At 43.3% G+C, this 144179-nt stretch overlaps 1 protein-coding gene across 3 annotated transcripts; it reads left to right on the top strand.

The window, feature by feature from the left end:
• The first annotated feature begins 26246 nt into the window (after positions 1 to 26246).
• Positions 26247 to 136221, top strand: LZTS2 (leucine zipper tumor suppressor 2). Of its 3 annotated transcripts, none has more exons than XM_069980191.1 (6): positions 26247 to 26352; positions 75102 to 75169; positions 125493 to 126014; positions 129454 to 130047; positions 132583 to 132852; positions 134149 to 136221. In XM_069980191.1, the coding sequence occupies exons 3-6, from the start codon at positions 125532 to 125534 to the stop codon at positions 134851 to 134853; spliced, it is 2052 nt and encodes a 683-aa protein (XP_069836292.1). In that variant the 5' UTR covers positions 26247 to 26352; positions 75102 to 75169; positions 125493 to 125531; the 3' UTR covers positions 134854 to 136221. The 3 variants fall into 3 exon arrangements, with proteins under 3 accessions (XP_069836292.1, XP_069836291.1, XP_069836293.1); XM_069980190.1 differs by lacking the exon at positions 26247 to 26352 and adding an exon at positions 44322 to 44388; XM_069980192.1 differs by lacking the exons at positions 26247 to 26352; positions 75102 to 75169 and adding an exon at positions 102371 to 102528.
• Positions 136222 to 144179: the final 7958 nt, after the last annotated feature.

Raw genomic sequence — 144179 nt, 5'->3', positions numbered from 1 at the left:
CAAGAATAATACACCACAGTATGTAAATAAAGCTTCTTGCCAATATGTTGATGTATACCCCATATGTGAATAGGGTCTGACTGTCACCGGCCTCTAGATAGGCAGACTAAAACACAGTGGCTGAAAAGAACAGAAGGAGGTAAATAGGAGGAGAATATAATAATGACAAAATATTACACCCCACTCATTTACTAAAACAACGGCCATTGTGTAAATTGAAAACGATGGCCGTTCTTTTCATAAAAAGTACAGTGTGTGAACATAGCCTCAATGTACTTACTGTGGATTTACCAACCATTCCTGCTAAATGTTCCACTTTGTTCCAAGTATCTACTACTCCTTCAGTAAAATAATATATTTAGACATTGCTTTTGATTCCCCTTCCCCATTATTTGTGATTGTCGCCCATTGTACTTTTCCTAGCACTATGATACAACCATTTCATTCTGGCAGTGGAGACAGCTGGACCTCTACCAATGGGACTGAGATATGTGAAGCGTGTGACAGAACACAAGAGCATTGACTTAGTAGATTAGCATTTACTTATTTATGTAGCACTAATGTGCGTTTACTTAGATTGAACTTTGGAACAATTTCTTAATATGCAAGCTCAAAAACATGTTACTACTGGATAGGGAGAGGAAGGAGAGACTCGCACAAACTTAAAGGGGCAGTATCAATGATATCGCAAACAGAGGTAATATAGAGGTGGTTGGAAGTCTGAATGCTGCACAGATTTATCTGCCAGATTATTGAAGCCAAAGTCAGGGGCAGACTATAAACAGAGAATAAGCCATAAGGAACTCATCCTAATAAAAAGGAATTAGTGAGCTCTATGTTACACTCGGAGCTGCAGACATGGACGGATAGCTGACAGGGAGATGAAATCATGTTTTCCTTCCAAACCCAAATTATGTCTCCTCCCTCCTCTACATCTTCCTGACCTGCATGATTGATGTCTAGGGTTTGGTTTTCAGCAATCATGCAAGGCAGGAAGGGAGGGAGGCAGGAGGTGTGCATGCTGCAGCTCAGCCTCTGATACTTGAGCATGGAAGGGAAATTTGAACTTTACAAGCAACCGTCAGCTTAGAAATGGATCATTTGTTTCATCTCCCTACAAGCTATTTGCCCATGTCTGGAGCTCTGAGCATGATATGGAGATGACAGATTCAACTTAAAAGTTTTTTCCCCCCTGATCTTAGACCTGCCAGGATATACTATAAATAGTGGAACTAAGTGGATCTAATGTTTAGGACACATAAATATCTTTAGGATTGGTGGATAGAATTATACAAACAGACAAGCTTGCTGTGTTAGGCTATGTTCACGTTACGTAAGAGACCGGCCGTTCCGTAACCCGGCTGGGTCACGGAATGGCCGGCCTCCGAAAAGATCATCCAGACCGGTATTGCAGTACCGGCCTAATGATCTTTAGGGCTATGTTCACACTGTGTAAAAGTACTGATGGCAACAACGGCCGTACTTTGTGCGGTGTGGAACATAGCCTATTCTGCTATGGGATCCCGGCCGGAGCGTATACACATAGACCCGCAAATAACTGACATGTCAGTTTTCTGTGGCCGCAATTCAGTGAATTGCGGCCGCAGAAAGATCTGTCAGTTCACACAATGAAGTGAGCGGCTCCGGCCACTCGCTTCATTGTGTGCTGTGGAGTGTTCTGATGCGGGCGTGCGCTGATGTGCCCGCATCAGAAAGCTGAGGCCGGAAAGATCATCCGGATGGTACTGCAGTACTGGCCGGGATGATCCAGGCAGAGACCTGCCGCTCCGTGACCCGGACGGGTCACAGAACGGCTGGTCCTATACGCCATGTGAACATGTCCTAGGGCTGCAGAGTTCTGATGTGGGCGCATCCATGCACGCTCGCATCAGGACTCTCCACTGCACACTATGGAGCGAGCAGCCAGAGCCGCTCGCTCCATAGTGTGCACTGACAGGGTTTTCTGCAGCCCCTATTCAATGAATAGCGGCCGAAGAAAACGGACATGTCAGTTGTTTGCGGCGCCGCTAGAGATCCCGGCCGAAGCGGCGGCAATGGCACGTATATTTTCTTATAAATCACAGCCGTTGTTGAAATTAGTTATATAAAAATATACGTAGCGTGAACATAGCCTTACGCTGTTAGCACAAGTTCCAATTTGGGTGAAAGGGAATTACATAAACAGTGACGATTACTGTGGTTTCTATAACTCCTAAATCAATTAAATGGCATACTCCTACAGTTAGCAGGGCTTTATATTTGTCAATATCCATAAGCTGTAACCAATAAAACTATGTACGGAAAAAGTGGTGATAGCAGTCATGACGTTGCCCAGTTAGATCCTCCGTATGATAAAAATTTGTCAGCTTAGCGTACCGGACATCTTCCCAGCACTGGAATGCAGGTTTTCGCAAAATTGTTCAGATGGTGAACCACAGATTGCAGATACAACTTCTAGGAGTTGTCAGATAAATGGAGTACAAAGAAGGATGGAGTACATGGACTAGAATGATGGTAAATGATGCCGTGAGTCTCCAGACCTCTTTCCAAAAGTTAAAAAAGCTTTGGACAACTTCAGAAGGTATGGAGGAGGGTACCTTCTTCACCACAGCCCCTCCAACACGTCAAAGGGAACACAATACTAATACATTATTTTAAAGCTCGCTACTTGGTATCAGCTGGATATTGAGGAGGGGATACAGGAGACCTGTACAGTACATCTGTTAATAAAACCTTAAGGTCTTTCTCCCAGCCAGCCAGCCAGGCGAGGCATTTCTGGAGGGGAACCGAACATGGCATAGAGAATAGAGAGGGAATGTTGGAGAGGGCCGGACCCTGTACATAAAGATTCAAATCGTTGAGAGAACGATTAAAGACAGAAGAAGCGGGAAGGGATGTGAGAAAATGGTGCAGCTGGAGAGCTTGCCAAAAGCCCAAGGGACGGGGTTCAGTAGAATTGCTAAGAGAAGTGAGGGAAAGCCAAGAGCCATTAGTGAGAAACGATTTGGCTCTGCCCTTGTTTGCCAAGTGCCATTTCCGGAGGATCAAGTCCTCTATCTCCAGGGGGGGAAAGATGAGTTTTGTAAAATTGGAAAAAAATGCCGGAGGGGTAAGGGGCAAGGTGACCCTTAAACGCTTAACGCCGTTAAAGGAGAAGCAGAGAGGGCTCATGGAGCCGGCTCGCTCCACAGCATTCGACACCCGGCTGTTATGTACAGCCAGGGACCGCACGTATTAGCTGCCGCGGCTGATCGCCATGCCTTGCTTGTTAGATGAAGCTAGTCAGCTGTTACAGCCCCATTCCTGGTCTCTAGTGGGGGCGATCCCTTCTTATTACCAGGCCGGGCCTCAGCATCTGAATGACGCTGATCTCGGCTCGGTAATATCCCCTCTACAGCAGCCCTAAGTGATCTAGCACTGATCTCATGGATCAGTGTAATATATGTTTACTACATTGACCGCTATGAGAGATCAATGTAGTAGTAATAATAAGTCCCCCAGGAGGACTAAAAATTTAAGTGAGAAAAAAAGTGTTTTTCCATCAATAAAAAAATCCCCTCCCCTAATAAAAGTCTGAATCACCCCCTTTTCCTATTTTTCTAAATGAAAATAAATAAACATACATACAGTACATATTGGCCATCGCCGTGTGCATAATATCCCGAACTATTACATATTACTGATCACGCACGTTAAACCGTGTAAGCGCAAAAACCCACCAAAGTGCAAAATTGCCGATTTTTTGTCACATCAAATCCAGAAAATTTTTTATAGAAAGTCATCAAAAAGTTGCATATTACGCAAGCAAGGCAACAAGTACAGATCATGGCGCAAAAAAATGACACCTCACACAGCCCCATAGACCAAAAATAAAAGCGTTATATGGATGGGAATAGAGCAATTTAAAGAACTTTTATTTAAAAAAAAAAAAAGATTTTAAATTTGTGAAAGCCATCAATTAAAACAAAAGTGGGGGCGTGGCTTAGCCATGGTGCTGTGAGGACGTGCTTCCTTGGAGCTCCATGCCAGAGGCCATGACAGACACAGAAACCGGGGCCCATCTAGTGCAAATGTGATGTCCACCCACCAGAGGATTGCAGAAGACAGCCTACTCCACCCGGTGACCCGATCAGTGGCCTCCTCCGGTGGCATAGACCGCTTCTTCAGACCGGCGGGGAACCCGGTAATCGGGAAAAATATGGCACCCACAGCTTCCTCACAGCAGAGGACAGGAGAACAGCGCGGGTATACGCGCTCAGGGACAGAGGACTTTGGCTCCCCAACCGACCCCTTCGGGGACGACGGCAGTCCTATAACCGGCTCGTCGGTGACGCAGTCCCTAGTGCAACGGGACCCAGCAGCGGTAGTTCAAAGGGAGTTGCAGCTCCTCCAGAACCTGATTCAGGCGCTGCCTTCCAAGCAAGATCTGGACTCCGTTGTCCACCTCATAGAAGCGGCACAACAACAGGCGGGAGGAAGTGGAAGCAATTTTCGGCTAAAACAACAGCAACAGAAGACACCATAGCTGCTCTAATCACGAGGGTCTCGGCGCTTGAAACAGAAACTGAATTGGGGATGCGCCATACGCAGACTCTCAATATTGCTGGACGACCAAGAGAACCGGGGCCAACGAAACAACGTCCGCATTAAAGGTTTGCCAGAGTGGGGCCCCCGAGATAACCTGCTGCAACGGGTCAACTCGCTGTTCAACCAAGTCACAGGGCGACCCGAGGATGCTACGTACACTATAGATCGGGTACACCGTGTGACCAGATTTCAACAGGAGACAGGTACCCCGAGAGACACTCTATGCCGGCTGCATTACTTTATCAACAAAGAGGCCATACTCAAAGTTGCTATGGACGTGGAGGAAGACATTGTGTTTGAGGACACTGTGCTCAGTTTCCTGATGTGTCGGCTCGGACACTATACACGAGACGGCTTCTCCAGCCTCTATTGGCCTGCATTAGAGAGCAGGGCGCCTCCTACCGTGGGGGCCACCCCTTCCACGTGGTAGTGAGAAAGGAGGAGCGCACGTACGTCATCCACACGCCTGAAGATCATCCAGGCCTCTTCACCTTCCTTGGCACCTCACCTGTGTCCATCCCAAATTGGCTGGCCTTGGACAGTGCTCGTCGCGAGAGCTCGTCGTCTCCTCAGAGGGAAGCCCCCCTTGGTCCCTCGGTCTCCCGCTGGAGGCCTGATCGCTGAGAACTAGCCTACATATGGATGACGGACTCATTCACACTTCGTAAAGCTGCGAGGGGACAATGGAAGATGGACATCTGTGCTGAGTTATCGTGGGGCAGGGAGGGTAATGGGGGTTCAGATGATGTCTGATGTTGCTTATCTACTTATCCGTGTCCCCCCAACATTTGTGGGATGGCCCCCTTTCTACCCAGGCCTGCAGGCCTTAAACCACTCTCAGCATTTCCACGGTAGAGAAGGAGACCCCTCCCCCCCCCAATGATGTAGTTCTGGACCTCAGCCACCCCCTGCACTCTCCTGACCTAGGGATCCTCTACCCCCCTCCCCCCATATGAAGGCTTTGGTCTGCTGTTATTAGCTGTTAGTTCATTAACACATTACTGTTGATCCCTGGTTTAAGCATTGTGCCCTGCGGGGTCCGGGTTCTGTCCCCTTCCAAGATTATGGAGGGGGACAGACTTGCTCGCTGCAGTGTTTTATAGGATTCATTATGACGGTCTCTGGCTACGGACCTCCCCCATGGTTTCCCACTACCTCTTTTTCCTCTCCATCTAAGGCCCCCCTTGGGTCCCCCTAGTGGATCTTTCTTCTGGGCATAGCCCTCTACCTTATCCTCTTCCTCTCACCTTGCTCCCTCTGGTCACACCTGTGCGTAGCAGCTGACCTTTCTTTCCCCGATTCCATTCTCTCTCTTTCCTGATCTCCCTCTTCGTATTCTTCTTGTTTCTCACTCCTCCTTCTTCTTTCCCCCACTCCCCCCCCCCTTTTTTTTCTTTTTCCTCTCCTCCCTCACTCCCCCAGTTCCTTTCTTTTCTTTTTCTCCTCTGACTTGGGTCTTTCTCTTTTCCCCCTGTCTTTTTAAGGGCAGAGGAGGTCCCCCCTTTGGGGACTTTAGCTATAAAAAAAATCTAGTGGACAAGTTACCCATAGTTGTAATCGTACCAACTTGAGGAACATAGAAAACATGTTAGTTTTACCATAGGGCAAACTGCATAAACACGAAACCCCCCAAAATAAAAATAAAAATGCCCTTTTTTCAATCTCACTTCACAAATTATTTTTTCCCGATTGTGCAGCATATTTTATAGAAAAATTAGGCCAGTCAATGCAAAGTACAACTAGTGTCACAAAAAAATAAGGGCTCTCATGTAGGTCTATAGGTGAAAAAATGCAAGCGCCGTGGCCTTTGAAACACAAAAAGGAGAAAATGAAAGAGCAAAAATTAAAATTGGCTCAATCCTTAAAGGGTTAAAGAGGAAAGTGTCACATAATTGATTTCTTTTTCCCTATTTTAATCAGATACTGGAACCGCCACATTCATATGACAAAATCCAATGGCACCCAACACTAATTATGGGGCCCTTTAGGGTCGATCATAGTGTCTATTGCATTATAGATAATAGTTCTGCATTTTACACTATTCTGAAGCCCCTATTCCACGGGTTGTTTAAAGGAGCAATATCGCTCGTATTCGGCATGTTGAAAAACAAGCGACTGATATAGCAGCGATCTGCTGCCGTCGCTCCGTTGAATAGGAGCATCGGCAGCAGACGCTGCTATATCCTATGGGCTGCCCGGACGATCAGCGATCCCCCGGGCAGCCCCCCCGCAGCTCCCTGCCACCCCCTCCCGCACTCACCCGCTCGCTGCAGCCGCGTTGAATAGCGGCGGCAGCGAGCGGGGAACGAGGAGCAAACGAGCGCTAATAGCGCTCGTTTGCTCCTCCAAACGACTCGTGGAATAGGGGCATTAGCACTTAACGTGAACTGCTAACAAAACTCGAGAGGTAGTGTGAAAAGACCCCAAGCCAGTTCCTGTTTGAATAAGGAAAATATGTTAATGCAAGGTGGTGAAGCAGCTATCACAGAAAATTATAGGCAAACATATCAATGCTAATTACCGTAATTAAATATTTCTTCATTCTGATTAAAGGGCATTCTCTGTAATTGAGCAATTTATAACATTTTTCACAGCGGCTATCAGTTAGAGAAGTCTGATTACAATGAACAGAAGCGTGCTCCATGATTAGAATACATGGCTAATACAATTACAACCTGACTGTACTATGTTCTCCCGGTGCTCTGTTAATCTGTTAATTGCTGAACAATCCAGAAGCTACAACAATGAGATATAATAGAACGAGGGTCTCCTGAATAGGATTTAATTACATCCCTTGTTATGTACTGAGCTCCTTAGCGGAGAACATATGCTCCTCACTGTACATCTCCTGCTGTCAGGTTATATGCAAAGCAGCCGGCAAATGGAGAGCAAAGCGCAGCAGTGATGTCATCAGAAAATTATAAGAGAGGATTCCACCAGGAGTTGTGAATAAAAGGCTTACATTATGTTCTGTATTTATATGTATACGCTTGATAAGGGTAGCAGGACACAGCCACTTACAAGATGGGCACTATTAGGGAGTAAAGTGTAGGCTACTGGTCCATGCCAGGTGTGCTTCTAGGAAAATGTATACCAACATTTATCTCACAGTCATATGTAGGATGACATGCCACATGTCTGACTTTAGTATCTGGGCCCTTCTTGAGGGTCAGAACTGCGTTCGGATGATTTTTGGCCAGCCACAAGCTGATGCCACAACAGTTGGTACAGTGGTGGACAGTTTAATACAGTGGTGCCTCGGATTACGAGCATAATTCATTTTGGGACTGTGCTTGTAATCCAAATCCACTCTTAAACCAAAGCATATTTTCCCATAAGAAATTATTGAAATGGAGACTATTGGTTCCACATCACTAAGATCATTTTTTTATTCTGAACAACATGTAAAACTAATGAAACAAACATTTAGAAACAACTGAATATGTTGCATTATAGGTTACTGTACAGTAAAGCAATCAGCATGTGGCGTATAATGTATAGTAAGTACATAAACCTGACAAACTGCATCAGTTTGTAGATACAGGATGGAACTGCAGATCCCCATAATGCAGTAGTGTAGTACAACAGGCTAGAACAGAATCAGGGCTGCTGTCAGAGGTCTGTGTGGTCACATGACAGCAGTGAGAAGGGGGGGGCGTGTTCAGCAGGGACCAATCAGGAAGTGAGAATCACAGAGCTGTGCAGGAGGATAGTAACAGAAATCTTTCTATACCGCAGTGTGAATAGCTGAGTGTAAGTGCAGGCACATTATAGCAGCAGTGTGTATAGCTGAGTGTTAGTGCAGGCACATTATAGTAGGAATGGAGAGGATGGGAAATACAAGGGCTGACAGAGACTGCAGGGAGCATGAAGGAATGAGCAGGGTAGATGTGGGCACATAAATACAGAGCTCTCTTTCCGGGGAGAGAGGGGTTACAGCTATGAAGGGATTACCTCCACAGTCCTGTATGATTTGGAAGGTTGAGGAAGACTTCCTGGGTCAGAGTACAGTGCTGTAGACCATGCTATGCAGACTATGCCCCTCCCCCTCCCACCCAGTACAGGGAGGTCTTAACCAAAAGCAATGCTCTTACACAAAGTCACAATTTTTAAAAACTGTGAGCTCTTTTTGCAAAACGCTCTCAATCTAAGTTAGTCTTAAACCAAGGTATCACTGTATTTGGAATTCTCAATATGGGAAAGGATTTTTTTCTTTTTTTTTTAACACTAACTTGTAGTCCCCCCAGGGGACTTCTATGATCAATGCACTGATTGCTCACAGATCAATGCAGTGCATATGCACTGCATTAATCTAGATTATCTGTGCTCGATTGCTAGTGATCGCTGAGCCAGGACAAAAATCAGAATGTCGTTAAGGTCCCCATGCAGTAAGTATAACTGATAAGCTACCCGTGACACAGGAAATGGAAGGCTTTTTAACAGCATTTAAATGCTGTTGTCAGTCTTGACAGCAGCATTTAAATGGTCCATTAGTTGATACGGCCAATTGGGCCATGCTGGCTAAGAGCCGCAGTTACCGGCTGCTGTCAGTGGCACGGTGCACAGAGGGCCCTCTCTGTACCCTCACACCAACAGCATGCCAAAACAAGACGTTGTGGGGACAAAAGAAATGGAACATAATCGATCAGCATTATGCATTCATACTTGATCTGTCATTTTATTTAAAAAAAAAAAAAAGTGTGAGACTCGGTGTTCTGCTTTGGACTGCAGCTGTAGCTCGATAAAAGGTAAAAGTGGTAGTTTCTAAACAACAGCTGAACCCTGACCCCCCCTTTAATATTGTATGTGGATTATATATTAAAGTACACTGCTGAATCCTGTTCAGAAAATGATCCTACATGATTTTTTTCCTCTATCTGTATAGCAATGTTTCCCAAGTTTTATTATAACTTCTAATAGGATGCATGCGGACTGATCCTCTGATGCTTAGTCAGCCAATTGACTGACACACTCTGTTATATTTGTGCCTCCATACAAATGTCTTCTTAACATTTCTAGCATGTTTGTCAGCAGGACGTACAAGAATTTTGCAGTTACTCAATGAAGACGCATTATGTCCGTCTGACAGCCAGGACAATTGTGACCTGTTCCAACTACTGCAAACTGCCTGGCACTGTTCATTAAAGCAGAATCCTCAAGCCGTCTCCCATACAGTAGATGTTGTTCGGGAGGCCCCATGGCCGTGCACAGTGCTGACAGGCACTTACTACACAGGTCTTTTGCTTAGTAATATTTGCTTTACTGCTTAGGAATCATTTTTTGGTAATTTGAAAATTGTGCTGAAATAAATTTGATACATTAGAAAATAAGAACAGGTCTAGGTCAGCAGCATAGCTATGGTGGGCGGAGGGGTCAGCTGACCCAGACCCTGGAACCTGATTTACAATGGGTCCCAGGAGCTTCAAATGGCATCTGTGGTTCAAGCTAATGAAGCACCGCAATACAACACCACTAAAAAGTCAAAGAAAGGTTACAGATAAATATATGTATCGTGTTCAGAAAATTGCTATACCCTGTAAGGAGGTTTGTTTCTAAAACTGCAGTCTGAAGGCACCACATGCATGAAACTCCTAGATTAAAGGGAACCTGTCACCCGCCGTGCCGGGGTGACAGGCTCCCGACCCCCCGTTAGAGCCCCCTATACTCACCTAATCCCGCCGGGTCCCGCTTCTGGAGGTGGTCGGGTGATGAAGATCTCAGCCGCTGCAGCCCGGCGCGCGCGCGCGCTGAGAGATGGGTCCAACGCTCATAGAGAATAACGGAGCGCTGGACTCTCCTGTCATTCTCTATGGGTGTTGGACTCATCTCTCAGCGCGCGCGCCGGGCTGCAGCGGCTGAGATCTTCATCACCCGACCACCTCCAGAAGCGGGACCCGGCGGGATTAGGTGAGTATAAGGGGCTCTAACGGGGGGTCGGAGCCTTTCACCCCGGCACGGGGGGTGACAGGTTCCCTTTAAGGGGAGTTTGTCAGGATTCATACTGCCAGGCACCATGAAATCTCACTGACGTTTCACAGAAAACAGTTTCAAGATGGAGCATGTAGTGTCTGAGAGGGGGTCTCTCTGGCTTCTTCTCCTCTGTGCCCCATCCTGTAATTAAGATAGGTAAAAAAAAAAAAAAAAAATTGGGTACAGAATTTTCCAGCGCTGCCATTGAAGACTTCTTCAGTGGCAGCGCTGGAAACTCTGTACCCAATTTTCTTTATTTTATACTTCTCTTACAATACGGGCCCCCACCGAGGGAGCTTCCCGTCAGGTACATCTAGCTCAGCAGCCGCTGTTGCCCCTACTCCAGCCGGACATCTGCATTCATCACATACCCTCCTTAGGGTGATAAGCTACAAGCTCAAAGGGCTATAAGGTGAGCGTATTACCTTCTTCCACTCAGTCTACCTTACCTTCTGGTATTACACAAGGCACCGGTGCCTTGTTTTTTTGTTTTCTTTCTTAACCATCCTGTAATAAGCCTCCTCATTGAAATTAGGCCACCTCCTGTCTCCACGCTGTAGATAGGTACCATATACTATTGTACTATTACGTCTAGAGATGAGTGAACATATGAGCTTACTATTCATTAGAGTATCATGGTACTCAAAAGTACTCAATACTTGATCTAGTTCCATGTGGTGCTTGTGTAAAATTGATAGTCTCCTCCCTGCATGTTTGGCGGCTTTAGTTAGCCAATACACATGCCGGGAAGAGGCTGGCACATCCTGCTATGCCACAGCCATATTGGCTGCAAGCATAGCAATGACTGGCCGGCTGCATCAGGTAACATAGTAACATAGTAAATAAGGTTGAAAGAAGACAAGAGTCCATCAGGTTCAACCTAGGAAAATCCTACTGTGTTGATCCAGGAAGGCGAAAAACCCCTATGGGGCAGAAGACAAACGCCCCACCACAGGGAGAAACTCCCCCCCCCTCCCCCGACTGCAATGGCAGCCAGAACAATCCCCGGATCAACGTATCACCAGAAATCTAATGCCCATAACTTGTAATATTATATTGTTCAAGAAAATCATCCAGGCCTCCCCTGTACTTATATAATGAATTGGCCATGACAACATCATGTGGCAGAGAGTTCCACAGTCTTACCGCTCGTACAGTAAAGAACCCGCGTCGATGCTGATGATGAAATCTTCTTTCCTCTAGACGTAGAGGATGCCCCCTTGTCATGGTTACAGACCTAGGAGTAAAAAGACCACTACAAAAATCTCTGTACTGTCCATTCATATATTTGTACATTGTGATCAGATCGCCCCTAAGACGTCTTTTTTCTAGCGTAAATAACCCCAAGCGTGATAACCTGTCCTGGTACTGTAACTCACCCATTCCCTTAATGACCTTTGTTGCCCTCCTCTGCACCCGCTCTAGGTCAGCTGTGTCCTTCTTATATACCGGTGCCCAAAACTGTACACAGTATTCCATGTGTGGTCTGACCAGTGATTTATAAAGAGGCAAAACTACGTTCTCATCTTTAGCATCTATACCTCTTTTGATGCACCCCATTATTTTATTAGCCTTGGCAGCTGCTGCCTGGCACTGATCACTAAAGTTGAGTTTACTGTCCACCAATACCCCCAGGTCCTTTTCGGAAGTAGTTTTACCCAGTGTTTTATTATTTAGCACATAACTGTACTTATTATTTCTATGGCCCAAATGCATAACCTTACATTTATCCACATTAAACTTCATTTGCCATTTCTCCGCCCAAGCCTCTAGCTTCTCCAAATCCCTCTGTAATATGATATTATCCTCCTCTGTACTGATTACTTTACCCAGTTTAGTATCATCTGCAAAAATGGAGATTCTACTCTGTAGCCCCTCTACAAGATCATTAATAAAAATATTAAAAAGAAGTGGACCCAACACTGACCCCTGTGGTACCCCACTAGTAACTAAAACCCAATCTGAATATGTTCCATCAATGACCACCCTCTGTTTTCTATCACACAACCAGTTACTTACCCATTTGCATACGTTTTCCCCGAGTCCCAGCATCCTCATTTTGTAGACCAACCTTTCATGCGGCACAGTATCAAATGCCTTTGAAAAGTCCAGATACACAACATCCACAGCCTCCCCCAGGTCCAGTCTATAACTTACCTCTTCATAGAAGCCGATCAGATTAGTCTGACAGGACCGATCCCTCATAAATCCATGCTGGTGCTGCGTCATAAGATTATTTTCATTAAGATACTCCAGTATAGCATCTCTTACAATCCCCTCAAATACTTTACCTACTATAGATGTTAGACTTACGGGCCTGTAGTTTCCAGGATCACTCCTTGACCCCTTCTTGAATATTGGTACTACATTAGCTATGCGCCAGTCCTGTGGAAGAATCCCTGTCGTAATAGAATCTTTAAATAATAGGAATAACGGTCTGTCTAACACAGTATTTAATTCTTGCAAAACTCTAGGATGGATACCTTCTGGGCCCGGTGACTTATGGATTTTAATATTTTTAAGGCGTTTCCCCACTTCTTGTTGTGTTAGGCAGGTGAGATTTATGGGAGGATTAACATTATCCCTAGTCATATCGTCTGTTATGGGATTCTCCTCTGTGAATACAGTAGAGAAGAATGTATTTAGTAGATTGGCCTTTTCCTCTTCCCCCTCCACCATTACACCCAGATTATTTTTGAGGGGACCAACATTTTCGGTTTTAAGTCTTTTTGTTATTTATATAGGTGAAGAACATTTTGGGATTTGTTTTACTTTCTGTGGCTATCCTTCTTTCTGTTGCTATTTTTGCTTCTTTTATTTGTGTTTTACAGACCCAGGTCACCTAATACTCGATTCACTTGTGGTCTGTTAGCTGACAGGGAGAGCTGCTGGAGCAGGGACAGAGCAGGCAGAGGGCTTAGTGTGGTTAGTTAGTTAGGCAATTAGCTTACAAAAACACCCAAGAGTCCTTTTCAGGCTAGTAGTCTGTCAGTGTGACTGAAAAAACAAACATATTCCATACACTTGTGGTCTGTTAGCTGTGAGGGAGAGCTGCTGGAGCAGGGACAGAGCAAGTGGAGGGCTTAGTGCTTAGCTAGGTACTGGCAATTAGCCAGTATTCTTATTCTAGTATTATTCTTTGAGTGGAGAGCAGAGGCCAACGAGAAATCCCATTAAAGCAATAGGACAGGCAGAATTTCAAGTGAAATCTGCCACACAGACTCCTCTTGTAAATTCCGCCTCTTACTTGGTGTGCATGGGTTCTAATAGTTCCATTTCCGTGTTTTTTTCAGCACCAGACACCCTTCCCTCTGCCAAATAGGAGGCCCCAGAAAAAATTCAAGAGTCTCTAATTGACTTTAATGGGGTTTGTTACTTAAAATCGAGCACTGAAAAATACTCAACTCGAACAGCGAGCATTTGGTGCTAACTACTTCCAATTTCCATAAGTTCCCTATACTGTAAAAACCGCTCAGTTTGATGATTTTCACCGGCACTGCTTCTGTGCAGAGATGGACAGATCAGACCCAGGACTCAATAAGGACTAGCAAATGATTTGCACCGGGGTGCACCTCTAGTACATACTAAGGAAGTACAAGATGAGGAAGCGCGCATGCGGACAAAAAAGCCGTCATGTGTATGTTTGTAGCACTATGGCGTCTGCCGCTTCGTGATTTGTACCCACAAGTTTTATCTATGATGAAATAAAGAAGAATGCCACAAAACCGGTGAGTGCCCTCAGCTTTGTTTCTTACGTACTATACTGTAAAAAGTGACTATGGCATCTGGCCCAGTAAAAGCCTATAGAAATGGATGGGGATACATAAAGTGATAAATACATTTGTTAACATATTAATATAAAATATTACCATACAATAGCAAAGCAAGATTTGTGGCTAAAATTTACCAGGGCGTCCAGGAATCGGCCTTTAATTAGAATCTGTCATTGATTCCTGTAGATACATCAATTCCATTTCTTTCTAATGCAAACTAATCAATATAATCATCACCTGCTGCTCAGTAAATCAATGATTCATCTATTGATGGGAAGAGCAGAAGTGGCAAGGATGAGGATGGGTTATCTTATACCCTAAGGACAATCCAAACACCACATTTCATTTAAAGGCATTGAAGACTGGCCTAAGGAAGATTGATCATGATACAGCCCCTGGAAAAGCAAGCCCAACACTAGTACATCCACTTTTATCTCTTTGTACTGTATTTCATGGCAACTGCTATAGTTAGGACTTTTCCCAACTCCCCCAAATATGGCTGGATTTTTCCCCACCAATTCTGTTAATCTCACACAAATATTCTGGCTGTAATTTCTATAAACGTCAAGTAAAATGTCAGGCCCTTTTGGATCACCTACAGCCATATTTTGGAATACACTTGAAGCCAGAAGTTTACATACACTATATAAAAAGATACATATGCATGTTTTCCTTACTATCTGAAATGACATTGATATGCATATTTCATACCAAAGCACGTTCATCTCTGGGACACAGAACCCATCTCCTTCCTGATGATGGCTGGACATTCCCATTGTGTTTGTACTTGTGTACAATTTTTTGTACATATGAAAGAAGAACCTTCAAGTATCTGGAAGTTCCAACAAAGGATGAACCAGACTTGTGCAAATCCACAGTTCTCTTCCCAATATTTTGGCTTATTTATTTAGAATTTCCCATGATGTTACACAAGGAAGCAGTGTGTTTCACCTGTTCCTTAAAATAAAGAAGCTTCCAAAGACATGATATCATCACATGGGCTGTCCCAAATTGTTTAAGGACATAATTAATAGGCATTTGGCCAATAGAAATGATTTTGGTAATCCTAATTGACCTAAAACGGGAAATTCTGATTTCATGCCAGATAGTGAGAAAAACCTAGCATAAATGTCTTTTTATAAACCTAGCATAAATGTCTTTTTATATAGTGTATGTAGACTTTTGGTATATATTGGGCTTCAAATAGCAAAAAAAAATAAAATCCCATACAATAAAAAGTAGTTTTTTGGGGCTAGCTTTTGCTGGCTATAAATAAAGCCAAAGGGCAATCCCACAGATCCCTGATATAGCTATTAGAGATGAGTGAACTGGGTTCGGGTTCGAGTCTATCCAAACCTGAACGACCGGCGTTTGATTAGTGGCGGCTGCTGAACTTGGATAAAACTGTAAGGTTGTCTGGAAAACATGGATACAGCCAATGACTATATCCATGATTTCCACATAGCCGTAGGGCTTTATCCAAGTTCAGCAGCCACCGCTAATCAAATGCCGAAAGTTCGGGTTCACATGGACTCGAGCATGCTCCAGGTTCGCTCATCTCTAATGGCTATTCATATATTTGGAAACGCAGTAGAACTGGTTCAACAATCCACATCTGATCCAATGGCAGTATTTACGGTACTAACTGGGTAATACATGGCACTGTTCATTTAATATGGAGAATTTATTGCGATTTTACATGCCAATTTTAAAAGGGGTAAGTTAAATTAACTCCCTCCCACTTTAAAAATAGGGCATAAATGTAAGACCACTGAGACCACAATCTCAATAATGTAGTGTTTGTTATCAATGGTGGGGCCTCCATTGATTGTCTAGGGAGTTGCCAAATGCTTGGCTTCTTTCAAACTATATCTTTTTTGCCATAATTCACATTTTTATCTAATTATAATAGATTCATTCATCCATCAATTGGCACAAAATCTTGCAAATTTTTGTGCAAAAACTAGACTTGCAACTGTTGTACTGCACTTTCCTGGCATGCATGGTTTGCTAGGTTCTCCCCATACAATGAAGCTTTTACTGTACATTACTTCCCCGTCTTTTCTGTCTGAAACTCGGGAGGTCTGAGTTTATCCAGTGCTTTCAGGTCTATTGAAAGAACAAGTAAAATAACCCTGATTACAGGAAAGTCATTAGACCTGGAAACATTTAGATGATTAAATTAAGGTTTTATTCCAAATTAAGGATGGGGGTGGAGGCAGGTGGACGGCATGCTGCATGCACATTTTTAGGGGATGAACTTTACATGAAGCTGGTTGCAGTAAGTCTTTATATTGTTTTCTGTTCTGTGGAGAGTGAAAATGGTAAGTGTTGCTGAAAGTCAATAGTTAAGCACAATTCTGTGCATAATTTATAAGGAGGGCATTAAGGCTACCTTTAAGTGATCTAAAATACATATTGAGGATTTCCAATTACTATGCTGTGCATCCATATTAAATAAGGTGACCGCTCAACTGGACCAAGTATCACAATTACTAGGAACAGTACGTCATACCGCTACGGTACACAACTAAAGGGAATGTATCCCCTAGATTATTTTTATTGATTAGAAAAACAACATGTTTCGGTGTCTGGATCCAATCTGTTTTTATTTTCTTACTGGAATTTTTTTGTACATTATAGGGACAGTCATCTTGGTTGAACTTGCATTCAGAGATATGCTTTACAGCAAGCCCCATAAACATCAGCAAGGACAGACTGAAGCTGTCACATAGACATGAATTGGAAAAGTTCCTGTCCATGCTTGGGCTTGGACCTTTGCAGGCGTTATTCTCCAGAGAGGTGAATCTATTGTACTGGTGTGAACTATCACTGTAATCCTGTCTGTGATAAGGGGGACACGGCTTGGAAACAGTCTGTACAGAACAGGAAGTCTCAGTTAAGTTTTAGGCTTAGTGATCAGAATGAAAACTGCAAGATTTTCAGGATCTTTTTTAGACAGTAACAGTAAAAATTAGAAAAAACACCAAATATTCTTTAAAACTATTTTTACCATAAAAACTTGATTACAACAAAAGGATATTTTCTGATGAAGCCATTCCATAGGAGCTTCAAAGTGGCACCATGAAGGAAAAGAATTTTTTTTTTAAATGTAAAACCACATTGTTTTTAACAGTTTCTGTATGAAAAGCCTTGTAGTTATTGCCGATGTGAACACATACTTGAAGCTGAATTTTCATTCCGCTGCAAGTATGTAAAGCACTGCCCTCCTTAACCTGCTGCGGCCCGCTGAATACTTAACCTGTCCCTGCTCCGGCCTGCTTCTGTGGCTCCCAGCTCCCTGACCTACCGCTCAGCCAATCAGTGGCCGGGGGCGGGACAGCGTACTGATTGGCTGAGCAGGACATCAGGGAGCCAGGCTGGAGCATGAACGGGTTAAGTATTCAACGGGCCGCCAAGGGTTAGGGGGCGGCGCTTTACACTCAATTCACTACCCCAAGAGGGTGTTTTGTTGCTAAACTGGGGACAAAGGTAAATAATGGCTGAATGCTTTCCAAAATCAAACAACCACACTGACCTCTGGACCACCACAGGCCGAACTTTTATAAAGAATAGCACTTTAGGCTAATTTTCCCTTTAGCGTGTATGGGCCTCTATCATGACTGTTGATTTTGCACCCAAGGCAGAAGGGCCTGGTATTTATTTCCCATTTCTTTCCATGACTCCCATCCCTTTATATGCAGACATCCCTTTTAGGGATGGTCCGAACCTGCTGAGGTTCGGGTTCGGCTGAACCCGAACGCTTGGCATCGGATTACCGCTGTCTGCCCGCTCCGTGCAGCGGGCGGATACAGCGAGAGGACCGCCTGGAAAACTGGGATACAGCCTATGGCTATGGCTGTATCCCAGTTTTCCAGGCATTCCTCCCACTGTATACGCCCGCTGCACGGAGCGGGTAGACAGCGGTAATCATTGCGGATGGTTCGGGTTCGTACGAACTCGGTTCGGACCATCCCTAATCCCTTTATTTGCTCTCTGGAAAGGGGAGACCTGGTCTCTATGATATGTATGTCTTTGCCTGCGACCTCATGATATGTTAGCAGCCGAGATGCTCTGCTGGGGAAAGAGCTGCAGCCTTTTGGGCATAGCTGCAAAATCTTTAAAGGGGCTCAGGCTGCAGGAGAACAGGACAGAATAGAGAGAAGGGATTGTAAGCATATGGGTAGCACACAATGGGGAGAAGACTTAAAGAGGCGGCATAGTGTATGTGACATGTGCATGGTGTTTGTCTGAGTGAGAGGAGTGAATTAATGGTGGGGGGATACAAGGGGGAGCTGGACACAGGGGCCTATGCTACACCAGGAATTGATCCATATTAAATAAAATCTATTATATCTCTAGAAAGTAGAAGATTTATTCTTTCACTGTTAAAACCCTAACACAAGGCACAACTCATCAAGGTGGAGACATATAGGTGGTGACCTATTACTTTTACAATTCAGTCATCTTACCTTTTCATACAGTGAGGCTCTTCCCCTTTTACTATATTGACTCGTGGACAATCACATCCTGTTAATCTTTATAGTAGTTATCAGTCACTGAGTAAGCACTATACTTATAACAAGCAATAATATTATTTTAAGAAGCACTGTAAAAAAACTAAACAGTGTGGTATACATAAAAGAAAATTAAAAGGAGCTCTCCAGGATTTATCAAACAAGGATAAAATAGCTTTGAACATTTCAATAATAATCTCCAATCTGTGACTTTCCAGCTGTTGTAAACTACAACTCTCAGCACGCCTAGCCCACACTAGGAGTTGTGGTTTTACAAAAGCTGAAAAGTCACATATTGGAGATAACCGATATAGATTTTGTAAGAGTTAGGCCTTATTCACACCTGACATGAAGTTCACATCACAGACAATAATATAGCCCATTGCTTTCTATTGAGCTATTCACGCGTTCCGTTTTGTTTTTTTCCACAGATCTGCAATCAGTTTTGTGAAAATATAGGACGTCATAACTCGGACGAGATGACAGCACGGGTTCTGACATCCATGCAATCTGTGAAAAATGTGGATGTGATGTAATCAGTGTTATTTAAAAACCTTTAAACCAGCGGTGGGGAACCTCCGGCCCGCGGGCCGCATCCTGCCCGAGACCTCCCGATGCGGCCCGCGGCTCCCCTGTGGTGTGCGCTGCCCTGGTGGGGTAGGAGCCAGCATACACAGCATCTTCCTGTGTCTGTGACACTGCTAGATACAGGAGGGTGCTGTGAGTGCCGTCCCCTTCCCCACCAGAGCGGCATACGCCTTCCTTCTCCTGCATGATGACATTTCATCATGCGCCGCCTGCAGGAGAAGATGTGCACAGGCTACAGGGGAGAGAAGAGGACCTGGTCAGTGTGGGAGGGGAGAAAAGGTGAGTGGGATGTTTTTCTTTTTATTTGGGACAGGCACTGGGGGTTAACTAGACTACAAGGGGCATGGCTTGGGGGGTTAACTACAATAGCAGGGGCACTAGGGGAACAATACTTTGCCTTGCCCCGGGAGATGCAAACCCCCGCTACTAACTGCCGCGCTCAGTATGCGGCCCTCGAATGATTTTTTTAATGCCCGACTGGCCCTCGACATGGAAAAGGTTCCCCACCCCTGCTTTAAACAGATCAGTGAAAAACACAGAGACTAATGCAAAACGGATGCATCACAGATGGTTTTTCATGGAACACGGAGGTAGATAATGGACTTCATCCACGGACCTTAAAAATCACTGAACGTGTATATAAGGCCTAAAGTCGTTTCTTGCCATTTAAAAAAAAAATAAAAAAAATAGCATTTTCTCTTTTCAATTTTGTTTATTTATTTTTTACTTGGGTTTATGCATTTGTATGTAAAATATGCAATGTGTATATCTGTATACATCACACCACAAGACCAATGTGGTTTATAGTAATATCTAATGTTTAGTGTTTAATAATCACTGCTGGACATTGGGCGCTATATGTAGCCTCACTCTTGGGCTATGTTCACACAACGTCAAAAAAAGAGAAAAGGCGGCCAATTTTCATATTTAAAAAACGTCAGTTTTTGCTGAGAATTTAACTGACTGCAATGGCAATGCATTGAAGTCAATGGGAAGATGGACGTCCAATGCACTGAATATCTTTCTCCGTTTTTACTATTAAATTCAATAGCCGTTATCCCAAGATATAAAAGAAATAAAGAAGACAGCCTTGAGCCCAGAGTGTGCCAGATACATAGAAATACCTGATGACAGGTTATGCAGAGACATCTGGAAGCCCCATGAACCAAGGGCTAGCCACGCATGCTGCCAATCAATTCATTTGGTGCGCAGTTGACCTCTGTTCTCGGGATCACTGGAGGTCACAGTGGTCTGCCTTTCACCGATCTGCTAGTTACTCACTATCTAGGATAATGGGGTAATAGGATAAGGGATAATGTTTGAACTTAGACTACCCCCTTTTATCTATTTCATTCCCATGGCCATCTAAAAAGCACAAAGCTATGGCACTGTGTATACAAATTAATTTATATAATCAGACTTTATAGATCTTGTGCTGATAGAGAGATGGAGCTGCACATTGTAGGAGTTCAGGTATGTATGATGGACTGTGACATTGCTGCTATGCTCCATTCCCCTTCATAATCACATTGTATTCGTCCTGCCATCCAGAGACCATTTAATCTTTAGTAATGTAATAGCAGATAATCCAGCGCCTGTATCTCTCACTCATGCAGCCTGTCTGCCTCTTGCTGGTTACGTAACGCTGCCCGTAAGATGCTTTAGACATCATTTCTGTGTCCTATTTAATGTATTGCTGCAGTTTTCATTAGTTCACTGACTTATGATGAATCTACTCATATAAAAAGGACAATAATTTACAAGAATGACCAAATCCTCATATACAGTACAGATGGCTCTGAGTGGGCGATGATTGTGTTTTAGTGTGGAGTAGATCATCCATAAACGGCAATATTTGTCTATGTATAATATATATGAGATGTTATAGTCAACCTTGTATTCTGGTATTAGGTGAGGGAAGGCCACACCATATCAATGATCAAAGCATAGTATAAAGATAATGAGATCTAATCTCCCAGAGCCCCGTCCAAGTGTCCAGCAAAAGGTTCTATACAATGTATGTACTTATTCATAGAAGAGGAAATATACATGTACAATCTCAAATCCAATGAGACGGCTCTCTTTATTGTTGTCCACAGTATCTCTCCTACAGGTACTTCCAGGATTAGAAAAATCAAAGCTACTTTCTTACAAAAACAGCGCCACAACCTTTCCCAGGTCGTGTGCGGTATTACAACTCTTGCTTCATTCACTGCAATGGAACCGAGTGTCAATACCACGCACAGCAAGAGTGGCGCTATTTCTGGAAAATCCTGGACTATACCTTTCTTCCTCAGCTCCCTACAAGCATTCAGGAAAACAGGTACGGCCCTCAAAGGGAACTTTTCATGTTGAACATGGAGGAAGAGCTGAAAAGATTGATACGTGGTGGGAACATTTCCAGGATAACTTGTCATTTTTTCAGGTAAATCAGTGATTGACAGCTTACTCCATACACGATTATACACAGATCTCCCACAGAGGGTATAGAGCACAAGCCCATACCACTCACACCTGGATATGGCTGTCCTTTGTTTTAGGGTATAAACACCCCCCCCCGTATACGCAGCGTATTTACTGCAGCAATACGCAGCAAATACGCGACAGATTAGATCTAAATAACTGAACACAGCATCAAATCTGCACCATCAAATCTGCTGCAGATCTGCTGCGTATACGGTGTGTGTGTTTGTACCCTTAGGGTACAAACAACCCACACACCGTATACGCAGCAGATTTGATGGTGCAGATTTGATGCTTTGTTCAGTTATTTAGATCTAATCTGCTGCGTATTTGCTGCGTATCGCAGCAGTAAATACGCTGCACATACGGTGTGTGGGTTTATACCCTCAATGTGATGGCCAAAATCAGGGTCTTTTTTGTTTCACCTAAAGGTAAGATACATGTATAGAGTAAAATAGTTTCAAAGTAAAAAAAAAAAAAAATGTGAACATTGCTTCAGGTATTCTCTTTATGAATTCTATGAACAACTGACTCTTGTAGAACTTTAACATGGGGCAGACACAATGAAGAAAATCTACATGTACCGCCAGAATTGCAAAGTGCAAAGATAAAATCAGAGATGCGCATGTAAAGAGAATCTGCCAGCTCCCTGGACCTACCTAAGGAGCTGACTAGGGATGGTCCGAACCGAGTTCGGTTCGGGTTCTTACGAACCCGAACCCTCGGTAATGATTCCCGCTGTCTGCCCGCTCCGTGCAGCGGGCGAATCCAGCGGGAGGACCGTCTGGAAAACTGGGATACAGCCATAGCCATAGGCTGTATTCCAGTTTTCCAGGCTATCCTCCCGCTGTATCCGCCGGCTCCACGGAGCGGGCAGACAGCGGGAATCTGATGCTGAGCGTTCAGGTTCATACGAACCCGAACCTCGGCAGGTTCGGACCATCCCTAGTGCTGACAGTAAGCTGTAGCAGTACCCTAGTGAGCATGGTGCCTTTTGATAATTTTCCGTGCAGTAGATTGTGCATAATCTCACGTCTCCTACTGTACTGAAGAGTCAAAGAGGAGTTGTGGCTCACTCTGGCACACCTCACCACTCCTTCCTCCTCCCTCTTCTTCATGAATAATCAATGCTGCTCGGCCTCCTGCCCGCTCAGCTGTCAGTCAGTGTCTCTGATTGCAGATCAGTCCTCTGTAAGCAGTTTATGTCTAAAAGATACAGATATAGTTGAATCTATGATCCCAAATGTGTTGGAGCTGTGGTCAAGGGGTAACTCACCTGTCTAGAGACCTGCCAGCAATTCATTCTCTGGTTTAAATTCCCAGCTGAGCGAGCAGGAGGCCGGGGAGCATTGATTATTCATGAAGAAAAGGGATGAGCAAGGAGTGCATGGATGACGTGTGGCACAAACAACTCCTCTTTGCCTCTTTAGTACAGTAGGAGACTGAAGTGCATAATCCACTGCACCGAAAATTACCAAAAGGCACCATGCTCACTAGGGGACTGCCAGCTACAGCACCTTCCGTAGGGCCCGGGAGCTGACAGATTCCCTTTAACGTTTAAAGGGCAACTCCAGCGTTTTTTTTTTCTGGTGTCAAGAAGTGCCAGAGATCTGTAATTTACTTATATTTAAAAATCTCAAAGTCTTCCAGTTCCTTATCAGCCGCTATATGTCATAGACGTAGATATCCAAGACATGAGATTTTTCAATAGATGTAAATTACAAATCTCTGGCACTTTTTAACACCAGTTGATTTGAAAGAAAGAATTTTTCACTGGATTTGCCCTTTAAGTCAAACATGAGGAGAAAGATGACACAGACAAGTGTTATACAGGTATATATTGAAAGTGCAGCCTCTAAGCTTGTAGATGGTGGCGAGAACCACACAGAGTAAGGGGGGAATAGTATCACTTTAAAGATTCTGCTCCAAAATCTGCAGCAGGAAATCCATGCTAAAACCTAAATCAGTTCTCTATTGTTAATTTACCTAGGAATATTTTGCTTCAGCAACTCCACAGCATTTCCATCCCATGGTGATCTCACCAAGTTTAGGAGGTGACAAAAGTTACACAGAAATTTACTTGTGTACCATGACACATGAAGAAATCAAGGACAATATGTCCATTTGGCATAGAGACCAAGCTACACACTGAGCCTGTCATTTGGCAGGGATGTTATATGGTTGGATTGCAACATGTGGTTCACCGATAGAGCTCATGCACAACTGTTGCTGTTATTAAAGGAGTTTTTAAAAAATTAAAGGGAAAATCCTACTCCACACTGACGAGGGGCAAATACCCCGAAACTGCAGTCTGTGGATGGATGCCTAGCCTTGGTAACCCTTGTCTTATGTCGTTATACTCGCCACAGAGTTAGACTTTGACTTACAGGGGCCACCCTGGTGTTTCCCTATTTAGGTCCCAAAGCTTGCAACAGAGTGAGGACCTGAGGGACTACGTATCAGGGTGGTTTGGTGCTCTCCCCACTAGGAGGCACCCCTTGTCAACTGGCTTCCTTCTCTGGAGAGAGGGATATCTGGTTATTCCCATGTCGCAAGGGTATGTTCACACTGAGGAACAGGCGAGGAATTGAAGAGGAAAGTTTTCTGTTAGAAATTTCTCACCTATTCATCTCTGGCAGAATTCGAGCGGAATTTTAAGCAGAATTCAAGCCCCATTGACTTCTATAGGATTCCTCTAGTGGAATCCGCCCAAAGAATTGACATGTGTAATCTTTAGACGGGAAGTGGATCCGTGGCGGAATTTTCAGCGCAGAAATTTTGCTGAGTGAACAACAGTGCGGAAATCCTATGAAAATCAATGGGACAATGCAAAGTTCATATTTTACGGGCAGAATTTGAAGCGAAATCTGCAGCGGATTCCGTCGTTGATTCCACGTGTATTCCTCAGTGTGAACATACCCTAAGACCTGATTCCTGGACAAAGTTGCCCTAGCCTAAGGGAGGATAGGCAAGGAGAAATTCACATGCAACAGAAGGGGACTTGTAAAAAATCTGGTTTTCTACAATGAATCTGCTGCGCGAGAACATACTACATAAGAGCCCGATTACATGGAGCGATCAGGCCGATTCGTTAGATTATCGCTCCTTGTAATAAAGACAAAGATCAGCCGATGACAACGATTGGCTAATTGTGTCTTTTGGTCCTGTCTGAAAATCATCATCCACCATTTGTGCGTCACTACGCATAACAGCGATGTACAGTCGACGGCTGACAACCGTGTAAAAAAAAATTATAATAAACTTACACATACCTCTCCACACTCCCCAGTGTTCTTCTGGCTTCTGTCCACTCGCCGCGGTTGAAGCTTCTACGCCAGTCTTTGAAGTTCTGAAGTTCCAGCAGCGGTGGCTGCACGAAGCAAGCAGAAGGAAGAACAACACGGAAAGGTAATGTATATATTATATTATTTACCATATATAGCAAGGGCTGCACGGACATCACAAGCAAGCACTGACATCACTAACTAACGAAGCCGAGCTCGTTAACCTATAGAAGCCGAGCTGTGATCGGTTGCATAAATAATCCTTATGCTGCGTTTACACGGAGCGATAATTCGCCAGATCGTACGATTAAAGATATCGAAAGGAACGATTTTTTCTTTTAGAACGATCAGTGTTTAGACGGAACGATATATCGTACGGAAAAATAGTTTTGCAATCGCTTAAGCCTATCTTGCACATAAGTAAAATCAGTGAACGACTGTTTACACGGAACGATCTGCAATTTTTTTTTTGTGAACGACGATTTAAGAACATGTTGTAAGCTCAAAATGAACGATTTCTCGCTCGTCGTTTGATCGTTTGCTGCCTTTACACGTACGATTATCGTTCGAATTCGATCGTTATCGTGCAAATTCCGTGTAAACGCAGCATTAAACTTTTACATTATTGCTCCAAAAAAGCAATTGTTTTGTGGTAAATCTGATTTATGAGGAAAATGCAAAACAGCGGTATTGCATTATCCTCCTATAACTCAAAGAAAAGAAGTCTAATAAACTATTAAACGTGTAGGTGAAACCATATAGATAGTGATTACACAGGCAGGGCCATCACGTGACAGCTGTATCCTATGTCCTCCCTCTGTATACCCTGCTGTGTCATCTGCCCCCGGGCACAGTTACCTGGTCAGTTGGTGTCATTTTGTATTTATATACAGTCAGCGTCGTCCCTCGCCCAGTCCCTGCCGGGGCCCCAGCACTCTCTCAGTCTCGTTGGCGAGCGGCTGGTAGGGAGAAGGCGTGTCCTATGCTCCAGCCAGTGGGGAGGAGGCAGGGGGTTGTCCGATGTGACTGTCCCAGCAATGCTAACATAGAACAGACCGGTGTAAAGTGTGAGGTGTTAGGGACACAGTGCTGGGGAGCTCTGCTGGAGATTACTGGATTATCCCTGCTCCAGAACCGGGACTGCACGGCTGGGAAGTGCCCTCCTGCCAGGTAAGCATTGCACTCCTTACCAGGTTGTGTCCAGGGCCAGTGCTGCACTTTCTTGTAATGAATTCCTGTAATGAATTGCATATGAGATGCAGCTGGACAGGCAGAGGGGAGGGGGACAGATTTAAAGTGCCCTGCTCCTATTATGGAACATAGATCTGAGCAGCTGGACATCTCCTTTAGATGATTCTTGTTTCCCAAGAGGTTCTGCAGCAGCTCTACAATTATTTACAGACTTCCTGTAATCTATAGCTGACATTTTTGATTTTCAATTATTTTTTTCCTGGTACTAATAACTAGTAAGTAGATTCCACGAAATACAATGGAAGAAATCGCTTGTAATTCCCATGTATTGTGCCGTCAGCGTGTTGTGGCCTGAGACAAGTTCCCGAGCTTGTAATTTACCAAGTCTGGGAGCAGCGAGAGTTTAGTGCTGAGTGTGCAAAATAATAGGAATACGTGATATCTAGGAAGGCGGCGGGGAAGATTATTGGGACGGGTTGGTATATTCAGTGTTGCATTTATTGGGAAGATCTGATTGTTTTCATCATTCCAGAATATTACTTGGAAGCGACGGCCGTGATCACGTCATCTGTAAATATTTCATGTGAACCAATGCAGAGTCTATGGTTATGACTTTTGTCCCAGCATAGGAAAATGAGTCTCGGCCTTGTGAATAGGTGATGGTGACATGGGTAATGATGACCGAAACAAAGTGACATTAATGTCTGGAGATGTGGAGTATGTGCCCTTTGACCTCTGCGTGGTAAGGGGCTGCTGTGACCTCCAGGCTCTGTACACAATGGATAGATGTGTCTGTGACGCTTAGTATTTTCACACTATTTGTGTATTCTGGTGGAAGTAACATAGGAAACATTTCCAGCCTGGGTGCTGGGCATGACGAGTATAGGTAATTATATTATCCTCTATGGAATGATAACAGATTCTGTAGGATTGTATAAGAAAAGGGAAGCAGCAGAATTAGAAATACTGAAACGCAAACATCAGTTGAAGGACGTGGGAAAGAGAATGGTGCCAGAAGAGCTTACAGTCTAAGGGCGGGTTCAGACTATGGAATTCACGCAGATAAAATCTGGCGGATTCCGTTGCCTGTATGCGCTCACGGCCATGTGACTCTCTGCCATAGACACCATTTTAAGCACGGGCGGATTCCGCATTCCACCAAAAGAATTGACATGTCAATTCTTTCGGCGGATAGCGGAATTAGCCGGCCCATAGAATGGTGTATATGGAGCTGGCGGAAAGGCGCGCGGCTGTGAACGCATACAGGCAATGGAATTCGGCGGAATTTATCCGTGAGAATTCAGTAGTCTGAACCCGCCCTAAGGGTATGTGCACCCTGAGGAAAACATGAGGGGGACTTGCGGCGGTTTCTGCCGCTCGTCCCTGTGCGCTCCTGCTTCACTCTTCAGGTGGACAGCGGAATCTGCCTGACCATAGAATGGAGTCAATGGCACAGGGAGAAAGTGAAGTGGGAGCGCACGGGGGGGAGCGTTACATCACCTCCTCCCCGCTCCGGCTTGCTTTGGGGGTTCTCAGCAGGACGTCCCACTCAGCCAATCAGACGCAAGCCTAAGCGGTGAAGAGGTTATGTCCGCTGGGGGGGGTTAACTTACATACACGCAGCGGGATGTCAATCCCATTGCGAATATGTATTCTCATAGGGATGCACTGACACTGGATCTGCAGATCTTTCACTGAGAATCCGCAGCGTATGAAAGCACCCTAAGGGTACAAACCCACTTGGCGGATCTGCAGCGAGTCTCCTTGCTGCGTTTTTGCAGGGAGACTCGCTGCAGATCCCAGCCCTATACTTTCATTTGCAGAGAAACTCGCAGCAGGGATGTACATCCCTGCTGCGATTTTGTCTGCAGCCCTCCCCATTAACCCCCTAGCCGCCGGACATTATACATTACCGGGTCCCCGTTCCTGCTTGCTTCGGGGCTCCCGGTGTCTTCACGGCCCGCCCGGCCAATCAGTGCGCTGCGGCAGGGCAGCGCACTGATTGGCCGGGCAGAACGTGCCGGGAGCCGCCGAAGCAAGCAGGAGCGGGGACCTAGTAATGTATATCCTACCCGCCCCCCCTGCAGCCCCGATCGCCCCCGGCCGCATGATCGCCCCCCGCACCCCCCGGCCGCATGATCGCCCCTCGCGTCCCCCGGCCGCACGATCGCCCCCCGCACCCCCCGGCCGCACGATCGCCCCCCGCACCCCCCGGCCGCATGATCGCCCCCCGCACCCCCCGGCCGCATGATCGCCCCTCGCGTCCCCCGGCCGCACGATCGCCCCCCGCACCCCCCGGCCGCACGATCGCCCCCCGCACCCCCCGGCCGCACGATCGCCCCCCGCACCCCCCGGCCGCACGATCGCCCCCCGCACCCCCTGGCCGCACGATCGCCCCCCGCACCCCCCGGCCGCACGATCGTGGGCGATCGGGGGCGATCGTGCGGCCGGAGGGTGCGGGGGGCGATCGTGCGGCCGGAGGGTGCGGGGGGCGATCATGCGGCCGGGGGGTGCGGGGGGGCGATCATGCGGCCGGGGGCGATCGGGGCTGCAGGGGGCTGCGGGGGGGCGATCATGCGGCCGGGGGGTGCGGGGGGCGATCATGCGGCCGGGGGGGGTGCGGGGGGGCCATCATGCGGCCGGGGGCGATGGGGGCTGCGGGGGGTGATTGTGCAGCCGGGGGGTGCGGGAGCGATCATGCGGCTGGAGGGTGCGGGGGGCGATCATGTGGCCGGGGGGTGTGGGGGGCGATCGTGCGGCCGGGGGGTGCGGGGGGCGATCATGCGGCCGGGGGCGATCGGGGCTGCAGGGGGGGCGGGTAGGATATACATTACCAGGTCCCCGCTCCTGCTTGCTTCGGCGGCTCTGATTGGCCGGGCCGGCTGTGAAGACACCGGGAGCCCCGAAGCAAGCAGGAACGGGGACCCGGTAATGTATAATGTCCGGCGGCTAGGGGGTTAATGGGGAGGGCTGCAGACAAAATCGCAGCAGGGATGTACATCCCTGCTGCGAGTTTCTCTGCTAATGAAAGTATAGGGCTGGGATCTGCAGTGAGTCTCGCTGCAAAAACGCAGCAAGGAGACTCGCTGCAGATCCGGCAAGTGGGTTTGTACCCTAAGGGTATGTTCACACTGAGGAAAATAGGCGGAATTTCTGAGCGGAATTCTCACCGCGGACTACACTCGGAATCCTGCCTGCCGCAGAGAGCGGGGGCGCCCTATACATAACATTGAGACAGAGAAGCAGGCGGGATTCCACTCAGAATTTCCACCTCTTTTACTCAGTGTGAACATACCCAAAGGCTGTGTTTCCACGCAGTATTTTGCAACCAATACCAGGAGTGGATTGAAACCACAGAAAGGCTATGTTCACACACTGTTGAATTTGAGTTGATGGCCGTCACTTATTGGCAAATAATTACCGTTATTTTAAAACAACCACCAAGTGTGATTCCAACCTAAAGGAGGCTGATGTCAAACAAAACTTACAAAATCATGTATGACTTTGGCCAGGCTGACAATGAATGGGTTATCTTCGAGGGAAGCTCCATGGAGTCCTAGCCTAAAAGCTTCTGCTCTGCCAGAGTCAGTGGTACATGTTGTGTTTTCTATGGTAAAAATGGGTATATACCACAAGGCGATTATCAATCGAACATTGCCCTATGTAATATGGTTTCTGACAGACCCATTCAATAGTATGCACATCTGTAGTGCTGTCCGTAGCTGCCGGTGCCTGGCTATGGACAGCCCTACGGACGTGTGAATGAGGCCTAACAGGCTTGTGAGTCCTGTGTAGTAGAACACAAAGATCATGAACGATTTGCTGCTGTCGCTCCATGTAAGAATGACGGCAGCAGACCGCTGCTTTATGCTATGGGCATTTTATGATGATTGCTTCAACTACAACTCTATATAACTTAGTCACAATGGGTCCATGTGACATTGTATAGGCTCTGTGGTTATGGCTGTGCTTTGTACATAAGGCCTAGGGATACGTTCACACTGTGCGGATGAGAGCTCCATAAGTAAATACCTTCAAAAGCTCCCTGTGTCTTACTGCTGCAGTTTAGCAATGCAGACATCAGCCCTGTGTCTGTTAAAGGGATTGTTCACCAAAAAATGTTGTTTTTTTTCCTTTTAAATCAACTGTGTCAGAAAGTGGCAGAGATATGCTATTTACTTCTATAAAAAATCTTGAGTCTTCCAGTACCTAACAGCTGCTGGATGTCCTGCAGGATGTGGTGTATTTTTTCTAGTCTGACACAGTGCTCTATGCTGCCACCTCTGTCTATGTCAGGAACTGTCCAGATCAGTAGCCAACCCCCACAGAAAACCTATTCTTCTCTCCAGATTGGGAAAAAATACCACTTCCTGCAAGACATACAGCAGCTGATAAGTATTGGAAGACTTGAGATTTTTTTTATACAAGTAAATTTCAAATCTCTAGCACTTTCTGGCACCAGTTGATTTGGTGAACAATTTCTTTAAACCCCCACAAGGGCCAGGGACACACACAGCATATTAGCTGTGGATTTTTAACTCAAAAATTCTGTATGAAAAATCCATAGCGTTTACAGTAGCAGAGGAGTTTTTGGTGTAGATTTTCTACTTAAGATTTTGGAGTGGAAATGCTGTGGATTTCCATTGCTCATGGCAGTACCCAAAAGGTTAAAACGTTGAAGTGAAAAATGTTGGGTCTTATTTAAACCTCTTGGTCCTCCCTTACTTTTCAAGTTTTGTGACCAGGAGGAAGGTTGTCCTGAAATAAGCACAGAGGACTACAAATGGTGCATGGGACATTCTACAGGTAGAACTAGTTAAAAAAAAGGTTAGAGTTGTAAGGTCCACGATTATCGTGCAAATTCGCACGATAACGATCGAATTCTAACGATAATCGTACGTGTAAACGCAGCGAACGATCAAACGACAGGCGAGAAATCGTTCATTTTGATCCTTCAACAAGTTCTCAAATCGTCGTTGATCGTTCGCAAAAGATTTGCAGATCGTTCCGTGTGCACAGTCGTTAGCCGATTTAACCAATGTGTGAGATAGGCTTAAGTGATCGCAAAACGAATTTTCCGTACAATATATCGTTCCGTCTAAACGCTGATCGTTATGAAAAAAAAAATCATTACTCCGACATTGTTAATCGTACGATTGGGCCAATTATCGTTCCGTGTAAACGTAGCATAAGGGTCCATTTACACAGAAAGATTATCTGCCAAAGATTTGAAGCCAAAGCTGGGAGTGGATTTGAAAAGAGAAGAAATCTCAGGCTTTCCTTTATGACCTGATCTCTGTTTATAGTCTGTTTCTGGCTTTGGCTTCAAATCTTTGGCAGATAATATGTTAGATAATCTTTCTGTGTAAATGGACCCTAATAGGACCATAACGTTGTAGAGATACACAACCGTCACACTGATTAGGCTAGGTTCACACTGCGTTTTCAGCATCCGTTTAACGCATCCGTTTTTTTGCAAAAAACGCATGAAAAACGGATTGCAAAAAAACGGATTCATTTGTGTGCATCCGTTTTTCCATTGACTTCCATTATAAAAAAAACGGATCCGTTTTTTTTGACGGACCAAAACGGACAAAAAAACGTTGCTGACCCTATTTTTCTGGACGTTAAAAAAAACGGATCCGTTAAACGGATGCTGAAAACGCAGTGTGAACCTAGCCTTACATGGTAATATAGTCACATGTCTCCCTATCCCTGTGGTGTATATAGATCTATAGGGACGGACTATACTTGGCTGCAGGCAGTATGTGGCAGCAGGGCCCAGGAGCTTTATGCTTCTAGATAAGCAGGAGGAATGTTTCATGTTGTTCAAACACATATATAGGAATGAGGAACCGAGAACCTTATCAGATAGTTTTACCTGATTTTATATTGGTATATGATGACGATGATCATGTGTATTGTATTATTAGCATTTTATGGTCAGGAGCATACTACTATATCCCTGTGTAGTGGGAAATTCTGATGTTTCCTAATATTGTAATGTTAGCACCAGGTATAGTAGGATGAGATCAGTCTGGCAGCACTCGCTTACTCTGTGGCCTATGGGGCCGTCACCTCTGCGGCCTTTCCAGAAACGCTGGGTTTTATTCTGTTTCCCAGCAGCTGTCTGTATATTATAACTGGAGGAGAATGAGGATAGTTGTGTAATCTCTGCCGGCGTCATGTGACTGGGGTTTAATTCCTATCATATGAAGCTCATAGAGAACAAGAGCTGATGCTCACAGCCGTGGGACAGACCCGTGTTATAGAGATCTGTAATATCTACTAATGTGGCCATACATATATACGGTTGGGGTGCGGGGGGGGTATCTCTGATTGTATATGGATTATTACTATATTAGGCCCCGTTCACACTGAGCAAAAATTGCGCTCTCCCCTTGACACAAAGCAGGACACTGAGCGCCGCGGGATTCTGAAGTTTTTGCTCCGTGTGAACGGGCCTCAACCTGTGGGATCAGAGCAATGAAAAATAAAATGTTCCCCCTGAATTCCACTTTATCCTTTAGAAGTATTACCTATAAGGTTCCTTCACGTGTACCGTATCGCAATGAAATCCGCTGCGATAATGATTACTTTGTAACTCAATGGCAGTGTATTTCCGCAGCAGCGTATTATGTGCGTTTATTTGTACCATGCAAATTTTGTGTGGGATACGGTACGTGGGAAGGCACCCTTATAGAATAAAATGCATCATGGAGACTCTATATGGCAGCATACAGGGTTTAGAAGGCTTCACAATAATTTCCGTCAAGGTGGCGCTGTCCATAGAAATTACCAGACCGTATTCATGGAAGCTAAAAGGAGTATTCCTATTGTAGGCATTCATTCATTCGCAGCTGTATAACCTGAGGGTGACTATAGTCCACTTTATCCCCAGACATCACTTTGCATGTTATGTCATTGTCATCTGACCAGAGCTTTTTCTTAGAAGTAAATGCAGCTTTGGAGCTATTGGCAACACATCACGCTAAATGCTTTCAGGGTAGTGGGACTCTGCCAGGATGTAGCAGAACCATTAAGAGCGGTCATTGCCTGAGGCCACATTACTAGATGGTTTGCAAAGGATTTGTTGCTGTTTCTTTAGATTTGTGACTCCAACTTGAATAGTAGCATTGACTGCAAAATATGTACAGTGGATTACAAACATAGTTCATTCCGGGACCGTGCTTGTAATCCAAATCACTCTTAAACCAAAGCAAATTTCCACATAGGAAATCATTGAAATGCAGACAATTGGTTCCACACCCCAAAAATAATGATTTTTAAATATTCTGAATAACATGTAGAACAGATGAAACAAACAATGAGAAAAAGCTGGATATGTGATATTATCAGTTACTGTACAGTATAGCAATCAGCATGTGGTGTATAATGTATAGTAACTGCATAAACCTGAAGAAACAGCAGCAGTTTGTAGATACAGGATGGAGCTGCAGATCCCCATAATGCAGTAGCGGAATACAACAGGCTAGAATAGAGAAGCAGGGCTCCTGTCTGAGGTTTGTGTGTTCACATGACAGTCACAGAGCTGTGCAGGAGGACAGTGACAGAAACTTTATAAACAGCAGTTTGAATGGCTGAGTGTAAGTGTAGGCACATTATAGCAGCAGTGTGTATAGCTGAGTGTGAGTGCAGGCACATTATAGCAGGAATGGAGAGGATGGCACACACAAGGGCTGACATAGACTGCAGGGAGGAATGAGCAGGGCATATGTGGGCACATACATGCAGCACTCTCTGTCCGGGGAGAGAGGGGTTACAGCTATGAAGAAATTACCTCCACAGTCCTGTCCCCTGATGTAAGCCCCAGCCTGAAGTGGATCTGCCATCGTTTGGAAGATGAGGGAGACTTCCTGGGTCAGAGTAAAGTGCTGTAGACCCTGCTGTGCATACCACGCCCCTCCCCCCACTCCCCCTCTCACCCAGTACAGTGAGCTCTTAAACCAAAACAATGCTCTCAAACCACGTTACATATTTTAAAAACTTTGAAAAACCTTTCTTGCAAAACACTCTAAATCCAAGTTACTCTTAAACCAAGGTACCACTGTATTTTTACATGAAGATAAGGATATACAGAAAGGAGATTAGGATTTTTCTTGGTGCTAGTTTAGACTATTATACCAAACAATCTGCCACTTATCTGCCCTACTACCACTCTCTAGAGAGAAAGGAGGTGAAGAACTACTATAGATAAAAGTAATCAGCTGACAGGTGCCCGATTTTCCAAACTGCCCCTTTGTTATTCCTATGAAAGGTAGAGATAAGGGGCTAATAGACACATTGGATACTGCTTATCGCCAAGAAAAAAAAATAAGGGCCCTATTCCACGGGACGATTAATGTTCAAAAAATCATTAGATCGGTTGCAATCAAACAATAATCATTTTGTGTAATTGCAGACGATTTGGACCTATTTTTATTGTTGATCATTTGCAAATCGTTCGCACATCGTTCGGTGTAATAAGACGTCGAGCTCTGAAACAAATGCAGTAGCGACCACAGGACGACCACAAGAACGATCATAAGTAACGATTATTGTTCTATGTAATAAGGCAAACGATTTCAGGTCGTTCTCCATAGCGGTCATTTGAGGTCGTTTATCATTAATGGTCGAAAAATTGCTTCGTGGAATAGGACCCTAAAGGCCCTATTACACAAATCGATTGTCGGCCATATTCGACCAATATCGACCTTTACGGACGATAATCGTCCTGAAGGCAACGATCAGTCGACATGAACAATGTTGACGAGGTCATTTTTTTAGCCAGAACCAGGAGTGGGTCTGTATTCAGTATTGAGAACACGCGCCTTGATAATCTTATTTTTGGAGAATACAGTTATCTTATACTATGTCACTGGAATGAATTGCATAACGTCTTTTGGAGCCACTGCTGTATATTATACTGACCAGATATTATGGATTTTCCTTTCTTTGCTAACCCTAGAAAGGTCAATGGCCGTACATAGACAGTAATTGACAAATGGCTTTTCGGTAAAGCACACTTCTAGAATGGTATGCCATTGTTTTCCTTCACTGACACAGGTTAAATGAATTGTACTTGTCCATCATGTTACTCAACACTTGTAGAAATGTCAGTACTCTGTTAATGCAAAATACAGTGAAACCTTGGATTACGAGCATAATTTGTTCTGGGACCGTGCTTGTAATCCAAATCACTTGTATATCAAAGCAAATTTTCCCATAAGAAATAATTGAAATGCAGACAATTCGTTCAACAACCCAAAAATAAGGTAGGTAAGGTGTTCTGTATCAATAAAGAACATTGTATCCGTAAGAAAGGGGTTAATCAGTTAACTATCCGTCTGCACCAACAACCCCCAGGTGGCTGCTAACCTGCTGGTGCCAGTACCTGCTGGTAATATTGCCAGCTGCCTGAAGTATCTATCGGTGAAGGGGTTAATTCAGGGGACAAAGGGAAACAGTGGTGATGTGGTCAGGAACCGGAGGAGAGCTGTAAGGCAGCCAATCAATGGCAAAGTTAATCAGATATCAGTGGGTTAAAATGAGAGTGCTTTCTACCCAGTACAGTATCAGGATGGGGACACCAGGGCTTGTACTTAGAAATCTTGCTTGCTTACTGAGTTTTTTACTAAAATTTTTGTCTTGCAAAACGCTCTCAAACAAAGTTACTTGTAACCCAAGGTTTCACTGCAATGTGTAACCCTAGAGTGCTGAAAAACCTTGTTGAAAATTTGTAGCTTTATTACTGATAATAGGAGAATTCGAGGGATATTCCACCCATGACCTTCTAAAAATAAATGTTCCAAAGCCACTCGGTTTTAATCACTGAACCCCCTTGAGTTTTTGGATACCTCTCCTGGCCCCCTCGGATGTCTCCTTACCCTACTGGCTTAATAAATAACATATCTTAGTGAATAGGATTCCCATCCTACGATGTGTTCCCATCAGCAGCTCTCGTGTCTTTCTTCACAATACGTGCCACTCTTTTACTGGCATATCTTGTCGGGCCGTTCTTCAACTGGCATCTCCCACCAAGCCCGCTGTAAGCCAGTATGTCCACGGGTACAGGGTCCTGTGCCTACAGCCGGGGAAGAGCTCCTGACCGGGAACAGGTAATGCGATCCTTCCTATTGTGGTGACCTCCGGAGGTGTTGTGGCGGAGGTACGGCCGGACACTTGCTAGATGGTAGAGCGTGACGCCTCTCCGGTGGTGGTTGGCCGAGATACAGCCGGGCCCAGTGATGTTGTGCTGTGACGCCAGTGCCGGTTGGGCACACAGGTATGGTGGCACATCTGCTTTTAGTTTAAAGTGCCGGTTGTACCTTGTTCCTCTGTGGTCAGGGACCTGCCAGGCTGAGGGGTCCCTTGGATGTTAACACGGTGGGCCGGATTGGTGTAATGACCCTCCCAGACTTTCAGTACCGCCAGGTCTTGGTGCAGATTTAACATTGGCTTGTTCCATGTTATACTTGTTAGCTCAGGGATAGGGAACCTTCGGCCCTCCAACTGTTACAAGACTACAATTCCCAAAGCTTTAAGGCCCTTTTCCACGGAATGATTATTGTCCGTATTCGGCCGCTACAGGCGATAATCGTCCCGTGGAATAGAGCTCAACGATCAGCCGACATCGTTCATGTCGGCTGATCGTTGCACTCGCTTGTTTTTCAACATGTTGAAAAACAAGCGACTGATACAGCAAAGATCTTCTGCCGTCGCTCCGTTAAATAGGAGCATCGGCAGCAGACACTGCTGTATCCTATGGGCTGCCCGAAAGATCAGCGATCACCCGGGCAGCCCCCTCGCAGCTCCCTGCCGCCCCTCCCGCACTCACCCGCTCGCTGCAGCCGCGTTGAATAGTGGCGGCGGGGAACGAGGAGCAAACGAGCACTGAGAGCGCTCGTTTGCTCCTCTAGACGACCCGTGGAATAGGGCCATTAGTGGTACAGGCATGATGACAATTGCCGTTTTGCTGCCGTAGATTCCCCATCTCTTCCTTATGGCTTCTTAAGACCATATTCTACATATGAAGTTTCCCAATGTATTAGAATAGTTCAGCGAAGGTCATTCTTCATTGTAACATCTGGAACTGACATTTTATGTAATATACTAAGCTGACCTGATGGTGTGAGCTGTGCCTGTAATGAATGGCTATCCTGCAGGATATATAAAGGATGTGAGTGTGCTAGCTATAAACAGAGAATATTATTTTTATTGGGACGGACCAGCCCTGAATGGTGTTAATACATAGGAGCTGCTTGATTTCCGAGCCCTAGTGTTACCGCTCAGGGTGTGACTGCAAAATATTCTCAATGAACGCAGCCTTTACATAGGGATTATGTAATGTACTGTGCAGTGCCAAGTTATGCTAACAAGGCTGTGGTTACAGGTGAGCTGCTCTATGGGAACTTTCAGAACCACTTAGTGCTTGTCTCCTGAAATGTCCTTCACTAGGTGATCATAAAGTAGAGATTATGCCCCCCGGGGTTGTAAATCTCCGACTGATGCTTAACAACAATTCTTTATCTGAGTCAATGTACAACATATGCCATGCTACGACTATAGACTGGCAGACATTGGAGGTATTCATCAGGGTATACTGCTAATGGAAGGAAGCAGTGAGGTGTGAACACAAACCATTGATCTGAACTGACGGCATCAGGCTGGGTTTATACTTGGCACCCCCCCCCCCCCCAAAAAAAAAAAAAAAAAAAGAAACAGCCAATAAAAATGCCATAATTACCACATGACCTTTTTTTAGGTAAAAAAAACACTGTGGTTAGATGTTTGCTGGTAGTCAATAGGGAAATATAAAACACCATAAGCAAATGGTTTTGGTTCAGTGGCTGCTTCTTAAATAAGAGGGCTATACACAGATGGCTGTTGGGTAGTGATGAGCGAACTTACCTAACACTTGGGTTCTTCCATTTGACTCTTTATGGCTGGAGAAGTTAGATTCAGCCCTAGGGAGTCCTGGAAGACAAGGATACAGCTATAGGAAGGGCCACATCTATCTTCTGCATCTACCAGAAGTCAAATGCCAAGTGTTCGGGTTTAGAGTAATTTCATTCATCACTACTGTTGGTTAAATGTGCGTTTGACCAATAGCTATGTTCCCAGATCCCTCTAGACACATAAACACTGGGCTTGGCAAAGGAGAAGTCCAGCGGGGGAGACAAACGTCATGGTGGGGGCAAATAAAAAAGACAATATGCTCACCTGTCCCCATGCAAGCGCTGTGCCGCATCTCCGGGCTCCCACCAGGTGTCCTCTTCTGTCGGCTTTTGGTTATGTAACGACCCAGGTTGAATGTCACAAGGGTGGCATCCATCAACCGGGTCATGATGTAGCTGGCGGGGATCTAAGAAGACAGCCAGGTGAAGTCCAGGAACGGGATGCTATGCTGTATGGGCATTGGGGCATGTTATTATGATCATCCTAAAGTCTATGGAAGTGGCAGTGGCGGTTTAGGCCGACTTTAGTGTAAGGCATATGGGCTCCTATACACATTAGAGGGTTAGCTGGTACTTTTGAAGTTGTTAGGTTTAGACGACATGTCTAATTTGTATAGAGGCCCTTATACAAGAAGAGATCTCCAGACCTTTGCCCAATCACCTGCACACGGGCTGAGCACAGCCAGTACGTAGTGTTATAAGTCTTTGTCTTGGGTGGAGCTGACTTTGCATAATGCATTCTGGCAGCAGCTGTTTGTTTTTTTTCTAAACAGAACAAAGTTATATCCTATAAATGAGTCAAGTGGAATGACTGGGGCTCTGTATAGTTTGTAGAGGTGAATCGCTCACATTGTCACTCTGTAAATCTTCTACAAGGTGATCATTATATGAAAAATGTAATGCAGCATGAGAAGCCTATGATAATACATCACATAAAAATGTAACCTTTACATTAAAGGGAAACTATCAGAAGGTTAGAAGAATCTAACCTGCTGATATGTTCCTATTGCTCATGGGGTGCTAAGGATGAAGGTAAGTCTCGGCGATGTTTCTGTGCAGTTTGATCCCGTCTAGTAAGCCCGTTTATAGCAATAAGGTTCCGCCCCAGAGCGCTGATCCGCCCCCAGCTGGACTGTCCCTCTAATGATTATCAGTGGAGCAGGTCGTCCGGGGACAGTGCTTTTCGGACGGTAAACCCCCCCCCCCCCCCCCCCCCCAGTGCTCCAAATGGCCTTACTAGACGGGGGATTAAACTGCAAGTTCATGGAAACGGCGCTGAGGATGAAGGTAAGAGACAACCCATGGCCATGGGCTGTATCCCTGCTTTCTTGGACTCCCTAGGGCGGCATCCAACTTCGTTAGCCATCGGTAATCAAATGTCCAATGATCGGACTTAAGCATGCTCGTGTTGGGCTCATCTCTAATAGTTATACTTTGAGGTATATGTTTGCGTCTATATGGCTCTGTGAAAGTGTGGCTGCCATTATTGACTAGGATATAAGGTCAATATAAGAGATATAAATGTCTAGGGGTGGTATTACATGGAACGATTATCGTTCAAAAAATCGTTAAATAATTCGGATTTGAATGATAATCGTTTGGTGTAATAGCAGACAACGATTAAACAACCAACGTGAAATCCTTGGTCGTTTAATAGAATTTGGACCTATATTTATCGTTGATCTTCGCAAGTCGTTCACATGTAATAAGACGTTGTTCGGTCGTTCGCGATGGCGACGACAAGACAAACGCAATTTCGATAAGTAACAATCATCGTTTCGTGTAATTGGGTGAACAATTTTAGTTCGTTCGCCATAGCGGTCGTTTGAGTTTGTTTATTGTCAAAAAAATCGCTTCGTGTAATAGTACCCTAAGCTGAAAAGTAATCAGAAAAGCATTGAAAACTTCTAGAAGTGGGACATGAAGGTCCAATATGCTGGATTTGAACTGGTCTCTTGTTTTCACCTAGATAAGCAGCACCAGATAAGTCTGGCAGCCACTTATCTTACTCCCTCTATTGAAACAATGAAGCATGAAAGTTCTCAGGGTGGTTGTCAGCCGAACAACCATCAGGATATTGACAGCTTTATAGACCTTTTATCATGATCTCTGTAACATTTTAATACTTATGTCTCAGACAGTACTCCACCTAATGACGTTGTCAGTAATACTGATAAATTGTTACTTAGCACTTCTGTGCAATAGAAAGTGTGCACGATGGCCTAATGTATGGAAGGCAATGCAATGAGGGCACCTCCAGCCTCCAGACATTGTGGACAGAGCAGCCTGTGTCATCCTGGTTGCTTCTCATCACTGCAGGGTAAGTCATTCTGGTTACCTTGCCAAACTCCATATTAAATAACTTGCCCTCCGAGCGCTGCTTAGCATGGCGTCTTCCCAGTTGCGTAGCTTTAATGTAGATAAAATAATGTGAGCGTTGAGCTGTGATGATCAGTGACTCTCAGATTCCCGATGCTCATGGACAAGTGACAGCTGGCATCGAGGGAACTGCTTACTCTGCATTTAATGCATGACTAATCTGATATCGTATTTCTGTCAGTCACCGAAAAACGTCACAGAGAGGGAAGGGACCAGAAGGAGATGTGTTCTACTACAGCACTATGAAGACATGAGATAAAGTACACTGTGTAGTTTACATCCTCTTGTAATGTTCTAATAGTATAGTTGGTGAGCAGCACCAGGCTGGCCAGAGTAGTTTATTTAAAGGGTTTTTCTCAGGTTAGACACGTATAACCTATTCACATAAGTGTGTAACCTCCTCTCAAACTCCTACTGGCATCCCCTGTGAATGCAGGGTAAATTAAGCAAGTAAATTGATACTCCATCCCCTCACAATGGGAGGACCTCCACCAATCAGACACCTTTCAATGATTCTGTTGGACCTCCACCGATCAGACACATATCACCTATCCTGTTGGACCTCCACCGATCAGACACATATCACCTATCCTGATGGCCCTTCACCGATCAAACACATAACACCTATCCTGGTGGACCACCAATCTGATACTTATCATCTATCCTGTTGGACCTCCACCATGAGACACAAGACCTATCCTGTTTGACCTCCATTGATCAGACACATTACTTTCCTAGATAGAAGACAAGGGTCTTTTCTGGCTTGTGGGTAACTTTGTCAGACTGTTCTACCGCCAGTGATGCTATTAAATGTAGGCACATTTCTATTTGAGATATTTATGGCATACTGACAGTATATATTATATCATTCATAGATGGGGGTTAGACCCCTGGGCATCCCAACTCACCTCTCTGTCACCCCTGAGGTAAGAACACTGCACATGTCTTTCTTCACTGTAGATTGTAGTCCTTGTAGCACCCAAGTGTTTTGCATCTTTAGGGCCAGTTCACACGGAGTAAAACTGTTGGAATCCCGCCAGCCTCCATGTCATACAAGCTGTCTATGGGAGGGCTCGCGTCTCCTCTCTCCGCACGAAAGAGTTGATATGTCAATTCTTCCGAATGAAGAGGCGCGGAGAGAGGAGACGCGCAAGCCCTCCCATAGACAGCAAGTATTACACTGAGGCTGGCGGGATTCTGCCAGTTTTACTCTGTGTGAACTGGCCCTTAGTATATTATATTACATTATTAGTATTTTACAGTCATGCATATTAAAGCTATAAATCGAGATCCCACAACCTCTCATCCTCCACTCTGAAAAGCTGAAGAATTAGAGGACTCCCTAGTCTCATGATATATGGGGGCACTGGGAATGGATCTTTCACCTATCAGACTTTTATGATATACTCTATGCACTATGTGACAATATAGAATTGGGTGCACAGACTGCGAGCCATAATATCTACCTTCACACCCTCATTTACAGGACTGTTTGTAATGTTGATCCATTTTTCACTTTAGATGCACCGGGACAATACAAAAGATAGACGCGGCCTTTGACCATTACCACTTCACATGTCTGAAGACTATAAACTGGGAGTTTCCACCTAGTAGCAGAGCACAATAGTAGATTATTAGCACTGTGCCCATTGTACAGATCAACAGGATAGTCAGGCAGGACCAGTCATACAGGACGTTCATTTACATTTGAACCATTTAGCTTTCTAATGCACCTTCATCATTTCATTCACAGTATACTGAGAACAAGGAATCTCATGAATGGACCAGACAATGGTAACTGACTATGTCGTAGACTTACTTTACCTTGTCCTGTTTTTGCCTGCACCCCTGGGGGTCCTAAACATTTACGGTCTTTATAGAAGCCAAAGGGAGATCTTAATTCAGCTGGACTGGCTGTTGGGGCAGATACTAAAATGCAGCCATAGAACTGCTGTGTACGTAGCTCACATTCACACATAGTGGCAACTTTCTGAATAGTCTTCATTGAATATTTTCTACTACTTTGCGGCTGTGAAGGTCTCTCTTATATGGCTCAATGGGAGGCAAACAGATGTGCGCAGATCTTGTAGCTCGAAACTTAACTGGTGTGTAAGGAGGGCAGTGTGAGTGATCATAGTATCGTCCGCGTGGAGCTTTGCTTTATTGGTTCGTCGGCCACACATCTCCTATTACACAGAGAGATGTGCGCCCAACAAACTTCAATTTTTTAGCATGGCAAAATGAAGCGTTCAGCCGAGCTTGTTAGAGATTGCTGGCCCTTTTACACAGGGCAATAGTGGACCGTTTTGGCCTCAAGTCATTCATCTGAATATCTCTCAGAGATAAGAAGAATCTGTCAGACAGCTGTGTCTGAATATAATAAACATTCTTTCCTTATCTAACCCCGCTCTCCTGGGGTTCTCCTGTGCTATCTTCGCATGGTCTCGGGCTGCAGTGCTGTCACACCATAAGACCCTATTACACTAAACAATTATCCGCCGTTATGGCCGCTAATCGTCTTGTGTAATAGAAAACAACGATCAGCCGACATGAACGATGTTGGCTGATCGTTGTCTGTCATTTGTCTTTCAACATGTTGAAAGACAAATGACTTAGCTATATGCTGCCGTTACTCTGTGGAATAGGAGTGGTGATAGCAGACCGCTGCTATCTTGTATGGGCTGCCCGGACGATCTAGTGATCACCCGGGCTCCCCACAGCCTCCCCTTCACTCGCTTGCTGCCGATGCGTGTAATAGCGCTGGCAGCGTGCAGGGAACGAGGAGCAAGGGAGCGCTGACAGCTCCTGCTGCCGCCGTTCTCCACTCAAAGAAGTTTAAAAGCTACCGGCAAATTTAATATCAGGGTGTCTGAAAGTGAATTAATGTTTGAAGACACAAATTTAGTGCAGCATTTTTAGCTCAAGCCAACCATTAACACATGTAACAATTATTTTTTTCCCATTCCTAGGCTATGTTCCCACTATGTAAAACTACGGCCGTAGTTCTCGCCGCAGAACTACGGCCGTAGTTTTGAGGGGTGGAACATAGCCTTATTTTCAATGGGATCCCGGCCGGAGCGTACACACATCGTATGCGCTCCGGCCGGGATCCCATGCGGCGCTGGAAAAAACTGACATGTCAGTTTTCTGCGGCCGCAATTCAGTGAATTCAGGCCGCAGAAAGAAAGACCCGGCCGCTTGCTTCACTGTGGGCTATGGGAAGCTCTTATGCGGGCGCACTGATGCGCCCGCATCAGAGCTCCGTGGCCGGAAAGATCAACGGCCGGGTGTTCACGTTGTGTTAACATAGCCCAAAGGTGTATGTAGCCTTTAGGCCTTACTTTAGGCTAGAAAAATATTAAAATTCAGCTTTTAGTCAGACATCTGGAACTCTTAATTTTGCTGTAGCTTCTTTCACCTATCTATAGATCTACTGTACTTCCTTCTTCTTCTAGACGGACTTGGCAATGTCAATGGAGCAATTCTGCAATGAGCCATTTGTGAGTCTGCATACGGATTGCACCAGCTCTCTTTTGCATTATAGGAACTCTGAGAATATATCTGACAACAAGCTTCTTGACTGTTTCCAATGACAACCAGGATAAATGTGAATGCAGATCCACGTTAATGTCAATAGGACAGGCCAGAAGTAATCTCACTCAGACTGTTATAACCGCAGGTTAGTCTTAAGGGCCTATTACACTGGTCGTTAAGAGGAACAAACAAGAGCTCTCAGCGCTCGTTTGCTCCTCGTTCCCCGCTCGCTGCCGCCGCTATTCAACGCGGCCGCAGCGAGCGGGTGAGTGCGGGAGGGGGCAGCGGGGAGCTGCGGGGGGGATGCCCGGGTGATCGCTGATCGTCCGGGCAGCCCATAGGATATAGCAGCATCTGCTTCTGACGCTCCTATTCAACGGAGCGGCGGCAGCAGATCGCTGCTATATCAGTCGCTTTTTTTTTAACATGTTGAAAAACAAGCGACTGCAACGATCAGCCGACATGAACGATGTCGGCTGATCGTTGCACTCTATTCCACGAGACGATTATCTGTGTTGGCATCAAGCTTCTGCAAAACCTATGCTGATGCTGGCACCCCCCTTCAGCAGACTAAGCATGGTGTCACAGCTGAGTATCAGAGCTTGGCAGCGTGCGATTAACTGCAATTAAGGAGCCTATTACACGGCCTGATATTGAGGAGCAAGCAAGCTTGCTTCTCGTTCCTGTTTACCATCCCGTGCTAATACATGCAGCAGGGAGGAACAGAAAGGGGGGAAGGAGGAGTGCAGGCAGCTGCAGGAGGGTCTGCCTGGACAATGCTTAGATAATCCGGATGGCCCATAGAAGAGAGTGGTGGTCTGCTGTCGCCACTCCTGTTACACATATTGTGTATCGTTATTGTTTTTATAGTTCATGTTTATGGTGCTCTTACACGAACAATTCAAATGTTTGCGATAACGATCGCATTTGAGCGTTAACCGGCTTGTGTAAACACAGTGAACGATCAGGCGACGAGCGAGAAATCATTCATTTTGATATTTCAGTATGTTCTCAAATCATCGTTTGTTGTTCGCTAAAAATTAGCAGATCGCTGCGTGTAAACAGTCTTTCACCGATTCACCCTATGTGTGAGATAGGCTTAAAGAAGCAGTTCAGTTTTTTTTTTTCGGCCCCCCGGGTAGCCACTTGTCATGTATACTTACAGAAGATGATCGGTGTCCCATTCCCGTTGGTCAGTTCCCGTCCCGCGGTGCCATTGAAAAATCGGGTGCGCTCACTTCCGCCGGTTGCTGCGAGTCCTCTTCTCTGACCAGTGATTATACGCCGGAAGTCACTCGCTTCCATGCATTTGCTATGGAACCGCGTGACTTCCGGCGTTCAAATTACAAGGGAGAGAAGAGGAGTCACAGCGCCGGCGGAAGTGAGCGCGCCCGATTTGAACGGCACCGCGGGACGGGAACTGACCGACGGGAACGGGACACCGATCATCTTCTGTAAGTATACATGACAGTGGCTACCCGGGGTGCCGAAAAAAACCAAAACTGAACTGCTTCTTTAAGCGATCTCAAAACGATCGCAATAATGAGTTTTCCAAACGATATATCGTTCCATCTAAACGCTGATCGTTATAAAAAACACATCATTACTTCGAAATCGTTAATCGTTCGCTTGGGCGAATTATCACTCCGTGTAAATGCAGCATTAAAGACAACAATCAGCCGACATGCACAATGTCATTGACTTTTAACATGACCTACTAAACCAACCGATATGGGCAATAATCATTTGGTGTAATAGGGCTCTAAAGGCCCTATTCCACGGAACGATTATCGTCCGTATTTGCCCGATATCGGCCGCTACGGACGATAATCGTCCCGTGGAATAGAGTGCAACGATCAGCCGACATCGTTCATGTCGGCTGATCGTTGCAGTCGCTTGTTTTTCAACATGTTGAAAAACAAGCGACTGATATAGCAGCGATCTGCTGCCGTCGCTCCGTTGAATAGGAGCATTGGCAGCAGATGCTGCTATATCCTATGGGCTGCCTGGGCGATCAGATATCACCTGGGCAGCCCCCCCCCCCCCCCAGGTCCCCGCCGCCCCCTCCCGCACTCACCCGCTCGCTGCTGTCGCGATGAATAGCGGCAGCAGTGAGCGGGGAACGAGGAGCAAACGAGCGCTGAGAGCGCTCGTTTGCTCCTCTTAAAGACCCGTGGAATAGGCCCTTAAGGCAAAAAAGATACTTGACAGAGAGGGGCATACCTAGAAGTACAACACCAAAGTACAGCCATAAGACAGCGGCATCACAACACCAACAAATGCTGATGTTAACATACACACACATACATAAACATGCACACATACTGCATTACACACTAAAGGACACTTTCCTCAATTGTTGTTTCGTGTCACGGTCTCTTATATTCTTTTATAATAGTCTTGCAGAACTGGGTTGGAGCTTACTGAGAAGACTTATAAGATTTCCCTGCAACATTCTTTACAGACTTCTTTGGGGGTCCTCCTTGGTTGGCCTGTTTATTCTGGAACTGCTCCACGCCTTTTGCCTAGTGGTTCAAGCCACAGATTAACTCACTTCCTGCTTGTGTTACCTTTTATAACCTCCTGGTTTCTGAAACAACAGCAATATCTAGTGAAACCTGTTAATAATGTGGTACAAGCAGATACACATAACATATTATACACATGGAAGAAACAAATTACCAAAAAGGAACATGACCTCAAAAAGGATATATATGGAGTCTTTTACAAAAGTGGGATTTGTAAGGTTTACATATAAACTCGATTAAATTATACTGAAGCACTGAGGTTAAAAGAGACATAAAATATGTATGTACATAACGTTTTATTTATACCAGGGGTCTCAAACTCACAGCCCTCCAGCTGTTGCAAAACTAAAGCTTTGGCTGTCCAGGCATGATGGGAATTGTAGTTTTGCAACAGCTGGAGGGCCGCGAGTTTGAGACCCCTGATTTATACCTATATACCATACCCTGGGTTGAAACAGAGGATCGTGTTGATTTTTCCAGTCTTCATTGGGCTACATACATACTTTGGCCCCTTATAGTTTTCAACACCTGTTTTTTTTGTAAAATGTGTGCACGGCCATAAACCTGGAACACCATGGAAATCCAGCGGTCTATTTCAGTACAGTATAATACAAAGGAGACTTTGTATTATGGCACCTCGCTCACAGTAATGGCTTACAGGTTTTAGAAAAGCAGAAAATCGCCAACATCAGGAGCCATTTCGGAGCATCGTGTAATGTGAGCATAGTGTGTATGGAGGACAGCTGCTCTGGAGCTTGTTTTGGATTCAGTGACCCGGTTATCTCATCAGGGCCTCATCATTCAGGTGACGCTTACAGATATCGATAGTCCTGCAGACCCAGTACAGGTGTAGCATCTCTTATTGAAAAGTCAGGAGGCCGCAGTCCCTCCATTATCTGCAGGTTTTGCTGACGTCATTATACAGTATATGGCCATCTTTACTTAGATAAAGTTGAAGGAAAGGAGGAACTTGGGGGGAACCGCACCATAAGTCCTAATAACAGCAGTTATCACTGAATATCTGAAATGGCTGATAAATTCCCATACTCCTATAAGGCTTATTGCTCTGACTATTTTTTATCCAGAATACTTCATGGCACTTCAATACTTTAGGCAGTTGCAACCTGTATCCACATAGAGATCATTGTGCAGTCGTAGCGATCTCCTTGTTTTGCTTGTCACCTGGACATTGCCTTGTGTATTCCAGGGCAAGGTCAGGTAGGATTATGGAGGGGTGCCCTTGGTAGACGGTAAGGGTGTGTCTGCACTTGTCTCTGTACAACATAACAGACATTTGTCTTGTGTGAGCCCCCTCCACTATGCTCTGTGCCCAAAGTAATCGCTTCTCTGCAAAGGAAATAAACAAAGCCACTCCTTGGCTGGAGAATTAGTCTAGTGTTACTTTAGGTTTATTTGTATGCAAAGCACCTGTATCTCTCTTTGAAGTTAAATGGCCAGACACAAGACACAACTGGCCCTCGCAACCTGTTAAGGCCCTATTGCACGGAACGATTATTGGCCGTTACGGCCGATAATCGTCCTGTGTAATAGAACACAATGATCAGCCGACATGAACGATGTCCTCCAGTCGCCTCGTGTAATAGGGGCTTTAGGCTTGTGTGTCAGTGTGTTGTATGTATAAGAAAATCTCCCAAAACACCTATAGCACACATATCCATAGACCACGTGCCCAGGAAAGTATTAATTTTGCCCCCATTTGGGTGGTTTCCTTCATGGTTTGCATTTTACTCCTGGATGGAATAACACAGGCTTCTGTACTATTCCATAGAGCTATGTTTATTTAATGAAAAATATACAAATGCAGTATAATTTTTTTTTAATAATGACTGTATGGTGATGCTATACAGTGTTTTCTGTCAATGTTCGGAAGCCCTATAGAGAATGAATGGAGTGAGGGCTGAATTTGTGTGCTGATGTTCCATCAGGATCAGCGGGGGTCCGAGTGGTTGGATTGCTGCTTATCTGAGAAAAGCGGAACCTTCTCCTTCTCTTCCTAAAGAGGAACCCTGCCACAAAAAAACTTGTATTCAAAGAGGAAATCTGGCCGTTTTGAAAATCCTGCAGCCGGGGGGAATTTGATCAGCAGTCCTAACCTACCTCTCCTCGTGCCTGTGGTGAGCGGACGCTGACACGTCACCACCCTGCTGATGGACAGATCGCTCAGCCAGTCAGTGACTGGGCGTGATGCCTTTTCAGTCACTGATTGGCTGAGTGGCCAGTCCATTAGCCAGGACAGGTATTTCCCCCGAGTCGTGACGTCATCGCAACTCAGGACTTCCCGCTTAAAGGGATAATGCAGTATGCGCCAGAAATTTCTAGTCCTGATATCCTTATACCCGTATAGAGGGAGAAAAAGACAACGTCCTTAGAATCAATCCATTGTGAATACCTGAATACGTAAGAGTATGTCCCTACAGAGAAACCCCCAACCCCCCCCCCCCCCCCCCCATTCAGCACTGGCCAGATATAGTGCTTTTTGTATCCCGCTCCATTATATATAATGTGTTACACCATATAATACAATCAGTTTAAATCATGTCTATTCAAAGTTACATAACAGTCTATAGAGGATAGTATTTTTGTATTATTTTTTCCATTTCTATCTTTACATATTTTTGAGCATCAGTCATAGTATCATTTTTTTTTATTAGTAGGTCAACTGTAGCTTCCGTAGACATTAGCCCAGGGCTTAACAATAACAATTGTCACAGCTTCAACAATTCTGACCATGCTGGAAGTCTTGTAACTGTTGTGTAACTCTTTCACCTATAGGGAAACATTGAGGTCGCATGCGAGTCATGGTAATGCCATAACTTTACTGTGACTCACCGAAACATCTCTTCGGCAAGGCTAGTGCACCACGGTGTAATAACCCAAGGTGACAAATGCCGATTATCTTAGTCTTACTGGTGTATTTAAAGGGGTAGCGCGGCGTTTCAAAATTATTCACTAAATAACACACATTACAAATTTATAGTGAGTGGCCCCCTTTCCCGTGTTCCCCCCCCCCACCCATGCTAGACCCGGAAGTGTGATGCAATATACTCACCTGATTCGTGTCAACCCCCGTCCGCCATCTTGGGACAATGATGTCATCTTCGGGAGGCCGGCCGAACCGCTCCATCCGTCCCTCATGCCTGGACGGCATGTATAACTTTGTAATGTGTGTTATTTAGTGAATTTAGTTATGTCTGCATTCATGGGCTCCTGCATGTGAATGACAGATGATTAACAATAGAAATGGCATTGGCTGTATCCCAGTTTTCCAGGTGTTCCTTACGATGTATCCACCCGCTGCACGGAGCCAGCAGACAGCAGGAGTCAGCCGCCGAGATTTCTGATTCATACGAACCAGAAATCCGGCTGGTTCGCTCATCTCTAATTAACAATACTTGATCATTATGCATTATACCACTGTGGAGGCTGGGGCTTATAGAAATCAATGTAGGCTCACACTACTACAGTGCATTCTAGGCTCGGATGTAGACACTATGTTCAGGTTTTTAAAGTGTTCTTATCGTTTACAAAAACTTTTGATATTAAGATTAAGAGAAGCTTTATATGGAACCAATCAGTACGACTATAGAGATACTGTGTAGTTCGTGGAACGTATGAGCCACGGCTGCAGCAGTAGTACTAGGCCAGGAGAGGGGCAGGAACTAGTCAGCGAGAACTAGTCACGGCTCTCTGCCTGTCAATTATCCGCACTGCATGCAGGCTGGCAGAGAGCTATGACTAGTCACAGACGGCTTCTGGTCTCGCGTGGCAGAATAAAACTCTTTTTTTTTTATGCTTACTAATGGCCCTATTCCACGGGTCGTTTAGAGGAGCAATATCGTTCGTATTCGGCCGATATCGGCCGCCACGAACGATATTCGTCCCGTGGAATAGAGTGCAACGATCAGCCGACATCGTTCATGTCGGCTGATCGTTGCAGTCGCTTGTTTTTCAACATGTTGAAAAACAAGCGACTGATATAGCAGCCATCTGCTGCCGTCGCTCCGTTGAATAGGAGCATCGGCAGCAGGCGCTGCTATATCCTATGGGCTGCCCGGACGATCAGCGATCACCCGAGCAGCCCCCCGCCGCCCCTCCCGCACTCACCCGCTCGCTGCCGGCGTGTTGAATAGCGGCGGCAGCGAGCGGGGATCGAGGAGCAAACGAGCGCTAATAGCGCTCGTTTGCTCCTCCAAACGACTCGTGGAATAGGGCCATCAAGCTACTGCCGCAGCTTTGACTGGTACATGTTGGGAGCTGCACAGTAGCCCTATGTGGTGCTGGAAGGAACCATATCAGCACAATCGTGCTGATTGGTTCCCTTCAAGTTTTGACTGGTTGGGGTCTCAATGTTTAGACCCCCACTGCTGGGGATCAGACGAATAATCAGCGGGGGTCTGAAGACACATTGGAAAATTAGATCTGAAATCTGATTGGTTACTCAACTTCTCCATTTTACAACCTTTCATAATTCTCCCCCTATGTTACAAATAAATGGTGTTGTACCTATTCCGTACCTTCTTAAAAGGATAACTGTTTACAATACATAACCAATAAACTCAAGTTTAATAGTTTCAGCATTGAACTACCTAAAGAGGTTAAGTTAAAAAGTTGATGCCGTAATCCTTGGTATTACATTTACAGTGTTCTCTATTATAGAAGTCGTTTACTAATATCACTTTTGATTCCTTCCTGGTGATTGATTCCCATGTTAAAATTACCTTTGTTGTTTAGGGAAAGTTGCTTTATTGGCTGCAGAACTGACATTGCTGACTTGCTGTTCCATATAATGCCACGCGATGATTGTGAAGGAGAGACATATGTTATTCCGGCCGCCCTGCTGAGCAATATTACATACAGTACAGTCACATATTATGTTTGCTTTATGCATCTAGAATCAGGATCTCAGGGGTCATTGAGCTGCATTGCCAGCTGATGCCCCCCAGCTTTACACTCTGAAGAGATGAGATCTGTCTGTGGATTGTGGCCATGTATCATAGCATCACATCATTGTTTTGTCTAAAACCTCACAATCATTTATTCTTAATTGAAAGACAGATATTCTTCACAACTCCTCCCGACAAATTAAGGAAAGCAAATTGAGTAAGCAGGTTGAAATCCAGCAGTCCAGTCTACCGTAGGGGGGTAAATTTGGCACATCGCTAGTGATAGGTGGACTTGCAGAACGTTCTGCTTCATCTCAAGGCTGTATCCATGTTTTCCAGGGCTCCCTAGGGCTGCATCTAACTTCTCCAGCCACTGGGAGTCAAATGCCTAATGTTCAATGTTTGCTTATCATTACGCACTGCCAAACCTATTAGGTGGCTGGAAATCTAATCTAATGGAAAAAAACACCATAAAATCTTCAAAAATATATGTTTAACAAAAACTAAATGTGAAAATAACAGGTCATAAATAGTAGGAGCCCCTTAAGGGTGGTATTATATGGCCTGATAGTTGTAAGTGATTGCCGATCTGTTAGAACGGTGCTCGCTTACAGTGCCTATTGCACGGCTCGAGAATCACGTGGCAAGGGCTTTTTATATATCGTTATCAATGTCCGTGCAGCCCTTGCTTCATGTAGAAAATAATAAAGCTATACTTACCGATGTCCTGCTGCCTTTCCCCCACTCGCTGCAACCACCACTGAAACTAATGAAGGCATCTCTGAAGTGAGACGGGATAGTGGCAGTGATTGGCTGGACCTTTCAGTTCAGAGATGGCTTCAGTAGTGGCTGCAGTAGGGAATGTGCGGTAAAGGCAGCAGGACACCAGGGGTGCCTGGACGAGTAAGTATATCATTGGTGGCCAATGATTTTTCAAAATTTTGTTGTCTATATTACACGGAACAATATCGGCCTGATTTGGCAGATAATTGCTCCACGTAGTAGGGCCCCAAGTGTTGGTCCCACCAATCATTAAGTGATGGCTTATCTGTTTGTCTGGTGTCAAAGTCACTAAGATCCATATGTAGCCTTTATTTCAACTTCAAACACATTCAAGAACCGACTATTCACGCGTTGAGTAATATAGTATATCTTACTTTTTGACTTCTTGCTCCGAATATTGCTATTTAACTAGATAGGTTTGTCAGTCTCAGTAGGCCTATTGGTTGTTGTATAGAAAGCTGGGGCGTTTTTTGGGAAATAAAGATATTTATGCACTACAGCCGTAAAAAATAACACGTTGGCCATGCAGGAAGATAGATGCCTGTATTTAAATCCTGGTTTACGAGAAATTAAGTTTGGGAAAGTGTTTAACGTTGTGGAATCTGATTGAGCGGTACAAGGCCCCATTCATGACCAAGTAAGGGAAATCTACTGCAGACTCCACAAGACCCATAGTGCGTCCAGTATATACCGTACGCTAAGCCACCTCCGTTTACACACTGCATGCTCTGTGCATTCCTAATGGTGTTTTTCTACTCCATTTATTAAACATTGCCTCAGTGCTCTGGAATCCTTGTGAAGTAACTACCATAGTCTGTAAATCTGTCCGGCTGGGAAAAGGTAGAATGACGGACCTGTTTACTAGAGTCTTGCTTTACTGGCCAGGTTACGAAAACTTTATGGCTTATGTTCTAGGTCAAACAAACTTTAGCTAGAGCAAACAGTGGTGTGTGGCTTCCAGTGTATGCGTTCCCAAGCCATGACACCTCATTGCTAAAGGCGATTTATTGATAAAGCTTTACAGTAAAGCACATTCATGTACAAGATGTTCTCTGTAAGGCCCTTATTACATAGAGCGATAATCAGCCAATTTGGGCAATTATCGTTCTGTGTAATAGAGACAATGATCAGCTAATGACAACGCTCATCGGCTGATCGTATCTTTATGTCCAGACCTAAAATCATCAGCCGCTAACCACACTTTGCTACGCGGCTAACAATTAACTAAAATGGCAATTGGAGGGGGGGCAATGGGGATTTAAGTAAACCTGCTCATTGCTTATTAAACCATAGGTGATATGGACAGGGGCCCATTTTAAAATGGTCACTCACGTATACTTGGAGTCATCCATGGCTAGTAAACCGTTCCTTTATCTCTGATCTGATGAGGGATCTTCTTCAAGTACAAAATGTTTGTGCTGGAGGAACGCAGTGTATGTTGTACCTGTTGTGTCAGGCTCTGTGCCACACATATTTTATCTCCTGCTCCTCAGGATATTTTCTGTTTGGGGAATAACAATGATGGGATAGGTATACATAGTTAGGTTACCGATGTGAGCATGACCTCCTGAGTTGCACCCTAAGTTATTATACAGTAGCAGCTCTCAGTTAGTATAATAGACATTGTATAAGGGCCCTATTACATGGGATGATTATCGTGCGAAAAATCGTTCTGTGTAATTGCAGGCAACGATCGAAAAACCGTTCTTATGTCGTTGATTTAGATGTGAACCTAAAATTATCGTTAATCATTTGCTGTAATTCCAGATTCATTTGCTTAAGTTCCGCATTTGTTCACTAATCGTTCAGTGTAATTGCACACTGTTCATTGTTTTGCTGGGATCAGAAGGAATAAACGATTTTAGTTACTATCACAATAACGATAATAGTAACGATCGTAACTAAGGATTATCGTTCTGTGTAATATGGTGAAAGATTTCAGGTTAACAATAAACAATCTCGTTTGCGGTCGTTTATCATTAGTCGTTAATCGCTTAAAAATCGTTCAGTGTAATAGGACCCTAAGGCTGGGTTCACACTGCGTTCTTGCAATCTATTTTTTTTCATCCGATTTATGCAAAAAAAAAATAAAAAAAAATAGGTGAAAACACAGATGCGTTTGTGTGCATCTGTTTTGATCCATTTTTCTATTGACTCCTATTATAAAAAAGGATAAAAATAAACTGACAACGCATCCATTTTTTTAGCGTACCTACAAATTAGGTTGACCATGTTTTTGTGTACGCTGCATCGCACAGATGCATTGTGATCCATTTTTTTATCCTTTTTTTATGATGGAAGTCAATGGAAAAACGGATCAAAACAAATGCACACAACTGCATCTGTTTTCTGCAAAAAACAGATGAAGAAAACTTATTGCAAAAACGCAGTGTGAACCCAGCCTTACCTGCAAATCATTAAAAGGGGAAATTGTCACACTAAAAATGTAGTCCAATCTGCAGGCACCATGTTATAGAGCAGGAGGAGATGAGCAGATTTATATATAGTTTATGGGAGAGTTACAGAATAACCTTTTATTCATTCATATAGATGTCTGCCCATTCTGGGCTAAGTAGTCCATCATTATGATGCCAGGAGCTCTGAAACAGTTTACATCTTTGTGCTACTGTACTGATACAGCTGCACAGCTGTTTGAGTACAGTAGAACAAACATTTAAACAGTTTCGGAGCTCCTGGTATAAGAATGAATGATGATGTTGGAAGTTCCATTCCACAGCACATCTTCCATACATACAGTGGTGCCTTGGATTACGAGCATAATTGGTTCTGGGACTGTGCTTGTAATCCAAATCCACTCTTAAACCAAAGCAAATTTTCCCATAAGAAATCATTGAAATGCAGATAATTGGTTCCACACCCCAAAAATAATGATTTATTATTCTGAATAACATGTAAAACAGATGAAACAAACATTCAGAAACAGCAGAATATGTGATATTATAAGTTACTGTATAGCATAACAATCAGCATGTGATGTATAATGTATAGTAACTGCATAACCCTGATAACACAGCAGCAGTTTGTAGATACAGGGTGGAACTGCAGATCCCCATAATGCAGTAGCATAGTACAACGGGCTAGAATAGAGAAGCAGGAAAGCTGTCAGAGGTCACATGACAGCAATGGGAAAGGGGTGTTTGTTCAGCATGGGAATATGTGGGCACAGTATAGCAGCACTCTCTGTCCGAGGAGACAGGGGTTACAGCTATGAAGAGATTACCTCCACAGTCCTGTCCCCGGATGCAAGCCCCAGCCTGAAGTGGATCTGCTAGGGAGACTTCCTGGGTCAGAGTACAGCGCTGTAGACCCTGCTATACAGACCATGCCCCTCCCTAACTCACGCTCCCACCCAGTACTGGGAGCTCTTAAACCAAAGCGATGCTCTTAAACCAAGTCACAATTTTGGAAAACTGTGAGCTCTTAAACCAAAACGCTCTTAAACCAAGTTACTCTTAAACCAAGGTACCACTGTATACGCAATGTGTAAATGACCCATTAGATAACTTTTGGGTCAAGGAGGCACATGGTACATTTCATATATCCATATCTGCTTCCATAACATAGAAAAATGCTTTTATTCTTCAGTGCAAAATGTCAGAGGCTTTCCCAGACTTCTGAAAGCTGGAATGCCTCCTGACCCTGCTTGGGACTTGCAGCTGTTAAATATGTAGCAATAGGGAAAGGAGCCAGAAAGCTTTTCATCTTTCATATATGGAAGCACAGACATCTGTATGAACGGTACCATGTGTCTCCTTGACATAAAGCCGACGTAGCTACCTCCTATGTGCTGATTCTCTCAGGAAGGTGTGATTGACAGCAAGATTTCCCACCAACCATGACCGCTTAGGAGCTCCAGAACACCCACATGACTAGATGGGTGTGTTTTACAAAGTACTTTTTCGGGACATATAAGTAACAGTCACAGCAATTAGTTATATGTCTGGGAACAGTGCTGGGGGGCATACAGGGACATACTATTTAGAGCTGTAACAGCGTTTTTAGTGTGGTTGATTCCCTTTAAGTATGCTTTTGTAAGATATCTTCAGCAGCCAGAATTTTGAGCTCAGAAATACAGAATATTCCCATATTGTTTCATACGTGTTATAGTCACCTAATCTTTTTTTTGTGGAGTTAATACTTTTTTGGAACTGTTGTGAAAAGTCAATGTAACACTAAACTTTGTTTTAAAATAACAGCAAATATTTGCCATTAAATGGCGTCCATCCACTCAATTTCAACATTGTGTGAACAGAGCCTTTCTGTGTTTTCAATCCACTCCTGGTTTTGGTTGCAATATGAGGACCACAATACTGACTGAAATATACATAGTGTGAACATAGCCTTAGGCTGTATATTTCAGTCAGTATTGTGGTCCTCATATTGCAACCAAAACCAGGAGTGGATTAAAAACACAGAAAGGCTCTGTTCACACAATGTTGAAATTGAGTGGATGGCCGCTATTTAATGGCAAATATTTGCTGTTATTTAAAAAACAACGGCTGTTATATTGAAATAATGGAAGTTATTTACTGTTATATGGCGGCCATCCACTCAGTTTCAGCATTGTGTGTGAACAGATCCTTTGTGTGTTTTTAATCCACTCCTGGTTTTGGTTGCAATATGAGAACCACAATACTGACTGAAATATACGTAGTGTGAACCCAGCCTTAAGTTCACTGAATCTGTGCTGAGAGATTCTGAAGTGATGAGGTAGAGTAGCAGTGCTGGTTCAGTTGAGTGTTGAGTAGAATAAAAGAGTTCAGAAGAGTGGAGAGGAGTTTGTCGGGAGAGTGCCAACCCAGTGTAGTAATGTGCTCTGCCGGAACTTGTAAGGTGAAATACTTGAGAAGAAGAGAATAATTGTGTCTTTAAGTATCGCTTGTGAAAAGAAAGCCTCTGCGTTCCCCATACACGTGTCTGTCCACTATCACAGCTGGTCTGTCCCGGACAGGGAACCTGGCAGAGCAAGGCCCTGGCTAAGTACAGCTGGGATGCCTGGTCTGTGTGTGTTCTACTCCCCCGAGAATAAGAGGGGAACTAACTAAGTGACGCTAAACTTCCTCTCCCCAAGTGACTACTTCCTACAGGGTCTAAGTGCACTTCCCTGGGATTGGTGGGGAGGTGTGTGTGTGTGTGTAGGAATAAGAGGATAGAGATCGGTTGAGAGAATGAAGAATCTCCATTGGTCAGCACAGACCATGTGGTACAGAAACAACTGGAACTAGAGATGAGCAAACCATGTGGAAAACATGGATATAGTCATTGGCTGTATCCATGTTTTCCAGACAACGTTAGAGCTTTATCCAAGTTCAGCAGCCCCCGCTAATCAAATGCCGATCGTTCGGGTTCGGATGGACTCGAACCCGAACCTGGTTCGCTCATCTCTAACTTTAACCCATCAAAAACTACAGCTGTGCAATACTCAGACGTATACAACACTGACATCTAGCGGTGGAACACTGAAATAACTTCTGAACACTTTATCACCAATTAATCTTATGAAATAGCTTTTTGGACAGGTGTAAGAGACCTGAAAAGAAAAGTAAAAGAACCACAGTGGTGGGACACCACAGTGTCATTACATGGCTGCAGACGTCCCAACCTCCCCACACACACAAATGCTCAGCATGGCTGAATGTTCATATGTTATCTATGGGGTAGAGTAACTTCCATTCCCACTGCTTTGGTGCTGGGCTATCCCCACCTCCCCCCAAAACAGTAGGGATGGGTGATGAAAATTCTGCACAGCTGACTTTTCTCTTTACTGACATCATCTATTGCTGTAGAGTTAAGAGGCCGCCATGCATGTTAGACATCTTAGGGTTTGGCCGATCTTAGTCTAAAGGTCGCCATACACCTTCAGTAACTGGTTTCCAAATAATCATTCAGTCGTCACTTATCTCACCTGTCCTGTCCATACACATAAACTTTTTGCACGACCGAGTAATCGTGTGTTCTCTATGGGGAGGGGAGAGTCGCAATACAAAGGGGCTGGGCATTGGTTTTTCATCACGGACCCCTATCTTTACTGATATCATCTGTCGGTGGATGGTCACGAGAGCCCCATACATACACCCTATACTGATGGCTGAACCTGCCATGAGCAGTATAAAATGTATGGCGATCTTTACCCAGTTCTATTATAAATAAGATACTGCATATTTCTTTTTTATCATTAGATGATACAATATCCTCTAGTGACCTATTTCTACAAATGGGAAATATTCTTGCGTAGCTAAATATAGTTGGAAATCCCTTTGGGTATCTCATTAGAAAATAAAAATCAAAGCAAGTTTTAGATGACTTTATGTCTACATTTTCTGAAGGGCTTCACTGCGAATAGATGGAATCCAGCCCATGTGATATTTGTATGTTTTCTGGCTATCTGTTTGATTGTCCTTTCCAAGGCATGGAGAACATCAGACGCAGCCTTGTACCAAGTGACATTTCTCACGGCTGCAAATAAACTTCCTTCAAAAGCAGTACTGGCAGCAATGGAACAAAAACAGAAAGGCAGCTCCGGAGGTAAACTGTCTTGTTAATTTCCCATTTTAATTTATGTATCACAAGAACATGAACAGTTCATTCTCCTTGATTCATGACTCAACAAATGGACCATTACAGAAGAAGCATTATCACAACCGTGTATATTTATAACTTTATGGTGAGATATATAGTGTCTGCTTACCCTGCCTACTATCTGAGCTATATTACATTTCAAATTTTTCTTATGAGAAAAACATCAACAAAACACAACAATCACTGACCTCGGGGAGATCAGCAAAAAAAAGGACTTATTCAAGAGTCTCAAGTGGTACATTGTCCCTTATAAAATTTGAATATGCAAGAAAGGGGTCCGTGGAACCTCGGTTGCGAGTTTGAAAACATGGGAATAGCCAGATATCCCTCCATTGAAGGAAACACGTTGCCAAGGGGTGCCTCCCAGTGGGGAGATCACCAAACAACCCTGATACATAGCCCCTTAAGGACCCTATTATACGGGACAATTATTGTGCGGAATATTGTCAAATCGTTCAAATTTAAAAGATAATCGTTTAATGTAATTGCAGGGAGTGATCAAAAATTTTTTGCGTGTTGTTGATTGTTCATTTAGATCTGACCCTAAAATCATTGTTAATCGTTCGCTAATCGTTTGCAGTAATTCCACATTTGTTCGCTAATCGTTTAGTGTAATTCCTTCCTTTGCTGGGATCAGGCGGAGTAAACTATCGTAGTAACAATCGTTGTAACGATTGTAACTATCAACTGTCGTTCTTTGTAATATTGAGAATGATTTCGGGTTAACAACAAACCTCTAGTTTGCGATCGTTAAAAGTAGAATTCCAGGGAAAATGTTTATTAAAGTATTGCATTGCCCCCCTAAAAGTTATACAAATCACCAATATACACTTATTACGGGAAATGCTTATAAAGTGCTTTTTTCCCTGCACTTACTACTGCATCAAGGCTTCACTTCCTGGATAACATAGTGATGTCACGCCCCGACTCCCAGTGCTGTGGGGGCTGTGGCTGCTGGAGAGGATGATGGCGGGGGGATGCTCAGTGTCCCTCCAGTGCCCTGTGTCCCTCAGTGTCCCCCTACCATCTTCCTCTCCAGCAGCCACAGCCCGCACAGCTCTGGGAGTCGTGACATCACCATGTTATCAAGGAAGTGAGGCCTTGATGCAGTAGTAAGTGCAGGGAAAAAGCACTTTATGTGCATTACCTGTAATAAGTGTTTATTGGTAATTTGTATAACTTTTGGGGGGCAATACAACACTTTTTAATACTTTTTTGCCGGGCTTCTTCTAGTGATTGTTAAAAATCGCTTTGTCTAATAGGACCCTAAGGGTCCTACTAGACAAAGCGATTTTTAACAATTAGGCAATGAACAATCGCAAACGAGATTTTTCATTAACCTGAAATCATTCACCATATTAAACAGAACGATAGTCGTTCGTTACAATCCTCACAGCGATCGTTTACTCTATCGGATCCTAGCAAGGTAAGGAGCAATTTTATATTACACAGAATGATTAGTGAAAGAATGCGGAATTACAGCCAACTATTAACAATGATTTTAAAGTCAGATTTAAATCGACATATGAACGATTTTTCGATTGCCGGCTGCAGTTACACAGAACGATTATTGATAAAATTCGAACAAAATAACATGTAATAGGATCCTAACTCAGTTGCGAGTATTTCGACATGAGAAGGGAGAGAAAAAAATCCCCCATAGGTGCCATCTCCTCAGTGGGACATGTAAACTGTGGCATTCTCATACAACCATGCCTAAGAAAAACTGACAAACTTAGGCGGAAAATATTTGGTCACGGCCTACTTTATTGCTGTTTAATATAGGAACTGTATAAGTAATGGTTAAACAATAAAGTTGCATAAATATAACAACTAAATTAGTTTGAACTTTAAAGGGATTATCTGTTCCATTTAATAGTGACCATGGCATTCAGGCTGTTAGTGGGTTGGGTCACCCTCGGTCCTCAGATCACTCCAGGGTTATGTTTATGTTGACGGAAGAGGAGCAGTGAAGGTTCCTAGCCTGTCATTTTTTTGGTCATCTTGCCTACCAAAACACAGATCAAAAAGTAATAAAAAAATAACTTTAAAATCATAACACTGAAAACTACAGCTAACCCACAGAAAATGAGCCTTTATGCTGCTCCATAGATGGAAAAGTCAGAGTTATAGGATAGGGGTCAGAGTATGGCAATATCTATTTTATTTAAGTACTATAACATAAAAAACACATAAATCTGGTATCACTGTAATTGTACTGACCCAAAAATAATTTTTTTTCTACTGTACCCCACAAATATTTTTTACTGTACCCCAGAAGGATACTTTTGCAACTTTCTAATTGTACTATTTTCGTAGAAGCTAGTAATCAGTAATCCTATAAAACCCCTTGGGTCAGGAGATTCTTACTGTTAAAAATCAATTATATTTGAGGTCTAAACATGGTTGATAGTATTGATATCTAATAATCATGGTGGTTATGGATTAATGTTAAATATCCTTGGTGGTTTAACATGCATTATTGTATACTCATTGCAGCGCTGGTTGGTCACTACACAGCAGAACTGAGCTCTACGTTCAGCTATTGATGGGTCCTATCTGCGGGTTTCAGTACTCATATATCCCCAGGACTTACAGTAGAACTATACAGAATGACCAGCAGTCTGTCACAAGAAAAAACATACAGTATGAGACACCATATTGTATCAATATTTCTTTTTCTTTTTCTGTTAAAGAGATTATCTTGCTAAAATAAATTGATGATCTGTCTACAGGATAGTTCATCAGTTCCTAATCGGCTGTTTGGTACCTGCACTACACAGGGAACAAGGCCGGAAACAGTTACCTGTTCACTGTGTAGCGGTGATGGCCTGTAACTACAGCTCAGCTCTCTTTCAAATGAAGAGGAGCTGAGCTGTAGTTACAGGTTGCCACCGCTACACAGACATCATTCACTGTGTAGTGCAGGTGCCAAACAGCTGATCGGCGTGGGGGCCCAGTGTTGGCACCCTGCTGATCAGTCCATTTGGCCAGTAAAACCTCTTTAGGCCCTTTAATGTGGGCCTATTCCAAGGAACCTAATAATTAGCCTGTGTAAAAGGACCAGCAACTGGATAACAAATGAATAATTGGATCTATTGTGATGCCATTTAAATCATTCCCGTCGTCTTCACGTTTCTCTGTCAATCATTTAATAGGCCTGAATGACAGATTATGCTCCCTAAAAGCTCTGCATATGAGCACCGATTAGTTGGGCATATGATGTATACATACACTGAAACTTTTGTGAACAATTACCGATGATTTTATGGTCTGTTCAAAAGATGCGATCAACGACATACACGTGAATTTTCGAACGATATAACGATTTTTGGCATGATGATCTTTCCGAGTAATAGGGCCCTTAGACTATGAAGTATTTTCTCTAGTACAAACAATAAGAAGGCATTAGGACCTAGAGAAATCCAAGCTGAGCAAAACTTCAAACTTGCAAGGAAACAAACCGCTTACAAATACAAATACTGTATGATAACACAAACAGGAATAAAGATATGCCAAAATAAATAGCAACAAGAACAGGAACATAAAACTTAAGATATACAAGAAACACTTGGACAGACTGAACACGCCGTATGCTGGAATTCACATAAAGTCCATGGAACCATGTTTTTTGGAGGCGGCTAAATAATTGAACGCCACCCAAACTATTCAGGCCTGTGTTAAGTGTTAGGCAAACCTGTCAAAATGTTCGGGTTCAGCAACATTATCTGAACTTGAGTGCTCAGCGTTTGATTCCTCTTGGCTGCAGAAGTTGGATGCCACCCTGTGGATGCCAGGAAAACATGGATACACTGCATTAAACTTCTAGAGCTACTGGGAATCAAATGCTGACCATTCAGGTTCAGATACTGTTGCCGTACCCAAACATTTTGACAGGTTAGCTTAAAGGAGTATTCCACCCAAGAGCTAAAAAATGAAATGCTTCCAAACCTAGCTGGTTTTACCAAGTCCCCTTGAGTATTTTCAGCCGTCTCCCATCTTTCTAGGTGCTGCCATTCCTGAGTTTCAAGTTTTTCTAAAAGCTGGTCTATATTCAATATGGGGCCAGCTGGGAAACTACATCTCCCAACATGCAGTGTACCTCATAGCCAACTGGCAAGTATCCACCTCATCTTGTAGTATTTTATGCATAGGGAGATTCCACCGTCCACCCGAAGAATGAACCCTTTCATTCTTCAGGAGGACAGCGGAATCTGCCTGACCCTGGAATGGAGTCTATAGCACAGGCAGAAATGCACACAGCCGCAAGCGGGGGTTAGCTGCGGAATCTGTGGCGGGTGGTTCGCCCGGGTTCTGTAGTTGCACTTACCAGTCAGTATATGCTGCAGACTAACATCCCAATTCATCCCTATTACAAACAAGCTTAGATTATGGGTAGGAATTCAATAGGGTTACATTTTAATAAGTGGAGTACCCCTTTAACACTACTGAGTAATCAAGATGGCCATATCCCTTGCTCTGGGGCAGGTATGGGAGAGTTGCATAGCAAATGCCTCTGACAGGAAAAGAGTAAAGAATAAAATTCATAAGCAAGCTGTAGTGATACCATGTGAGGGAACCATAACAATTACCGCTAGAATCTTCGCATTTTGTGATTTTTAACTAGGAAATGAATATTTTTTTGTATCTAGAGCCCGTACTTGGAGGTATTTTCATACGGCGTATTATAATCCTCTTTTAAAAGTCACTCGGCTCACAACATATTACAACATTTGAAATTGGTTGACCACAATGTTATGGCTGTAGGCATAAGCAATATTATATAAGAAGTGTAGAGGGAGGGGGAATGTTATGCCGAGTGCATAAAGAGCCGGCTTTGGAAGTGTGCATTGAGATTGTAGGTAAAGAAGGATTCTACATAGAAGTGAGCAAATAAATAGCACATCAGGCCGAAGGAAGAACATATGGAGCCAATTACCAGCTAGTTGAGGAATGGCTGTGACCTTCAGGTACAGAGTGCTTGTATAGGACTTTTATATTTCTGTTTAAAGGGTTTGTCCAGTGTGGGAACATTCTAGAGCGCCGTCTTGTCCTGTGTTATAGACAAACCTTCCATTTGAATATACAGTATGTAATGCCTTATTTCTCCAGTAGAGGTGCTGCAGGTGAATTAATTACTTATAGCAAGGTTTCCCAAGCTGCAGTGTAGCCCTATGTAGATCCACAGTGACAGATCTGCCCCAGATTGTGCAGATTTTCGTATTGATTTGTTGCAGTCATGTAAATGTCTTGACGGTTGCGGATTATGGTGCTCATCCACAGTATTTGTGCAACACTACTAATTTGGACTTCCCTATTGAAGTCAAAATCCATAGTAAATTCACATCAGATTTGCAGAAAGAAAAGTATGCACTTCTGTGTGTTAGAAGCCGACAGCACAGATGTATGTATAGCCGTGCTGTCAGTTTCCATGGCTGCATGAACAATACAAAGATTGTTCGTGCAGCCCGGCCGCTCGATTAGTTGTGCTGTGTAAAGGCTATGTAAATGAGCACCAATCTCGCTAAACAGCACTTGTTTGCGGCTGACAAATATGTCCATGTAAAAGGACCTTAAGGATATCATGTGGTGTAGCCTGATCTTGGGAACAGGTGCCCACAGATGTAAGAGAAAGCATCACTGGAAACCAGGTGAGCCTTCGGGTTTTCGAACTTTCAAGTAGGGACAGGTCTTATTTAAGTTAAGGCATTATACATTAGATGGCCAGCTGATCCTGCTAAAATCAATATTAATTTAATATTTATGGTCAGCTTAAAGTGTCACTGTCGTTATAACTTTCAAAATTTAAATCAGCAGTAGATGTGATATAAAGCAAGTTTGCAATTTACGTTAATTCTTTTTTAATTATGGAAACACGGCACTCCCTGTTTTCTGACTTTTTTTCTAAAAAAAAAAAGGAAACAGTCAGAAAACAGGACGTCCTGTGTATCCCAGGCCCTCTGAGCGCTCACAGAGAGAAGGCAGTCATGTGATTGATGGATATATTGAGCCGTGACTCTCTGTACTGGACGGAATTCCTGTGTTTAGTCTGTTTCAACCAGCACAAGTCAGAAAATCTGCCTTCTGGAGACTGGACCTGGATTTCTGGTAATGACAGCTTTGTTTTACAGCATGATAACAAAAAAAAATAATGAATGTATATGGCAAACTTGCTTTATATCACATCTACTGTTGATTTAGATTGTGAAAGTTATAACAACAGTGACACTTTAAGGAGCTTGTCCAGGCTTAGAAAAACATGGCTGCTTTCTTCCCGAAACAACACCTCTCCTATACTCACTTGCTACTACCACACTCCTTTAGCATTCATTTATATCCATGAAGAAGAAAACAATTCGGCTTAGAGGTCCTACATGCCCGATCCTTCTCTTTCCCAACATTGTCAGTTGGAGGAAAGCCTGTAGACCACCATACACATTAGATAGTTGGGTGGTCTCACCAAAATTGGTGGGTCTGGACAACTCTTTTTCTAATGTATATTGGGGGCCTTATAGCCCTATGGGCTTACCATACCCCTTTACACATATGGCACATGTCTATGTCCACTACAAGCACAAAGGTCTTTAAGTTTAAGCAGACTGATAAACCAGCAAGGAGTCTACTAGACGTCTCTGTTTCAGAAGGGATATATCTTTGCTGTGCCAAATGACTGTATTTTGGCCTGTTATGATAAGGCTGGCTCCCCTGGTGCACCCTGTCTGACCCTGACTATGGATCACATGTGTTACACCAATCGGAAAACGTGATAGCGATGCTTACTAAGAGCCCTAAACTGTCTGGTTTTTTCAAGCCCAAAATGTGGAATAGTCCTTCCATTGACCTGTCCAGATGCCTGGTTTTGGTTTTTCCCGATCCTTCCTGTCTTGTCGGAATGTTTTTAACACTTTGTAGTTGTCAGATTCTGATGGAAGGGAGGTTTGCTAAACTCAGCCACATTTGATTACGAGCCCTGGTTCAAGAGAATAACTCAATGGAAAGAATTCTGTGAGGATTGTAACAGAAACATCTGGATACTTGCAGGAAGGGTGGGCACTCGAGGGTTCAGTTACGCTCCCCTCCTCCGCAGCCTCTCCCTCAAGTCTGGTTCCCATTTAAAAACACAAGCACTTTTTTTTTTCCTTCCCAACATTTTGAGTAGATTGAAGGATTTTATTTCTGGCTTCCAAGTTGGCTACTCAGGTTGAAAGTCCTCAGTGAGAGTTTAGAAAGGGTCAACGTCTGTTTCTTTAGTTACTTGATCTCATGAATTGAGAAACTCTGTTTCTTCAGTAGTGAGTGGAAACTCCTCCTTATGTTTCTGCAGGAGAGTTTTTCCCTCTGTTACATATAAAAAGTCAAAAGTGGTGACTGACACGACTGGGCCTCCTGTTTGCACCATTACAGAAGTGACGTCTTTTAAAGAAAACAAAGATGTGTAATTTACTATAAGTAAAACAGATTGGCTGTTAAGTTTTTATTTACCAGCTGTGACATCTTAGGGGTCGCCATCTCCTTGGCTAAGATGGCTGGCAAGTCAGAAAAAGTTCACTCTAATATGTTAGGATATGGTTTCAAACTAGCCGTAACCAGTTTAATTCTTCAAAACAAAGCGAAGTTCACATTTCATATTATGTTTCAAAATAAATCTGTGCTTTTCTGACCTCTAACCAATATATAGCTTCCCTAGCTGTCATATCTTTAGTCCTCGGTTGTCTCTCATACCATTCTCTAGGTTCTCTCTGGCTTCCATAAGCTGGACATGCCCGTCACTTCCCAATCCTCTAAGAGTCCTGGCCTTCTCCTGGGGTATGGCCTCACAATGCAGCTATTGCATTCAGTGCCCAGTGGCAGCAAGATCTTGCCAGTAAAATTGTTGTCAATGGAAAAGACCTACAGCCATTGACCATTGCATGTGAGTTTGGGTATTGTCCGCATTCACTACTGCATTGTAACTCTCCCAGGTGGCTCCTCTTGAGGCAAGCAGGAATGGAGTGGATGGAGTGGGAGCCCAACTTTCTGTTTCCCAACTCTGACAACCAGGCCCTATTGTGGGTATTAGACCCAATCTGAGTTTGAGACCATGTGAAAAAATACAACCACGTATACACCTTTCTTTGCTATGATGTTCCAGATGTGCTCGATGGGAGACAAGTCCTGAGATACATGACACAATACTACTGGTACCGGTGCCAATGTGAAACTGAGCTGTAAGAGTATAAAGACGACAGAAGTCTGACCGCTGTACATTATGCCATCCCAAAGCATAATTCCAGGAGTAGGACCGGTGTGATTTGCCCTTGTGAAGAACTGCTCATGGTGTCGCCGTCATTGTTTGCAGACTAATCTCTGTCTACCATTATGTCCGACAAAAAAATGGGACCCCTCATCTGATATCATTGAAACCACTCCCATATGCCACAGATTGGCGCTAGGTGCTTGAAAATGTGATCATTTGACACTTGATATTTCTTGATTTGCATAACTTTAAACATTGTCGTCGTCCCCCCCCTCCCAAGCTGTTCACATACTGCAAGGCTTCAATTCTCCATCAGCGCCACTGGGGAAATAAACCATTATCGTGAAAAGGGTCGTAGACCTGGCATGAGGTCTCTGCATTTTTCCTTAAGGTAGTTGTGTCAGGAATGGGCATTAAAGGAGTAGTCCCACCAACTATGAAATCTGCAGGCAGGCGGGGGTGGATGTGAAAATAACAAGCAAGTTGGTCCTGCAGCTCTGTTAGCTGTAACATCATGACCCCGACTGAGTGATTGCCTGCTCTGCCAATCAGCGACTGGGGAGGGACACTACCCCAGTCACTGACTGGCTGAGCGGACAATTGCTCAGTTGCGCCGTGACGCTGCTGCACGAGTGGGGTAGGTGACTTACCTGGTCTCTTGCAGAAAATGATGTCCGGCAGCGGCGAACGAGACCCCGGCAGCGGCAATATGAAGCACAGGGGACGGGTTAGTTAACTTGCTTGTTATTTTCACACCCACGCCCGCCTACCTGCAGATTTCATAGTTGGTGGGACTTTTCCTTTAAGGGTACTATTACACAGAACGATAATCGGCCGAATCAGTCCTATCCCGCCGATTATCGTTCCGTGTAATAAAGACAGCCGATGATCGTTGTCATAGGTTCTGACCTATAATTGTCTGGAGCTGGCCGTGCATTGCTACGTGTAATAGCGGTGCGTGGCCGGCGCTGATGATATGCAAAGAAGAATACGTTACCTATCCAGGCTGCAGGCCTTCTCTTGTTCTGTGCTTCTCCCCGGATCCGCGCGCTCCAGCTTCAGAGCAGCCTGTCTCAGCTGACAGGCCGCTCAGCCAATCACTGGTCGGGACCGCCGTGGCCAGTGATTAGCTGAGCAGCCTGTCAGCTGAGATAGGCCGCTCTGAAGCTGGAGCGTGCAGAATCGGGGAGAAGCACAGAACAAGAGGAGCCCTGCAGCCTGGACACGTAATGTATAAAGTTTAAACAAGGGCTGCAAGGACATCGGCAACTATGTCCCTGCAGCCCTTGTTAAACGATTATCGAGCCGTGTAATAGGCCCAGTAAACGAGCGCCGATCTAGCAGATCGGCGATCGTTTCCTCTTATTATCGGGCCTTCATCGGCCCATGTAATAGTACCCTAAGGAAGAATTGCAGGTCTTCTTTTTTACACACATGCACAGTCCATTGTTACAAAGTGCAACAATTGCACCCACAGGTCAGTTACATAGAAGAAAGATAAAATTCCCCCATTGTTTTGATATATTTTACCTGTTGCCAAACTGCAGCAATCCGCAGTGAAAGCATGTGCAGTATTTCCATGTGGTCATCAGCTGTGGCCCGCAACTACTATATACAAGTCTATTCCACATAGCATGGTGTAAACATAGGGGTCGAAACAAATCATCCCATAGTATTCTACAAATATGTCACCGACTGACACGGTCATAAGTAACTGATTAGTATTTCACACCAGGATGGTAATGGACCTGTGAATGTTCCTATCCGGAGAAGTCCTGGGAACCATTTTTCCAGTCCTGCTGTGCAGGTCCAGGGTAAACTGGAACATGTTTGTCTCCTCTATTTATTTTCCCCCTTAATTCTTTTAGTTTCCTGCTGATGGTCCCATGTAATAAATGACAGTCCCTGCTCTGCAAATTGTTAGACTGGATTATTAATACCAGATGTTCTTTGCAAGTCTTGCTTAATGTTCATCTCCAACCCCAAGCGAGTCTAGTAAACGTCTCGAAGCCTTTTGAAGAAGAGAGTCCCATTCCCTTCAGAGTAGTTACTCAGAGTGGCTGGAAACTCAATGAGCGCCGTTTGATTCTTTTTCATTATGACGACCAGATGACTTCAGATCTCAGAGTAAAATTAAGTTATACAATCAGTAACCCTGCGTCTGGTAACAGGAACCATCTGGACTGCATCAGAGTAATAAGATGAGACTTTGTCTGATATTTAAAAATACATTCGTCCTTGTCTGGATATGGTGGTTGACTGCAAACCTGAGTAATACTCTTCTGTAACAGGCTACCAATTATATAGCACAGCAGTCAGCTCACCGACTCGGAATCTGGCCCGTAAATGAAAATCCAAGGGAAGATGTCCGGCACCCAAAGCGAAGATAGATAAGATTGTCTTTATTGCAAAATCATCATCGATAAAGGAACAGGTACAGTTCCTTATTTATCTACGCTTTGGGTGCCGGACATCCTCCTTTGGATTTTCGTTTATAGGCTACCAATTATGGCTGATGATCATGAATGATGATCTATGGCCAAAGGATCTTATACCTATCCTGAGGATCAGTATTTTTTTTTTTTTTTTTACTAGTACCATATTTTCTGTTGTATATGACGACCCCAAACTTTAAAATATAGAGTTTGGGATATTCTCGCCCTATAAGACTACCCCTTTTCCAACGCACATCAAATAAAAATTAATAAAAAACATCAGACAGCAGCGAGATCTGAGAGGCAGAGAAGGATGTACAGTAATACTGGTAGGATACAAGGGCGGCCAGAAGGGTGAAAGAGATGTGTTTTTCTGGGCAAAGCGTCACTCTACTGTATCTCTTCTTTCCATACCCTGGATGCCTGCTCTGCCCTTCATATGGTTGCATACGGCAGGGATTCAGCCGTTCTTGAGCTCCCCCCACCGTATGTGGCGACCGCAAATTCTCCAGTCCAGTTCCGAAGTTTTTCAGCACCTGCCCTATAAGGCAACACCCGGCGTATAAGACGACCTCTGACTTTTGTGAAGATTTTCTTGGGTTAAAAAGTAGTGTTATACGCAGCAAAATACTGTGTATATATAAGCCAAAGCCAGCAGTGGAACATAACAAACGAGAAGAAATATCATGGAGATGTGTGTATCCCTTCTGTGTTTTGGCTCGCGAATACTAATGGCCTTGGGCCACATTCACACTTTAGCATTTAGTCCAGTATTTGTAAGCCAAAACATAAAAGAGGTGCGAATCTTTCCATTACAGGTTTCCTCTCTGTAGGTTCCACTCCAGATACTGATACAAAACACTGAAGTGTGAAAGTAGCCTAAAGCTGAGACGTCTGTGGACAAAAGTTTTGAAATCGCCTTGATATTTGGAGCAGACAATGGCTTCCAGGTAGAATACTTCTTCCCTAGGCATGTTGAGTCATATAGAAGCGGTAGTATATATAGCAGTGTGCTGAGGGGATAAGGAGAAATATTTGAGAATGTTACCTTGGGGCGCAGGCAGGAGCGGAGGATCCTGGTTTATGTAGAGCAGGTGTGGTGAGGTTACTGCGCAGTTCACACTGGGTTCATGGCTACGTGCAGGCTCGTTTTACACAGTAAAATCAAATGACTGTGCTTAGCAGGTGAGTGTGGAATTGATGGAAAGGCGGATATCAAGTTGCATGGGATTGTGTGGTTTATGTGTATATTTATGATTATGTGTTATTACATTTTACTTGGGGGCAGGGACATGGTACACAATGGAGGAAACATCCACAAGCAAATTCACACACGGCTGACTTTTCTGCAACTAAAAATCTGTTTACTTGAAGGGGTAATTTGGGTGTGAAGCACAAAGATTTTAAAGCCCTGTTGAGATGAATGGAACATCATTTAAAGAGAATGTGTCACCTAGATTATTTTTTTTTTTTTTTACTGATTTATTTTATTTATTTTTTGTTACATTTTTATAGAGCCTTCATGTTGTCTGAGCTTCTGCTCTCTTAACAGCATTTAGAGATCTGCTTTACAGCAGCACATAAAAACAATAAACTAGAGGGGATTCTTATTACCTATTGTTAATGGTTTGAATATGTCCTATCCATATAATGGTGTCCCCTTATCTTCCAGTCTATTGACGTTTTGGTGGTGGAAGCCTCCAATCTGAGAACGGTGCCTGCTTTGGTACACGTCATTCTGCTGATAGCTAAATGTGTTCTCTTGCGTGAATAGTTGAACCCTTAGGTGCCTTCAATACCTATGGTGGTAGGTGACCTGAAGTTTTTCCTAGGTGCTGATAGATTGGAGGCTGAACGCAACACTGAAAAGCACGGCAAACCTTTTTTTTTTCCAGAAATGGAAGACATCCTTGTTGACCCACTTCTTGAAGCAGTAGATCCACTCTTCATGAAACCCTATAGGTACTCCACCTGGTACCCGAAGGGGGACATTGGAGGGACCCTGGGAGGTCTCCGTCTTCTGCCTTACATTTAGAGTACTATTACACGGAACGATAATCGGCCGAATTGGCCCGATTCGGCCGATTATCGCTCCGTGTAATAAATGCAACGATCAGCCGATGACAACGATCATCGGCTGATCGTTGATATAGGTTAGACCCTATTTTTGTTGGGCGCCGACCGCGCACCGCTACGTGTAATAGCTGTGCGTGGCCGGCAACTAACAATATACATTACCCATCCACGTTCCAGGGCTGCTCCTGCCGTCCGCTTCTCCTGGGGTCCCGCGCGCGCTCTAGGTTCACAGCGGCCTGTCAGCTGATAGGCCGCTCAGCCAATTACAGGCCGCGGCGGTCCCGGCCTGTGATTGGCTGAGCGGCCTACCAGCTGACAGGCCGCTGTGAAGCTAGAGCGCGTACGGGACCCCGGGAGAAGCGGACGGCAGGAGCAGCCCTGGAACGTGGATAGGTAATGTATGCCAGTTTAGCAAGGGCTGCAAGGACATCGGTAACAATGTCCTTGCAGCTCTTGTCAAACGATTATCGGGCCGTGTAATAGGCCCAGTAAACAAGCAACGATCAAGCAGATCGGCGTTCGTTTACAGGTATTATCGGGCCCTGCTCGGCCCGTGTAATACCACCCTTAGACCTTACGCCCTACAGGCGCTCCACAACACCACTTTCCTCTTGGCCCCTGGGGGCCCATGTAGAATATTTTCCCCCATTTTCTCCCCCCAATACTGATCCCATAGATTTCTACTGGCTATTTGTTCCACAATTATGGTCTTTACTAAGACTTTTCCTTACTTTTTGCAGAAAGTATTGCTGATCCATAAAACTATGCATAGTGTGAATAGTCCAATAGAAATTAATGGGCCCTATATTTATCCAGACCCACAGATACAGACACATTTACAGAATGTGTAAGGTCTAAGGCTGCTTCAAAAATACTGTAATAATTGCTCTGAATACTATCTGCAATTGTGGGTCCTCACTTACACCCAGTATAGCACCCAGTCTAGTCTATGGGCCGATACACATAACCGTGGCTTCCAAGGTTCATGCATTTGCCTAGAGCCCAAACCGCAAAAAAATTGGGCTCAGTAAGTCGGGTTTCTATACCTCTATTGTATGCACAGTCCGTGATGACACTCACACGGATGACTCCTTCAGATGTCTGTGCCAAAGCATCAGTGATTCTGTGGTTGTGCTGGAGGCCTTACTGTCTATTAATAGCATTTATTTTTTATTGCTAAAACGTGCTCTTTTGTAGTAAGATGCTTTAGGATACTCTTTGATGTGGTATTATGCTATCATAGGGTCCTATATGTGTTACAGATAGGTCAGATTCACGGGACATCTTTTATACGTCTATGTTGGTATGTATTACACCAAAAAAATCTCCACCTCAATAAGCCTCTCCTTCATTTCAATTAGAGGTATGCGCCATTGTTTACGTTGCTTTCTTTTTAACGTGCAAAAAATACAGTGTATATAATGTACTGTATATACTTCAAAAGAAGCCGTAGCACTCACAAAACGAAGAAGTTCAAAATCAGTAATTTATTATCCTATGTACTGTATGTGTGTGTGTGTGTGTGTGTGTGTGTATGTATATATAATATATATATAATATATATCAAGTTGATAGAAAACAAAAACTATTTTGCATGGGAAGATGTCTATCAGCTTAGAGCTAGTTTTCTAGAGGGTTTTCTCTTTTACTCTCTGGAATATTTGCAAACAGACCTGTGGTAGTTTTTTTATTTCATTATGCTCAGTTCTGTAATACAATACAATAACCTGTAGAATTATGTTATATACTGATTATTTAGTGTAAAATAAATAAATTCATTATGCATATGTAAACTAACTAAAAAAAAACACGCTCATAGAGGAAACTATGAAACATCACTTAGATCCACTAGATGGCGCTTGTTTCCTTGTAAATACTCTTAAATGGGATTTTATATATTGTTGGAAGAGGTCCCTGGGTGTGCATTTTAGTTAAATGTTTATTAACCCCATAATAACCAGCTGCATTTCTTTTTTTTGCATTTTTTTCGTCATCGACGTTGTTTTTTGTTTTTGTTTTTTTTTTTAGCAATTTGAGCTTTATAATAATTACTGTGTAATATATATATATATATATATAGTGTGTGTGTGTGTGTTTTAGTTTTTTTTTTTGTTTTGTTCTTTTTTTTTTCTTTCCTTAGGAAACTGCAGGTTTTACACTAAGTAATCTGTTAAATTATTTCTTTAGGTTACTACAGATGTTTGAATATAGCCACCTTAATAATAGCTGTATATTATAGCAGAATAATAATTTAAAAAAAGGTTTTCTTTCTATATATATTTCTTATATGTATGTACATGTACATGCATGGCCACTGTCATTCACTGACATCAACAGGAAAATATTGAACTGCCTGGGAACCAGCAGCAAATGTGCAGTTATACTAGTGACCTGGCGGTATACATAGGTTTGCACTATCATGTTTCATCTTTCTGTTGGATTTGGACGGCATGATTTCTGCTCCAGTCACCTTTGTATGGGCCAAAGCTTAGTAATAGTTTGGCTGCACATTAGGCATATTGATATGGCCCACAGAAAGAGAAGACATTCTTGCCAAGATTTTGTATAAATTGTGCAAGTATTTGGAGGCAGAGTGAACCCTGCGGTCACTGAGTCACTTGGTGGCAGGTCTCTAGAATTGCAAGCTAAATAGGCGAAGAAACCTATGTGTGTTATCTGATTTTTTATCCTAACTTCTTAAAGGGATATTCCAGCCCTAGAGTAAAATAAATATGGTGCAGGGGGAAATATGGCCACTTGGGAGCAGTACCCACCGCCTCATCCAATCACTGTCCTCAGCAGTATCTAGTCTTGGCCACTGATTGGCTGATGTGGCAGGTCCTGCTCATAAGTAGAAAGAATAGAGAAGAATAGGGGACCAGACAGAGGCTAACGGGAACTGCAGGGGAGCCGCAGGGCACCAGGGCTAAGTAAGTATAGTGTTTTTCTTTCTATCTGAATTCCCCTCACTAGTTTAGAGGCCTCTGGAAAGACGTGTCTGGCTGTGGCTTAAGCTGGCCATACACATTAAATAAATGTTAACTAAACCTGCTGGTTTGGCTAGACTAGTCAGCTGTGTAATGTATATTGGATTTGGGGGTATGTCACTGGGATATTTTAGTCCCTTCCCTTTTAATGGCAGTTTTTGTAAGCTGTCAGGTTTAAGGGGTATTCTGGCTAAAACCCTTTCTAACCTAACCACTTGGGCAGTTCCTGGTGTTAAGTTCTTATTTGTATTAGTCTGGTCTAAATTGTTCTCTATTATATAAACTCACATTATTCCTTTTCTATTGCAGGGTCTGGTTACCAATGCATTGGAGGCGATAGCGTTACCCACACTGCCAAAGAGCTTCTGCCAGGACCTGTAAGTGATTTTTTTTCCTCTGTTCTGTGCTAGTATATTGAAGGCGACTGTTGCCATGTATATGTTTGTCACTACATAACAGACATATATCTATATGTAGGTCAACAGTTTCAAATATAGCACAATGGTGTACGGCCATGATAAATAAGGGTTACAATATGTGCAGATAATTCACTCATCTCCATGTCTGACATATTGGCCAATGTCTCCACCGTGGATTGATGAGTAGTCCCGACATTCTGCAGCTCACACAATCATCATAGGATATGTGAACAGCGGTAGCCAGAAATAAGCAAATGACTGGCAAGACCAAACAGCTGTCACCATCCATTATAAGAAGTCATCATCTTATGGTACGAGCACCATCTTATACCGCATTAACTCATATACATGTTTGAATAATCCAGTCTTCACAACTGGTATTATTAATGAGCACAATGGACATAGCTCCACTTTCTGCACCACCTACATGGATGGTTAAAAGAGAAGTCGGGCGGATTATAAAAGCTGGCAGCAGGCAGAGAGGAAATTGATTACAAGTACTGACTTACCTCTCCCCGTGCCTGCGGTGAACAGTGGGATCGGCCGCAGGACCCCCACTGGAAGGCATTTTCCCTCCAAGTTGTTATGACGTCACATTCGGGGGGGGGAAGTCCGGCGTCCCACCCCAGTCTCTGAGCTGCCAGTCCATCAGCCGGGTCGTGACATCCTGGAGCTTGGTGGGGGTCCCCCGGCCGTCCAGTTTCCCCCCTGCCCCTTCCTGCTGCTGGCTTTTAGAATCCGCCTGACTTTTCCTTTAATCATTACATTATTTCTAAAACATTACCTGTTGCAAAAAGTAACTTTCGATATGTCATTAGACATGTTAAAAGTTATTGATCTCTCTGCTGACACCCAGTCGTTAGCTGCCGGCCACGGAGAGTATTGCGCTTCCGCGATCTTTCCCCCGTTATATCTCTTGATCAGCAGTGAGATCCGCTCTGATCAATAACTTTTGACTTGTCTGATGACCTATCAAAAGTTAATTTTCGTGACAGTGCCCATTTAAGAAATTGCTAGTCTGTATCCTTGGGAATATTCATTTTATCATAGAACATACCTGCCACCCAAATATATACCTAAGAGCAGTGTTCTTAACATATTTTCCAGCTAGAAGAAACTCAACAGCCAGGAATCCAAGCTGTTATAATGTGACGATGAAGGGTCCTTATACATAAATATCCATTAATGCTTGTTTAAAGTTTACTGTTCCATGTTTGGATATATTATCTTTTTTATTGCATATTAAATAACAAGGATTTTATGCTAAGAACCTGCTACGCTGGACATTGCTTGGATTCCTAGTGCCACTGCATTTATGGCTGGTGCATATTCCTGAGGTCCATGAGCATCAGCCTGTGGTGAACTTCCAAACTCTCTGACACAACATACAGCTCACAGCTACTGATGCTAAGAGTTTTACATTTATCTAGAAAAAAAAAAGGAAAAAGCAAAACCAGCTTCAATCATTGCCACATAGGTACTAGTCATACATCATAATACTCGCGCCTCCTCCTTACATCCTTTGGTTACATATCAGTGGCCGCACACATGTACCTACTTTATTCTGTCCTCAGGAGGAATAATAGAATCAAATAGACTTCGGAGACATGGTTTTTTACTTGTTCTGATGGTGGGAACTAACGTTATGTCCTGGGGGCTCAATATTCTCCCTACCCCATAACCCCAGCTATCTGCTGCCTTATGTAACAGAGCGCGTATACAGCTCCCTCCAGCATGAAGACATTAGTATCACTTTGATAAACATCATTTACTGACTTTTCTATTTAAATTCCACCCAGTTATTGTGCAGTATCCTCTGGACTTGACCAAATCTGCAGGAGTCGCTGTATTTTTACCGTAAATCTGTCTTGACCAGCAGCGCCCCGGGTTATGTTCTCTACAGAGACTTTTTTTTTCCTGCTTGAAACATAAACAAGAGCTCGGCGCTGAAAGCTCTTCTAGTCTTAGCAATAAAGGCAACATTTTTTTTTCTTAGCGAATAAAATTAGATCGTGTAACCCCTGTCAGCGAAACAATATCAGAACTCATAAATCACTTCATGCCCATATTGCCATTCGAGAAACAATAGTCCTTGTAGAACCACAATGGGGTCACTTCCCAGCACATAGAGAGTAAAGCTGCTCTCCATCCAGACAGGCAGAATGATACAGATGTTACAGGGCTGAAAACGCGTCTAATAATTCTATTTATAAACCCGTGGGTTGGAATCAGTTCTGGCGCAGTCTGTATACATGTCCTAATAAGCCGGATGGGCCCCATGTCTGGCCTTAAACTCTTTACTGCATGATAGATTTGGTTTTATTGTGGTTGGAAGGTAACCAGTAAAGGAAGAAGGAGGCATCTTGATAAATTATATTATTTCAGGTCGTATCATGGATCATTTACAGGGGAAATGATTGTGTAGAGTTTGGTACGTTAAGTAGGTTTATGTTTTCTAAGCAAGTCTTCACTATGGGCAGTGAATCAATGATCTGACTTGTACATTTCTGCTGTTGCTTAAGCTTTTTTATATTGGGATTGTCCAATTAAAGGGGAACTCCAGGTAGAGGTTAAAAAAATGAAACTTCTGCTGACACATATAGCATTACTTACCTATCTATCCCAGTTTTTAAAACTACCAAAAAGTAATTTGCTTTGGGGGTTTTTGTTCTGTATTGTGTCTCTGTACTTCCTGGTTGAGCAGTTCCCTGAATGCAGTACTGGTTCCAGAATGCAATGTTTTCCCTAAGATTATCATCACAGTCCTTGCTGCACCTGCTTCTGGCCGGTCAGAGATGGTGAATTATTCAGGGGATTGGAAGATCCAGCCAAGCCTCCTGTGACATTACGCCCTGCCTCCTGTCTGCATCATCAGCCTGTCCTCAGCAAACACACACAATGTCAGACAGAAGCATGGAATCTTTGCATCTCTGAACGCACAGTACGTCGAACTTTGAGGCAGATGGGCTACAGCAGCAGAAGACCACCCCGGGTGCCACTCCTTTCAGCTAAGAACAGGAAACTGAGGCTACAATTTGCACAAGCTCATCGAAATTGGACAGTAGAAGATTGGAAAAACGTTGCCTGGTCTGATGAGTCTCGATTTCTGCTTGAACATAACAATGAGTTCACTGTACTCAAATGGCCTCCACAGTCACCAGATCTCAATCCAATAGAGCATCTTTGGGATGTGGTGGAACGGGAGATTCGCATCATGGATGTGCAGCCGACAAATCTGCGGCAACTGTGTGATGCCATCATGTCAATATGGACCAAAATCTCTGAGGAATGCTTCCAGCACCTTGTTGTATCTATGCCACGAAGAATTGAGGCAGTTCTGAAGGCAAAAGGGGGTCCAACCCGTTACTAGCATGGTGTACCTAATAAAGTGGCCGGTGAGTGTATGTATATGTGTGTATATATATATATATATATATATATATATATATATATATATATATATATGGAATTGTGTGATGTGTATGTATAATTATAGATCACAAGGTGAAAAATAATCGTATTACAATAGCAGCAATGCAATATAAAACAGGGACCTGATTATTATGGTAATTGACCACATTACCATGATAATTGGTGATAATTTAGTAATTTTTCATTCTAATCCTATTAACTTTTCAATTGAAGAGACCTATTGAGAAAGTCTCTTCATCCACTTGAGCGCCAGGCATTTACCTAGTCCCTCTGCATTGTGCTTAAGTGTGTTAGGAAGAGAACTGGATATAAGCCGAGTGCATCTCATATGAAGGCTAGATCTGAAAAGGAAGAGTGACGTAGAGGTCATAGGGCCAGCCGGCTCATTCTGCCCCATGTTGTAGCATTATGGGGTGAATAGCTGGGACAGAGCACTGGAAGGCCAGGGCCTGCTTACTTGACTTAACCTAACAAAGGACATGGTTCTGGGAGAAAGCTTTCCAGATCGGAGACCTCTGTGAACAGCGTTCGCTACAAAAAAAAACGAGCAAAGTGTTGCCTCGGTGACTGCAAGGAAACGGATGGACTTTACTAAGTCTGAAAAACAATATGAACTTTCTCCTCCGAGTCAAGATGTATCTCTGCTTGTATACAGCTGCAACCAAGAAACTGTCCATCCGCGCCAGTAAATGTGGAATTATAAAATTATCCTAATAAAGACTTATTTTCCAGCTCTGATAGGTTTTAGGGTCTTACTTTGTAACTAAGGCCTTCTGGGACCTCGACAGGCTTTTATTCACGGCACCGTCTGTGAGCGGCTTTTATTATTATCCCTGGCAGCTTGCTGGTTTTCCGCTGGCTCCTCTGCTTTTGGGCAGCTTTTCTTGTTCACTGTGTCTTCTTCTAAACACTCCTTTAAATCCATTGCTAATTGGAAGGCAGCCATGCAAGAAGAAAAAGTAAATACGGTTGACAGGTTTTCCATTTATAAACCCCCATTTACCTATCCCTTCTGTTTCCTCTAACTTTGTACTCGGGATTTATAGTCTTAACTTACCTCCAGTCTTGTCTTCCGCATGACCTGGTGAGCTCTATTTAATTCTCTTTTTATTTTATTTAAGAAAGGAGAAATATAGTTCACTTGTATTGTATTTCATTGCGGGGAAGGTTTGTTCTTTACAGTGCAGGACCCGTTCACATGTTGAAGTGCTAGTCTCCAGAAACGTTTGTCCGCCATGTGCCGCATGAAGGAGAACCATAGCATGTCTGAACCAAACTTAAAAAAAATAAATAAAAAAGTATCTAATTTTAAAAACTTCACTACTGGGAGTTCCTGCTGGTAGAGAGGCAGACAGCTTCCTCACCTTGGGTTTTGTAGAGACGTGTAACGACTGGAGTCATCATGGACCCCCTGTGCCACCACTAGCAATGGCGTAAGCCGCACCAGGGAGCGGAGTCTAAGGGGCCGCTGGTCTTCACCAGCACCCACTGCAAGGTGGGATGTAGTCATGGACCCGCTGTGCCACCACTAGCAATGGCGTAAGCCGCACCAGGGAGCGGAGGCTAAGGGGCCGCTGGTCTTCACCAACACCCACCGCAAGATGGGATAGACTTGCTGCAGCCCTGGACTTGCTGCCACTCCTGGCTTGGCTTTCTAGCGGCAGCGGGCGAGGTGCAGCTGGAGACTATTAAGCAGGCAGGCAGGAACACAGCAGGACTCACAGCTGGAACCAGGATAGCACTAGCAGACACATGTTGGAACCACAGGCAGCAGGAACTAGGAATAACAGACACAGGGCAGGAACCATGGGCAAGAATTACGGGAGAGCTGGGACCACATGCTATGGGAAGCATGCAGAGGCTGCAACACTAGGGTCAGGGCAAGTTGGGATTTATAGGGAGGAAGAAATATTTTCTTTCATAATACGACCATAGTACGATAATACGATAAACCCCCATCCTCCTGTTAAGGATACCGTATTATTGATATGTGTGCTGCTGAATACAGCCATGAATACTTATTGTATGCGCCCATAAAATAAAAGACTTGGATCAATATCTGTCATTTTCAAGGCTACACAGAATTGATATGCAGAATTGTTAAAAGCGGTGATTACCATGAGCTCATAGTGGGGGTCTGCTCTATTATTTCTGCTGGTACTTATTGTCCACTATTCATGTGCTAATGTAACCTGGCACATATGGTATGTGAGGGCGATATTATATTGTCACATAAGTGACAGCTGGGATTAGCTGGTAATGCCTGGTTTTTAGAGGCAAAAAATGTTGCATGTTAATGGATAGAAATAAATGACTTCTTTTTATCTTGCTCCATTTATTCACTTTTATTAGCATCAAACATCAATCCTGGCCGCCTTTTATGTCTGCAAGCCTCCGGTTTGGGCTGAATAGTGCTTGGTAAGGAGGCTTTTCTATGCTGTCGGCCTTGTAATCCATGGAAAGGCATCCTCCGCTCTACAGACACACTTTCTCCTGTTAAAGGAAAATACCACATTAAGCATTAATGGAAAGTTTCCATGGTGGCTATCTACTACAGGAAGAAACCTTCTACAGTGGTAGCACAAAGGTGTACAGATGCGATCCAAATATAATATTATCCCATTCGAAATCCTTTGTAGATCTCAAATTTAGAAACCAGGCGGCTAGATTATTAACCCCTTCACAACCCATGGTGTATAACTATACGCTATGGCCCCACTGGTTGAGTTCAGTGAGAGGTCACGCCGTGATCCTGGTCTTAACAATGCTGCTCCCGGCTGCTATCAGCAGCTGGGGACAATGTCTATTAGCAGATGCCAGCGATATAACTACATAAATGGCGCGGCTAAAACTGACAGCAGCATTCAAATGCTGGTAAAAACGAATCCCTAACTAACGACCACCCCTCTCCCCTTGTACGTGCGTGCAACACGATCGTGAGGGGACGATCCTTTCTACTTACAAAGCCGGGCAATCGGTGCATTGCTTTAAAAACATTTTGTTTTTAAAAAGTTTACATTTTTTAAAAGCAGTTAAATGTAATAAAAGTTTCATACATTGCCTATCGTTGTAATCATACTGACTTGAGGAACATAGTAAACATGTCAGTTTAGCATATGGTGATCGGCGTAAAGCGGCCGCACTAAACTGACATGTCAGTTTTCGTTGCGGCCAGTAGGGATCTCAGCTGGAGCCTATGTTTATACACTCCGGCTGTGATTCTATAGATTGCAGCACCATGTAAATCACCTATTAATCACGCACGTTGGCCGTAGAAAATTTACATTGTGTAAACGTGGCCTAAAGATGAATCTTCCTTTTTTTTCAATTTCACTGCATAAATATATTTTTTTTTTACAGTTTTGTTGCTTTTTTTAATGGAAAAATTACACCTGTCACTGCAAAATACAATTGGTGTAAGGGTTTTAGTGGGTCTGTAGGTGAAAAAAAATCAAGCGTTATGGCCTTTTAAACACTAAAAGGATAAAGCAAAAGTGGAAAACAAAAATTAAATAGATATTCCAGTCCGTGTAAAAAAAATGTAGAAAATGACTTGGGACGATATAAAAAAGAGACGGCACTCACCTACGTGATAGTCAGCTCACCTAGATAATATTACATAATCACAGTTTATTCCTGAGGGTGCATGCATCCAACCGAAGTCACCAATGAGTCCAGGAGAAGCCTGAGAAAGGGATGGTTCCAGCATTTCGAAAAAAGATCTTAAAATCACAATTCATGACCATGATCAGGCACGCATTTGTGTGAAGGGTGTACGTCATGCACAGCAGCAAAGTTTTTAACTCTCATATATAATAAAGGATTGTAATTTTAGCCTCTTTTTGGGAGTGCTGGAACCATCACTTTCTCAAGCTTTTCCAGCACTCACCTACACCTGTCCCCTTAGTGATCAGACCTCCCACAATCTTATTTTGCCGTATCCCATGGATACTATGGATAGATCTTAGCTTATCAAGATGAGAAAACCCCTTCAAGGGAATATTTAAAGGGGCTTTCAATGAACCAAGTGCAGCAGACTGTGAAGAGGTCAGTCCTGAAGCTCCCAGAGTGTAGGCATGTGGAAAAGAAGTGACATGTTGCTTCTTTTTCACATGGTTCCCTGTCTCCCATTAAAATCAGTTGGGTTAGGAATTTTTAACAGTGACATTGTGTTTTTTTCGCAGTCTGTGCAGTTTCCGCATCACAACCTATGCATATTTTGTGAACATATCCTAAGAGCTCCGAATGAGACAACTGTTACTGGTTCTGCGTTGGAATGTTGGTGTTGTGGGATTTCGGTATACAAGCACATTACATCTGCTTCACTGGTAGTGAAAGGGCCCCAAAGCCGCCTTTAATGCCTCTTCTATGGTGATTGTTTAATAGATGAAAACAAGTAGTGATGTGTAAGAACATAATTTTCATGCTGGTATGTTAGGACTTTTTCACAGTTACTTTCTCGGCCTCCGCTTATTAGAGAAGTGGCTACAATAACCGAAATACAGTATTTGTTCATGTATTTACCTTATGAGGTATACAAGTAGTTCCCGAAAATCAAGCTCCATCTGGTCTGGAAAACAACGGGACTCTCAGAATGTCTCCGGTATTGACCATGTCCAGGTTTACTCGCTGTTTGTTTAGGCCTCATTGTAGCCATTCATGAACACTGTATAGAGTAACTAGCATGCGCTGCAAGTATTTGTCAGCAAACTTACACATTGCTTACTTTGCTTCAACAGACAAAGCTGCCATTTTTCTTCATTGGTTGTAAAATCATCTGTGTGCGACTATATTACTCCATACACACCATCACATAATACACAAGCAGCTGTTTTCCTTTACAATGTTGTCTGATGGTATTACATTATTTGCATTAGCTGTTACTGGCTTCTCTATGATATATTGGGGACTTACTAGAGTTGTCCAAACCTGAGCGTGCAGCATTTATCGGTGGCTGAAGTTGGATACCGACCTAGGGAGTCCTGGAAAACATAGACACAGTCTATGGCTGCATCCATGTTTTCTAGGCAGCCTTAGGGCCCTATTCCACCGGACGATTATTGTTCAGATTATCGTTAAATCGTTTGAATCTAAACGATAATTGTTCGGTTGAAATGCAGTTAACGATTAACGACCGAACGAGAAATCGTTTATTGCTTTATAAGACCTGGACCTATTTTTATCATTGCTCGTTCGCAAAACGTTCGCAAAACGTTCGCATTGAATATGACATCGTTCGGTCGTTTCCAATAGATATGAACGCAATAGCGAATAAATAGCGAAGAAAAGACGATCGCAATTACGATCATAAGTAACGATTATCGTTCCATGGAAATGAGTGAACATTTTCAGGTCTTTCGCAATAGCGGTCGTTTGAGATCGTTAATCATTAGCGATTATGCAAACGATAATCATCCGGTGGAATAGGGCCCTTATGCCCCTATTCCACGAGTCGTTTGGAGGAGCAAACGAGCGCTATTAGCGTTCGTTTGCTCCTCGTTCCCCGCTCGCTGCGGCCGCTATTCAACGCGGCTGCAGCGAGCGGGTGAGTGCGGGAGGGGCTGCTCGGAGGATCGCTGATCGTCCGGGTAGCCCATAGGATATAGCAGCATCTGCTGCCGACGCTCCTATTCAACGGAGCGACGGCAGCAGATCGCTGCTGTATCAGTCGCTTGTTTTTCAACATGTTGAAAAACAAGCGACTGCAACGATCAGCCGACATGAACGATGTCGGCTGATCGTTGCACTCTATTCCACGGGACGAATATCGTTCGTAGCGGCCGATATCGGCCAAATACGAACGATATTGCTCCTTTAAACGACCCGTGGAATAGGGGCTTTAGGGTTTTATTCGGCTTCAGCCACCGCTAATCAAATGCTACACGCTCAGGTTCGGACAAACTCGAGAATGCCGCTCAACAGTGCCTACAGTATAGCACATGCTAAAGCTGTCCCTTCTCAATGAATAAAATTGCCGATTTTGTTGGTTTATTGGGCCACAATTATTAATGAACAGTCATTCAAGATGGCAATGATGTCGTACAAAATGGTAAATTGCATGTTTGTAAAATGTGATCATTTTCCATTTTCTTCCCCCTATATGTTAGGAGAAGTCTGACCATTTTTCAAATCTGGCAGCCGGCAGGGGCTGGGGGAATTTAATCAGGAGTAGGAACCTACCTCTCCCCATGCCGGCGGCAATCGGTGGGACCGGCCTTGGGACCCCTGCTGGGGTCTGGGATCTCCGGTGCAGGATGCAACTCCAGTTACTCATTGGCTGAGCAGCCAGTCCATTAGCCTGGACAGGCATATTCCCTAGAGTCATAACATCATCACAAATGTCTTCTGGCGGGGGTCCAAAGGCCGGTCCTGTCGCTCACTGCAGGTACAGGGAGAGGTAAGTTTGTACTCCTGATCAAATTCCCCCCTACCAGCTGTCAGGTTCTAAAATGACCAGACTTCTCCTTTTTCCTTTCCTTCCAGTCACATTTATGGTCGGATTATTTGTACACACAATTGGCTATGATGTGTTTGGTTTAGAGGGCAGAAAGTCCATGCACTAATAATGCAGCTGATCTGATCTTATGGAGAGACCACCTAAGCGGAGGCCTGTAGGGCTGGCATCCTGTTCTTTGTTTTACGTCTTAATTTTATGTAATTCTGTCAACATATAGATTCAATGGATTATTTAGGTGCTGGAAGAATGCCATTGTGCCATACTTGTGGCTTTTAAAAGACTATTGATGTTGGAGCCATGAATAGTATTCAGGATTAATAATTGCCATCAGACTCTGACTATTGACGATGCAATTCTGAACAACCCATTTAGCTATTCCCCCCCCCCCACACACACACACACACCAGTTTATATAAATACAAAAGACGAATCCTAGAATGACCCCCATATCCACACTGCTGGGATGTGGAGCACTTTCTACCTTTTGTTTGCTTTTTTTTTTTCTTTTGTTCCCCCTTTTTTTTTACCCACTAAATACACAAAAATCACTAGATATAGAAGACTACTTCAGAGAAGTATATAATGCCTTCCATAGGGGAAGGATAAGGATTTCGTAGTAGATTGTTAAACAGCACACAGTCTAGCGGTTTGACAATTGTAAGTTAATAATTCACAGAGTTACTTAAAGGATAGAATTCAGCATATTGATAAAAAAAAATTTCCTCTCCGTACTAAGCAACTCATTGGTTTTGTTTCCAGAATATATACTGTACTTGTACAAGATAAAAATGAGGTTCTCTTTAGGTGCTTCCTATTCCTAACCACTCGTAGCATGAGGTACTGGTGCCTCCAGGTCATTTCCTAAAAAATATCTGATGTGACCATGTCTTGGTGCAGGTTGTAAGGGCCCTATTACACGGCCTGATATTGAGGAGGAAGCAGGCGCCGACCTGTCTGGTCATCGCTCAATTGCTCCTCGTTCGCCGCTCGCTGTATGTGCTATTACACGGACAGACAGCGAGCGGAGAGCAGCGGAGGGGCCACAGGGATCTGTGAGGGGTGGTCTGGATCTTTACATTGTCCGGGTGGCCCATAGAAGAGAGCAGCGGTCTGCTGCCGCCTCTCCTATTACACGGGGTTACGGCCAGCAGACCGTCACTATTGTGATCAGGATTTTAGAACATGCTGAAAGACAACAATCAGCCGACATTGTGCATATTGGCTGATTTTTGTCTTTCAACATAAGCTATTACACGAAACAACTAACGTCTGGAAAGGCCGGTAATCGGCCATGTAGGGATAATAATCGTTTTGTGTACAGTAGTAAGACCCTAAGTTCTAATAGGTCCTATCTCAATGACTTGCTTAGAGCTGACACTGTCCATTCAGATTGATGTCAGTTGTGTCTATAGATGATCATACATTTCAGATAACTTTAACATTTATTTGGCCAACACCTATTATGCATGTGTTCTGGATTGGGAGAGGGCAGAAAGCCACTGGCAGACACCTCTGCTAGTGGCTTATCTCCCAAGAACAAGCAGATGTAGTATGTTAAAACCCAATATCTTCCATTGGTGGAGAGTCTGGAGGATGGCCTACTCATCCAATATAAACATAAGATTGTGAACATGAAGGCTCTCACCCCATCTATAGACAGTGTTGTACAGACCGGACAGACACAAGGCTATATGGTGCAGTCCCTGGGATTTTAGTTTGAGGTTTAAAGGTTTGTAATGTCCTCAGTTCACAGTTTCATTGTTCATGACAACATTATAAATGGCAAATCGCTCCCATCATGGTAAATATTTTAGGTGAATGCCCCTTTACTTCAATGGTAAGAAAATGTTTCTGACTATTGATTGCTTATCCATATGTGTTCACGTCTGTGTTCTCTTTCTACCTGTGAACAAACACAAGTCTGATTTGGGTCCCTTTTTTGTTAGAATATTTTCTTCTTCACCCTTCACCTCTTCCTAGAAGTTATCAGATCACCAGAGTGTACAGAGAGGCTGTGAAGCATGTCGAGTAAAGTGATATGTTTTCCTCTGATCTAATGTTGAAGAGCCGACTTATCTGGTACCAGAATGGGTGTCTGTATAAAGGTAGAAATCTTATAGAATTATGCTAATTCTTACAAACATGACGCTAATTGTTTGTGTTCGCTGTTCACAAACAATTTGTTCAATGATCGGAATGGTTGTAACAATCATTTTCGAATATATTCGAACATGCGAACGTACGCAACTGCGTAAGTTTCCTCCCATTAATCTGAAACAGCCAATGAACTTGTGGGGAAGGAAGGGCAGATCAGGTAATGTAGTAGCCATTTTCACTACTGGCATTACGGTGATTGGCTGTACGATTAGGGTCATTACTTACGTTAAGTACATGCTATGAAAACGTGGCACTGAGGCCAATTTTCTCAAGAGTCTTTCCTGATTCTGGTGCCGTTTAGTAGGGAGATTGAAACAAGCAGGGACAGCATCTTCATTTAGTTAGGCAACAATGTTCACAGTGGTAGTTAGTCAATGTAGGGAGGGAGAGCTGACCGAGTAGTGCTTACAACATTGTGAAATTGTCAGCGTAGGGAGTGTGACAGAATCTGTACATTCGTTATTTGTTCAGGAATGTTTGTCGAACACGAACCAAGCTGATCACGTTCATTTTTTTAAAAGTTTGTGTTCGGAATCTGAACCAAACATCGGGATGTTCGCTCATCACTAATGTCAACTCTGTAACAGAGCCCCCAACTACATGCAGTGATATCACAACACAGACCATGGCCATAACCATTTTACTGTCACAGCACAGAGATAATAAACCAATCATTATGATTCAAAGATAACACACACAGCAATGTCCCAATGCAGAAAGAACATCCTGAACTCTGGTATTACAGGATGTCTGTGAGGAAATCATCTGTTATCTTCATTAGGTGGGGTGATGTGCCCTGTGCAGCCACTATGCTACTTATAATGCTATATAGGAATTATAATATGGCTTTACTATGCTGTCAGAAAGTGCCAGAGATTTGTAATGTACTTCGATTAAAAAAAATCTCAAGTCTTCCAGTACTTATCAGCTGCTGTATGCCCTACAGGGAGTGGTGTATTCTTCCCAGTCTGACACAGTGCTCTCTGCTGCCACCTCTGTCCATGTCAGGAACTGTCTAGAGCAGAAGCAAATCCCCATAGAAAACCTCTTCTGCTCTCTAGCAGGACATACAGAAGTACTGGAAGATTTGACATTTTTATTAGAAGTAAATTACAAATCTCTTGCACCAGATGATTTGAAATAAAATATATTTTGATGGAGTACCCCTTTAATGGTTTTAATGTCCTTCTATAAATGACCTTTGTGACTTGATCGTTCTTCTATCAGTACTTTTTTTCCCCATCCTCTCCATTCCTGCTATAATGTGGCTGCACTCACATGTGGCTATACACACTGCTGTATAGAAAAGTTTCTGTCACTGCTCCTGCACAGCTCTGTGATTCTCATCTCATCCCCCTTCCCCACTGCAGTCATGTGACCACACAGACCTCTGACAGCAGCCCTGCTTCTCTATTCTAGCCTGTTGTACTACGCTACTCCATTATGGGGATCTGCAGTTCCATCCTGTATTTATAAACTGCTGCAGTTTTTCAGGTTTATGCAGTTACTATACATTATACACCACATGCTGATTGCTATATTGTACAGTAACTTATAATATCACATATTCAGCTGTTTCTAAATGTTTGTTTCATCTGTTTTACATGTTATTCATAATTAAAAATAATCATTATTTTTGGGGTGTGGAACCAATTGTCTGCAAATCAGTGATTTCTTATGGGAAAATTTGCTTTAGTTTAAGAGTGGATTTGGATAACAAGCACAGTCCTGGAACGAATTATGCTCCTAATCCAAGGCACCACTGTATATCGGTGTATTTTCTGCATGTTAACTTGGATTGACTAGAATTCCGGAAAATGAGTATTTTCTGGTTCTGACAGAAATGGATGTAGATTTCCGGATGAAATAGTTAGGGTTGCCGAGGTGAAAAGTACCTGAGAGAGTGGAGCCCTGGCTTGTGTTGTGAGCATGGTGCATTATGGCAGATAGTATATAAATAGAGCCAGCCCTGGAGTGACTCAGGACCACTTATGTATGATGAATGGCGGCCTGTAAGGGGAAAGTGCCTTCATAAAGCAGACTTGGCAGAATACAGAATGATGAAAGTGTTCACTAATCACAGGAAAACAAAACTGACTTCTGCGGTTCTAATGCAGTCCCTGAGCCCATGGAAAAGGATCATATAGTGCACATTCATGGACTGACTGCCTGCCAAAAGTGATACTTTGATGTAAAGTCCTGGGAGCTGCTTTCTTTTAGAGTCTGCGTTGTATAGAAAGTGACTACAGTAAAATGTACATTATTTATTGGTGGATAGTTTAGACCCTGTAATAGTGCCAGCCATGCCATAAGACTGTGTATTTATTCTAATTATTTGTACCACAATGGCCGGTTATCAGATTGCATTAATGCTAGATCGGCGCAATTACATGGGCCGACTATCGGGCACCAAGGCCTGCACGGACATCATTGGTGATGTCCGTGCAACCCTTGCCTTTAGTGTAAAATAATAAAGTAATAACTTACCTTACTGCGTTCCCGGGTGTTCTCGGGCCTTCCCCAGTGCCTGTAGATATAGCTCTCTGTTTCCGGTCTCTGCATTGACAGGCTGCTCAGCCAAGCACTGTCCACGTTTCTGTCTCAGCTGTTTCAGCCAGTGATTGGCTGAGCAGCCTGTCAGTGCAGAGACTGGAACAGAAGGCAGAGCTGCAGCTGCAGAGACCAGGAAAGGTCCGAGGACACCCGGGAACGCAGTAAGGTAAGTTAATATTATTTTATACTACAATCATCAGCAGTCAGCTGAGCATCACTATTGCACATAGCGATGTGCACCCAACAGCCAATGATTTTCGGTCTGGACCTAAAGATTTGATCAACCGATGATCATTTAATCAGCTGATGTCTCTTTTACACTGAGCAATAATCGGCCAAATTGTCCCGTGTAATAGGGCCCTTATACTCTTAACTAATTAAAAAGAAAAAAAAAACTGTAGGGCCCCGTTTGGCGTCAGCACAGGGCTTACCCAGGCAAGTGCCGGGGTCCACAGCCCCTTAAGTGGCCCGGTGTTCTAATGTTTAGCCGCTCACTGTAGTGCAGGGTGAGCGGGCTGAACATCAGAAGACACAGACTGAGCAGGACCTGCACAGAGAGAGAGAAGGGTGAAGGACCTGATCACATGACCCAAAGGTCCTCAACCTTACAGAGAGAAAGAGGGAGAAGACTGAGTTGTGTGTGCTGAGTGTCGGTCAGTCAGAGTGATTCAGTTAGTCTGTCAGTGGCAGTCAATGTCTGTGTCAAAAATGTGTGTGTATGTTAGTGGTGTCTCAAGTGATTGTGTGTGAATGATGGGTGCATAGGGGCCTGCTTAGGCTCTGTCGCACGAGGGCCTGCAAAAACCTGGAGCTGGCCCTGACCGTACGACCCACCAGGCTGGTGTACATGTCTGTCAGCTAACACTGATATCACTCACCCAGGGTAATTGTACACAGGCAGTGTTTTCTGTGTTTTTTCCCTGCATATCCCTACTAAATTTAGTACCTGTATAGTCCATTCACGGTATGTAAAGAAAAACAGCTAAGTCGTTATATGCAAAAATGTGTTGTGTGGTAAGTGGCGCTCTGGGCAGATTTTAATTATGATTTGCTTTTGTATTCTACTTTATTATTTGTGTGTTTGTGTGGATATCTTGAGAATGGTGGGTCCTAAAGAGCTGAAAGCCACCATTAAACCTTGGGAAGCACCTAATTTAACTATGTACCAAATTTGGTGTTAATTGTTCCAGTCATTTGGCCGTGCATAAAGAACAGACGACAGACTTTCCCATTTCATGTACTACACAGTATGTATCTCTTTGCGAGTAAGGTGGTTGTATGGCCTGCTCTTTCTTGTTTCTTTATATTTTGCTCTGTGTGTGGTCTGTATGCAACAAGACTATAAATAAGACAATAAAAATTTTTGCTAAAAAAAACCCAGAACAGAAATACAGTTTTATGTATATAATTTTAAAATATTTACCTAAAAATAAGCACTGTAGTTCACAGTGGGAGCTATGGCATTTTCCCATGAAAAATAGGCCACACATTGCACGTGCGTTTGCCTTGTGATATGTGTCAGAATGTATGCAAAAAAACACAGTGGGAACAAGGCCTTATGGGCCATGCATAATTAGTATGTCCTGTATTTATGTGAGTTTCCTCTGTGTGTTCTTATCTTTCGAGACTAAGGGGCCCTCTACTTTGTTTGTCTTCCTGACAAGAAAGGATTTTGTTCAAATGATCACAAATGTGATCCATAAGTAGAACATGTCCAAAAGTGTTCAGTTTCCATATAGCGCCACCACGGGACAGGTCAGGCATTACATAGGGCAAGGAGATGCTATTTGTATTAAATAAAAATAGGTTTTCAGAACCTCCTTAAAGGGGTACTCCAGCAAAAAAAAAAAACTGGTGTCATAAAGTTATATAGATTTGTAATTTAATTCTATTAAAAAATCTGAAATCTTCCATTACTTATTAGCTGCTGTATGTCCTGTGTATTCTTTCCAGTCAGACACAATGCTCTCTGCTGCCATTTCTGTCCATGACAGGCACTGTCCTGAGAAGGAGAGGTCTTCTATGGGTATTTACTACTGCTCTGGACAAACCCTGTCATGGACAGAGGTGGCAGCAGAGAGCAGTGTGTCAGACTGGATAGAATTAACCACTTCCTGCAGGACATACAGCAGCTGATAAGTACTAGAAGACTTGAGTTTATTTATTTTTTTATTTTTTTTATAGAAGTAAATTACAAATCAGTATACCTTTCTAACACCAGTTGATTTGAAAGAAAATACATTTCACAGGAGTATCCCTTTTAAAATGTACATAAAAACTAAATGAACTTACACTTTAGTAGGTTTGTGTTCCCAACGCTTCAGTCCCTATTTCCTAGACTTTTTATTCTTTCCCAGCACAGACCTGTTGATTAAACAGAGGTGGAGTTATGTAAATTTGACTTTGGTTGCTCTTATAGTATAAATTTTTATTGGTTTATGGTCCATTATGCTGTATTATATATGAATAATATTTCTCTGAATGGTGATGAGTTTACAATTAAATTCAGACGAGGGGGTTCACTTACTTTCTGTTAGCTGTCCCCCTGCATTGCTTTGTAACTTTATATGGCGTGTATATAAAAGTTTTATTGATTTATTTGACTTGTACATGGCGTTTTGTCTCTCCGCTAGAACGTGGCTTTGGCTCCAGGAAAGCCAGCTCTATGTGCTACAGTATCTGGTTCAGATTCATTTGGTGGCATGAAGAGATTAGCTGTAACTTCTTCCAATGAAATGGTCTATTATACAGTACAGAGAGTGTTTGGGGTGGGAGGGTGTGGAAGTCTTTCATGTGAACCAAACTTGTGAGCCTGAATGCCCAGATTGGTCACATAAACCTGGGTCTTAGGCTGCCAGGCTGCCTTCCTTCATCTGCTTTCTATTTCCCAGCAGTCTCTAAATTGGAAATGGGAAGAGAATAATGGCAGCGATTATTTGGTGCTGGTCGGAAAAGAAATCTTTCCTTTCAGCTCAGCAGAGCCTGGGAAATCTTCATTGTCTCCAAGGAGCTAACAATAAACACAACACGATCCGCCCTGCCATGCTTTGAAGTCACCTCCCCGATGAATGGAACGCGTTCCTGCTGCTGCATCTGCAAAAAAACCCAATGGCTCGCAGCCCTGAGAAAGCATTTCCAGGCACACTTGTATCCGCTACAGTGCTACGCTGGGATTTTTTTCCTCTAATGCACTTGCTTTTCATAAATACTTTTTACATTTCCATGTTATTAATAGGGAGCATGGCGGCAGAGCAAAAAAGTCCATTATCTGTCCATCAGTCCATTATCTGTTCTCCACTATGGGAATGGGTGGGATTAAACTTTTTAAGAACAAGCTACATTGAATAAAAGACACCAGTACATCGGAAAATTATTAAAGGAGAGCTCCAGGTAGAGGTTAAAAAAAAATGAAACTTCTGCAGAAGCATATAGCATTACTTACCTATCTATCCCAGTTTTGAAACTACCAAAAATCCATTTGTTTGGTTTTTTTTTTTTTGTTTGTTCTGTATTGTGTTTCTGTCCTTCCTGGTTGAGCAGTTCCCAGAAAGCAATGCTTTCCCTCAGCTGATCATCACAGTCCCCCACCCATCACAATCAGTAAAATTAGTGCAGCACCTGCTTCTGGCCGGTCAGAGATGGTGGATCACTCAGGGGATTGGGGGATCCAGCCAAGCCTCTTGTGACATCACGCCCTGCCCCCTGTCTGCATCATCAACCTGTGCTCAGCAAACACACACAATGTGAGACAGAGGCATGGAATATTTGTCTCCTAATGGGGTAGAGCAGAGGGAGCAGGAGACAATGTGAATTGGCCATTTTTGGCCATTTTTCTTCACTTCCTGGATTTCTATCAGCTACCAGTGTTGATAGATGCAGACAAACAAACATAAATTAACAAAGAGGGGCGCTTATGGTGCAGTAGATTGTCTTAATTGAAAAAATTCACATCAGGTAAGGCAACTCACCTTCTGGTGTTGTGCGAGCAATAGGCACAACACTAGTAGAGCTTGTAAATACTGTGGAGTCCGCGGCCTGGCACCCAGCATATAGAGGATAGATCCGTCACGATACCATCACTCGCAATACAAAGGGGAAGAGACTAAACAAATTTACAGTCAGTTTGTTTGTTTAGTCTCTTCCCCTTTATCAGCTACCAGTGTGGCAGAACTGTACAGGTACAGTAATACATTGTATAGACACATCTATATAACTTTTAATGTACTTTTTAATAGAAAACAAGTTTTTCTTATCTGGAGTTCCCCTTTAAATGGAATGTGTCATCTAAATCATCTTTTACTTATTAGAGTCAGATACTGAAACTTGTTATTTTCCTATTTCATTTTATTTATTTGTTTTGTACATTGTTATGGGGGCTGTCATCTTGCCTAGATGTTTTTAGCAACATTTAGGGACGTGCTTTACGGCAAGACTCATGGACATAGACGACAATAGACAGAGCCTGTCCCCTTTAGTTGAATGTGAAACATCACTGAGCGCTCTCTGTGACCTTTTGAAGAGGTCATTCCACAGGAAGCTACTATTGTCTCCTCTAACTGCTGGTGTCACATGTCGCTGCAATTTTGTACAGATCACTTTACAGCAGCCTCGTCTTCTCACCACAGACACAACTGGAAATTTCAGCTTATTTGTACCCCCATTGGTAAAGATATGATTTAAAAATAAGTCATTATCCGATGCTACATCCAGCTGTCCAGCGATGTGCCCAGGAGACTTTGGCAAGGCAGCAGTTTCAAAATATTGATCTTTAATCCTCTACGCAGAGCACAGAGCCGCAGCGCCATGTAGTCATGCTGCCTCCACCCTCTTCCCAGCTACCCATGCCTGATTGGCACCCTGAGCGCTGGGAAGTTGAGTGGCTGGAAAGAGGGCGGAGGCAGTATGACTATATGCCACTGTAGCTCCACCCCAGTGTCTAGTTACCAGGCTCCGGGACAGAGAATTAAAGATCAATATTTTGAAATTTCTGTTGTGCTGGAGTGTGCCAGGCGCATTGTTGGAGAGCTGTGCCAGGCGCATTGTTGGAGAGCTGTGCCTGGCAGCTGTAAGCTATTGGGGCCACGTCCCTCTCTCTCAAGGAGGTAATTGGTTCCCTTTAATAAAGTTATGTTACTTTGTAATAAAAAATAATAAAAGGCATAGTTTTTATTGTACAGATATATTTCCCGATTGGTGGCAGCAGTAAGGGGCGACACTGCGCTTTCTGTTGCCACAAACATTTTGTCCTCTAGGCCCTGCAGTTTCCGATCCCCTGCTGAACAGTGCTATACAGAGCAGGATCCAGTTCCACCCTGTGTACTGTATATTCCTAAGGGTACAAACACACCGGGCGTATCCGCAGCGGATTTCTTGCTGCGAACTCGAAGCAAGACCCGCTGCAGATCCCTGCCCTGTACACTCTATGGGCAGACAAACTTGCAGCAAGATGGGTATCTGGCTTCTTCTACACATATGTTTCTTAACCTATAATCTTAACCTTTATGGTGCGTTCACAGCTACAGGATCTGCAGCTGATTTTCTGCAGCAGATTTCATTTAAATAACTGAACACAGCATCAAATCTGCTGCAGATCCTGTAGGTGTGAACGCACCCTTAATCAGAATTCTTACTTCCTAGATATGACACGATCCAGTTAAACATGGAAGCCATATATTCCACCACAAACATACCATTATCAGCAGACAATTCCATGTTGAATTAAGACGGATCTTTACATAGTTGAAGGGATTCTTCAGGACTTTATGCACCTTAGGCTGGGTTCACACTACGTATATTTGAGGCTGTATATTTCAGGCCTCATAGCAACCAAAACCAGGAGTGAATTGAAAACACAGAAAGGATCTGTCCACACAATGTTGAAATTGAGTGGATGGCCGCCATATAACGGTAAATAACTGCCATTATTTCAATATAACAGCCGTTGTTTTAAAATAACAGCAAATATTTGCCATTATATGGCGGCCATCCACTCAATTTCAACATTGTGTGAACAGATCCTTTCTGTGTTTTCAATCCACTCCTGGTTTTGGTTGCTATGAGGATCAAACTTGAGGACCAAATACAGCCTCAAATATACGTAGTGTGAACATAGCCCCAACACTGTTTCTGCTTGTATTTTTAGTAATTCTCTTCCTTATCGCCTCCTTCTTACCATGAACTTCTGTCCCACTAATTAACTTCTACGTCTGGTAGGAATCCTGTGTTTTCTTCTACTCCCTGCATTGTGCTCTTACAGCCCACACATAGCTTTGGAAGCCAAGTAAGCTTTTTATCAAAATTCCAGATAAAGGACAAGTTTGGTATTGGATGTTTCTGTGGGTCCGGATATTGGAGCTGGATGCTTGTGGAAGGTTGTACAGAATCCATTTTAATTATTTTTAGATGACAGCTAACCTTTATATATTGTGTTCTTGGAGTTCTAGATGTAAAGTTTTCCCTCTAGCTTTATTACATTTTTGACATGTTATGTAAATTCAGAAGGTTCAAATCTATGAGTTGAGAAATTCACTAAACAATAGAAAGGTGGCACCCTAGGAGGCACTTAAAGTAACTCTGCAGCCACAATCTCTCCCCCCCCTCCAAAACATCTTCTACCATCAGATAGCTGCTTTTAATCCAAGGTCTGCCCAGGGGTCCGTTCGGCAGGTAATGCAGTTATTGTCCTAAAAACAAACTTTTAAACTTGCAGCCCTGTGCCAAACTGGCGCGGCCTAGAGTGTCTGTGCATTAGGCTGGCACAACCTCTCTGTCCCTCCTCCCCGCCCTCTTCATCATTAGGAATGCCCCAGGCAGGTATTCTCCTATTCATCGGCTGTGTGAGCAGGGCACATGGGCTGGATCGTTAAGGCACCTGTGCAGAGGAATAGGAAAAATCCTGCCAGTGGCATTCCTAATGATAAAGAGGGTGGGGAGGAGAGACGGAGAGGCGGTGCAAGGTTAGGCCACTGATTCTCTAGGCCACTGCAATTTGGCACAGGGCTGCAAGTTTAAAAGTTGTTTTTTAGGACAATAACTGCATCACCTGCCGAACGGACACCAGGACAGATCTTTGATTAGAAGCTATCCGAAGGAACAAGTGGTTTGGGGGGACAGACTTTGGGTACAAAGGGTGAAGTGTTGGGCTCTTCCGGTTTCATCTTGGAGAACCTTTAAAGGGAACCAGTAAGCACGATTGTGCTGATATGGTTCCCTGCTGCACAGTATAGATCTACTATGCTGCTCCCTGAAGCCACCATCTGCGTCTGCAGTGGTAGCTTTACAGTGGGGAAAAAGGAGTTTTATTCTGACACACGAGGACAGGAGAGGAGCGGCAACTAGTCATTAGAGATGAGCGAATTTGCCAAAGTTCGGATTCGTATGAACCTGAACTATCGGCTTCTGATTCCCGCTGTCTGCAGCCTCCGTGAACAAGGTGGATACAGCCTAAGAACCGCCTGGAAAACTGTGATACAGCCTATGGCAAAGTCTGTATCCCAGTTTTCCAGTTGCGCTTATTGTTAGTCACTATTAGATTGTGTTCAGTCCTATCCTGTGAATAAGGGAAAAGTTCATTTTTCCTGGACTACCCCTTTAAGAATTGATTCTTAAAAAAGAGTGAGAACTCCTGTGTAGCATTCCAGCAGCTTACACTGTGACTGATAGGTGTCTTACTGATATTATGCTTACATATTGTAAATATAATGACCGGAGGGACAGTAACACTGTGTGATATACAGTGTATATGTCTTTCCCTACATACAGAACGTATACATTTTTGGCCAGCCTAGAGCTTTTTGTTATATTTTTGTTTACTATGCCTTTAATTGAAAGTAAACTCCGATTATACAGAGATTTGAAAGTAATAAAAGGCGACTAGCTGCAGGAGATATTTGTTCGCTTGCATGGAGATCATTCAGGGATATATTATACGTTCCTGTATTTTAGGCCACATGAATAATGGATGTTTTGCAATGTGGTTTAGTGACAGCTCCACCGCACTGTGAAGATTAGATAATAACACATCTTGGCATGATGTGTAATTACAGCCATATGTAATGATGGCCATTTAGTCTGCATTTATGTTTTTAAGGATAATTTTGTAAAGTGGAGCGGTATCTCTGAAAACAATAGACATTTGGTACCTTCTTTTTTCTGTTTTAACTTTTCAACACTTATGGGTCTGTATTGCTCTAGACTGGCGTTCCTTACATCAGTCTAAAGGCCCCCCATACACCTCAGAAATAAGATGGCAGAATCGCCTGACTGTCTAGGGCTTCCCCGACTCTCCTCCGACAGAAGATGTCACAGGAGAGAGTGACTAAGAACATTGGATTTCAACTTATCCTTTTGCTCTCGGAGAGATAAACTGCTGTCAAAGTAGTCTGGTAGCACCTTAATCCTTTAAATGTTCATGTATATATAGAGGCTGGGAGAGATAGCTGCCAGCTGAAGGAATCTTGGGCCAACAACTATTGCATATGTATGGGTCCCTACTAGAGATGAGCGAACCGGGTTCAGGTTTGAGTCCATCCAAACCCGAACGATCGCCATTTGATTAGCGGGGGCTTCTGAACTTGGATAAAGCTCTAAGGTTGTCTGGAAAACATGGATACAGCCAATGACTATATCCATGTTTTCCACATAGCCTTATGGCTTTATCCAACTTCAGCAGCCACCGATAATCAAATGCCGAAAGTTCGGGTTCGGATGGACTCGAGCATGCTCCAGGTTCGCTCATCTCTAGTCCCTACAGATAAAAGCACACAGGGCTAAATTGCTGGGCAGATTCTGGTGGGGATTTTCATGTGCAGAACTTTCATTTCAGTAACGCTTCGTCCATTTTCACTTCCTGGTTTGGTGAGTGGGGGATGGGTGCAGTGAGGATGGGATGCAGCAGTGCCGAGCTGAATCAACTCAGCATCGCTGAGTCTCCCACTGGGATTACACATACATCCACATAATCCACAAGCACTGGAGACATATGTGATCTCAAAGGGAGACATAGAAAGTGGAAAAATGTATACTTACCGCTAAATGTATACTTCCAAGGTCCCATCCACCTGAGTGACGTCACATTCCAACCACCAGTCACAGAGCTGACAGCAGTGGTCAGGAACCCTGCCATGGAGCTGTCAACTATAGTAAGAGCGAAAGGAGCCAAAAAACGAAACTAAGCAATTTTGCTAATGCAGCGCCTTTTCTTTTTGCATTCTCTATAACCAAATAAAAGTTTAGGCGATGAGAATTTTATTTGAAGTGTTGCAGATCTATTGTGGATTTAAAGAGTTTGTCCAGGGAAAATTAACTTGTCCCCTATCCACAGGATAGGCGTCACGTAAGAGATCGTGTGTGTGTGTGTGTGTGTGGGGGGGGGGGGGGGGGGGGTCTGACCCTTGTATCCACAGCCAATCTCCGTATCTAGCCCCCGGCTTCTTTTTTATGAATACAGCTGTGGGTACAGCACCTGACCTGCTCTTCTATTTATTCCTAGCCGCCAGGTAAAGCTGAGTAAGCACTTTTGGGCTTCCTCTGCTCTTTACTGTGGCTCCATAGAAATAAATCGGGGACAAGTTAGTTTAAGGTAGATAACCCCTTTAAGGAACTGTACCAACAGTACAGTTAATGCAAGTTCCTACCACTACCTCATCACCTACCTTCTATTTAAAAGGATTTTTTTAGGCCAAAATGTATCACCTAGGTTTTGTTTTTACTGATTAGAGGCGGAAACAGGCTTTTTTTTGCAATCTGTTTTCTGATGCAATTCTACCATCATTTAGAAATATGCTTTATAGAAAACCTCATAGGCAGAAATAGACAGGGTCTGCCTCATCTATCAAGGTTATTCGGGGGGGGGGGGGGGGTCTGAATTGTGAGCACCAACTATCACCTTAGTTTTAAGCCTAGTGGCCAAACTGAGAACTGATATCAGGGTTATTTTATAATATAGGTGGTAAAATGGAAGATTTACTAAATCTTTACCAAAGGATCGGGTACTAATCATAAATACAGGAATTCTACTGCCATTTATTTACGTTCATTTTCACCTGAGCTATCAGGAGAGGCTTCTTCCAATCTTTCATACTCCTCATAGATATACATTTTTATTGTCTGTTGAAGATGTTTTGCATTGTTTTACCAAGCCCTTAAATCATCATGTCATGTTGCAGAAATCAGTCAGAAAAAGAAAGGACCATCCCCACCTTTCATTGAGTGGCTGGACATCTGGAAGAGTGGGGATTTGAAGTCCATTTACACTAAGTATCTATGACTCCAATTTGCTGGTGAAAGCACTTTTATTAGACAGTAATGACTCTCCTCGCCGCCTCTCCTCTCCATCAGAGGCATTAGCGCGCTTGCTAGTTAGTTTACCAGAGGCAATGACTGAGAAGAAACCTTCATAGGAAGAAGCTTGGTTTGCCTGATCATTGTTTGGTTGTCAGGAAGGTTTGCTTCAGTGTAAAGGGATATGATGATTCAAAATGTACATGAATCAATCATGTACAGAATAATCGCTTTTATCGTTGCTCGTTTGCAAATCATTTGCATGGAATAAGACGTTGTTCGGTTCTTTGCAGTAGCGACAAACGCAATAGCAATGACAAGACGGCCACAAGAACGATCATAAGTAACGATCATCGTTTCGTGTAATTGAGTGAACGATTTTAGGTCGTTCGCAATAGCGGTCATTTAAGATCGTTTATCGTTAACGATTATCTGAACGATAATCGTCCCGTGGAATAGTGCCCCTACTTTTGTAGGAATTTGTGTGCTGACTGCTGTATGGTATATCAGTGCATTAGGAATCAGGTTCAGCACTTTTGATATGAGTTTAACCCATGCATAGCAGGCAATGTTTTGTTGGATGTAGTATACCATGTAAAACTCAGCTTCTAAATCAGGTAATCTGGTAGCAATCAGACCTTCCCTACTTCTGCTTGACTGGCTCAACATTTGCAAAGAAGACTTAAAGCGAATGTTCCAATTTGCTACCTAATTATTAAATTTTTTTAACATCACCTATTCAGTGCAGAGATCCCATTGGTGCTGTCCACTTTTCAAATGGCTGCCCTATTTCTGCCATCTGTGCTGGTTTTGTGACATACAAATTGTGCCTCTCTAGGCACTGGAGGCAGGCCTGGCACCTCCAGTACACGGATGTCTCCTCACCTCTGTGACACTCCTCTTTTAGAATCAAGATCGCTGCGTCACAGAGGAGAGAGGATATCAATGTACTGGGGGCGCCAGGTCCACCTCTGGTGTATAGAACGTCCAGATTTACATGTCACAAAACCGACGCAGATGGCAAGAAGTGGGCGGCGATTTAAAAAAAATGGACCGCATCACTGGGATCTCTGCGCCTGTGCTGACCCGGCGATGTAAAAAGAAAAAGTTTAGGTAGCAAATTTGTACTTTTGCTTTAAAGAGATTGCCTGGTAATCAAAAGATGGCTCAGTTGCCCCTAGCAACCAATGAAACTGGCTCAGTTGCCCCTAGCAACCAGTGAAACTGGCTCCGTTGCTCCTAGCAACCAATGAAACTGGCTCCGTTGCCCCTAGCAACCAATCAGATTCCACGTTTCATTCTTCACAGACTCTTTGGAAAATGAAAGGTGGAATCTGATTGGTTGCTAGGGGCAACTGGGCCAGTTTCACTTTACACCATGTTTGATAAATCTCCCCCACAGTGTCTCCAGTGTTGTGGCCATCTTTTGGAGTGTTCAAAAACCAGGATTTAAATCTGTGTGGGAACATAGCCTAATCAAACTTTTAAAGGGGTGCTGTTTGGGTAGGGAAAAATAGAATATAAACTTCCTGACTTGACTAGCCTTGGTCCCCTTCAATTACTCGGGGTCCTGGGTTCGAATCCCACCAACATCCGGGTGGAGTTTGTTCTCTCTGTGTTTTCGTGGGTTTCTTTTAAAACTCCAAAACCTATTGATAAGTAAATTGACCCTGTGTGTGTTTAACATAGGAAGATTAGATTGTGAGCTCCTGGGGACAGGCACTGATGTAAGTGATGACAAGATCTATACAGCCATGTGGAAAGTGTGGGTGCTGTATATACAAAGGAAATAATATTTAATTATTCTTGTCATTCGTGTATCCTCTTCTGTGTCTCTTTATGCTGTATACTGTAATATATGTAAAACCAACCCACACAATATCAAAGCAACTTGAATGAAGAGTTTAGTAGAGAGCGCCCTGTCCGTACAAGATTATAATCTCATAATGTACATTAATTGGCGGCTAACAATCCATCTCCAACTAGGCAGAACTGTGCATATCCTGCTGGCGGATACTGTGCTGCAGAGCTGAACTTATTTAGGTCAGTACAGTGCATGATACAAAAGCTGCATTTGTGTATTACAGTAACAGTTGCCTGACTATTGGTGGTCACCGACTAGTCCTGGTAGCCTGTCTGTTTTTTCTCTCCTCTGAGGCCACTGAAGGGACAGATCCAGGCAGTGGGCTGGATATACAGTCAGTCCTGGGAGGAGGGGGGTAGTCCTGACAAGAGGATGGGGGTGGGAGTGAGCCAGCAGCGAGGGAGGAGAGCAGCATTTTCAAACTTGATCAGTTTAACAAGAACCTGAGCCAAAGACTTTTGCTATCTGGAAAGTGTGTCCTCTAATAGGGATCTGCAGGCTGTACAATCCACTTTCACTTGGAGGAATTTAGAATTTGCAGAATCTCGGAGACCATGGAGGAAGAAAAGCAAGGTAAGAGCACATTGCATGCACATTTTAGGGTAGCCAGCAGATTGGCACTGAATGGGGGTAGTGTCCTGCAGTCTGCACTAAAGTCTGCGTTTTCCCTGTCCATCCCAGACACAGATACTCCGGATGTTTACCTTGGAATCATTGACACTGAGACTTTTACACAAACTTAACAGCTTTTAAGAAAAAAAAAAGTGTGAGACAAAGAAAGTCTCATTCAGACAGCTCGGCTTGGAAAATGTGACTGCTTTACATATGTACTTATTAGAAAGTACTTCAGTGTCTCAAGTTTCCATCCTGGACCAGGGTTTAAGCTTCCATAGGAGAAGAGATTATGTTGCTCATCTCGTGTCACTTACTTACAAAAATTCTTGGCTATCTCTTATTCAACTGGTCATCTAACAGAACTGTACGTTGGGGAATGATAGAACTGATGTAGCAGAGCTGAATATGTCAGCTCATGTATGGCAGGTAACAATTACGTTTCATGATAAAGTGGACTAGGGTCCTTGCCTAGGGCAAAGGTTTAGCCCCAGATACCCCGGCCAAAGCAGAATGACTTCTCAATGCCCTCCTAACTCTATGTTTGAGCTCTGCTACATCTATATATACAATATAAAAATTGTATCAAATAATGAAGCTGTATGTATCATTATTGTAACTTTGACGTTAGATAGTAAATTGTTCGATTTATATCTTGTACACTGACACCTGCCAGCTAGATTGTAAATTCTTTGCCCCTTTGCATGCAGGGATGATTGATGGTTAGCATTATGTTTGTAAGTATGGGTGAGTTCGTGTGTGTTTGTATACATGGAATGTTTTGTTCATACAGTAGTCGTAGGTATTATTTATTCCATACATTATCGTATACATTTAATTATTTGTAAATAACATCTGCACATTTCCTGTCAATAGTCTAAATATTTCTGAGAATTGAAGCAATTGGCAAAACAGGATTAGTCTGGGATGATGATCATTCAGCAAGACCAGTTTATACCATATGGGATCAATAACCTACGTCTCCCATTTCATATTTTTATTTTCAATGGCAAACAGAAGAAGCAAGCCGCAGCCAATGGCTGATCACTTCAAAGCACATCCTGAAGCTGTATTGGAGCAATAGATCATATTTATATGTTATCCAGGCCCTTTTCTGCACCGACCCAGTGTCCAGATTTGTGGGAAAGTGATTTCCTGCCTTCTCTTTATACACTGCTCTCTCTCATCTCTCCATGCATTGCCCTGTAACCGAAATCCCATATTTCAGGTCATGTATGATTCTAATTAGGCTACTGTAGTCTGAGATGGCCACGGGGAATACAGCGTTTGCAGCATTCATTATTTTGCAGTATTGAGGTCACTGATGAAAGTGAATGAAAGTCAAAGTAGAATAAGAGGGGCTTTTCATGCGTGTTATTAATGCTGGAGATGGATTGGCACGTACCAACAGGCTGGACTGTAGACTGTTACATGTGCATATGCAGATGTAGCAGAGCTGAATTGGTCAGTTGCAGCCATAGTGCATTGTCATAAACTTTATAGACAATCAAAAGGGTTAGAATGGATTTTTTTTTCAGCCACAGACCTGAAAGTCTGTAACAAAAATTTACATGACGCCGGCCAGTTTCCAAAAACCCTCATTTACTTGCCTCCTACTCTTTTTCACTATGGACTTTATGGCTATGTTCACATAACAGGAAAAATATGTTATGGATTTCTCTGGCAAAGATGTTAGGCTGAAATGAAGATTTCTGCTGTGGATTTGTGGCAGGTGTCCAGCAGATCCGTGGCAGGTTTACGCAAGAAATAGCCCCGCTGACGCTATGCATTGGGGGTTCTGACCTGACTTATTTCTGCAGTGGCAAAACTCTGCATAGATTTCATGTGAACAGGATTGCAGAAACCCCATTCTCATGCATTGGCTATGTATTTCCATCAGACAGTAGATGAAAATACAGGGGAAAGGAAGCAGTTATCCATAATAACCCATTACAAAGGTCCTAAGTAAAATGAGATGCAATCTGCAATTTATATACAGTATCCTAACGGGTAATGCGAGATAACAAACTCCACTCAGCTACCTCGATACTAACAGATAGGTGTAGGCCTCTATCCCACGTGCTCTGAAAATTTTGTTTGTTTTAAATTTGAAACAATGTCCGTTGAAGGTTCTTGCCGCGTCTTGATGAACATTTCCTGTTATGCACTGGATTTCTCCTCTCGCCCCAGCCCTGCTCACTTATAAGCGATATTCCTGCAGATTTGTTTTGCAGCTGAACCTTAGGGATCGCTGGAATTCCCTATTTATCAGGCGGTTCCTGAACACAATTTTCTTTCTTTTCTTGGCCTTGCATTATTGTAATAGAGGAAGCCATGTCCCAACACCTTCTGAGACCTGACTTGACTTCTCTGCAGTTATGCCTAGTGTTGCGCTGTTATTCCGAGATACTTGAGTAGCCATGTGACATGATTGTAGTCATCCACTTTGTTCTATCTGAGACCCAACATGAGGGCGCTTAAAAAAACCCACGCTTGAATAATGGATGAAAGGATGAGAGCCAGGGGTTAGGATGACTCACTGCAGGCACTGCTGGAAAGAAAACGTCATCCATTCTCTGTATATCAACATTTAATTCCTTCTCTAGTGACAAATGAAAGTGTCTTGTGTTCCAGATTGGGCCTGGGCATCTTTCTTTTACCTTTTAAAAAGTGCTGAACTCTCACTTTCTACATAAAAATCACAGCTCTATCCTCTGTATTAAAGTGGAAGTGCGGCGTTTAACATTTATTCACTAAATAACACACATTACGAAGTTATACAACTTCGTAATGTGTGTTATTTAAGTGAATGGCTCTCTTCCCTGTGTTACCCCCACCCGGAAGTGTGGTGCATTATACTCACCGACCCCGGCCGTCATCTTCGGGAGGCCTGCCGAACCGCCCCAGCGGTCCCTCATGTTGGCCCCCCTCTGTTCCGTCATCAGCTGCTCAGCCGCGATTGAGCGGCTGATGACGTGGCAGTGGGGGTCGGCATGAGGGATGGCTGGAACGCTTGACAGCAATTCAGTAAGTATAATGCACCATACTTCTGGGGTGGGGGGAACACGGGGAAGGGGGACATTCTCTTAACACAAATTACAAAGTTGTATATCTTTGTAATGTGTGTTATTTAGTGAATAAATGTTAAACGCCGCACTACCCCTTTAATGTCAGGCACCAGACCAGATTCCCAGATCATGTCTTCTATATAGCCTTACCTTCTGTATTAATATCAGACCCTAGACCAAACATTCTATACATAGTCATACCCTTTGTATTAATATCAGATCCTAGACCAGACCTATATATTTTCTTCTACTTTGTAGTTATATCAGATACCTGACCAGACTCTCAGATCAGACCTTCTATATAGTCATACCTATTGTATTAATATCAGACCCTAGACCAGACCTTCTATACATATTCATCCCCTCTGTATTTATATCAGTTACCGAACTCCCAGATCAGGTCTTCAATATAGCCTTACCTTCTGTATTAATATCAGACCGTAGACCAGACTTTCTATACATATTCATACTCTCTGTATTAATATCAGACCCTAGACCAGACCTTCTGTACGTATTCGTACCCTCTGTATTAATATCAGACCCCAGACCAGTCCTTCTATATATTTTCATTCGCTGTATTTTTATCAGACACCAGACTCCCATATCAGACCTTCTATATAGTCATACCTTCTGTATTAATATCAGACCCTAGACCAGACTTTCTACATATTTTCATCCCCATCTGTATTTATTTCAGACCCCAGACCAGACTCCTAAATTATTATCAGAGCCAGAACCATATATAAATGTATATATCGAAGACACTAAACCTTATATTACTTTCAGACCTCTGACCAAAATCTTTTAATCCAGACTACAGATCAGACAAAAAAGGGGCTTAAAGGATGCATCGGTTTATCACTTGCAAGATGTCAATAAAGTCTTAAAGAAGAAGTGGGAACACCAGTTATAGTTTTCGTCCAGCTTTTCTAGAAACAATTATTATACATTTATATATTTTGACATTCAAGCATATAAAATAAAATGTTAATAACAACGGGTCCCTAGTAGACTGTATTTGCTACTGCTACAGTATATATCACTGTAAAGTATTGGCCTAAAATAGCATCTAGTAAAAGCAGACCGGCCATGTGCAAAGAGCTATGGGAGGCAAAACAAGCTGTAAATAGATCCTTATGACTCTATGGTTACTGCCATAATACCAGCATATACACAGTGTTCATTATACTTACTAACATGTCATTGTGCTATGCTAGTAATTTATGACCAGTTTAGCTAATCCTAACTCGTAGGGTTGGATGTGTATAAAGAATGCTGTTCTATGGCAACCAATCACATGGACGTTTATTTTTTATAATTTGTTTGGTAGTTTATAGAAGGAACATGATGGCTGTGTCTAAAATGTCATATATGCTCGCAATTTTGTATGGGAAAATCTATCAAATGGTCTGAGAAAAATTGGCAGATTTCTAGTTGTCATAGACTTTACTGATACCATTACATGCTGCGCATTTTCCACTTCTAAATCTGTAGCCATCACTCTTAAAGGCATCTTAAAATGGGGAAGAACAGGAACACAAACAATCTGTGTCAGACTGGCCCATAAGAGGACCGGACAATCCTCTGGTGGGCCCCCAGCTCTAAAGGAGAAGTCCGACGAAAATTTTTATTAAAGTATTGTATTGTCCCACAAAAGTTATACAAATCACCAATATACACTTATTACAGGAAATGCTTATAAAGTTCTTTTTCCCTGCACTTACTACTGCATCAAGGCTTCACTTCCTGGATAAAATGGTGATGTCATGACCCGACTCCCAGAGCTGTGCGGGCTGTGGCTGCTGGAGAGGATGATGGCAGAGGGATGCTCAGTGTCCAGTGCCCTGTGTCCCTCAGTGTCCCTCTGCCATCATCCTCTCCAGCAGCCACAGCCCGCACAGCTCTGGGAGTCGGGTCGTGACATCACCATGTTATCCAGGAAGTGAAGCCTTGATGCAGTAGTACATGCAGGGAAAAAAGCACTTTATAAGCATTTCCCGTAATAAGTGTATACTGGTGATTTGTATAACCTTTGGGGGACAATACAATACTTTAATAAAAAATTTTCACCGGACTTCTCCTTTAAGAACCTGCACTAACACTGAATGACATGTCGTTTCTCACTGTTTCTTCATTGTGGGCCCCCAGGATCATTTCCTCTGGTGGGCCCCAGATACCCCAGTGCGACACGGCAAACCATATTGGACATGCGAATGACTACATTATACAGTTCTATACATTGCCCCCCACACTTGTGGTGGGCTGGACCATCATGGCCTAGTCATCTAGTCATTAGGATCTGCACAGAACAGCAGTGCTTACTAAGGACCAGCTGACAGCTATATATGGGGAAGCGGGGTGTATGTATATGGAAGAGCTGCGTCATATAAACAGCTTGTTTCCCCGGTGATTAATGAAGCGTGTGCTTAAAGGTGAAGGAGGTTTAGGGAGTCATTATAAGATTATAGGGAAGGATGTTCGGATGTTCCACTTGGTCACTTTTTCTCGCTTTGTTGCTTCTGATGCTTTTTTTTTTTTTCTTTTTTAATGTCCCGAGGCAGTGAAATGTGATCTGTGATCAGTGAGGTGTGATCTGTTGTGTGACACAATCTAGAGCGTCAGTCATGTGGATATATGCAGACAGAGATACATCCACTGTGCATCTATGCTCTGAATTATTCAGTGCTTCAAATCATTAGATATACATAAGGGATGAAAATATACGTATCCTCTCTGCTTGTTACATAAAGCATTTAGGCCCACACTTATATATTTAGTCTATGTACCTTGTATATATAGGACGCCCCCTGTTGGCAAGGGTGATAATTGTGTCCAGTTGGTTAATGCATTTAGGAGTAATAAGACAGGAGTGACACTGCAGTATTGGGAGAAAAGATTCTTCAGAATTGTTAGGATGGGAGACACCAGTACTTGACTTCTGGGAAGTTTGAAGGACAGAAAGTAAGAGTAATGTTTCTTCTTGAGGAGAGCACCATAAAGTTGTGTGGAGACTTGTAGGTCATTCATGCTTTGCTGAGAATTCTGGGAAGGAGAATATGCAAAGCAGGTCTCTGGCATCACCTTTTGGAAGTAGCATTCCACTTCAAGGTGCCTTTAAAGGAGAAGTCCGGCAACATTTTTTATTTAAAGTATTGTATAGCCCCCCAAAAGTTATACAAATCACCAATATACACTTATTACAGGAAATGCTTATAAAGTGCTTCTTTCCCTGCACTTCCTACTGCATCAAGGCTTCTCTTCCTGGATAAAATGGTGATGTCACGCCCCGACTCCCAGAGCTGTGCGGGCTGTGGCTGCTGGAAAGGATGATGGAAGAGGGACACTGAGGGACACAGGGCACTGGAGGGACACTGAGCATCCTCCTGCCATCATCCTCTCCAGCAGCCACAGCCTTGGAGTCGGGGAGGTGATATCACCATTTTAAGCCTTGAGGTAGTAGTAAGTGCAGGGGGGAAAAAATCACTTTATCTGCATTTCCCGTGATAAGTCTATATTGGTAATTTGTATAACTTTTGGGGGGCAATACAATACTTTAATAAAAAAAATTTCACCGGACTTCTCCTTTTAGGGAAGGTTTCTGGCTTGGCTTATTAAATGGAGGCTTCTTAAAGGAGAAGTGGCCTATCTGTAAACAGCTGCGTGCGTCAGTACAGACCAGGGACCAGAAGAGCACCATGAAGGTGTGTGGGGACCTATAGGCCATTTATGTTTATGAAGAAATGTATGTTTTTTGCTGGACACAATAGCTCAGATTGCTACTCCATGGAAACCGCAGAAACGTAAAAACTATGGGGGAGATTTATCAAACTGGTGTAAAGTAGAATTGTCTTAGTTGCCCCTAGCAACCAATCAGAATTCACCTTTCATTTTTAAAAGAATCTGCAAGGAAAGAAAAGTGGAATCTGATTTGGTTGCTAGGGGCAACTAAGACAATTTTACTTTACAAGAGTTCGATAAATCTCCCCCAATATGTAGTGTGAACCCCACTTTACAGTACCAAAGAGAATTGAAAAAAAGCCTTAAACAATGGCACAAAGTGGGCCTATACCATCCTAATCCACCACACATAATCTTTAACAGCAACCTAGTAATAGTTTTTGCCCCTGTGATACTATAATAGTTGTGCTAGTATAATAAAGTTTCTCCAATTCCTCTTTGCGTATCCTGCCATATTACGACTCTGTAAAACCTCATAAAACAGTGCCCATAGACTTTTATGAGGCCCTACTGTATCTCCATATGCCACAGATTTTAATGTAAAAGGCATATGCATATTTTCTTTTTTTTTTCATTAGCTTCGGAGTCTTTCTGTACAGGCTCAGGTCTGCCATGTGCGTGAAGCCTAACAAGCATCTCCAACCATGATCCAATTGATTTTCATGAGCTTATTTTATTCTCAGACCATGCCATTGTCTTGGGGCCACACACAACGATAGCGTGCTTGCCAACACTTTACTATGGCCATTATTCACTATTCACAGTCCCCACCTGTACATGGTACCAAAACAAAGATGGTTTATTTAATGCTGTACCTTTTGACATTCACAATTATTCATGAAAATGTAGTCAACTGACTATCTCATATACATGAATACGCTGTTTGTAGAATGACATACGCAACTCCATCCTATGGTGTTTGCCGCCATATGGTGCATTATATCATCTGGCAACTCTGAGGATGTGCTGAATAGTCATATGGTCATGCACATGAAGCCTCAGCCCAGTTATCACTTATATCACAATCATAAAAACAGCAGTAGATGTCCCCAGCTACGTCACAGTACACAGAAATAAAGTTTTGCAAGCTCTGACTCCCTGTTTCTATGCAGAGAGAATGCTTGTTAAATCCAGAAGCTGTGAGATTGCTGCTATTATTCCTATTGTCCTATATAGGCGGCATGACGAACATGCTAGGAACAATAGCACAGCCGTTATTTCTATACGCCCCTTACCATAGAGGTGGGGGGCTGGGCTTTTTCGCCCACATCTTGCTATCTGCACAGGTCTTAGAGGTCAATGCCTCGGAGACAGAACTGTAGTAGTTGTTGTCCGTCTTGTATCTTTTATGAGCAAAATACAACCAATTACTCCAGTATACAGTCTACAGCTTCCCTAGTGGGTCATGGTATGGCTTATTGGTACCACTTATTTTATTGTTGTCTCTAAACCCTTCATCCTTCACACATAATAAGGCACCAGTGTCATAAGTGGCATATTGTAGGGGTGGGGGCTGTTATTAAGTTAGTTCATTGCAGCCCAGGAGCTTCATTCACATTAGGTCTCTCCACTGACATAGCATCCACATATTAGTGACATCATCCATTCTCTAATGTTTTTAGGCTCATACAATCTCCCTATGCTTCAGCAGTGCTCACCCAAATTAGACATAATTTCCTAGGTTGCTGTAAGTTACCCAACTTCAATGCCAGTGACCATTAGTAGCCTTGAATATAACAGAATACGGAACCTGTCATATTGAATATACAATCCAGCCTGTGGGTAGCATGCTATAGAACAGGAGGAGCTGAGCAGATTGATATATGGTTTTGTGGGAAAGGATGCGGTATAACTGGATCTTTATACATTTTTGTGCTTATTCTTAGTAGTCAAGTGGGTGGTCCTTTGTGAGCATACACAGCTGATAAAGTAGGACCACCCATAATAAAAAATATAAGAAAGTGGTAGTCAGCTCGACTCGTTTGTTAGATGGTCATAGAAGGGTGCAAAAGTCCAACAATAGCCATTGTTAATCCATAGGAGAAGAGTATAAGTGTACTCTAAAATTCTGAAAAATTTATACTTTATTCAGGACTATTGAAGACTAAGGGGGACATCTATTAAGTCCGGCGTTTTTTTACGCCGGACTTATAAATGTCCCCGCATCTCCGGCGCTACGGAGATTTATGTAGAGGCGGACTGCCTCTACATAAATCCCGTGCGCGTCGGTGCGCACACCTGAAAACCTACGCCACCTGAAAGGTGGAGTAGGTTTTCGGCGTATCATTTAGTTGAAAAAATTATAAATCGCACGGACTCTGAGTCCAAGACGGACTCTTGTTCCAAGACGGCGCTTGTAATCCAAATCCACTCTTAAACCAAAGCAAAACTTCCCATAAGAAATCACTGAAATGCAGACAATTGGTTCCACACCCCAAAAATAATGATTTTTTTATTCTGATTAACATGTAAAACTAATGAAACAAACAATGGGAAACAGCTGAATATGTGATATTATAAGTTACTGTACAGTTTAGCAATCAGCATGTGGTGTATATAAGGGCATAAACCAGAAAAAAACAGCAGCAGTTTGTAGATACAGGATGGAGGTGCAGATCTCCATAATGGCGAGGATGGGAAACACAAGGGCTGACCGACTGCAGGGCGCATGAAGGAATATAGCATTACATATGTGGGCACATACATGCGGCGCTCTCTGTCCAGGGAGAGAGGGGTTACAGCTATGGAGAGATTACCTCCACAGTCCTGTCCCCTGATGTAAGCCCCAGCCTGAAGTGGATCTGCTATGATTTGGAAGGTGAGGGAGACTTCCTGGGTCAGAGTACAGTGATGTAAACCCCGCTATGCAGGCCATACCCCTCCTCCACTCCCCCTCCCACCCAGTACAGGGAGCTCTTAAACCAAAGCAATGCTCTTAAACCATGTCACAACTTTGAAAAACTGTGAGCTCTTAAACCAAAACGCTCTCAATCCAAGTTACTCTTAAACCAAAGTACCAATAAATATATGTATTTATTCAACGGGTTGGTAGGGGGACCCACTGCAATCATAAAGGGGTTTTCTGGGACTATATGACTGACAGGATAGGCTATTAATTGCTGATCAGCTGCTTGGATCCCTGTAATTACACAGTGAATGGGGATTATTATAGTGGTGGTGTGAATGGGATCTAAGATGCAGTTATCCAGGGGGGCACTAAACAGCTGATCATTAGCTGTGTTGGATGTGGATAGGCCATCAATTATATAGTCCTGGAAGCTTACTTTAAAAGCACCAACCTACCATCTATTAGATTGCAAATAAGGGACTGAGTTAACAGCATTATTAGCTCACAGTTATTTAATGGGGTGCTCATCGAAGAGCAATGTATAATGCTCCTGTAAGAGAGCCCTCCACTGCCTGTTTCCACCCCTGACGTGAGCCCCATTATGTGTCCAGATGGCCATCAATGGACAGTCCAACACAAAAGCTGAAAATAAAAGGAGGTAATTTACAGCAGGTACAGAAATGGACTCGCCAATGTATCCTTAGTAAATTCCGGAATGAGTAGTCAGAGGACATATGTGGCCAGTACAATAAAGGCCAAGGGCTAAAGGTTTCAGGTCGTATTATTTTCACATAGTGCAGGGACAAAGGCCAGATTTGCGAAGTTTCTTTTTAGCATCTTGTTTGTATTGGGTGTATTTTATGTTCACAGTCTGAGATCCCTGCTGTTATTTTTAATGTTGGCACATGGCATTCTAAGGGCCCTATTCCACGGGACGATTATCGTTCAGATTATCGTTAAATCGTTCGAATCTGAACGATAATCGTTTGGTTGAAATGCAGTTAACGATTAACGACCGAACGAGAAATCGTTGATCGCTTAATAAGACCTGGACCTATTTTTATCGTTGCTCGTTCGCAAATCGTTCGCATTGAATAAGACATCGTTCGGTCGTTCTCAATAGATACGAACGCAATAGCGAATAAATAGCGAAGAGAAACGATCGCAATTACGATCATAAGTAACGATTATCGTTCCATGGAAATGAGTGAACGTTTTCAGGTCTTTCGCAATAGCGGTCGTTTGAGATCGTTAATCGTTAACGATTATCCAAACGATAATCGTCCCGTGGAATAGGGCCCTAATCCTTTAGTGTATCAGGCTTGCATCATATGTTGGACCTTTTTCATGAGAATCGGCTGGAGAAGGTTTGTTTTTAGAAGTGTTATTTGCTTGACAGAGGGTCACGGGTCCATTTGCATGCCCATTTTAGGTGCAGATTTTCCTAGGGATAGAAATATGTAAAACTGAGGAGTACACCAACAGAGTTGCCTGTAAGTCACAAAAAAGAGAGAGGTTCTGTCAGGAAGGTTGATCATCTTTACTTTTACCTTTTTTATTTTTGCTTTTGTCTTCCTATGTTTTTAAGAGATCTTCATATTTGACATATATGTTGGAATGAGATGAGAAGCTCATCCGGGAGTCCTTGCTATGAGGCATCCTTGTGCCTAGCCTTTTGTATCCTTCATGTTTTCCTTCTACTTGAGTCTGCTCTAAGGGGGGTAGCTTTCATGTACATCCAGTCCTTTGCCATTCCCAAATGGCACTCAAAAAGTGGTCATCTATGGCTGGGTTCACCCAAGCCTAATACATATCATGGCCAAAAGTCCAGGCCCAATGGTGGGTGTAATGACCCAAATGAAGGCCTGTCACTGTGGATTGTCTGGCTGGGACTTGCAGCCATGATATGGACATATAAATGCCTGTATTAGTATAGTGTGAACCCAGCCTGAGCTTTCTGTGTAGCTATACAACCAAGGTTACCGCCAAGTTTCAGCCGATCACAGGGCCTAAGTGGATGACGTTAAACTTCCAAAAAACTATTCTTATTCAAGACACCCATACATATTTATTGTATTCTCTGTACACATATTAAGCTGTACATCTGATTTTGAATTATGGACAACCCTATGTTGGGCTACATTGTCACTAGTGTCCTCTAGTTTGTATACAGTGTACAAGGCAAAATTAAGAAAGGTGGAAATTGTTGAAACCATAAATTAAAGTAATTTTTTTCATTTTTAAGTCACCTATAGTTGTTCCCATTCCCAGGCTGGCCGGGTGGCATATCAGGTATATGTGGAATGAGAACTTACCCGCCCACCTGGGCACCTGGCACAGCTCTTGTAAATAATATAACATTATTAACATTTTTGACAAGTGTCTACTGACGCCATGAAGCTGCTTTACATAGCTGGATACTGACAATGAGACAGTTTGCGTCAATAGCAATACAGCGTTAGAGCAATGAAAGTGCATCTGGGTCTATTGTCTATGCCACCCAAATGGCTTTATTAGCACAAATGCTCCTTGTTAACCTCCTGCAAATGTATGTGGCACATTACTGTGAGGGTGCGTAAACATCTCCGTGCTAAGGAGTGTGAGGGTGTGAATGGGGCTCCACAGGGTGCAGCATTTTCTACTAATAAGTCCTGTCTACATGAGCACCAGGAGTGTTTGGAGCTTGTAATATACACATTTTCCAATATTTAGTCAGAGAGTGACCTCATACTGCAGAGGTTCGCTGCTAAATTACTGACAGACTCCCTTATTGGATATCACACACCCTAGTGTATACAGAGATCTGTGGGGTATTGCAGACAGTGGTGTTATCTGTCTCTGTAACCAGCTGTGCTGCAAGCCGGATGAGGGCCATGAAGACTGTTTTGAGACCTTTGACCTGTGTAAGAGCTGTGTTTTGAGGGTTTATATGTAAAAGTAATTTTGACAAATGTTTCAGGGTGCTAAAAGCAACATCACATAGAGATTGTAAGAAGTGCTGTGTTGTATGTATGTAAGCACTGAAATACTATGTTTATGAATGCCAAGCGCCAATAGCGGGCAGTTGGCCAGTAAGGTTTTCATTAAAACTTTGGCTTTACATGGCTATTTAGACTATGAATGGATAGCTGCATATAGAACTGGTCATCAGGCCCAATCGTTCGGCATTTGAATAGCCCTGGCTATGGCCTATGTCTGTATCCATGTTTTCCAGCAGGCCCTAGGGCTGCATCCAATTTCTTCTGCCACCGGTATTCAAAAACCGAGCAATCAGACTCGAGCATGCTAGAGTTGCGCTCATCTGTAGTCATCAGAGTTTCATAGATAGACAATTATATCCATTAATGAAAAGGTTGAATTACATTAGTTCTGGATTGGCAATGCCGGTTTAGCAATAGCTTCAGTACCCTTGCCTCCATATCAAATTCTAATGATCGGTGGGGTCTGTACATCCTGGCCCCACCTGTTAACATTTTTTAAAATGCCTATAGAATATCAAAACTTTTTTGAAGTGTCAGGTATACTTTATATAACTTAGGGTGCCATCCAATGGGGAGTGCATGAACAAAAGCATCCTCCCTAGTCAGGTGACCACCCTCCACACACGTCATGGAAGCCACATGAACCAGCCATGACCTCTGGTATAATTGGGTATCAACCTGGAGGAGGGGTGAGTGCGGACAAAAGTTGCATTACTGTAAATGAACATGGAAGCCCTGGCCTCATGAGACTTCTAGCAACTTCCACTTGTTAAAGGAACAGTGTATGCAAAATACAGTTGCAATAATATAGTGAAAAAAACATATTCTTCTGGCAGCCTGAGTAGTACCTCCACCTGACCAAAAAGGCCTATGGGCAGCTAGTCTGGACCAGTGAAAAGACATAGTAAATTCTGGCCTTAAAGGTATTATCCGGCAAAAATCTTTTTCTTTCAGATCAACTGGTTTCAGAAAGTTATATAGATTTGTAACTTACTTCTATTTAAAAAATCTCCAGTCTTCCCATACTTATCAGCTGGTGTATGTCCTCAGCTGTGGTGTTTTCTTTCCAGTCTGACACAGTGCTCTCTGCTGCCACCTCTGTCCGAGACAGAAACTGTCCAGAGCAGTAGCAAATCCCCATAGAAAACCTCTCCTGCTCTGGACAGTTCTGGCCCTATTCCACGGAACGATTATCGTTCATTTTCGGACGATATCGACCGCTACGGACGATAATCGTTCCGTGGAATAGAGTGCAACGATCAGCCGACATCGTTCATGTCGGCTGATCGTTGCAGTCGCTTGTTTTTCAACATGTTGAAAAACAAGCGACTGATATAGCAGCGATCTGCTGCCGTCGCTCCGCTGAATAGGAGCATCGGCAGCAGACGCTGCTATATCCTATGGGCTGCCCGGACGATCAGCGATCCCCGGGCAGCCCCCCCGCAGCTCCCCGCCGCCCCTCCCGCACTCACCCGCTCGCTGCAGCCGCGTTGAATAGCGGCGGCAGCGAGCGGCGAACGAGGAGCAAACGAGCGCTAATAGCGCTCGTTTGCTCCTCTAAAACGGCCCGTGGAATAGGGCCATTCCTGTCTTGGACAGGGGTGTCAGCAGAGAGCACTGCGTCAGACTGAAAAGAATACACTACTTCCTGTAGGACATACAGCAGCTGATAAGTATGGGAAGACACGAGATTTTTTTTTTATAAAATTACAAATCTATATAACTTTCTGAAACCAGTTAATTTCAAAGAAAATGATTTTGCCTGAGTACCCCTTTAAGGGACATAATAACCCACATCATGGAGAACTTATTCTCTGCACCAGCATAAAATGCCAAAATTGCACAAAATTTTTTCTGCCCACCTGTGAAACCGGCTTCTGCATCCATTAAACAAGCAATAAATGTCTATGTCATAAATGTCTTTGATGAAAAAACTTTACATGAGGCATCTGTATAAATGCTTCACCATCTGTACAGGTTCTAAAACAGGATCAGAACAAAATTTTCCTGTCATGTGTATGTGTGTACAGGAAATTTTTGATCCAGCCGGGTGTTGGGGAAGGGCTAGAGATTCTCTTGTTGCCTAATTCTTCTTTAGGAAGGAAACTGAGTAAAGCGGGGAGAACGGCCGCTCTGTAGGAAATGATAAAGCAGGAAGCACAAGGTGAGCCTGACCATAGCCCATAGATATTTTTCAGCTGCACTCCCTTCTGTGACGTTTGGAACCGTTGACTATTTTTGCCGGGAACATCACAAAGCGTGTTATTAATTTCTAAATAGTTTCCCCTGCCAGGTCCAAGGCTTTGTAGCTGCTAATCAGCTAATGGGAGTGCAGATGTTATCCGGGACGCTTAGCGCACCTGTAACAACACGTGTCAATGATAGCCATTGTTCTGGACAACAGATGGAAAGAAAAATAGATGGAAATTAGACATGATCTGGATCTGTATCCAATTACTTCTTCATCTGATTTTTTTTTTTTTTAAAGGGGGTGTTCATATTCTGAATCTGAACCGTAATCGAAGTGCAAAGTCTATAGAACTCATAGTAAAGAAAATCAGCCCTCACTATCATACACCGCACATATGTGTCTGTGTTGCCACATACCTAGTCATTAGGATAATTTGCGGTTATTAGAGCAGAAGCCATGCATTGTAAAATCAGCGCTCTACTGGAAAATGCCTCCGTCTCCCAGAGGTAATATGTCCCAGAAGGTACTGTGGGAAGATTGCCAGCAGGGTCCCACCATATGGGCGACGCAGGCATCCTCATAATGTCACTTAGCATTACCCTCCAAATGGTTGTGAATTGTAAATGACAGGTGAAAGGCTGATGGAAACGCATGTTTTTACATTTATTAAAATATGTATGCCACTTAGTGATTACAAATGCAATGCTATAGTAAATCTTGCCTCAAGTCTTTACCCATCTGCATTGTGTTATAAAAAGCATAATGTACATCAAGTACTATATACAGGCATTTGGCACAAAGGAGCTAGGGTAATAAAGATGGGAAATAAATAAGATGATGATGATGTCAACATTAGGGTTGTAGAGAAAATGCTGAGGTTGGTTAATGTATTTTATAAGTGAAGTAGTCACTGCCATGATATGGGGCTTTCTTATGTCAAATAGCAGGAAGAGAGCGGGCCAAGTTAGTGCTCAGCTCCTTTAAAAGGGCCATGAAACATAGAGATGAGCCAACTTGCTGAAAGTTTGGGTTTGCATGAACCTGATAGATCGGCATTTGAATCCTGCTGCCTGGAGAAGGTGGACGCAGCCTGAGGCTATGTTCACACTACGTAAGTACCGAAGTAATCACGGCTGTTGTTGCCGAGTTGCAACAATGGCCGTGATTACTACGGTACTTACGCAGTGCTGCATCTTATGGAATCCCCGCCAGAGTGTATACACATAGTATACACTCTGGCCAGGATCCCTACCGGCACCGAAAAAAACTGACATGTCCGTTATTTGCAGCTGCTATTCACTGAATAGTGGGCGCAGAAAACCCTGTCAGTTCACACAATGGAGCGTGCGGCCGCACTCTCCATTGTGAGAAGCAGGGAATTCAGATGCGGGCGGGCACGGTTGCGCCCGCATCTGAATTCAGTTGCAGTGAAGATCATCCGGCCGGTACTGCATCAACTTTATCCAGGCAGCGGGATTCGAATGCTAATGAAATCAACGCAGATTTTCCTCCAGAGGGAAGAGTTGCCCATAAGGCTTTTTCTTATTCCTTCTGACTGCAAAAGACCTGGGGATCCTTATGAAGAGGACCAAGTAATTTTCACCCTAGAGGTCCAAAGAAAGATTGTGTTCCACTTCCACACCAACAAAATCACCAGGAATATAAGATCTTTGGGGGAGATTTATCAAACATGGTGTAAAGTGAAACTGGCTCAGTTGCCCCTAGCAACCAATCGGATTCCACCATTCATTTTCCAAAGAGTCTGTGAGGAATGAAAGGTGGAATCCGATTGGTTGCTAAGGGCAACTGAATCAGTTTTACTTTACACCATTTTTGATAAATCTCCACCTTTGTTTTTACTGGTATCGGTAGTTTAAGTGTTTCTATCATTTCAAAAAGCTTTTTACGTGTCATAAGTTTTATGTGTGGGGTCCAGGTGCTGGGTCCCCCACTGATCACTTGAATAAAGAGGCCGATGCATGTGCTGTGTCCCGTCATCTCTGCTCTGCGCAGCTAACATAAGAAGTATATGGAATTGCTGAAAGTCCCGTATACTTCTTTGATAAATGGAGGGAGGTCCAGATGTCTCCCCCCCCCCCCCATTCACTAAAATGGATGTGCTTGGTTCCTTTATCTCTGCTCTGCACAGCTAAAGCGAGCAGCATATGGAATTTCCAGAAGTCTATAGACTTACATTATAATTCCATATACTGCTTGCTTTAGTTGAATGATGATAAAGGGGCACAGCACAGCAGTAGGTTGGGTGAACAACCAGCATGCCTTCCCCCGTCATGTATAGATCCTGCAGGAGAACACATGAAAGCTGTACCTATATCTACTGCTAATTATAATTTTAATCTTCTTAGAAGAATTGCTTTCATTGTATAGGTTTACTTAAAATCCTGAGCCCAGTCTGGTAACAAGAGAAACATAATAATATCTCGGGTAGATCAAATTCCATATAACGTCCTTACATTTCCTACTTAAGGCTTTCATACACATTAGACCAAAGCTAATGAAAATGGATGATGTCCACTAAAACAGATGTTCAGCAGGTGAAGTATAACAATGAATAATCATTTGACTCATTATCAGCCTGAAAATAGGTTAGCTCTTTAGCCATACCCATTACATATGTGCTGAACCCACTGAGTGGGCACGTCCAACCATTTAAAGTGCCTCTAGAGATGAGCAAACTTGTCGAAAGGTCGGGTTTGCACAAACTGGAACGATCAGCATTATGGCTGTATCCATGTTTCCAGGCAGTCCTCAGGCTGTAGCCACCCTCTTCAGGCAGTGGAATTCAAATGCCGATCGTTCAGGTTCGTGTGGACCCCAGTTTTCTGTAAGTTCACTCCTCAGTGGCCTCCCAACTCTGCCCGATTTATATGTCGTAGGAGAAAAGGATGAAGCATGTTGGATTTTAACTGTCTAATCCATTTGTTCTCTGGGAAAAATGCCGCCACCAGCTATAAGCTGCTTGAGTATTTCTCTCCTTATTTAACAAGTCCAGATCAGGAGGCTTGTTGGCAATCTATATACTTACCTCATCTGATATAACTTACACAGGTAAGGGCTGCCTGTATATATTTGCTCTCCCATGGACGTTTTTACAACTAGTACATAATAGGAAATGAAGGCACGTCCTGTGTAATGTTACTTGAGCCATGTGTATACATATGTAACTAAAATAACATATTAGCACACCAGTATATTTTGCCATTGATATGATCGAATAACCACTTCTCGTTATGGTAGAATAGACTTCAGGAAGCGATGTCATATGTTTTACGAAAGGCAATGTTCTCCTCATTATACGACCCTGGGGAATTACTCGGAAATAGGTTTTTATAAAAATATCTGTTTTTATCATCTCTGAATCCAAAAAATCTTATTGATGTAGACGCAATGCAGCATTTATCCCCTCATATGAGAGTTTTATGGCACCTTCTCCCAACTATTGAACAGTGAACCGGAACCCATAGAAGCCTAGAACTTCTAAGTACTTCTATTTTTTTCTCTTATAAGGTTTCTAGTTAGGTGATGGACCTTGTAGAAAGAGAAAAGCCGTATACCTTCAATAGCTAGGAAAGGTTGGAATAGTTTTTTTTCTAATTTACTTCTTGTAAGTAAATATCTTTTATGTGGCTACCTTATAATTACATGACTTTTCAAGCAGAATAAGACCATTGTTGTAGCAACCTGAGTAAGACAGTCGCCTTCTTTAGTCTACAGTTCAGCCAGGAGTTCTATGCTCTCACTTGTTTGTTTTGCCCCAGGATCGGTGCCTAGCTTATGTTATTTGACCTTGCCATAGAGGTGAGAACAGAAGAGAAGAATGGCTGAGTTGCCCTTGGAGCAGTCGGCAGGTGTTTGCTATCAAGCGCGCTGTGTTAAAGGAGGCTGTGTTATTTCTCAGTTCACTGTCATTGGCAGCAAAGGTTTTCATTAGCACAAGGCAAGGCCTGGTGTCTAGTGTTTCCACAAATGTGAGCTAGTCACGCAAGGCTTCTTGAACTCCTGGCAACATTCAGAAAAGAGAGTAACAAATGAAAAGGAGGTAAAGAAATCCCTATTCAAAGCGGCAGTGAGGTCAGAAGAGCCGTGGAATCTGTAGACATGAAAGCAGACAAGTCGGAGGGGGATTAGTGAGGGAATCAGATAGAAAACGTAGCGGCAGAATGTTTATGAAGAAGGTTAATGGTCAAAAGAAGAGAGGATAGAACTGGATTTCACCAGAACTTTACGACCTGATATGTTCCAGGTTTCCAGGATGTGGACAAAGACTATATCAAGATCTGCCATGTTCCCACATACTGTATCTTCTTGTATTTGTGCTCTGGTAGTGATTAGAGAACAGATACGGAGAGGTTATGTAGGCCCAGAGGTCAGTACATGGATATGAGCGTAGTGCCTTAGGGATGTTACCTATCAAAGCTTATGTACAGTACTAGTATTAATAGCGGTGCTTAAAACAATGATGGTTTGTTCGTGTTTGACTTCTATGACCTGGGAAGAATAGCATGTTTCTGCCTGCCAGCTTATGCATTGAGATACTTAGTCAAGATGTCAAGTGATGAAAGGCAAAATGCAGTGGGGACAAGTATTCTGCAAAAGATTTCTTCCCCGCAGATATGAAGTGCATCAAAAAGTGACCCTAGGCATCCCGTAATTCGAAGGCCTTTGGAAAACATTGGATTTCACTGTTATTGTGAATGGTTGACACCTGTACCTAGAGAACACTAATGTATATACTATACACACTGTATATGTGGTATTCTAAAAATCAAACAGGATCTTATATTATTTTTTTCTCAGAAAGATAGGTTTATTTTTGGGGTAGGTGATTTTTTTTAGTAGTAGTAGTAGGAGTAGTGTCACCGTGATTACAAAAAACTTTTGACATGTTACACGTTTTGATCAGTCCGGATCACAGTGCTGACCCACACTGATCGGCAGAGCGGGGAGAGGATCATGCTACGGCGCGTCCTCTCCCCACTCTAAAAATAGCTGGGATCCATAGGGCTCAATTATAAGTCCAACTCTTTTTTATTATAAGTTCAACTCCTTTGTAAGTCCTTTTTCCGGCTTGTTCTCCCGATCAGTACAGGTCTGAACACTCAGTCCCGGAGCGATCAAAACTCTTGACATGTCTCTATAACACGTCAAAAGTTTTTTGTAACGACAGTGACACTTAAAGACTTTCTTTAAAAACCCTGCAAAGTCAAGCTAGGGCTTATTTTTCGAGAAACAGAGTACATATGTTTAAGTAATAAGTAAAATTTCATATGAATTTGGCAGTGAAATTCTCACCAAAATCTTCATTGAATCAACAATTAAGTGGATTTGGAGCCTTAGACTTTGAAGTGTAATGTATGCACATGGTCACAGGTTTGACATTGAAATGAATGGGGCTCAGATTTAATGCAGATTTTTAGGTGGAATCGGAATCTGACACACATTGCTCGGTGTACACTGACCCTGTGTAGGGTCACACATGATGTATGGCGATAAAAACATTTGCAGCCCCATAGTGGGAAATTGCATGTTCGTTTTCAACAGAGAAATTCCATGCAGAAAATTTGCAGTGTTTTATGCCACATGTGGTCATACGTACATGGTATCAAAAGTATGGTGGTAGTAGGAACCATCCATCCTCTTGGTGCTGGTGTGCCTAAACATTGTCATTTTACCATAGTCCCCAGTAATAGTAACAGGCATATGGTCTGGCTTATATACACTAGTTGGATGGCTCCACAGCTACGTAGTCCTTAAGTAGCAAAACAGTGCACCATCTCATGTGCATAAACCCAAGTACCCGATGCTGGCAATCCAGGGTACGGTACATCTCCCTAAACTAGTGTGGAACTGCAAATCCCAGCATCTTCTTTCACACCAAAGCCCTTCTCTTGCACAACAGCTGGAAATTCACCAGTTATGTAATATATTATTGTTTCTTTTTATGTGGACATTTTTAGTCTCGTAATAAATCTTGCTTTTTTTAGATAATTTTTCAGTTCAGTTATTCCCATTTACTTTGGCTCGCATAGCAACTGTATAGTCTGGTAAATAGGATATTTCTGGAAATCCAATTTTTCCTGTTTGGTTAGGAGATTTATGGAGGTGTCTGACTCTTGATGGTTAGTTCACAATCCTGTGTATTTATTGCAGCCTTGTGAAGAGTGATGACACTTATGGAACCTTGATTTCTTATTGACAAAGCTAGATAAAGCTAAAAGAAGTCATTTAAAAGCCATGAATGTCTGACCTACCATTCATATATAAGACTTGACCATGCTCTCTTGTATGTTCTGAATGGCCAAAATCCAGCTTGCATCATACAGACAAGAATTTAATTAAATATTCATTACATATTTGTATCTTTTTTTTTTTTTGCAATATTTGACTTGTGGACCTTATTTTCATTCGTTACAAACAATCATTCTGTCATTGGTGATGTGTAGATGGCGTATACGAATGATTATTTATGTTTATATAAAGCCTTATACAAATTCCATAGCCGTGGACTCTTGACAGCTATTGCTCCTGACTCTCTCATAAACACACACACATGTGGTTTGGCCAAGCATGTTTATTTCAATGGAGAGAAGAGAATAAGCTGCCATGCACCTGTGTCAGTGCTTTAGTTTGGTCTTGAAATGTATGGCGACCTTCAAGGGATTGTCAGGCTACGGGAAATAGTATATTGCTGTATATTTACCTGTCCTGCTGCAGCTGCTGGATCTGGTCTTCCCACTGTCCGTCGCTGTCATCATTTTCACAGCATCTGCTGACGTGCTATTCCCAACGGACATGTCTGCTCAGCATAGACAGTGCTATACTGTGCTAGGCACTATGCTGAAATTTCTTATGTCTTCTATCCGGTCCCCATACACAGGAAAGTTCAGCACGGCCAATTGTTCCTGTGTTCTCTATGGGGAAAGGAGGGTTTAGCCACAGCCAGAGAGCTCTGGCTGTGGTTTGTCTCTCCTAGAACAATGGGGTCAGGCTTTTTTTTTTTCACATTACGCCCGACCCCTCTCCCACCAGCATCATTTGTCGGTGGACAGTTGGGAGAGCGTCATGCATCTTATGCTGATGGACAATCCCTCTGAAAGCAACAACCAACAAGAGTATAAAGTGTATGAAGACCTTTAGTCTCACCAAGCATTCTTACCCATTTCCACTGAATTCATTGGGAATTCTCTTAAGTCGTAGACTGTGGTCATATTAGACTGGCTAGAACAGGACTGTCAGAGCAGAGGGACTTTACTTAGACTTCTTGTACAGTTGTCAAGTTTAATCTTTGTAGAGTCAAATCATAAGGACCTAAGGGAATAGCAGTACAGTTAATGCTAGCAAATCCCAATGGCTGTGGCAACAGGAAATCTCATCACTCTTCTGGTCTGCCCCAGATGCTACTGTTGAATAGGAATGCAAAAGACTGTCTCAGTATAAGATTCAAGGCTATGTTGAATAGTATTCCATCTCCTAATATCATTAAAAAAGTATGTTTAGTGCAGGGAATGCAGTGGTGCACCTATTACGCCCAATGGCCATTATGTCGTTTGGGGATCAAAATAGTAATAAAACACATCCTGTATACAAGGCTAGGGAATACAATTGATTTACTATCTCCTTACGCTAGGACCCAGTAAATCCCTTTATCTTACTTCCATTTTTGTTGCACACATTTGACACTTGCTAATTTGGATTTTTTACATTTCCTGCGGTAACATAGCCCAGAAAATATGTCTCCGAGATAATGGTCTCTCTCTTTGTTTCCTTTTTGATAAAACACAGTTGCGTTCCCACCAAAACAAAACCTTAGAACTAATTGAGACCCGACTGTTCTCAGATATAACCATGCTAACTTCCTTCGCTACTTTAAATGTAATAAGAGCAAACATCATTTCAGGGCTTTGATCTGGGTCCTGGAAAGTGGAAAAATAACACTGAGCCAAAGGAATGTAGGGAGAGATGGTGTCCAGCCATGTGAAACGGAGCTTAGTGGTTATCTGTTGGAGACTCCTTTGAGACAGTGAGTACAGAAGTAGGAAAAAAACCATGAAATATTCTTTGTTTTTGTCTCGTTTCAGGTTGCATATGTAGACCTACATCTTCCAAATACGCACACAATGGCAGCAGTGCAGACTCTTCCCCTATCCATTGACCAGGACCCTGAGGTCAGCATTCCCCAAGACCAGCCAAGCTCAAGGTCACCAGACTCTGAGAACACTATGGGAAGTGTGAGCAGTCTAATCTCTGGAAGACCCTATCATGACAAGCAATGCAAGGCATCCGAATTCAGCAACAAGTGCCGCAAACCTGCCAGCATGCCAAACTTTTTTAAACAGCAGGAGGGACTCCTAAAAAGTAATTATAACTCCCAGGACCCACTTTTTAATGGACTCCCTACCAAGAAACCTTGTGCTGCTACCTCTGGGAGTAATGGGAATTATACTTATGTCAATGATGACTTTAAAGAGGAGTGGCATGAAGCCAGAGCTCCCAACAGCCCTTGCAGCGATCTGGATGATGTGCGGGAAGACAGGGCCCCAAATGGGAACATAAGAGGACCTCCACCAAAACTTATTCCAGTTTCTGGCAAGCTAGAAAAGGTAACGTTTTATTTAACGAAGCAGCATTCAACTTTAAAAAAAAAAATTACTTTTTTCCCCCGTTGCAGGCTGGCACGTATATTTTTACCACTGATGATAAGTGTCCTGCGGCACAGCTGTCGGTGACATCACGATTCTTCTGACCTTCTTCTTTCTACAGCGTTTTTGAGGGCTATGAGGGCTCTCATAGAGATCCATTGTAGACCCTGACTTCCGGCCTCCTAATCTGCAGGTCAGCCAGCAAAGAGGTCACATGGTCGCCAGTGGGATTAAAATGGCGCGGTACGACCAAAATAAAACCACGCCTCAGGACACAGATCATCAGTGGTAAATATATGTGCCTGCCTGCAGTAGGGGGGGAGGGATACAAAGCTGTAAAGCTTTACAAAGCTTCACAAGGAACCTCTGTGGTTGTGCCAATTCTACATGATAGGCCTAAAAAACCTGTATTCCCTTAATTTAAAAAAACGTTTGGCATATTCTAGAGACCTGGATTGGTCAAGGTGTCGGTGTTCAGTCACTGACTGACTGTTATATTGAGGCAGGTGAAGTGCTCTGCTGAGTGCTTCACTCTTCTACTCTTTAGCAATCTCTGTCTTACTGCAGGAGACTTGGAAACAATCTCCTGTAACAAGACAGAAAAGGGAGCAAACACACACACATTCGGGAACGATACAGATGCAGGAGATCTGTAAAACTGGAGAAACATCCAACCTACAGAACAGGGAAACCCACTGGGCAACATAGGACTTCTGTGAGAGTCTCTTGTTTTTCTTTATGGGCTTTTTTTCCCATCCCTACCAGTTGGTCTGTAAATATACACGTTAAAACTTTTAGGAAGTTGTCGTGTCCTTAAAGGCTGTAATCCTTGTGTTATGCCTTTTAGAGGAAGCCTTCCCAAATACATGTCTTGTCTATAAACTGTACTGTAAAAGTGGATCTGGGGGTAAACAGAATACTTAAAGTAACGGATGATCTATTTTTATTTCATAATTACTAACCTCTCCCAAAGTATATAGAAGGAAGCTCACACTGAACACACTCTATTTTTTTTTTTACTATCCAAAATGGCATAAAATTATATCTGCTAAATGATTGCTTAGCATGGGCTTCACTAGCTGATGAGGATAAATACTTCTTTATGGTAGGTTAAGGGGTAGTCCCAGCCCTTTAATATGATATCCAAATTCTAGGAAAGCCGGGAAAGGGTTAAAGGGGGTATTCCTGGGGAAATTATTATTCTTAATCGTTATATAACATTGTAAAAGGAAAAAAGTTACGTAAATTAATTTTAGTTTGTCAAGTCAATTTACATTCAGTATTTTGTAGGTTTAGTATAGTATCCCTTTAAGACATCCTAGAACTGAAAATATATGGTGTAGGTATAATCTCCTTGGGATATTATGTGATAAGTGATATTATCTTCCTAGTGATGTAATGTTTATCGAAACCAAGACATCATTGTGTATTTGTAGATTGTCCCCAGTAACCTCATATTACCCAGTATGGGATTACACTCCTTACTTTTACCCTAACGTAATGATTCTGTAATGAAACAAAATGGACTTTAATCTTATTTAGGAGTAGATGAAGTGCAATCCTATGCTGCAGAAAGCTTCAGACAAAAATAGACTAAAACTGACCCTGCCCTTTACATTAGAGCAGGGGCGGGGAAGCTTCGGCCCTCCAGCTGTTGCCAAACTACAATTTAGCTTTAGCTCTCCAGGCATGATGGGAATTGTAGTTTTGCAACAGTTGGAGAGCCGAGGGTCTTTATTATAGAATAACACAAAAATAAAAGCCTTTAAATTACCACAGAGCGTCCTTAAACTTGTATTAAACTCTGTTTTAGGCCATACCAAAGTTTATCAACCGAAATATAGGATACAAGGCTTTGCAAAAAGGGGGTTGTTACTAGTGATGGTGGGTATATGAGAAAAAGTTCAGACTATAGAAAAATAGGAGTGTTCTAGTAAATTTGCCATACCCCTCTATACAACTGTACCAACCATGACCCCACCATGAGCCGGTGTGTGTGTGAGTTGATTGAAGAAGAATTCATACTGTAACTTGTTGATAAATTCAAATATAGCAAAAGATCAAGACATTGTTTATTAAGAAGCTTAGGTACTGGTGAAGAACGCAAGTGTTTCCTTCTCACAATGCCACGCTGCATTTTCATTCTTCATAAGACTTAAATGGGCACTGTCACTATAAAAAATGTTCACATATTGAAGAAACAGTAAGGGTCTTAGTGTTAAGGCCCCACTGAATGCTAGATGTAGGTGAGAAAAGTGTGCGCTAAGAGCGTTCTGTCCCAGCTTTGTGTGTGCGACCAAGGCTGGCTTCTTTAAAAAGCCAATGGGACTGTCTTCTGTTGGGTACACAAAGTGGGAGAAGACGTCTTTAGCAATGAACTTCTGTCCTTATTTTAACGACCACCCAGACCCTTGATCAAAACTTGTCTCTACAATATGTCAAATGTTTGTTGAAGTGACAGGTACACCTAATGAAGAGACTTAGAAGTTTTCCCACCTGAGAAAGTAATTGGCAGTATAGGGATAACTAACTGATCAAGGGGGAGGGGTTGCACATGCACACTGTTACACCATTCATTCTCTATGAGGCCATGGAAAGAGTCAAGTACAGTGTTTTGCTGTTTTCAGCAGCTGTCTTATAAAGTGAAAGAAGCACTGGGACACATGCGTGACCCACAGTTCCAATCTAATGGGACACTGGGGGGCCCTATTCTTGAGAGGGTGGTGGTGGTGGGGTGCACATAGGAGATAACTTTCTGGATGGGAATCCCCCTTCAATCATTAAAACTACACTGAATTTCGACTGGTATAGATATCTTTGCCAGCAGCAGCTTAAAAATTCAATAGAGTAATGCCGTCAGCATTGGTATATTGATTTAGTCAGGTCTAGACAAGTTTGATATTTCTGTTTTACTCTGGCACCATTTTCCAGAATCCAATTTGTAACCGTATGCAGTTTACTATGACATTGACACGTGTATTTCAGATCAGCCAAATCGATTGACATTTGATTATACTCCCCCTCCCCCCTTCCCCAGTATGATAGGGATTATATTGTGCTTTTATCGTTTTAGCATTCCAATTGGCATAACTTAGAGGTCTTAAAGGAAAGATCTTAAACCTTACTGAAACTGATGTTTGCCAGTACTTTCGATCATCTAACAAGTTCTCCTTCTTCCCCTTTAATGTCTTTCGGGACAGAAATCTCTTCTTTCTAACATCAGGGGGTAATTTAGCCTATGCATATATAGCAGTATTATGGTTGATCACTAGAGCTGGATATGTTCACTGCATTGCTTGTAAAACCTCATAGTATTGGACTCCCAACGTCTTGGGGTTTGCTGTTTGGTATATTTTACTGTAGATTTATTAAATATATTGTATTGGGCTTTTTCTTACAGAACATAGAGAAGACCTTGATAAAACCAACAGCATTTAAACCAGTGGTGCCGAAAAAGCGGAACTCTTCTTTACAATATCTTGTCCAAAGAAATGGAGGCCCCAGCTTATCTGATAGCCAGGGCAGCTTAAACCTTCTCTTCAATGGAAACTCAATAGGGACAAATGACAAGCACAACTCAATGAGCTGCCGAAATAGTTCCATCTCTGGAACCATGTCAGACTCTGGCCGTAACTCTCTATCCAGTCTTCCCACCTATAGCACAGGCTGCAGTCACCAGATAGAGCCAGTCAGCATGTCTATGGGTCACATTAACCTAGATAATCACAGTAACATAAATGGTTTCTCCGAGCGAGTGTCACGAGCACGGACACGGCCTTCAAATTCTGACAGCGGACGCTCATCTTCAAGTAAAAGCACCGGGTCTTTAAGTGGAAGAGGGAACCATTCATCTGACAGTGGCTCATGTGATAGGTCACCCATCATCAATGAAGAGATTCTTATTAGAGAGCTGGAGGAGAAGTTGAAAGACCGGGAGATGGAACTACAACATCTGAAAGAAAATCTGGATGAAAATGAAGCCGCTATTTGTCAGGTTGGGAATAAGAATGTTGAAGTCTGCACTCCATGCCAGAGCTCTATATTTATTGCCAAAAATCTGCCCTTGTTCTTGGCACTAAAAATACAGGAACATTAAATCAAGTAAATGGGATTTCCATCCTAAAGTTATTATGGAGACATATTGCATTGGTGGAGTTTGTGAGGGTGGACTTTGCCCAACTTTTCAAACTGTGGAGTGCCCTATAACTGCAGAGGTTTCCAGTCATGGCACTTCGCTTAGAAGGTGTCAATAGCAGACATTGTGAAGCCGAGCCAAAAGCGGCAGGTCCTCTTTTGTTAAGTTGGTGTTGGTTCCAGCTCATTCACTCCACTGATGTCAGATGATATATTTGCTCATTGAGTAAGAAGCCAAAATATAACCACAGGTTTTACAAACCCTTTTAACAATAACACTCCTTAAAAAATCTGATACTCTTAATAATAATCATAAAACTGGTTTAAAGGTTATCTTAAAACTTTTTAAAGTTTTCAGTTTTACCAGTTAAAGGACCCCAAAAATATTGTGTCTATGGGCTCAGGCTGGTATAAAGATTCTTACCTGTCTTAATCCCTTGCCACATCTATCTTGACAGTGCCTGGTTCTTCCTTCGTAGCGCTTCCTGCTTTTGTCACGACATATAGAAAGCACCTGCTAAGCCAATCACTGGCTGTAGCCATGACCCACCTCAGCCACGGACTGACTGAGTTGGCGTTCGTGATTATCATGATGAAAGTAGGAAGTTCTGCTCCGCTGACCTATGGCAACAGTGGGAGCAAAATGGCGTGGGATCAGGACAGTTGAGTATAACTTTTTTGTTATGCCAGTCTGAGCCCATGAAAAAATTTACTTTAAAAGGTTCTAACTTAAAGTTGTAGTTTAGCCAATAACACATCCCCTATTCGCAGGATAGCGGATATGTGTATGGTCACAGGGGTCCAAATTGTGGGATCCCCTGTTATATCGATAACTAGGTTCTGAGTTTCCGGGCAGAGTAGAGGTGGCTGCAAATGCACATTGCGTTTTCTGTGAACAAATGTTGATCTTCTAGATCAGCGCACATTTACTGAGCTTATTACAATGTTTAACTACCCTGCTAGAGGGGCTACACTGGATGGTTCCTTTAAGCCTTTGCTGCCATGTTTTTTTTATTAAAAACCCTATTACATAGGGAGATTTGCGGCTAATGAACAATAAGATTTAAACATTACAGGGTGATGTGGTTAGCTGACAAATAGGCGTTTGTTGGCTGAAGAGGTTGACATCTTCCTGATCAGTGATCAGCTGCAGACAAGCAGTCATTCCCTGTAATGGGGGCCCTTATTTAGTTGAGGTATTTGTTAAGCCTGTGCACTTTTACAAGTATGGTCAAATGTGCTGCTGTGCTCTTTTTAACATAATGGATTGTGCCATGGGAGAGTTTTTATTTTTAAAAGGGAAAAAAATTATATAAGCATGACTACTTATCTCGAAAAAAAATAATATAAGATGGCCGACTTTGAGAAGCATGTTACCATGCCCGCCCCCAGTGTCCACCATAGGGATATACAGGCTCAGTGGTGGACACTGTGGACGGAGCATGGTCACATGCTCCTCCATGTCAGCCATTTTATGGACAGACTCGCCACAGAGCAGGGCAGCCCAGCCTGGAGGAGAGGAGTCTGATTTTAGCTCTATGAGGTACACAGGGAGCTACTGTCAGTATATACAGTGAGTACAGTTACTAATACTGTACACTGAACTATTTTACTATAAAGTGGCCAACCCCTTTAAGTCTACAAACAAACCTATATAAATGTACATCTAGTTTATTCATTGCATGAAACATTTCTAAAGGCAAGCACTTATCCTGTCATTTACTTTTAAGTTAAATTATTTGTCCATGTTCACACAACGTATATTTTTGTAAAAGCACGACCATTGTTGACGATTGCAACAAAAGCCATGAATTATACGAAAATATACGTTACATTGCTGTCACACATACACATAGTATACACTCCGGCCGGGATCACTAGCAGCACCGCGAGAAACTGACATGTCAGTTTTCTGCGGCTGCTATTCATTCTATAGCGGCCGCAAAACCCCCTGTGAGTGCACACCGTGGAGCAAGCGGCTCCAGCCGCACGCTCCATTGTGTGTAGTGGGGAGTTCGGATACGGATGCGCCCGCATCAGAACTCAGCGGCGCTAAAGATCATCCGGTCGGTACTGCAGTACCGTCCGGGATGAACTTTTCTGAAACAGCGTCTCATACAGCGTCTAAACATAGTCTTAATGCTTACAGCACCTTTTCATGCATATTTCATCATGTTAGTGATAGTCATCTGTCTGCTTAAAAAAACTTTTTATGTTTAAATAAGTAAAGAAGCTGCTTATGGGGTTTTTAGATGCTTACATTGCTTTATATATGACACTTGTTACTATACATATTTTTGTCTGTCTTGAAGAACCTGCTTTTACCCATTAGATAACTGGTTTAATTAACAGTTAATGGATTAGGCACAAATGTTTTTCATTGTTCTCTTTAAAGGTTTATGAAGAAAAACAGAAGCGATGTGAGCAGGAAATGGAGGAGCTGCGTCAAAGCTTTGCCATCAAAATGAAGCAGGCCTCCCAGAAGGCTCAGCGGATGCAGCAGGTCCTGCAGCTGCAGATATTCCAGCTACAACAGGAGAAGAAGAAGCATCAGGAGGATTTCTCCCAGCTCCTCCAGGAAAGAGAACTACTGGAGAAGAGGTGTGCCTCATTCGAGAGAGAACAGACGGAGCTTGGGCCACGGTTAGAGGAGACAAAATGGGAGGTATGATCCCTACTCAAGGAGTATATTATGCACTGATATTTTATCATTCTTTGTCAAGATGTAGCATTGGGCCTATTGGTTTTTAATAACTTTTCTGTTGTGTTCTGTTGTTGGAACATAATATTATTGCTAGAGATGAACGTACCGGGTTCGAGTTGATCCGAACCAGAACGTTCGGCATTTGATTAGCTGGGGCTGCAGAACTTGGATAAAGCTCTAAGGTTGTCTGGAAAACATGGATACAGCCAATGACTATATCCATGTTTTCCACATAGCCTTAGGGCTTTATCCAACTTCAGCAGCCACCGCTAATCAAGTGCCAAAAGTTCGGGTTCGGATGGGCTCGAGCATGCTTGAGGTTCGCTCATCTCTAATTATTGCTTATGCAGAGGATTAAAGGGATTTTCTGACAAATAAACCTATTTTCAACTGTGTAATAAATGTGTGGTAAATAAAACTTTTTGGGGTTCTTCATGCTTCTGATGCAAACTGTCTGCTCTGTTGTCCTCAGTGCCCTATGTCTACTGTACATCCTGTAATGGATTTCATGTTATGGCTGTACACTCTAGCTTAGCCATTTTTGGCTCTCTTCCATTACACTGTCTTGACTACATCCGCAGAAACCTCCCACATAGCAATAAGGGAATATGGTTAGATGAATTCCCAGCTAGAGTGTAAAGCAAAAATAGAAAGGCCGTTAAAGGAGTGATACCAAACAGGAAGCGAAGAAATTAAGATAACAGGGCAGACAGGCTGCAGAAGGAGCAGAAGGAAAGGCCACAGAAAAGCATCCCCTTTTAAGTTTTTCCCAACTATTATGGTTGCTTCAGCTTTTATAGTGGCGGTTTTTATCAGGTTTTGCTCCGATGATCATGGAGTAGTGCGTCACCGGAATGCCGCGTTATGGCTAAACTAGGGGCAAGCTATTTAAATAATAGGTCAGTGACCAGTTATTATCAGTGTGGGGGGATTGTCATTCTCCATAGACTCCTGATGAAATCACAATTCTCCCCTCTTACGATGCTGAAATGGGAGACACAGCACCCTCATTCTGCAGATCTCTTGTGGTCTAGACAGTTAGCATAAGCGTTTAATGGGAGATATATTCCTTTAAATGATTTGGCAATGATATAAGTAATCTTAAGTATGCTAGAATAATGTTAAACCTGTATGAAATTTTGTTAGAAAATTTTGCAAGAACAGTGTGTTACTTAAAATCTGTATATTGCACAAAACCAGAACTACTGATGGAATGGAAGCTCATAATCCATATCTTACATGTTTTTTTTCCCCTAGGTTTGTCAGAAATCTGGTGAAATTTCTCTACTCAAACAACAGCTGAAAGACGCCCAAGCTGAGCTAGCCCAGAAATCCAGTGAAATATTACTGCTTCGTTCCCAGCTGAGAGACACTCGTTCTGATCTTCAGATTAGTGAGGAGCAGGTTCAGGAGCTTCAGGACACCGCTCATACAAAGACGCTGGAGCTGGAGGTGTGCGAGAATGAACTGCAACGCAAGAAGAATGAAGCCGAACTTCTACGGGAGAAGGCCAGTAAGCTGGACCAGGAGGTGGCCAATCTCAGAGAATCAGCTGTAGCCAACCTTCGCCATGGACTGTGCCACTGCTATGAGAAGGAAGATCCATTCTTACTTTATGAAAGCGACGAGGCCAAAGCACAGCGTCAAAATGCTGACAACATGCAGAGTTTAAAGCAGTACATGGAGAGGTTACGGGAGGCTCTGGTGGGCGAGCGCAGGAGAAACCAGGACCAGCTAGAACAGTTTGAGGAAGAACGACGCATATGGCATGAAGAGAAGGAAAAGGTGATCCGATATCAAAAGCAGTTACAACACAACTACATCCAGATGTACCAACAGAATCGGGAGCTGGAGAGAGACATTAAACAGCTCACTCTGGAGCTGGAGGCCAGGGAACTGGATGAGTTTGACTTGCACGGTGCTGAGATTCAGTTCGAGGAAATCACAGCCACGGAAATCTAAAGCCAATAAAGTACCACTTCTGCCTTTTTTTATCGGGACATTCCAGCGGTTGGTGTTGCCAAAAAAGCAACTTGCCCACAAATGCTTGTATAAACCATATCTTGCTTTTATATTGACCGAGGAACTCGCACATCTGATTGACAGGAACTTACATGTGAATAGATGTCTAATATGTCCAATACGAGTTTATATTTCCTGATGTGTAATAAAGGAGCCATATCCACACTCATTGGCAATGCTCACCTTGCCTAATGGACCAAAGCAATATCATTGGGCGGGAATGTTATAGATACAATACTTTTGTGTCGTCTTTACGTTCCGTTCTCAGGCAAGCCATTTTGTTGTAGTCGCCTCATTGGCGGCAGATACATATTCTGGGAAGTGACCTCACGTAAGGATGCTTCTATTGGATGGCTATAGTTTTATTTAATAGCCTTGCATCCCTATTTTCTTGCGCTCTCTCTCTCTCTCTCTCTCTCTAACATTTGTCGCTGTTAATACTGTAGCTATATTTTTGAATGTTTTCTCTCCAATATAATAGCTGCCATTGGCTTAGGATTGCTTTCTCCATTAACGCTGTGGCAGGTTTAGGTCACCTCTTGTACATAATGTAAGATAAGAGATTTTGTTTCCCAAAGCGAAATAACTGGTTTTGTAAACTACTACTAGCACCTTCTTCTCTATCTCTTCCTGTTTGACAAGTGTAGTCGCTTTCGATCTCAGGTAGGCAAATTGCTAGAGCACAATCATAACACTTAATACCATTTGCAATAGAAAGACTGTTCCTTCTCCTGGTTCTCAGAGGGTCTATAGCCCGCTACAACACAACCAAGCCATAAGTGGCAGCCCCTCTGCCGGCTGAGAGAGTTAGAGGATCGGATACTACTTTTTGTGACTCCTACCTTAGTTTACCTTCTTATATTACAATGGCATTTTACTGTAAATTACCGTACCTTTCCATTTTATTGCCCACCACAGTACAGGTTCAGGTTGCTTAGTGCACTACTTGGCTCCAAATTGGTGACCACCATTTGAGTACATGTGACTATATGTCTAAAAAAAAAAAGTAGTCATGGGAAAATTTTTCTGCCATACACTACACTATTTGCAAGAGAAACAAAAAGATGTTGCCAGTCATCAGGTTGAATATATGGAAGGGAGGACACAAGTATTAGGAAGGATTGTAACATTGCTGCTTACATTAAGAAATGACTATGGGGAAAATTTAGAGTGAATGTACCACTAGGTACATCGCTTTGTGTTTTTTACTTTAGCCGATTGGCGCCGACATGGGGATGCCTGTGCCGCGGTCCTTTTATTGAACCTACACTAGTTTCCCGGGTACAGTGCATTACAATGCACCGGCATGAAGCACTGGGGGCAGGCCGACCGGGCCCCTAGTATGACGAATTAATGGAGCCGCGTCAAAAAGGAGGGGAGATCGTCACACTGGGGGCTGGCAGGCCCAGCTCCAGTGCTTCATGCCGATCCGGTCCTTGGTAATAGACTAGTGCCGTGTGTGGGAACTGGAAGGCAGTTAAAAAAAAAAAGACCATATAACCGGGATCCCCATGCCGGCGCTGATGGGCTAAGGTAAAAACGCAAAGCAATGTACCTAGTGGTACATTTACTTTAAGGGAAACATTTGAATCAAAAATGCTGTCCAATTTGCTGCCATCATTTTATAGAGCAGGAGGAGATGAGTGAGTGTGTGTGTGTGTGTGTGTGTGTGTCTGTGTGTGTATATATGTATATGCACACATACACAGATAGCTGTCAGTCACTAGTTAGAAACACCCACTTAGCCCAAAATGAGCAGAGATCTACAGTACATGAATAAACAACAAGCTGCTATCCTGGAACTTTTCCAACAAATCTATATATCAATTACTCAGCCCCTCCTGCCCTATAACATGATGCCATTTTCAACATGGGTTCCCTTTAATGCTGCATTTATTATAGCTGACAGCTGGGTCCCCCTGACTCCCCCATAAACATGCATGCAGTGTAAGCATAGGTATTTACTGCCTTATAGAGAAGGGGAAAGGCTGCTGCCAGACACCTCAGATAATGTTGTTAAAGCATCAGGCATGTTGAAACCTAATATGCTGATCCATGCTGCACCCGATGTCTGACATTTGAGCTGTTCCAGTAAATATCAGATTGTTGAGCTTGCTGGCGACCTGACGGCTGTACAATAACAAGCGTTATCTTATTGATCGGCACTTAAATAATGATGATTTTATTGCTTACACAAAGATCTGATCAGGTGATAAATGAGCATTTTCTCATATGTTGGCTGATCGCTGGCTCAAATGTGCCTATGGCTCAATCAGCCAATAATCGGCCTGTGTAAAGGAGTTTTTAGGGTTACTGATCTACTTCAAAGAATTATTGAATTCATAATAGAAAAAGTCATGTGATGCCAATGTTCTTAGAGTACAAACATGTACACCTGTCATCAAGATAAAGGTGAGGATCCACAGCTCCCGTAAAAATTTAGATAAAGTATATAAAAATTTACAGAAAATGGACATAAATTTTTTACTGGAGCTGTGGATCCTCACCTATATCTTGCATTATTGACCCGAGATATTCTACGTGCTCCATTCCTGGAAACTTTAAAGTGTGAATAGGACACAAGTGTTGGGGTGAGCTGACAATTTTTCTTCTACGTGTAGACCTGTCATCAAACCCTAGGGCAAATGATTGGAAACTAACAATAATGTAGCCCAAATGCCATTGTTATTACATAAAGAGGTAAACGATAGAGAGTAAGATAAATCTCAAAAAGCGAAGTGTATTAAAGCCAATGCAAAGACTTATTCCCATACTTTATGGGCTATTTGTTTGTGAGCCTATTAATAAAACCTGGTGAAATCCAGAAATGTATTACAGTGTCTTGTGTTTTCTGTCATTCTTGTGTATATTCAAAAATCTTATATTTTAAGGTAGAAATTCATGCATAACACTCATGTTTACTCCCGCTCTATGCCCATGACAGGAGATGGACCGGGAAAATATTGCTTGGCCCCATGATACCCCCCCTAGTCCTAGCAATCGGATTCACCCCACCTTTCTGGAATGTATTTGTTCACCTTTAGCACTGTAAGTTAGCTGTTAGGTCAAGGAGACACATGGTACCTTATATATATGTCTATGCTTTCAAAATGCTTTTATTTCATAGTAAGAAGAGTCAGAGAGGCTTTCCCAAGCTCCTGAAGTGCAGCACGCTGTAACACCTCCTTACTCCCTGTACCTGACGGGGGGAGACATTCCAGCTTGCTGCATATCAGGAGCTTGGAAAAGTCTTCTTGACACTTTGCACCAGAGAATGAAAGCAAATGTACTAGTTCCAGTAGTGATTTTTTTCTATTACTGGGCCAGTGCAGAGATCCCAGTGGCGCAGCCCATTTTTCAAAATGCCGCCCAAAACCTGTGATCGCGCCATTCTCTTCATGTTCACGGCCCGCTCTATGCACCGGAGGTGGGCCCAGGGCTCCCAATGTAACTATATGCAGACAGGCTTGATTCTCATGGTGGCGCATCACTGAGGGGAGGGGATATCATTACACTGGGTTCGCCAGGCCCTCCTCCATTGCATAGGCTGGTCCACATGAAGAAAACTGTGCCGATCAGGGGAACTTGGAGGCGTTTTAAAAAGTGGATCTCTGTGCTGGCGCCATACAGGCAGTAAAAAAAAATTGAAAATTCGCTACTGGAACTGGTAAATTCGCTTTAAAGCATTTCTCTACATCCTAGAAACACAGACAGATATATGAAAAGTACAATGGGGGACATTTATGAAAGGTCCGCCCTAGGCATATGCCAGGGAGAAGGCGCAGATTCGTCCCTTCTCCCTGGCGTATGCCTGCTCACCTGATGGGGTTGCTCGGGGGTGTGGCAAGGCGGGGAGGAGGCATAAATCATGGAATCAGGTGTAGATTTGGTACGCTGGGTGCTAGATCAGCTGGGGAAAGGTACAAGTACGCCGGACTTCATAAATCACACCATGTGTCTTCTTGACTTAAAGTGACACTGTCACCTCCATTATTCATTTTTCAATCTTTAAAGATGTGTGTAACCCGCAAATAGCTCTCTGCATACCTTTTCGTATTTTTTTTTTTCATGAGGCGGGTTGCTGAGAAATTATAACTTTGCTGAGTGTCTTCTAGCGCCACTGGGCGGGGCTTAGCCGTTGACCCCGCCCCCTTTGGCACGTCATATCTCCCGGCCGACGCTCACAGTCTTGAGTACTCCAGGACGTCGGTGACGTGCGCGTCCACATCCCCCTGCGTCCGTCAAGTGATGCGCACAGGTCACCCACATCCTGCGGATTATACCAGCCGCACAGTCCCTCGCCGTTCCGAACGCTCCTGAGCCCTCGCTGTGGCTGTGAATCTCCTCACAGCCAGCAGCGAGGCGCGGAGATGCGGAGGTTCTTTTCGGCGCATGCGCAGTGCAAGGTGGACGCCGCAGTGCGTCTGCAAACTATCTCTGCATCTCGCTGCTGGCTGTGAGGAGATTCACAGCCGCAGCGAGGGCTCAGGAGCGTTCGGAACGGCGAGGGACTGTGCGGCTGGTATAATCCGCAGGATGTGGGTGACCCGGTGGTCACCTTCTGCGCCTGCGCATCACTTGACGGACGCAGGGGGATGTGGACGCGCTCCTGAGCCCTCGCTGCGGCTGTGAATCTCCTCACAGCCAGCAGCGAGGTGCAGAGATAGTTTGCAGACGCACTGCGGCGTCCACCTTGCACTGCGCATGCGCCGAAAAGAACCTCCGCATCTCCGCGCCTCGCTGCTGGCTGTGAGGAGATTCACAGCCACAGCGAGGGCTCAGGAGCGTTCGGAACGGCGAGGGACTGTGCGGCTGGTATAATCCGCAGGATGTGGGTGACCCGTGCGCATCACTTGACGGACGCAGGGGGATGTGGCCGCGCACGTCACCGACGTCCTGGAGTACTCAAGACTGTGAGCGTCGGCCGGGAGATATGACGTGCCAAAGGAGGCGGGGTCAACGGCGATGTACTGGGCGGGGCTATGTGGCGCTTCAGGGACTAAGCCCCGCCCAGTGGCGCTAGAAGACCCTCAGCAAAGTTATAATTTCTCAGCAACCCGCCTCATGAAAAAAAAAAATACAAAAAGGTATGCAGAGCTATTTGCGGGTTACACACATCTTTAAAGATTGAAAAATGAATAATGGGGGTGACAGTGTCACTTTAACTAACATTGTCAGCAGTTTGGAACATGAATGGCAGCTGACAGATTGCCTTTAAGTCCTATATGTCCATAGCAAACCAAACTTCACCATTCCTTAATGTTTCTTGAAGGGGATCCTGTGGAAAGGGAAGGGAGACTGGCCTGACTATATTTACTGGTACAAGCCTTGATGTTCATGTGCTGATAAAATGAGGGCCCATCTTCCATCAGTATAAAATATATACACATCTGTTTTTAATTACATCGTTGCCATTCAAACATAAGATAAATCTTCAATAAGATATAATTGTTGCCATCGTTAATAGACTGAATAGACCCTAGTGGTAATTTATGGGATCCAAAGTCCACGCCAAATGGTGTGTCTTCTGCTTGGCCTATTGTTGTGTCAGCCTGGGCCTACTGTAAAATTCCTAGGAAAATCAGTCCAACCTTGTTGTTGGCCAAGGATACCAATGTCAAGAAATTAGATGCCCATTCTGACATTATGGTTCCATTTGGCATCCCTCTACTCTGCTGACACATCTAATATGAAGAAGAAAGAAAAAGAAACTATATTGCATTTGCATTTACAAGCAGAAGACGGACAGCTTTATTGTTACCCTTCAGCCCTTGTTAGTTTATATGTCATTTTCTTGTGGTGACATGTAATGCTGATCAGTGTTTTTCTGTGGATGTATTCAGCCTTCAATAGCGTAACACGTCTGTGATTCATTACTAGTGCCTGTCTTACATCAGTAGCGTGATTATCCCCCGGGGATTCTATGGTTACTGGAGTAAGCTCTTTCGGGTTATGGAATCATTGATCTGAAGTTGTACGCGCTTGCCAGTATAAAATGAACACGATGAGGTAATGGCTGTGAGGTCACGTGTAAATGATCGTTGGTGAATGTTTTATAGTGATGTCAGCATTTTAGAATTGGATGGATGTCTCGGCTGTGTAGAGTCTTCTTATGACTGATGCTTCTAGACTTGACCTGGGAAATCTAAAAAGATTTGTTCCTTACTGCAGAAATTGTCACACGAGTTTGTAGCTCAGCTTTCTGGGTTTTATGTCCTTGTTTTGACAGCTTATGTGTAGACACAACCGTAGAGCCATACAAATTTACCCTTATGGATCCACCCATGACCAATTGCACATACAGTATAGAGTTTCGACTTTCTAGTTTTTTTAGATTGTGAATCCATTACCTATTTGAACAGTGAAAAGTCAACTTGATTGGACGCCTTAAAGCGACTCTTTACCCACAATCTGACCTCCCCAAACCACTTGTACCTTCAGATAGCTGCTTTTAATCCAAGATCTGTCCTGGGGTCCTTTCATATGAAAATACGAACATGTTCGCGCATCAGTAAAGGCTACCTCCTTTTAGCCCTACACTCCACTCAGCTCCTGTGGGTGTTTTTGTTGATCCTGTATTCCCAGTTTTGTAGACTTAAAGTCCAAGAGAGACCATTGGCTAAGTATAGTGTCCAAATCTCTGGGAGTCACCTTAACGTGGTGAGTTGATACATTCTATTTGATCGAATGGTTTGCTAAGAACCTCATTTTTTATAAAATAAAATAAAAATAATTAGAACATATTTTACACTGGAGGGAGAGTTCCATATTTTACGCTGAGTGTTCAGACCTGTACCGATCAAGAGAACAAACGGGAGAGGACGCACTGCAGATATGTTTTTTTTTACCACGCTGCATAAATAGCCATCCTCCAAATGGTCTAAATCTTAATAACTCAATGGGGGAGATTTATAAAAGGGTGTAAATATACATCTGGTGTAAACTGCCCACAGCAACCAATCACATCTCCTGTTATATTCTACCAGAGCTGAAAGCTGAGCTGTGATTGGTTGCTGTGGGCAGTTTACACCAGGTGTATATTTACACCCTTTCATAAATCTCCCCTAATAAGTACCAACATCCCTAGTTATGTGTCAGACTACATGGTTGCTAGCTATAGGTGACCCTAGAGCAGGGATGGGGAACCTTCAGGCCTCCAGCTGTTGCAAAACTACAATTCCCATCATGCCTGGAAAGCCGAATGAAGGTTCCCCATCCCTGCTCTAAAGAGACACTTTACCTCTTTCTGGAGGAGAGCTAAGCTGCATATGTTTTACAGGTTTATATGGTATAATGAATAGGATATTCTATAATGTTCCATAACACAGTTGTAAAAAGGCTCAGTACCCCCACACTTCCACACGTAATGCATCTGTGAAGTTTTAAGTAGATTTTATGTCCTGGGAAAGCATGTGGCCTTTTACAGTCACATATGTTATTTAGATTATATAGTTCACTGTAATATTTTGTATGTGATTTATTTGTAGATCTACAATACTTGGGATTACTTTGATTTCTCAGGCATCATCATTTTCTAGAAATGTCTCCTGGCCCTGCAATACATGGTGAGGCCTGTGATATCACAGTCTCAGGTGACTCAGAGGCCAGACTGAGGCAAATGAGCTAACCTATTTATTTAAATGTATAGAAAATGCAGAGCATACTTAAAGGGAATGTGTCGCCAAACTTTTCTTTTACTGATTACAGTTAAGTACTGTAATTTTGTCTGGGCTGTTTTTAACAGCATTTAGTGACATGCTTTACAGCAAGACTCATGGACATATATGACTATAGACAGAGTCTATCCCCTTCGGATAATTGTAAAACATTACTGAAAGTCACTGATGGCAGTAGTAATGCATGCCACCCCTGAGGCTACGGATTGGCTGCAGTGGTTATATGTCAGCTGCTAGTAACCAGAGATCAGTGTGCACAATGGAGCTTGTGCACTGGATTACAGGATCAGGCAGAAGAGGAAGGGTTTTTTTTCTCATAAGCTCAGGCCAAAGCTGGAAAATTAATGGTTTATCTTATTTTATGACATTTGGGCTACTTTATTAATTTAATCTTTCAAAGGTGGATAACCCCTTTAAAAAATGCTGGAAGTGCAATTGTAAATGCCAGGTTTTGTAGTAAGAGCTCTTGATGGAGTAAGGACACTTATAACATGGGCAATGTCATTTTGAAGGCAGGAACTGTTTACACTGGCATTGGGGAACTCTTCCTCAGGTCTATATTGCTCTCTGGTGACTAAATTGGCCTGTTCGCCTGTAAAGTATGGGAACCAAAAGGACCCATTATAAGGCCGGGTTCACACTACGTGTTCTGTGACCCGACCGAATGGCCGTATTATCTTCATTTATGCTGAATGAAGATGCGGGTGCACCGTTGAACACAATGGAACCGCACTCTCCATTGTGTGACCTGTCAGGCTTGTGCGGCCGCTATTTACTGAATAGCGGCAGCACAAAATTGATATGTCAGTTTTTTGTGAAGCCACTAGCGGTCCTGGCCGGAGTGTATACTTACGTTGTATGCACTCTGGCCGTGATTCCATAGACGGCAGCACAATATAAGTTTTCTATTAATCACGGCCGTTGTTGCAAATCAGCAACAACAGGACTGATTAATAGGAAACTTACGTTGTGTGAACATGACCTAAATCTATGGTGCCACTCAGAATCCTTACATCTGAGATCTTTCGTATACATCACGGTTCCGGACATGATACCAGTGTAGATGGAGCCATGCTTCTATGACTGTAATGTCCACCGTAGCCGCTATTTGGCAGATCGCAATTTGTACTTATGCAGAATAGTTAATGACTATGGCGGTCTCATAGTGATGCATGGTGGACACCCTTAGGCAATAGTGACTGTTGCTAGGCAACGGTTAACGTTTATATAGATGGTGCCTAACAAATAAAGTATTTGAAGAAAAGATTCATTTAGGCTAAAGAATCACTACAATAGAAAACCTCATCTTACCAAAGATTTACCACTTCCTCCAAGACTGTAATGGGCGTTCATATATTATTAGAGAACAAGGAATAGGAGGGCTCACTTCTTGATGTAGAAAACAGATGAGCAGCTTGAGAATAAGTTATGAGGACATCTCTCCCCCAATATAAAGATGACACAGCAACAACCTCCCATGCACAAAGAACTACAGGCCCAAGTTGTCCTTTCATTAGAGACTTTCATAAAGATCTAAACAACCATCACGTTGCAGCTGGATCGGAGCCGGCAGTGACCAGAAAGCATGTT

The sequence above is a fragment of the Dendropsophus ebraccatus genome, chromosome 8 (assembly GCF_027789765.1).
Source record: "Dendropsophus ebraccatus isolate aDenEbr1 chromosome 8, aDenEbr1.pat, whole genome shotgun sequence".
Classification (NCBI taxonomy): Eukaryota; Metazoa; Chordata; class Amphibia; order Anura; family Hylidae; genus Dendropsophus; species Dendropsophus ebraccatus.
The sequence above is the reverse complement of the archived record's forward strand: the minus strand, read 5'-3'. Positions and strand labels throughout refer to the sequence as shown.

What these genes read in the sequence shown, in the direction of transcription:
- LZTS2 (XM_069980190.1), top strand. Translation starts at nt 44,337, where the DNA reads ATGTCAATAGGACAGGCCAGAAGTAATCTCACTCAGACTGTTATAACC. An exon ending in TTTCTGGCAAGCTAGAAAAG is followed by an intron (nt 126,015 to 129,453) that starts GTAACGTTTTAT and finishes TTTTTCTTACAG; the next exon opens with AACATAGAGAAGACCTTGAT. An exon ending in TAGAGGAGACAAAATGGGAG is followed by an intron (nt 132,853 to 134,148) that starts GTATGATCCCTA and finishes TTTTTCCCCTAG; the next exon opens with GTTTGTCAGAAATCTGGTGA.